The 141,598-nt window shown below is 34.3% G+C and overlaps 15 protein-coding genes, 1 non-coding gene and 1 pseudogene across 20 annotated transcripts in view; 9 read left to right on the plus strand and 8 right to left on the minus strand.

Annotated features, from left to right (window-relative positions):
- Positions 1-1,221: 1,221 nt before the first annotated feature.
- On the plus strand, positions 1,222-17,028 carry LOC129896600 (histone deacetylase 5-like). Its single transcript, XM_055972540.1, has 14 exons — positions 1,222-1,465; positions 1,558-1,756; positions 2,286-2,432; positions 2,540-2,652; positions 2,913-3,124; positions 4,392-4,456; positions 4,627-4,797; positions 4,989-5,075; positions 10,376-10,508; positions 10,587-10,708; positions 13,893-14,086; positions 14,230-14,359; positions 16,388-16,452; positions 16,550-17,028. The coding sequence occupies exons 1-14, from the start codon at positions 1,305-1,307 to the stop codon at positions 16,713-16,715; spliced, it is 1,965 nt and encodes a 654-aa protein (XP_055828515.1). The 5' UTR covers positions 1,222-1,304; the 3' UTR covers positions 16,716-17,028.
- A 203-nt stretch (positions 17,029-17,231) lies between these two features.
- LOC129896602 (DNAJ protein JJJ1 homolog) lies at positions 17,232-19,929 on the minus strand. The gene is made up of 3 exons (XM_055972541.1): positions 18,006-19,929; positions 17,688-17,746; positions 17,232-17,584 (listed from the first exon to the last, which is right to left on the minus strand). The coding sequence occupies exons 1-3, from the start codon at positions 19,767-19,769 to the stop codon at positions 17,527-17,529; spliced, it is 1,881 nt and encodes a 626-aa protein (XP_055828516.1). The 5' UTR covers positions 19,770-19,929; the 3' UTR covers positions 17,232-17,526.
- A 3,684-nt stretch (positions 19,930-23,613) lies between these two features.
- LOC129894298 (ATP synthase subunit gamma, mitochondrial) lies at positions 23,614-28,133 on the plus strand. Its single transcript, XM_055969919.1, has 9 exons — positions 23,614-23,897; positions 25,154-25,197; positions 25,323-25,475; positions 25,851-25,964; positions 26,045-26,172; positions 26,969-27,091; positions 27,183-27,299; positions 27,515-27,636; positions 27,808-28,133. The coding sequence occupies exons 1-9, from the start codon at positions 23,797-23,799 to the stop codon at positions 27,875-27,877; spliced, it is 972 nt and encodes a 323-aa protein (XP_055825894.1). The 5' UTR covers positions 23,614-23,796; the 3' UTR covers positions 27,878-28,133.
- Positions 28,134-34,451: 6,318 nt separating this feature from the next.
- Positions 34,452-39,721, plus strand: LOC129894400 (uncharacterized). 2 transcript variants are annotated; one of them, XM_055970080.1, is made up of 4 exons: positions 34,469-34,622; positions 35,351-36,245; positions 36,750-37,174; positions 38,855-39,721. In XM_055970080.1, exons 2-4 carry the CDS (start codon positions 35,390-35,392, stop codon positions 39,521-39,523), a joined length of 1,950 nt encoding a protein of 649 aa, XP_055826055.1. In that variant the 5' UTR covers positions 34,469-34,622; positions 35,351-35,389; the 3' UTR covers positions 39,524-39,721. The 2 variants fall into 2 exon arrangements, with proteins under 2 accessions (XP_055826054.1, XP_055826055.1); XM_055970079.1 differs by having other exon boundaries at positions 34,452-36,245.
- A 3,592-nt stretch (positions 39,722-43,313) lies between these two features.
- Positions 43,314-44,814, plus strand: LOC129896207 (presenilin-like protein At2g29900). The gene has a single exon (XM_055972062.1). The coding sequence runs from the start codon at positions 43,437-43,439 to the stop codon at positions 44,742-44,744; it is 1,308 nt and encodes a 435-aa protein (XP_055828037.1). The 5' UTR covers positions 43,314-43,436; the 3' UTR covers positions 44,745-44,814.
- Positions 44,815-47,535: 2,721 nt separating this feature from the next.
- Positions 47,536-51,967, minus strand: LOC129896023 (exocyst complex component EXO70E2-like). Of its 2 annotated transcripts, none has more exons than XM_055971839.1 (2): positions 49,267-51,967; positions 47,536-47,889 (listed from the first exon to the last, which is right to left on the minus strand). In XM_055971839.1, exon 1 carries the CDS (start codon positions 51,190-51,192, stop codon positions 49,285-49,287), a length of 1,908 nt encoding a protein of 635 aa, XP_055827814.1. In that variant the 5' UTR covers positions 51,193-51,967; the 3' UTR covers positions 47,536-47,889; positions 49,267-49,284. The 2 variants fall into 2 exon arrangements, with proteins under 2 accessions (XP_055827814.1, XP_055827815.1); XM_055971840.1 differs by lacking the exon at positions 47,536-47,889 and adding an exon at positions 47,912-48,495.
- A 1,510-nt stretch (positions 51,968-53,477) lies between these two features.
- On the plus strand, positions 53,478-57,026 carry LOC129896517 (uncharacterized; annotated as a pseudogene).
- Positions 57,027-58,565: 1,539 nt separating this feature from the next.
- LOC129896638 (replication protein A 70 kDa DNA-binding subunit B) lies at positions 58,566-62,167 on the plus strand. Its single transcript, XM_055972571.1, has 12 exons — positions 58,566-58,848; positions 59,215-59,361; positions 59,452-59,640; positions 59,750-59,927; positions 60,028-60,298; positions 60,391-60,493; positions 60,582-60,706; positions 60,795-60,873; positions 60,957-61,101; positions 61,270-61,430; positions 61,517-61,637; positions 61,730-62,167. The coding sequence occupies exons 1-12, from the start codon at positions 58,721-58,723 to the stop codon at positions 61,925-61,927; spliced, it is 1,845 nt and encodes a 614-aa protein (XP_055828546.1). The 5' UTR covers positions 58,566-58,720; the 3' UTR covers positions 61,928-62,167.
- Positions 62,168-62,661: 494 nt separating this feature from the next.
- LOC129895402 (probable aspartic proteinase GIP2) lies at positions 62,662-64,138 on the minus strand. Its single transcript, XM_055971115.1, has one exon. The coding sequence runs from the start codon at positions 64,048-64,050 to the stop codon at positions 62,740-62,742; it is 1,311 nt and encodes a 436-aa protein (XP_055827090.1). The 5' UTR covers positions 64,051-64,138; the 3' UTR covers positions 62,662-62,739.
- Positions 64,139-69,478: 5,340 nt separating this feature from the next.
- On the plus strand, positions 69,479-70,863 carry LOC129894960 (uncharacterized). The gene is made up of 2 exons (XM_055970562.1): positions 69,479-69,693; positions 70,209-70,863. The coding sequence occupies exons 1-2, from the start codon at positions 69,577-69,579 to the stop codon at positions 70,629-70,631; spliced, it is 540 nt and encodes a 179-aa protein (XP_055826537.1). The 5' UTR covers positions 69,479-69,576; the 3' UTR covers positions 70,632-70,863.
- Positions 70,864-71,178: 315 nt separating this feature from the next.
- LOC129898064 (U6 spliceosomal RNA) lies at positions 71,179-71,282 on the minus strand. Its single transcript, XR_008768982.1, has one exon. It is a non-coding gene; the product is annotated as a U6 spliceosomal RNA (small nuclear RNA).
- A 9,722-nt stretch (positions 71,283-81,004) lies between these two features.
- LOC129895703 (transcription factor TCP17-like) lies at positions 81,005-82,887 on the plus strand. Of its 2 annotated transcripts, none has more exons than XM_055971452.1 (2): positions 81,005-81,163; positions 81,472-82,887. In XM_055971452.1, exon 2 carries the CDS (start codon positions 81,496-81,498, stop codon positions 82,555-82,557), a length of 1,062 nt encoding a protein of 353 aa, XP_055827427.1. In that variant the 5' UTR covers positions 81,005-81,163; positions 81,472-81,495; the 3' UTR covers positions 82,558-82,887. The 2 variants fall into 2 exon arrangements, with proteins under 2 accessions (XP_055827427.1, XP_055827428.1); XM_055971453.1 differs by lacking the exon at positions 81,005-81,163 and adding an exon at positions 81,256-81,281.
- Positions 82,888-89,498: 6,611 nt separating this feature from the next.
- On the minus strand, positions 89,499-90,305 carry LOC129895809 (psbQ-like protein 3, chloroplastic). The gene has a single exon (XM_055971581.1). It carries the CDS (start codon positions 90,201-90,203, stop codon positions 89,655-89,657), a length of 549 nt encoding a protein of 182 aa, XP_055827556.1. The 5' UTR covers positions 90,204-90,305; the 3' UTR covers positions 89,499-89,654.
- Positions 90,306-91,615: 1,310 nt separating this feature from the next.
- On the minus strand, positions 91,616-98,241 carry LOC129893889 (protein LONGIFOLIA 2). Its single transcript, XM_055969313.1, has 6 exons — positions 97,686-98,241; positions 96,862-97,048; positions 96,396-96,466; positions 93,904-95,979; positions 93,679-93,820; positions 91,616-92,709 (listed from the first exon to the last, which is right to left on the minus strand). Exons 2-6 carry the CDS (start codon positions 97,013-97,015, stop codon positions 91,880-91,882), a joined length of 3,273 nt encoding a protein of 1,090 aa, XP_055825288.1. The 5' UTR covers positions 97,016-97,048; positions 97,686-98,241; the 3' UTR covers positions 91,616-91,879.
- A 10,138-nt stretch (positions 98,242-108,379) lies between these two features.
- Positions 108,380-115,935, minus strand: LOC129895710 (uncharacterized). 2 transcript variants are annotated; one of them, XM_055971461.1, is made up of 8 exons: positions 115,521-115,935; positions 113,423-113,754; positions 112,189-113,337; positions 112,024-112,105; positions 111,875-111,941; positions 109,656-109,844; positions 109,508-109,568; positions 108,380-108,911 (listed from the first exon to the last, which is right to left on the minus strand). In XM_055971461.1, exons 3-8 carry the CDS (start codon positions 112,952-112,954, stop codon positions 108,712-108,714), a joined length of 1,365 nt encoding a protein of 454 aa, XP_055827436.1. In that variant the 5' UTR covers positions 112,955-113,337; positions 113,423-113,754; positions 115,521-115,935; the 3' UTR covers positions 108,380-108,711. The 2 variants fall into 2 exon arrangements, with proteins under 2 accessions (XP_055827436.1, XP_055827435.1); XM_055971460.1 differs by having other exon boundaries at positions 112,189-113,754.
- A 1,340-nt stretch (positions 115,936-117,275) lies between these two features.
- On the plus strand, positions 117,276-121,286 carry LOC129896267 (protein SPIRAL1-like 1). The gene is made up of 3 exons (XM_055972122.1): positions 117,276-117,430; positions 119,050-119,331; positions 120,905-121,286. Exons 2-3 carry the CDS (start codon positions 119,077-119,079, stop codon positions 120,983-120,985), a joined length of 336 nt encoding a protein of 111 aa, XP_055828097.1. The 5' UTR covers positions 117,276-117,430; positions 119,050-119,076; the 3' UTR covers positions 120,986-121,286.
- Positions 121,287-129,884: 8,598 nt separating this feature from the next.
- LOC129894150 (tip elongation aberrant protein 1-like) overlaps positions 129,885-141,598 on the minus strand; it is a 14,363-nt gene continuing 2,649 nt past the window's right edge. Inside the window, exons 5-12 of the mRNA XM_055969692.1 lie at positions 141,569-141,598; positions 140,130-140,294; positions 139,814-139,993; positions 138,962-139,136; positions 138,640-138,844; positions 136,436-136,560; positions 130,535-130,579; positions 129,885-130,249 (exon numbers count right to left, since the gene is read on the minus strand). The exon at positions 141,569-141,598 is cut by the window's right edge and continues 123 nt beyond it. Coding sequence (XP_055825667.1) covers positions 136,450-136,560; positions 138,640-138,844; positions 138,962-139,136; positions 139,814-139,993; positions 140,130-140,294; positions 141,569-141,598 — 866 coding nt within the window. The 3' untranslated portion in view covers positions 129,885-130,249; positions 130,535-130,579; positions 136,436-136,449. The remainder of the gene's footprint in view (positions 130,250-130,534; positions 130,580-136,435; positions 136,561-138,639; positions 138,845-138,961; positions 139,137-139,813; positions 139,994-140,129; positions 140,295-141,568) is intronic.

Genomic DNA, 141,598 nt, shown 5'->3' on the forward strand with positions numbered 1-141,598 from the left:
ATAAGGTATTTTAAATAGAATAGAATTTCCAAGTCATAAGTATATAATATTTCGTAATTATAGCTTTAATATTTTCTTGTACTGCTATAGATTAATTAACATTTTAAACTGCATATTCTGGTCATAAAAATGACATGTAAAATGAAAAGAAAGGAGTAACACCAAATTAAAACCAAAAGCGAAAAAAGCCTTCATTTGGTATCTGAACCAGAAAAATTTCATTAGCATTAGACATTACAAAATATTTGGAAAAACATTTTCTCTAGAAAAAATAAGTTACTTAAAAATAAATAAAAAAATTCTAATGAAAGTAGGTAAAACAAGTTGTACATGTGACATATCAAATTTACTGTGTCCTCTCCATCCACCCGATCCCCCACCCACGCCTTTTGACCATCCCACCCTGAACCTCCATCTATAAGATTTTGCTAGATAACACTTAACTTTTTGAACAACATTATCTTGCTTACTTAACAAATATTAAAAAATAAATAAAAAATTCATTTATTTTTTAAGATAACATTTTTTAGAAAATCATTTTTTGCGGAAACTATTCGAATTAACTATTACTCCACTAATTGATTTCCCAAATTAGGATCAAGTGAGATCCTAAATATTCCATATATAGTTAGGTCAACCAAAGGAACATTATCGGAAAGGAAAGAAGTAATATCGTAACTTGCATTCTTTTTCTTTTATCTTTTTTTCTTCTGTTCTTTTTTAGTTGTCACGTATAAAAATATTTGTTTTAAAATAATTATGAATTTAAACAATCAAAAAGAATTACTTATTTTTTTCTAATTTTTCCCTCAACATTAATTATTTTAAAATTAAATAGACACATATATAGATAAAATTAAATAATTAATAAGAAATATATTAATTAAACAATATTTCTAATTAATTTTTTCTAAAGAATTGTGTCAAACTTTATAATGACAACTAAAAAGAAATTGAGGAAGTAAATAGCAGTCACTTTCACACACAAAAAAAAAGAATAAAAAGAAAGGATCTTTACATTAATCGAATTGGACAAGAAGGAATTGTTTGGATAAATTCAAATCTTTAAGAAAATAAAAAGGACGGCAGTTCCTAAGTAGGGCGTAAATATATTTAAAGTTTCCCTCCATTGCATTTCAATTTTCAAAACAATATTGGGCTTTGGGTCAGAAAGTGGGCTTTTCTCTAAATAGAGCCCATTGTTTAAATATGTCAAATCTGAACTGTATCGCCTGTTTGCCAATCACTGTGTACTCACTAGTTGATTGATTTTCTCTCTTCTTTCTTTCAATCAATACTCTTCAATGGCTTCCGATTCTTTTAGGTCGTCGGAACGACGACGTGTGGGGCTGATATATGATGAAAGAATGTGCAAGCATTCCGTTCCAGTTGGTAAACATCCAGAGCGCCCAAATCGTATTCTTTGTATCTGGAACAAGCTTCATTCTTCGGGAATTGCTCAGAGGTATATCTTCATTTTCCTTTTCCTTTTCTTTTTCCTTCTGTATAATCGTTGACAACAACCGATTATTTTCTTTTTAATTTTTTTTTCTTCAGATGTACTGTTTTTGATGGAAAGGAGGCGGAGGATGAACATATATCTTTGGTTCATACGAAAAGGCATATAGATTTCATTAAAAGTATTAGTTCACAGGAAGAGTCGAGGAGAAAAGGGATTGCTGCGAAGTACAATTCTATATATTTCAATGAAGGTTCTTCAGAGGCAGCTTATATTTCTGCTGGTTCTGTGATTGAGGTAATTAATCGCGTTTACCTCCGTTTCATTTTACTTCGCCTTAAACAAAACTAGATGTTTTATTTTACTTGCCCATTTTAGCAAAGCAATAGAATTTTATTATTTTCCCCCATACTACCCTTAGTATTAAATAACTATAAGTTGAAAAATTTAGAGTTCTAAAGCATCATTAATAAGCTTAGTTTAGTAAAATACACTTCTAATTAAAGCTTGGTTAAGGGTGTGCTAGGTCAACAGTGGCCAAGTAACATGTAACTAAGGGAGTATTTAGTTCTTTTATAATCTGTCAGAAATTGTTACAATATCATACATGCTGTCTTCCTATTTTAATTATTTGGTTGGAGACTATGTAAACTTTGTGCACTTAAGGGCATTTTGTAATCTGCTTTTTGGACATTATATTGTGGATCTTGTATTTTGGATGATTCTTTTGTGCTTTACTGTTTTGTGATGATCAAGTTTTAGTGTTCTCCCACTATTCCTGATCCATGATATTCTTTAAAGCATTGATCTTGAGTATACCATATAGGTTGCTGAGAAAGTTGCTGAAGGAGAACTAGACTCTGCCTTTGCCATTGTCAGGCCTCCTGGACATCATGCAGAACCAAATCAACCAATGGGATTTTGTTTGTTCAACAATGTTGCTATAGCTACACGATATCTCTTGGATGAAAGGGTAAGAGTTAGTTTCAGTTAGTGAAACATAAGGTGGATTCATATCTTTTATCAGTTTAGTGAATCAAATCTAAGATTTTACATATTATCCTGTTAATTTCCTTGCAGCCTGATTTGGGGATTAAAAAAGTTTTGATTGTTGATTGGGATGTCCATCATGGAAATGGCACTCAAAAGATGTTTTGGAAGGACCCTCGAGTACTCTTCTTTTCTGTGCATAGGTACGTGTGAAAGTGCTATTCGTTTTAATCCATCAAATGTAGCACTTTAGATAGAAATAATGTTCAACTTTGAGGAAACAATTTTGGCTCAAACTTGGCCCATCTCTATTGTCTTCTTTCTGCACTGCTTGTATAGTCTTTATGGTATTTCTCGACCACTTGAGGGCTTCAGGATGTAAATAAGCTGACAAAGATGATTATTTGTTTAAAAAAGTGTCAAATTTAGTCTCTTATGGTGTATCATTGTTGGTCTTAATTAGGCACGATTTTGGAACTTTTTATCCTTGTGATGAAGCTGGGTCACATAAAATGACTGGTGAAGGACCGGGAAAAGGATACAATATAAATGTTCCCTGGGAGCATGGCTGTTGTGGTGATGCAGACTATCTTGCTGTGTGGGATCATGTCTTGATTCCTGTTGCCAAAGAATTTGGTCCTGACATTATCCTGATCTCAGCTGGATTTGATGCAGGTTAGCTAGAGCTTGGTTTTATCCTCTGTGGGTCTTCTCATCAGTTTCTGTTGTGTTTCTCCTATCTCATATTTTCTCTCTCTGGTTCAATTTTCATTTTTAAGGCTTTTTCAGCATTTTAGGGTATTGCTATTCTTGGTTACCAATGTGGTTGACTGTTATTGATGTCTGCATGATGCAGTGTTTGAATCAATCCTCTATTTTACTTTTCAAATTCATTTTCCTTGTACCTGATTTTTGTAGTTTCATATTTGATTTTAGACATGACTTGGACTTCCCTTAAGATAATGTAACATTTGTATCCTTAACCTATGAGACTAATGGTTTCAATTTTTAAAAAAAGTATAACACTTAGTAACACTTTACAAAGATGATTTTTATGTAAAGCTTTGGGATAAGGATAGGAAAATGCCTGAATGTGTGTCTGGTTTGTGATGCAATGTCCTTGTAAATGGAAAAGATGGTTGTTTTGTATACACCTGCCTTCTAAAAATCTATCAAGTACTGAACAACGCTAGGATCTTGGGAACATGTGCATACTTGGAAAGAGTAGTATGATTACTGCTATTTGTGTTTCCAGAAAAAACCCTTTTCATTTTATTTCAATATTTTGCCCTTTTTATTAGTATAAATCGAGCAGAAGGGAAGAGCTTCCAAAATCCTACTATTAAGAAAAAGGCTATGAACACTTATCTAACTTCTAGCTTGTTAGGAATGGGATTCGTAGGACTAAGACAGGTAAAGCCGAAGTATACAACCGTGAAAAAGAATTTACTTCTAGAAAGCTCATTTTTTAGGTATTTGTATGACCTTAAGGACTCTTTTAAAGTGGATTAATACTTCATTTGGTATAACAGAAATAGGATTGTAAATCCAAAAGGATTGGCGCATAGATACTGCTACTGATGAATAAAGGATCTGGACTTTCACTTAAATTGAGTATTCCTGCTATTTTGATGCACAACCTATCTCATACATCTCTTAAGATATTGCTTTGGGATTGATTTCTCCTATACATGTGTTGGTTCTTGAATCTTCAGTAACTTTCTTGTCAAGACCTTTTGTCATTGGATATTTAGCTTAAATGAAGTTTGGCAACATGGGATTATGAGACATAGTAAAATCCCTGAACTATTATTATAAATTACTTTTTTATCTCTTTGTTCTCATGTATTTGTCGAACTGCTATTCAAATTGGCAATCATAGTTTTCTTGCTGACTAATCTGATTCAACAGTCTTTAACAGTTTTGATGTTTAATGTGATAGCTATTGGCGATCTTCTTGGTGAATGTTGTGTTAGTCCACACGGATATGCTGTAATGTTGAACAAGGTGAACTCTAAGTGACTGTTGCAAGTAGTCGTTGATTTTTTTTCACAATGATTGTCTTTGCTTTTCTTCTGTTTATGTCATTCTTCCGGTATTTATCCTTTTCTTGTGATTTGTTTCTATAAAGTACATGTTTAGTGACTTTACTTACCTTTTTTATTTGTATATTTTAGTTGTTGGAGTTCGCCGGAGGCAAGATTGTAATGGCACTCGAAGGTGGATATAGTCTGGTTTCTATAGCAAATTCTGTACAAGCTTGTATTGAAGTGTTATTACAGCAAAAACCAATTATTGGATCTTCTGAGGCTTATCCATTTGAATCCACATGGCGAGTGATACAGGCTGTAAGGATGTTTCTGCCCTAGCCCATTGTGCTGCTCCTTGTTCTTCCTTTTTATCTAATTCATAGCCATAAAGTATACTTCTGGCTGAATTTTGTGTCTGTGAGTCAAATTTCCTGCATGTTAAGAATTTTGGCCTTGCGGTTTAAGGCGTGTGTACTTAGATTTTCATTGTACGCCATAACTGTGTTCAGGTACGTGAAAAGTTGAGTCCATTTTGGCAATCACTTGCGGAGAGATTACCAGAGAAAGTAACTAGCAGGAGCATTCCTTACTTTAAGGTCAGATTTCTTTTTCTTGCTATTTAAGTATCATCAATAACCTTCTCGAGAACAATCTCTCCAACTCAAGTTGTTGGGGGCATGTATTGTAAAGCATATGTTTTGAGGCATGAAATATGTGCCTTTTAGTTTTTATTTGTTACTATTCGAAAAATAAAAGATATAGTTAAAATGAAGAAGAGATTGAAGAGATGGAGAAGAAGTTATGATGCAATGCGCGATATGCTGTTGAGTTTAGAAAATTCTAGACATTAGGAATTGTCTGCCACTTAGAAACAATCTCTCTACCTTTGAGGTAAGGGTAAGGTCAATGTACACTCTACCCTCTTTAGACTTCACTTTGTGGGACTACAATGCGTATGTTGTTGTTATTGTTGTAAAAATTGTCTGCCGGGGATGTAGCCTCAAGGTTCGTAAGGGGCACCTGGTCCCATAAACATTCTATAACAGACAATCAGATTGGCATGGAGCCTTGATAGAAGTGCCTTGAGCGGAATCCACTGTTATGGAACTTGAATTGCTGATATCATTTGGATCATTGCACTTCTTTGTTATGATAACAATAATGTCACTTTGGCAATCATCTATATATACATTAAAACTAGGCATAGACAAGGTGATGTAGCACCTCTCGATGTCCAACAATTACATTTTTCTTCTTTTTGACTTTTTTCTCCTCTTTATTTTCTAATCTATATCTATAAATACATTAAAACTAGGCATAGACAAGGTGATGTGGCACCTCTCTATGGCCAACAATTACACTTTTCTTCTTTTTGACTTTTTTCTCCTCATTTTCTAATTAAAGTATTAAAGGATTAATTATTAACTACCATATTTATTGAGAATCAGTATAGATTAATCAATAAAATCAATTAATTCTATATCAATTACATGTGTTTTTTTAAAAAATTTCCACATAAGTAAAGACAGTTTATTTCTCTCCTTGTTTAAAGCTTTTACATAAAGTTTCAGTTATAAAATTATTTTTCACCCGATTTTCAGAAATATGTAAATACAAAACATGAGGTCAGCGGATCAAGGCCATTTTTTTTGTACTTACAAAGCATTTTTTATCTTGTACTCCTATTGAAACAACAAACTTTATTACATCAATAACTCTTTCTTCATTTTTCAAGACGTCAAACATCAGGAGATACAAAGTGGGAACCGAACACCGGGTGAGAAATCAAAAGAAAGAAAGGGAATCCAAGGCTTCTATCAAGCGATTTATATTTCATTGATTATAAGTAGGGTGAAGCAAGAAGAAGAAAGGAAGTAGTAATTAGAATTTTTGCTAAAGTTCTGTCCGGCAACGACAACCTATTTGATACATATTGCAATATAAACTCATGTATGAATGCATTTATTTTTTCTTCTGTCATGTCTACCCTTTTTTCATTGAAGCACTATGAATTTATAGCCTGCAAGCTTGATCTTGTAAAGGCTTATGATCATGTGAATTGGGCTTGCTTGATCAATGTCATGAAGTTGATGAATTTTGGGAACAATTGGCTTGATTGGATTAGATTTTGTAATTCTACAGTTAGATTTTCCGTCTTAATAAACGGAAGTCCTCATGGCTATTTCAAGTCTCAAAGAGGGTTGAGACAAGGAGACCCCCTATCACCTTATCTATTTGTTTTAGTAATGGAAATGTTGAGTAACATGTTAAAAAGGGCTTAATAATTTGGTTGGATCAAGGGATTGTGTAGTGGGAGAAGCATTAGTAACAGTGTGATGTTGTCTCATAATTTATATGCAGACGACACTCTTTTATTCTATGAGGCAGAGAAAGAATAGTTTCTTTATCTCAGAGGAATACTATTGATTTTTGAAGCAGTGTCTGGATTGAAAGTAAATCTAGGAAAGAGCAGTACATTTGGTATAAATGTTGATGACTGTATAGCCTATAGGAGACTTAGCAAACATTTTGGGGTGTCAGGTGGAAAACTTCCCTATTATTTACCTTGGATTTCCACTGGGAGTGAGAAGGAATGACCAGAATATTTGGCAAAGAGTTTTGGATAGATGTGCCAACAAATTGACTCCCTAGAAGAAGCAATATTTGTCACTTAGGGGAAGACTCACATTGATTAACAACATTTTGGATAGTATGCCTTCTTATCTAATGTCATTATTTGCTATGCCTTATGCAATTGAAAGAAAGATGAACTCTACGAGGAATAAGTTTTTATGGGAAAGAATTAGTAGCAATAGAAAGTTTCACTTAGTTAGATGGCAAGTGGTCACTAGTGGAAATGAAGGGGATGGATTGGGAATTAAAAACTTGAGACCGCACAATAAAATTGTGTTGTTTAAGTAGCTTTGGAGATTTAGCAAGAATGAAGGGGTGGTCTGGATCAAAATAATTGAAGCAATCTATGGTAGTAGACAAGGCTGGAATCCCCCTTCAAATATTTCATACACTAGAGGGGGAGTATGGAAAGGGATTTGTAAATTATGGGCTGAGTTTCAACAATTTACCAAATTGGAGGTGGGGAATGGAGTAAAAATTAGATTTTGGACCGACTTATGGATTGGTGATAACTGCTTAAAACAAAGATTTCCTCTTCTTTTTTTTCAATTGTTGCAATAACAAGGATGGAGTTGTGGCTGATTTTTATTCCAACACGGGATGGAAGATGAATTTTAGAAGGAATTTGAATGATTGGGAAATTGATGACTTCTGTCAATTGCTCCTTCAACTGGATTATACCCATATTGATCAGAGTAAGGGGGATTCACTAGTATGGACAGCTGCTAGTAATGATGGGACCTTTTCGGTAAAAAAGTGTTATAGTCTTCTAATGAAGCAAACAAGATTTTGGGATACTAGTTGGTCATGGAAAGGGATTTGGAGAACTAAAGCTCCTATAAAGATAGCTTGTTTTGGTTGGATTGCAGCATGGGGAGCTTGCCTTACTCAGTATAATCTTTTAGAAAAAGGGTTTTGCACTAAGTAATATATGTTACTTATGTGAAGAAGAGTTGGAGACTGTGAATCACCTTATTTACATTGCAGAATAGCTAGACAATGTTGGGAATTTTTCTTCAGTATTTGCAGGATCTCTTGGATCATGCCTCAAAGTGTGAAGGAATTATTGGAGAATTGGCAGCACCAGAGAACACAAAGCTTTGAAGCAAATCTAGAGAACTATACCTTTGTGCATATTCTGGACCATCCGTCTAGAAAGAAATAAAGCTTGTTTTGATGGGCAAAAAGACCATATTTCTAGAGTTAAAAACAAGTGTTTACATAATTTGTTTTGTTGGTGTAAAAGTAGTTTCCTTGATAATATAGATCAATATATGAAGTTTTTGGAGTTGCTTGTGAGATGTTGTAATTGGCTGTATGGATTTTCCCAGTAGTCTTTTGTAACTTTTGATTTTGATACCTTGGTACTCGGTCAATAAACCTTTACCTTATCAAAAAAGATAATTTATAGGAGAAAATAAATTAGAAAACATAGGTTATGGGGATATGGAAGGAAAATGCATACAAACAAAGAGGAGTGAATAATAAAGGATAGATCCCATATAATATTGGCTGAAGTTAGAGTTTAATTAGCAAATAATGATTCATTTAGTTTGTTTCATATATAGTTGTATTAGTTTATTCCATATATCGTCTCCTTAAATCCTTTTTTGAGAAAAAAAAAGATTTAAGGCGACGATATATGGAATATACTAATCCTACTATATATGAATATTGTTGTATTGTTCTAATGGTAGGGAATATTACTTAAAGAATGAGATTTTAAAAAAGGGATATTCTTAGAACGTTACAAGGAGAATAATGAGGGAATTGCCGTGGGATTTAGAGTAATTTTTCGGGAAGAAAGAAAGATGCCAAATGTATTGATTGTAGTTGTGTAACTATGAGAGGTGCGGTTCTAACTTGTGAGGAAGAAATGAAAAGGAGATAATCGGAAAAGAGAGGTACAAAATAAATGATTTAAGTATCATTTCCTTTTTTTGGTTTTTATTTAGGAATATATATTTTTAGTTCATTCTAATTTGATTTTTAGTTTAGCATTATATATATACAAAATTCATATAAAAGGAAGATGTAAGGGAATGCATAAACAAGTATTAGTAGGGACTGAAATTCCTAAAAATTATCTTTGCTAAATTGGTTGGTACTATGTATTACTTCCTCCGGTCCTTTTTACTTGTCACATTTTGCTTCTTGAGAGTCAAAACTGCATGAACTTTAACCAACATTTTAAAATATATTTTTTCATCATATTAATACGCAAAGGATTGCAACTTACAGTATTTTTCATATTGTTTTCCAGTAGCTAAATTTTAAATTTTAAATATTGAATTATTCTGACTCAAGTTAGCTTCTAAAATTATTCAAACTGACTCTCTTAAAGAATTGTAAATGAAAATATTTATATTTGTAATTTTCAATGCATATTTGTGAAAAATTGTCAATTATATCTTGAATAACTTCATGTAAGATTTTATTTTGTTGATATTATTTTTGCGAGATAACTTCATGTAAGATTTTATTTTGTTGATACTACCTCCGTCCCATATTAGACGGACATTTTACTAAAAATGTTTGTCCCATATTACTTGATCACTTACTAAATCAAGATAGAATTAATTAATTTTTTCCTATTTTACCCCTACAATTAATATGACTTTTTGAATGTAAACAATTTCCAATACTAGCTATTTCTATACTCTATGTATATTACATTGATATAAACAAAGGGCAAAATGGTAAAGTTATACAATATATTAATGATTTCTTAATCACCGTGTAAAGTTGGAAGTGGCCATCTAATATGGGACGGAGGTAGTATTATTTTTGTAAATTCAGAGATGCTCTTTACATGACCGTGCAAAGCGTGGTTAAGTTTACTACTAGTAGTAAAATACCCCTCTTATTTTTGGTTGCCATGTCCTTGGATCGTTTTGGTGTCTTGATTCGTCAGTTCACTAATTAGCATGAACTAATTGATTAAGAGCTCAGTTCATAGAATTAGCGCTGGCAAGGCTTTGTGCAAGACTTAAGGTATGAGGTCACACATACTAACCAATGGATGCATTGTGTGCAAGTATCAGTTTAAATATTGACGTTTTGGATGGATTATTAAGCTTTACTATGCTTCCCAAAATAAATGAACTTTTCATTCACAATGTGTCACCAGGAAATCCCTGGGAAAACTTATGTAGGCCAAATGCTTGTTGCTCCTTTACTTTGATATCATTTAATTCTTCTAATATGTGCAATGTAATTATTTATATATTAACTTTAATATATTTTGTTACTTTTACTTCAGGTTGTTAGCTCTGATTCTGAAGATGAGTACAACACCTTTCCTAACAGGGTATCACAAGATTTGGAGAACGATATTGAGAATGTAATACAACCATTTTCAGACCTGAAAGTTAATGATGGCACATGCATAACAAGTAAAATATTTTTTTCCTTGCAAAAATTTGCTGTTTTATTTCTGGAGATGACTTTTAATGATCTTTGAATTTACACAGGTCAAGCTAGCACTAATTCTCACACTTGGAGGGAAGAGCTTTCAAAGATTGATATATGGTATGCCACATTTGGATCAAATATGAAGCTATCAAGGTTCCTTTGCTATATTGCAGGAGGAAAGGTATAGCTATCATTCATTCTTTGAAATACATATCTTCATTATAAATCTCCTGCACCACGGGGTAGTGAGTTGTGAAAAAGCATTGAACTGCTACTTTTGGCCACTCCCTCACTAAGTGTGTGGCTTTATTCTTCTTGAACTTCTACAACCTCATCTTCCTTGTTAAATTTCAGAATAATCTTAAAACTTACCTCATGCATAAACCGAATACTTGGTGTTCTACAGTAGTATGGAAAAGTTGTTCTAATGGTTGATAGTTTCTGAAGAATATAAAAAAAGAACTGAATAAATTACCAAATATGTTTCTCCAAGAAAAAAGACAGAATACATAATCAACCCCCTAAACTTGTCCTGATTTTTCATTCAAGCACCTCAACTGAGGGCATGACGTATCAGGTCCTAAATATCTATGCATAACGTACTTATTGAACCCTTCATGGAGAGACTGAAAAAAATAAAGAGCGGGTAGCTCACACACGGGTATGTGACGAAGAAGACAAATAAAGAAAGACATGTGGCTCTTCCTATGTAATTCTTAATTATAAGATCTTTTGAAAAAAATAATCTATTTTTACATACGCACGCACACACAGTGCCCACCTCCCCTCTCTTGTTCGTTATTCTTCGAAAATCCCCAAATCATCTTTCCTCCTCTTCCTCATCCACTCCATGATAAGAATCGGGTTAAGAACCTAAGTTGCTTCACTTTGGGTGCCGCACCCATGTCGACACGTCATGAGTGTGGGATTCATATCGGATATGGTCTAACGATTTTGGGTAGTTTGACCAAAATCAATAGAGAAATCCGAGACAGATATAATGATTGCTTATTCAAATTTAATAATAAATAATAAAGAGATGCATCTGTACTTCATAGTAGTTATAGAATCGAACTTGCTCTCAGAGATTCGTGCATTACTTTCCTTCCAAATAATCTGCCATAATTTAGACCTTTTTTTTATTGGTCTATTTTTATATAATTGAATTATTTTTAGCCAAATCCTCACACCCGTATCCATATCTAGATCCATACTCGGTACTCCCGAATAATAAAACTTAGATCATGAAGGATTTGATTTTTATTAAATTAAATTAATGGATTAAAGCTAAGTTACTCATAACAATTCCATATGGATGCACTGTTTGGAGAGCAATTAGAAACCTGTGGCCTTGAATGCAAACCAGAATCAGCTTCAAGGTTGGCAATTGAGAGTATAACTGTTATCTACAGTTCAGTGGCAGTTTTTAACAACCTAACAGAGGAAAAGGATAGGTTGGTGTTGCAGAAGGAAAACACAGGAACTAAACTCAACACATGAAAGGATAAGGAACACTCACTGTCTGTTCAGTATTACTGTATATGTGGAACTAAACTCATCAGAGGCACACAAGGAGGATTGGCCATGGAAGATGATCTGGAAATCAAAGATGTCCCTGCATGCATTTGGTGGACAGTGTGGAAAGAAAGGAATAGGAGGTGTTTTGATGATAAGTGGTGCAACTTGTAAGAGTTTACAATGAATTGCTTAGCTCTGTTGTATTTTTGGTGTAAACATTAGATGTTCAAGTTGTAAGTTGTAATACTTTTGAAGGGGACTACATATTTTGATGTAGTATACTTGTGGATATATAGATTGTTTTGGTGTAAAAGAAGAATGTTTCTTGTAAGTTTGCAAGATAAACTAATAGTCACCACACACAAATATATAAAATAAGAAAAACCTCTCAAATAATATTAAATAGTTATGTTCTTCCCTAAAATAACAAAATTCACCCCTTTATATATTAGGGGAAAACTATTCTAAATTACATGGGATTCGAATCTTACTTTTATGGAAATAATAAATACTAATACCTAATTACGAAACTTTTAAACTAGGAAAGCTTGTTAAATAATACGGAACTTCTTCCCTAACCAAATAAGGAAAAAATGGCATAATATGCACCAAAACACATGCCTATCCTTGACTCAAATTGGGTGTGAATCAGACCCCTTTTGGTCAAGATTTCTGCCCATCTCGGAGCTGAATTTCATCTCTTTTTGGTATGAATTTTCAGCTCCTTTCTTGGGCTCCATGTGCGTCCTGTCTTCCTCCTCTTGGACTTGGACTGGAACCATGAAATACGTGTAACACTTAGCCCACTCTTCACCATAATTTTTGGATTTTCTTCCACGATAAACATCTTCTTGGGCTCATCCTTGGACATTTCTCCCATGATAAGTATCTTCTTGATTTCCCATTCAAACCTGACAACCTTTAATGGAGGTATGCATCCATGAATGCTATCACTCCACCGTCTTCATCATGAAAAAAAATGGCATGCCTACTACCAAGTTGTCGTCTTTCCCTGCAGTTCCTCAATCAGTTTTGCTGTTCAATTGTATCTTAGGAACTTCTCTTTCAAACAATCCTACTGAACGATTTGGCTTAGATTCCTTTGTCCCTAACAAGCAGAAGGATGAAAAAAAGTTTAAATTAGAAAAATGATAAAATTAATGATCAACAATCTGGTCCTAGAAATGCCACGATTGAGAGTTCTAAACTGAACTTCAGTAGGAATCAGGTCACTCATGTATGGTTTTTTGCGAAGGTACGGGTTAAGTGGTGAATACAGCGTCACTTATGAAAGGAGTGGGAAAATGGAGAGAGGTGTGAAAGGAGTCTGCAAGTTCAAATCTGTGAGCATGAAATAGTGGAACAGGCGTACTGTTTTCTGGGCCTTATGGCATTTGAAACTAAGAAGATTTATGGGGTTTGAATATCGTATAGGACTCAATAAGAGGAGCACTGAGTTGAAAAAAGTTGCTGGAAAAGAAGTAGTTACTTGAAGTAGTTGAAAATTCATTTTACTGTGAAATCTTTGTGTCTTTGTCAAGTTTAAGATGCTATCTATGTATTCAGCTAAAAGAAAAATGAAACAGCGTCCTAGTGCAATTAGAACTGAATGATGTGAGAATATTTCTTACTAGATAATAGTATTGAATGTTTTCCATGTATATTGCTACCTTGAAATGGTTTTACATATTTGGGTCATAATGATTCCGAAAAACTTTAATGACTGTGTTAGTCAGGCATCTTATGATAAGAAACTAATCTAATGTTAAGATGAGATTGTTGCTGATGATAGGGTAAAGAATATTTGACCTTTCAGTGTGTCTCTACGTTCTCTTTATGCATTCCAGGTGGAAGGCATGCGAAAGCCATGTATTGGTTCGTTGGATAAAAGCAAGCCAAAGGAGATCAAATGGGAAACTTTTCCCCATCGCCTATTCTTTGCTCGTGAGCATACGGCTACATGGGGTCCGGGTGGGGTTGCTTTTCTTCACCCTGAAAGCAACAGTGATGAAAAAGCTTACTTGTGCCTGTATAGGATAACGTATGTCGTTCTTTCCTTTATCTGAAATGTTTCTCCTATCATGATAATTAGGAGTTTGTCGTTTTGTTGGCATTTTTTAATAAAGACCTTTTGACTCTTGGTGATTTAGAATTATAACTTAATCTTCTTTTTTCTTTTTACAGGCTTGAACAATTTAATGATGTTTTACTTCAAGAGAATAATTCGAGCTTTGACATGAATTGCCCTTTGTTTGACATGACCGACTTACAATCTATTGAAGAAAGAAAATGTGTTCCAGTGGAGGCTCTCAAGGTGTGATTTTACGCTCTCTGTATAGTTCTCATGAGTATTATTCTCTACACTCCCATATTAATGGCTCAAGTAGTTAGCATATAATGGTTCAAAAACTATAAGATTCAAATGGGCATAAAACAATGGTAGCATAAGATATAACCATATATTTTCTGTTAATTAGTTCACTCATAAACATGCCAGGCTGTGATGGATGGAAATTTTATCCTGACAGTGAAGGATAAGTATAAAGGAGGAAGATTGTGGTTGGTTGGCAGCTAGCTAAATATAGTCTTAGTATTGATGAATCCCCTTAGTATTTAGTTCATGAGGATGTCCTCTCCCTGGCATGTGTCTAAGTTGTGCGGACTCTTCATATTTGTTGCTGCACCCGTGTCGACACAAGACAGGTGCGGGTGCGAGATACGTGTGGGATTCGGTCAACCCACATCGGATACTTTGACCAAGAGTCCATGGACAACCTACATCAGATACATCAGACAGGTGCAAGTGCGGGTGTGGGATGTGGTCAACCCACATCAGATACTTTGACCAAGATACTTTTCCTCTTGGTCAATATTCGTAGCTTCATGTTTCAAGCCAAACAAAGAGATGCTAAATATTCAAGCGGTTGTGTTCCAACTTATGGTAGACAGTAACAATGGTTTGTAAGGAGAGTTAGTTGAAGATCTTGAATGACTTTCTCTATCTTTTCTGAGGGGAAGAATATCTTTTTCTTTATAATTATATTTTTATAATATTGAATATTTTAGCCGAATCTCCGCACCCGTATCCATACTCGGATTCGTATCCTCGAATCTTAAAATTTAGATTATGCCGAATCCGACTCTCGGATTCGCATCCGTCTTGGACACCTGCACCCAAGTCCGAGAAACTTAGGCATGTGTTACACCTGTATTAATGAGTTAACCATGTAGGAATAAGGGTGAGATTTAGTACAATAACAACAACAACAACATATCCATAGTGATCCCACAAGTGGGATTTAGGGAGGATAGAGTGTACACAAACCTTATCCCTATCTTGTAAGGAAGATAGGTTGTTTCCGATAGACCCTCGACTCAAGAAAAACATTTCAAAAATTAATTGAACTATTCACCTCATCAAAAAGGAACTGGAGGGCTGAAATGGGAGGGATGAGAGAGATAAGACCTTGTTGATCTGTTTAATCATAATTAGCCAAACAATATATAATCATTAGTTCTCAGGGATGATCATCCCAAGACTAGTAAATCCTAGGAAGGCAACCATGAATGTGCCCCCAGGTAAGCTCAATAGGTGGTCAATCTCATCACTGACTTTAAATTGTGTTAGCATCTCTCAACTATTAAGTTGTCAACAAGAATACCATATCTTGGGTCATGTGAAGTGATGAAGCAAAAAAAAAACTGAGTAAAGATAATTTATGCACTCCAAATGCCCGTTATTTTGTTAAAAACAGCAATCATAAGTTTCTCTTGCATCTTGAGTTTGTTGTCTCTGCCAAGAAATTTAGAGCCTCTAATAACTAGCAACATCTTTTTTTCTATTTATTTTTCCATTTTCTTAGTAAACAAAATCCTTTACCTGAGCTAAATCTGAACTTGGGTGAATGTTAACTGTCTGGGGGTGTCTAACAGTTTGATAAGATCCATTCATTTTTAGTTTTGCAGAGTGAAATTTAGTGAACCCCAAATTTGCCGAACAATTTATTACTATTGAAATGAAATGAAATCAATGGAGCAGAATGGATATAAATGACGCATATTGTCTACCCCAGCTGATTTAGGATTGAGAGGTAGTTGATTGATTGATAGTAAAAGATGACTAGTATTGCCTTAAAAAAGAATGTAAGAATCTTGGAACTACAGTATGGTTATCCTTTTGTGCATCAAACCCATCAATGCTTGATAACAGGACAGAAAAGTTTTTATCCTATCCTAGTAGTGTTCATTCTTACCCTCCGCCACAGACTTCTGGTCTTTTCTTGACATAACTCTGAGCTAGATCATTTTTCTCATTGTATGATTTTGCTTGACTTTCATGTAGAATGGCTGGTACCATAATGTGCTTTACCTGGGGAAGGAGAATGGTATTCCCATTTTGACAATGACGTAAGCATGTTGCCTTTTTATTTTTTTAATGCTCTTTCGTTTATGTATGTTCTTGTCCAACTGAATCTCATCCATAACTTTTCTGCTTCTCTATCAGATGCCGACTTTCGGATGTTGATAACTTCAAATTAGGTAAAGTAAGTATGTGCAAACCATCTAAAGAATATGCCAATACTCTGATTAGAGGTTTGGTAGAAGGAAAGCAGCTATCGGAAGAGGAAGCCACCACTTACATACAAGAAGCAGCTAGCAGAGCGTTGTGACTGCGCTTTCCTGCTTGTTTGTTTATACAGTTGCGAATTCAGCGTGCAGTATGGGGTAGCTGCTAGATAATTATGTGACTACTATGTCTAGCAACATATGCTCCAGAAATGTTATTGTGCCATATTTTTTGGGGAAGCAGCTTCTTCCGATTTGGTCAGGGTGTATATAACTTGTTCGAATAACTTAGATTTCTATGTGTGTAAATTGTTATTGGTTCCTGCTTTCATTGCAGTATTTTGGTTTAGCAGTGAAATGTATTTTGCCCACAAACTTCTCTGATCTTGTCTATTGAATTTGGCAGTTAGTAGCTGATCCCAGTATTTGTGAAATGAATACATGTGATATTGTGGTTTAGAAATGTGCAAGTGCAGTTGTTAAAAATGACAGTTGGTATTTAATTATGGCACAGTTGCATTGATATTTATTCTTTCTTTTCGAATCATCAGAGTTGAATAGTTACTAAACGAAAACAGACTACTAGAGACTTGAATTTAACCATGATGTAAATGATGCTGTTGCATATGAATTCTTGTCTATTGGCTAAAATCAAGAATACTGAGCATAGAGTTGGATTGAAGGAATAAGGAAAAAATTTGAAACCAAGTATTTAGACCCATCAGTAAAGTGTCATCTATTATCAAGATACAAAATTCTTTGATTTTTTCAACTCATTGGAATATGGTATAAAATGATGATGCTAAATCGTACACAATGATCTATAAACCATAAAGAATAAGGAACAAATAATCGGCCTCAACGATCCAGCAATCAGCTTGAATTGTAGACACAGTTAATGAGGATTCTGTAATATCATCGCCATTTCAGTTTAGCATGCCCTGTTGATCCTAGATGCTTGTGTAACTGATTCCTGTGGTGTGGTGGAAGAAACAGATAATTAGATATGGAAAAGAAGAGTAAATATGACCTCATTAATCAACATAGAGATTCAGGACTGAGCCTGCATCGCAGACCTTGAATCGAATTCCTCCCCACATGTATCACACAAGTTGCTTGAAGATTTTGATTTTCCCTGGATTCAAAATGAAACTGTGTTAGAACACATAATTCCAAAGTTTGGTTTCATTCACAAACACATCACAAGACAACTAATATAAGGTTCTTTGTCCTTTTAAAAGATTCACTTGAAACCCCAAGAGTAGATAACTGCAGAAACGTAGTTGTAAATTCTCAAAAATTGTCCAAGAGTCAGGAGAGGAGAAAGAGAAAATCACAATGAGATTGACATCAAACTAGAAAGGAAAATCTTCTACGAATGAATATTTGAGTACCTTATGTTTCCTTCCTTTGTTGGTTGCATCTTTAGTTACATCTTTGGTTGTATCTTTTGATTTGTTATTTTTGTCCTTCTTTGTGGTAGTTTTCTTGTTTATACCTTGACTTGGAACTTTTTCACTATTTCCTGAAACATCATCTTCTCCTTTTTGATCATTTGCAGTTTCTACTGAAGACTGGGATGACATCCCCTGGCAAGCTGAGCTATCATTATTTGCACTATTTACCTCGACACCAGTATCAACTTTAGTCACACAAGATCCTACATCTCCTCTCCCCCCTCCTCGTGCTTCTTCTTCTTCTTCTTGTGGTCTCCTGTTTCTTTGTCTCCTACTACCCCTATTTCTCCTAGTACTCCTAAGATTATTATATTCCATGAAGTCCATTTCATCGTTACTGGTTTCATTCTGTGCTGATGTTTGACGACTGCCACCTGGACCTGCATTCTTCCTACTTTTGCGGCCAGATATCATAGCTTCAAGTACATTATCTTCATCATCATCTAATCCAAGTTCATCGGTCACTCCCTTTAAATCACTGGCACTTTGATAATTAGTGGTCTCATCTTCCTCGCTGCTCTGAACGTCATCATCCTCAGCCTCTTTTTGAATTCGTGTACTACCTTCTAAATGCTCGGCTAACTCATCCAACCCATCATCAGCAGATAAATCAGTTGTTCTATCAGCATCAGCTACATTTTGCTCCACACTTTCCCCATACTCCACCACCCCAGCAAATTCATCATCTTCCTCATCAAAAGCTTCTCTCAAAGCTGCCACCTTCTCCTTATGCTTCTTGGACTGCTCGTGATTTTTCCACTGTTTCTCACTCTTGAACTTCTTCGAACACACCACACAGTACAGTTCATTCTCGTCTGCCTTCTTTTTCTCATCCTCATCTGATTCTTCCTCAATTCCATCATCGTCTAATTCCTCTGTTTTCGCCCACTCAGGCTCTACGTAATTTTTTGCTCTCTCGGCCTTCTGTCTCTCGAGCTCCTTCCTTCTCTTGCGTTCCTCTTCCTTTTTCTTCTCCATTTCCTCATTCCTCTTCATCTGCATGTCAATCACTCTCTTATCTCTCTTTTTCACAAATTCTGCTAATCCTCTAACAGTCTCATTGTATTCCCTTCGCGCCTTTTTCCTCAGCTTCTTGTTCTCATCCTCCATAACCCGCCTGGACTTTCTATTAGGTCCCGCCATCACGTCATACTGATCTGCCCAACAAAAGTCCATCACAGTAACGAATCCTAACCAATAGTTATAGAATGCAGTCACCTGAGCATAAGGACTCTCCAAATTTCCCATGAGAGGAGCTTCTTTCGGCAAATCTGTACCTAACTTCCTCGCGAAATTCAAATCGTGTTGATAGATTTTCTCGAAGAGATCACCATACACCTTGTAAAATCCCTTCCCCTTATCGGAATATCCAGAATACACTGAATTTGAAAAGAAGGAGAACAGGTCCGGGACAGAACCAGAACTGGACGAATTCCCTGGACCGGAATTGGAGAAGAGTATCTGAGAGCGGTGCGAATCGTACCAAGCGCGCTCCCGCGCGTCCGAGAGAACCTCGTAGGCGTTCACAAGCTCCTGAAATGCAGCTGTTGCTTCGGAATCCGGCACGCCGGATCGAACCAGCTTGTCAGGGTGGCGTTGCAGCGCGAGCTTCCTGTAGGCGGACCTGATCTCATCGGCAGTGCAGTCACGGCTCACGCCGAGGACCTCGTATAGGCATCTTTTCTCCGACGAAGATGCCATTAACGCCGGGAAAGAAAGAATAGTAGGTTTCTTTCCTCCTGTTTGGTTGGCGCCTGAAGGGAGCTTATTAGGGTTTTTCAATGGGGAAAAAGGAGGTTGGTCGCATAGGGGCTGTTTGGCTGGAAAGGGCTTTAGAACGGACTAACAATAATTGTGTCCAAAACAAGGTTGTAGTATTAGGCAAGTGAAAAATCCAACAATGACTATATAACAAGAAAATATGTGATAAAACACTCATAGCTATAAACAACAATAACGACATATTCAGTGAGGATGTACGCAGACTTTATTACTACTTTATGGAGATAGAAAGACTGTTTCTAAAAGACCCTCGGCTCAAAAATCATAGTTCCAAGTAAGAGAGAAAAACAATATAGATAGCATAATTGCCAAAAAAAAAGCGATATAAATTTACAAGACAAGAACAATAATGATAGCAAAGTAGTATGATAATCAAAGGTAATAACAACATAACTATAAAGACACGCCTATACCTACGACCACCCTAAACCGACACATGGCAAGATACCATTCTATCTCTACTAGCCTTCTACCCTAATCCACGACCTCCCACTCCTTTCTATCTAAAGTCATGTCCTCAGTGATATGGAGTACCGCCATATCTTGTTTAATCACCTCTCTCCAATACTTTTTTGGTCTACCCCTACTCCTCCGTATAACCCCCATATCAAACTGCTCGCACCTTCTAACTGGGGCGTCCACACCCCTCCTCTCTACATGCCCAAACCATCTCAATCTAGCTTCTCTCATCTTATCTACCACAAATGTCACACCCACCTTCTCCCGAATAACTTTATTCCTAATCTTATCACTCCTAGTGTGTCCACACATCCATCTCAGCATCCTTATCTCCACAACATGCATCTTCTGAACATGAGAGTTCTTTACTGCCCAGCACTCCACTCCATATAACAACGTTGGTCTAACCACCATTCTGTAGAACTTACTTTTAAGTTTAGGAAATACTTTCTTATCACATAAGACTGCAGAGGCAAGCCTCTATTTCATCCACGCTGCTCCAATGCGGTGCATAACATCATCATCGATGTCCCCATTACTCTGGATGATGAATCCAAGATATTTAAAGTTTAACTATAATAATAAAAAATTGAGATAAGAATGAGGAGGGGTGTTCTATCTCCAAGAACCAATTTAGATTCATATCGATGTGATCAACTACAAAAATCATTCTTCTTATAAGGTACTGAAGCAATATAAGAATAAGAAGTGACTTAGACATGGAATTCATTGACCTCAAAGAAGCATATGATAAAATTTACAAGGTGGTTCCATGGAGATGCTTGGAATTTATAATGTACTTGTGGTTTACATTAGGGACATTAATGACATGTATGATGGAATCAAAACTCGGGTAATTAAGAATAAATAAGTTGAATCATATCACTTTCTGATTATGATGGGATTATATTAGAGATTAACTCTATAAGAATAAATAAGTTGAATCATATCACTTTCCGATTATGATGGGGTTATACTAGAGATCAACTCTTAGTCTATTTTTATTTGCTTTAGTGATAGACAAATTAACGCAACATATTCAAGGAGAGGTAATGTAATATATGTTCTTTGCAAATGACATAGTATTGATTGATGAGACAAAGTTGAGTTCACAATAAAATAAAAAAATTGGACAAATACTCTAAAATCTAGAGCTTTTAAGTTAAACAATACTAAAATAGAGTACTTATACTCAAAATTCTGTGACATAACTTATGAAAACAAAGATAGAAGCGGAGATCGACAACACAAGTTATACCTAGAAGAGAAAATTTCAAGTATATTGAATCTATAATTTAAGCTAAAATTTTTCAACTAGATCGAATATCAATTTGCACTTCATATGTTCCTTTTCATATGACATTGTTTTATTTTTGATTTCTTTGAAATGAATGATATTTTATATATTTTAATCTTAACAATCTACTATAATCATAATCTTATTTTATTTTTTTAATTTTGTGTCCCGTCAAGTACCTCCTTATAAAATGAAGCAAAAGAAGTACTCCTTTTCATTTCATAATGAAAAACATCATTATTTTATACGGCCAAAAAATAATAAATTGCTAAATTTGAAAGTAATCTAATTTAAATGTTTCATTATACTAATTATGGCAAAGTTTCATAGTATAAATGTTATGACATATTTAAGATGATAAATTTTGTAAAATTTATGACTAAATAAAAATATTAATATATCTAAGACCTAAATATTAAAAAAAATACAAAATTCTATTCTTCTTAAATTGTGAATCAAGCTAAATGGGACAACTATTTTGATAGTTTGACCAAGGGATGTTCACGATTTGAGTAAAAATCAATCTAAATCGATTAAATAAATTAAATTAATTTGATTTTGATTTTACATTTTTAAAAAATCGATAATGTTTGATTTGATTTTGATTTTATTCAAAAAAATTGAAAATAATCAAATTGAACCGACAATATTATGTACATATTTATAGTTTTATATAATTATATATACATAATATATTATTTTTTTATAAATAATTTTAAATTTCTTATATATATTTTAATCAAAATTTATTTATAATTAACGGAAAATTTAATGGAATCACCTTGGAGACATGATATCTTGAAAAGAAAAAGTAGTTACGGATGATGTTGACATATATCTCTTTGCTAACTAATTATTTTTTCTAATTCCCAAATTATATCAAACCAAATCAATCTAAAATTGATAAATATATTACTTTTATTTAATTTGATTTTAATAATTTAAAGACCAATTAAATTCATAAGCCACTCCCAGCCTCTAAATCACTGATACTTTGATAATTAGAACCCGTTTGGATGGACTTAAAAAAAGTAACTTTTATGTATGAAGTATTTTTAGAACTTTGAAGTGCTGAAAGTTATTTTTATAAATAAGAAATTGAGTGTTTGGATAAAAGTGTTTAAATGAGGAAAATAATGTGAATTTTAGAGTTAAAAGAATAAAAAGGGTAGTTTGAAAATTTAGTTAAAATACAAGGGATATAAAAGTAATTTTCATGGTCAAAGAAAATGACTTTAAGCACTTAGGGAAAAAAAAGTTAGGAATCTTAACTTTTCATTTTTGACTTTTAAGAACTTTATGGCTTAAAGTTAGTATTAGGTAAATACGTCCAAAAGCTAAAAAAGGTTTTAAATTGATTTTGACCAACTTAAAGCCCATTCAAAAGGGCTTAGTGGTCTCATCTCCCTCGCTGCTCTCAACCTCATCATCCTCACACTCATCTTCTTGAATTCGTGCAGATAAATCAGCATTCAATACCTTTAATTTGCTCCTCACTTACCCCATCCTGCATCAATCCAACATATTACTAATCAATAAGTAAATATAAGGAGGCGAAGTTAGAGATTTAATTTTATAGTTCTAAATTTGCAATGATATATTTGAGTAATAATAACTAAGTTCTAAATTTGTGATGATATATTTAAGTAATAATAAGTAAGTTCTATAGTATATTTTAATGATATCAAACAATTTATCAAGCAGTTTATTCTTCATATCATCAGAGGTAAAACAAGGAGTATGAAAGTAGGTATCTAATGGTAAATGGTTTCTTTTTTTTCGGTATAACAATAATTATCTCTTTTTATTAGTCCAAAAAATTATAAATTTCTAAATTTGAATTTTTTAAAATTTATAACTTAATAAATATATTAGTAATATATATATTTAAGACCCTAAATATTTAAAATTCCTTTTTTTCCCCTTAAATTTCGTATCAAAGCCAAATCGGGCAGGTACTTCGATAGTTTGACCCATTCGTCAGCGGAAAATGTAACGACGTCGTATCACATCAGCTTTTTTTAAAACACTGTCGGGGGTAAAAATGTGCACTCACCCAGCGACTCGGACCCTTACTGTGTCTCAGCTGACATTTCAAGCGACTGTAAACCCTAGCTCTGTAAATTGGTCGATCTGCCAAGAGGATAAGCCGGAGGAGGAAGATACAGATCAGATCGAATCGGATCAAAAATGGCCATGGCTGCGTTGAGGCGTGAGGGAAGGCGTTTTGCCACACCTCTGATTTCTCCCAATCCTGCCAATGTTCTTCGTTCTTCTCTCATTCCTTCCGAGTTAGTTTTCTTCCAATCTTACACTTTCTATCATGTTTTTTTGATGTATTGCATCGAATCTGTAGACAGTAATGAATCGCATTGTGTTTGGTTGCTATCTCGTTGTGTTAGTTTGGCTCTGTTGTTCTTATTCTGATTAGAGGTGGAATGGGTACTAATGATTGGTAGAGATGATCCCAGTTAGTTTAGGACAGAGGGAAAATTAATTGATTGACTGCTCCTTTTTTTTTTGTTGTGATGGTGGTGCTGAACTAGTTTTTGCGCACTTAGACCAACCAAGGCTTACGTAGATGGGAAGGATTCACCTAGTTTCACGTCTGGCGAAATTTCGAACCTTCTAACTCTTCATCCGCTGGGCCACCACTAGATGGCAATTGCTTTGTTTTGTACAAGAGCACATTTATCTATGATGAAGCCTCAGCTAGCTAGCAATTTAGGGTTGAAATTACCTCACAAGTTTTGGACGACAATGTTTAAATTTTGTGTTAAATCTCTATGAAGGTTTATTAGTCAGTTGGTGAAGTAATTTGGTTCGAGGAATTTGTTCAGTCCGTGTTGTTATCTTTGACAAGGGTGAATTTCTCCTTTTCTCTTCAGTCAAAGGAGGTAGCTTGCTTTTCATTCAATCTATAGGCAGGAAAAACACAAAACCGTTATTGTTGCTTCTCCTTTTCTTCCCAAAGTGATCTGTAGCTCAAAATCCTAAAAATTGATGGTGTATGTTGTAAAGCTTGTATGAAGTTCACTGGATTAAGATTTGTTGGTGAAACGATTATATATTTGTTACAATTGGATTTTTTATTTTTTTTCAGATTTAAGAGTATACTAGTTATTAGAGCAGAAAGAAAGAGGTTGCCTTAAATTTTGACCTTATATAGACTTGTAATTGACATGATCTGAGATTGGATAGTCATTTTAGAACTTGGAAGAAGCACAGAATATTAAGAGTTTTTTGGAACAGAAGTTGTAATGAGAACAATTGTAGTAATGGATAAGTTCAAATAATATCTATCTGTTAATTGTGACTTCTTTTGGATGGATTATGGGGGTTGATACACTGACATGAAGTTTGTTCCATGGGCCTTTATGTATCAGCAGGAGATTGATGATCTCCCTATCTGCATGTATAAAAGACTCATGCACAGCACCTTGGCTTATAATAATATATTATTATCCATTAGCCTGTCCTATTTTTCAAAAAATCATGTTCTGTTTGTAGCGTTTCTACTTTTTTTATGACCTACATTTATATGCAGGGAACCAGTCTTGTCAGGAGTTCGATGTATTTCAACTCAAGTTGGTAAGAGTTAGCCTTAATCGTTTGATGCACCCCCCTTCTGTTGTCACTCCTATGTTCTCGTAAACTTCTCTACCAATTTTCTTGTTGCTACATTAAGTTTTCACATTGAGCATTCCCTTGGGCAGTCAGAAACAGGATGAAGAGTGTTAAAAATATCCAGAAGATTACAAAGGCTATGAAGATGGTTGCTGCTTCAAAGCTTAGAGCTATTCAAACTAGAGCTGAAAATTCACGTGGCCTATGGCAGCCATTTACTGCACTTCTTGGTGACACTCCTAGTAAGTTCCTGATTATCTGGATCTAACCAAATTCTTGTATCAGTTAGTGCGATAAAGTGGTGGAAGGATAGGGATGAATCACCTTATGAGAATGTCTATTCCCATAATATTTTGAGTTGAGATACTTCATATATGTGGGAAAAAGGATAAAATGAAATTGTCCTCCTCTCTCTGCCTGTTGATTTGCAGTCCAATGTCATTGTTCTATGTCTTTGATGCAACAACTAAGTAATCATCTTGTGGTCATGAGTGTCGTTGATGAGACTTTCTGAAATACCTTCAGTTACACCGGAGTTTGTAATTGGATGCCGTCAACTTTAAGCAGTCAACAAGATTTCAATCTTTGGCTGGTAACACGTCTAATGTTTGCTTCAGGTGTTGATGTCAAAAAGAATGTTGTTGTTACCATTTCCGCAGACAAAGGTCTTTGTGGTGGAATCAATTCTACATCTGTCAAGATAAGCAGGGCTATGCATAAGTTGAATTCTGGTAAAATGCAAGATTGTTTAATATTGAATATATCTATTCTTGAGGAATTAATTTATTATTGCTTAATTTGTAATTGCTAGGTCCTGAAAAGGAAAATAAGTATGTCGTCTTGGGGGAAAAGGCAAAGGCTCAGCTGGTGCGAGATTCGAAAAAGGACATTGAACTGATCATGACTGAGTTGCAGAAAAATCCTCTTAACTACACACAGGTTAAGATGTTTTACATCTTCCTTATTACAACTTTGTGTGAAGCACACCCACTATTTGTTTTCTTTATTGTTGCCGACTATTTGCTGAAGACGTGCGGCTGTAGGCTCACTCTCTGGTACATGGATTTTTCATTTGCCTTGGCTTACCCTTGCCTTTGGTGTGACATGGGTGATGGTACTTTGTGCATGATATTCAAAATACAGGCAAATTAGCAAGAGACTGGATGTACTCATATTATAATTAAGGACTGAACTTACATTTTTCGGATGCTTGCGCACACCCTTTTTTTTTTGTAAGGATACTTGCACAAACCCTTTTTTTTTCAGGATACTTGCACACACCCTCTTCTTCTTTTTTTAAGGATACTTGCACACACCTTAATTTAACCAGATCATTAGCTGAGTCCATGTAATATAGTCTCACATTTTTTTACTTGTTTTGGTTTTATCTGTATATGTATCTGTGATATAATTTGTGTTGCATTTTTTTTTACAGAAATAGTAGATATTTGAAAGCTATGTCTTACTCGCCTTTATTTTTGTTTTTGAGAATGTAAACTTTGGCAGATTTACATTCTTGTTAGTTTTAAACTTGTGTAAAAAAAATAAATTACCTTTTCTTCAAAACATGTGTAAAGCGAACAGTTTGATTGCATTTTTTCAACTTCAAATTTCTGTGAATTAAATGAAAATCTATTAGTGGTTTCAATACTTATGCACTAAGAGTATAGCAACAGCTATTTTATTGATTTCCCTAGCCTTTTCCATCTACCGATTTATGCCATTCCTCTTGCAGGTTTCTGTGATTGCAGATGACATCTTGAAGAATGTCGAATTTGATGCACTGAGGATTGTTTATAATAAATTCCAGTCAGTTGTCTCATTTTTGCCAACAGTGTCCACTGTACTATCTCCAGAGGTGCCTAAACTGAAAGATCTTGCTGTTCACTTTGTTTCTTTCTATTGTGAGTATCTGTTTCTTGGAACAAGTCCTTTGTGGTTTAATGTAGGTTGTGGAGAGGGAAGCTCAATCTGGAAAGCTTGGAGATTTGGATTCTTATGAAGTTGAAGGTGCTGAGACAATGGCTGAAGTTCTTCAGAACCTAACTGAATTTCAGTTTTCATGCGTAAGTTTTACCTTTTTAGTGTTAGAATCCTCTAATAAGTTTGCTATTTGATCTTCACGGCTTCCAAATAGTACTGATTTGGTAGTGGGAGAATGAAATTAGTCTTGACCGTGTTTCAGATAGATGTATTGACTGCTAATAAAATGATTTCCTTCAAGGTGATGAGTATGATATTGGTGTGTTCTAAAATTGGGTAATGGCAATGTCTTTTCCAGGTTATGTTCAATGCAGTTCTAGAGAATGCTACTAGTGAGCAAGGAGCAAGAATGTCTGCTATGGATAGTTCCAGCAGAAATGCTGGTGACATGCTTGATCGTCTCACTCTTACTTACAACAGGTCTTACTTTTCACCCTGTCTCTATCACACACGCATTTGCACTGCCAAGCTCTCATACATGCATACTTTGTTTACACAGATAATTATGAGGATAACATAATATAGAAAGTTCATCAGTTGTTTGTTGTCTTTCATTTTAACCGGTCTTCTTCTAATTTTTCTGTGAACCAGAACCCGCCAAGCATCTATCACCACAGAACTGATAGAGATCATATCAGGAGCATCAGCACTGGAGGGTTAATTGGACAATGCTACTGCTTTTATTTGACGGAGGCAATAAAAAGATGTGTAGGCTTTCTTAGCACCCTGTGGTGACCAATTATCAGTTTTGATTTATGAATAATTTCCTGGTTAACTTTATTTCTGGGAAAAAATTGGTTTAGCTGTTGCAAAATATTCACAAATGCCGTTTGATCTGTTTCCCTTCGTTTTTTGTACCAGGCCTGAATGGCCGTTACTTGTTCAAGAAAATTTTCTTGAAAAGCTCTTTGCCTTTATATTCATGTTTTGTCTTGTAAGTTGAAATGTAGGCCCTTCCATCAAGTTTCTTCCCTATGTGAGATATTCTGGTCCACTGTATGGATTTTGTGAGTGTTTCTAAATCTAATCTGGTTCTATCAGCCTAAAAAATTGGCTATGGAACATTTACAACCATGACAGTTCGATGGTATTAACTTATGTATAGTTTATATTGGTGCACTTGCAAAGGTACCTTATTTCTTCAGAATGAAAGTGCATTTAGATGATTGTTATCTTCTGAAAGAAGCTTAAGTTGGTGTTACTCTTCCAACATGGATGGAGTCTGTACCCTATATTTCTCATCTCAAATGCTGCCCTTGGAATTTATCCTGGGGAATATTTTGTATTCCATTGTTCAAAATTTTGTCAATATGAGAAGAGTATTAGTGCTCAGTTACTGCTGAAAAATATCAGTGCTTCAGTTTAGTTTAGGTTTTCTTTTCAGCTTAACAGCAGTGTAGACGAGCTCTTGCCATTATTTTTATCAAGAGAGACCATACTACAATCTTATTGTTGCAAAATCTTTGATAAAGGACTGGAGATCACTTTTAACCTGCTGCAGATAACCGTGTGTTATATTATCTTTTCTTCTACCCAATTGTTGCAGAAGTGTTTAATTGTCAATGTTGCCTCCATTGACAATGGTAGTGTAGGAAACTGTGTTTTCTGGCTTTCATATCCCTGTTTTAAGGGGTTGAATGTGGATTATAAATACTTATACACCGAGATGGCATTTGGACCCAAATGAGACGGAGTCTGGAAAACTGCCAATATGTTTTGGAACCCCCCTCCTCCTACAGACTGGATCATTTCATTGTCATTTAGAGTTTTTTTTATGGAAATAATTTGAAGGTTCTTGAAGACGAGATTCTTTTTTCTTATGAGAAAAACTTGTTGGAACTTGGAACTGTGATATGTGATAATGCAACACAGGAGCAGCTAATTCCTTGCAGTAGATTTATAGATTGTTTACTTTGTCAAATACTTAAAGCCGGCCACATTAGTTTCCAAAAAAACCCTGCTTTCTCTATAGTCTATTCAAGACTAAATAGTATTATGATTTGTCAGTTACTTTTGTTTAGACTTGGTGATTGTAAATAATATCTCTGTTTAAATTACCAACTCTGTATTCCAATAATCTCTCAGCAAAGGAAAAGCAACCAAGATATTTCTTGAAAGCAAGTGTCAAACTCAATCAAGAGGGGGAAGGAACATAACCAATATTTTCTCCCTCAAAATAATCATGTTGTCAATTCTTTACTTGTTTCTTGTTCCTATGGTACAATAACTTTTGGTGTTATTTTTTATGCAAGATGGAATCATCTCTACTGACTCTTGTCTGTTAGCAAAAAGAGGTGAATGGAAATGGTCCCTTTGTCCTGCTAGGTTCGTTACAACCCATGAGAGGAATGCCTACTACTAGCTAGATCCCCACAACGTGACAACATGTCTTTCACTTCACCTTTATAGGGCTTTTTTTTCTTCTTCATTGATTTGTTTGGTGTGTTTGGTAGGAAACAAGACCCTGTTTGGATTAGCTTACAAGATCTTTTCAGCTTTTTTGAGTATTTGATTGGTCAACTTAAAGTCATTTTGTACTTAAAATAAGCCTCAAAAAATAATTGTATTTGTTTGACTTAGTTTATCTAAAACAGCTTATAAGCCAAAAAAGTAAGTTGGGTTATCCTAGCTTTTTTTTTAGCTTATAATAAACAGTTTTCAGCTTATAAGCAGCTTAAACAAAACTTATCCAAACAGACTCTAAATGTTTTCCATGTTATTTTCTCTATTTTTCAAGTGTTTGGTAAGAAAATAGAAAAACTAACGTGACAAATTATCTAACTAAAGGAAAAAATGTTTTAGTTATATACGATAATGGTATAATTTTTTAAATTATCAAATGTGATTTAACTTATTATAACACTTACATTACTATTTTTTCTAGGTCACAAGTTTATACTACTAATTGTAAATATGTAATTGCCTTTTAAGTGATTTGATTGTGATATTTTTAAAACCGTCTTTAAGGTTGTTAATAGAGCTCCAATGCCTTTTAAATAACAATATATCTCTCTCTAAAATGCCATTAACCAAATTATCTCACGATTCAACTACAAATTCCAAATCATTTGAGAGATCTTATAATATTTCATTGAGGTGGATTTTATGAAAAGTTTTTCTTGTGGTGTGATAATAATACCCAAATATGCCACTTCAGGTGGTGGTTGAGTTGATTGGGCAGGGGTCCGGGGTTTTATATTACATGTGTTTCTTGATTGAATTTATTGTATGAGGTTTATTTAGTACAGTTTATATCTTTTAATGTGATTTACAAATTATTATACTAAAATAGAATTTACTTAGCGCGTCCAAAGAAGGAAAAAATATTTGATTGAGTGTTTTTAAAAAATTAATTATTGATTTTAGCGATATTTTTTATTTATTACCATTTATAGCAATACATAGCAATACTATGATAAATCTACACTTGTATTAAAAGTGAATTATGCATACAATATAAATGTATTATAAGTGTTTTAAAATATATATTATGTTTATGTAATAAGAAACTGACATAATGTATTATAAGTCTATTAAAGTATGTGATAAATGTATTATCCATCTATAAAACTTGTATTATATCAACAACAACAACAACCCAGTGAAATCCACATCGTGGGGTCTGGGGAGGGTAAAGTATACGCAGACCTGACTCCTACCAATGTAAGACAGCTGTTTTCGAAAGACTCTCGGCTCAATAGAAGCATAGAAAAAGGTCAGACAAGAATATTAGAGTAGATAAGTAGATAACGAAAGCGGTCCAAACAATAGTATAATCAAAGCACAAAAAACAGTAGATATTATTAGATAATAACATAAATACCATAAATAACATAAATCATAATACAAGAAATCATAGTGCGTTAATACGCCTACGAATAAGGGGGAATAAAGCCGCTATGTACTAGCCTTGTACCCTAATGTGTGTCCTCCACACCCTCCTATCTAAGGTCATGTCCTCGGTAAGTCGTAAATACGGCATGTCCTGTCTGATCACCTCTCCCAAATATTATATATGTTTTATAAATAGTTCTCTGCAATATCTATTAAAACTGTATTATAAATATATTATAAGTGTTCAGTAATTTTTTTTTATTACTATATATGATAAATATTTTCTTAATTTTGTATATTTATGTAAGTTCCCTCCAAAGAATAATAGTGACGGTTCCATGTTAAAAAAGAAGAAGGAAGAAGACCAAATATGATTACGATCTAATTCAGTAGTGGCTGTGGGTTTACTTGTTGCTCTCATTATTTCCCTTTTAAGATAAAGTCAGTTCTCATGATAACTACTAGTGTGCTGCTTGTGGATCATATTCTTTTAAATGGTTCAAGGACCTTATTTAATTTATGCAGGGTTCAATGAAGATCATGATTTTGAATTGTGGCGGAGTCAGAAATTTTATGAAGTATGTGTAATTTTTTTCCCAATTATGTTAAGGCCTTGAGGGTATGTAAAATTTAATATACATTTATAATAGTTAATATCTAACCTATGTATATCACATAATTTTTTAATAAAAGATGTGTATCGAATCGCCCTTCGTCTTAGATGGCCCCAACTATGTTGACATCTCAACTCCACTACCGACCCCATACTGGCCCCCAAAAAATATACAAAATAAACATAAGTTAGCCGTTAGCTATTTTGAAATACACATGATGTAAAAAGTATTCCAATCACACGGTTCTCATGATCTTCTTCAAATACTTATTTATCTTTTATAAGTTTTAGGTGTATTTATCTTATATATATACTTATGTTACACTGTTGAACTCTAAAGACTTGAAAAATAAATATAAAATGAAAATATAGACTTGGTCTTTCGGATTGGCAATTGCAAGAATGTGACATTGCAGTCCATCTTTAAAGAGTTGAACAATTTCTTTTCATTCTTCAAAAATTGACATGGTTGAAATTTTCAGTTGTCTTTTTTCTCTCCTTATAAATTATTTGATTATCAACCGAAAAAATAATGAAAAGTTGAATTTGAATTGTCAAACTCTAGATAAGCTCATAGTAAAGTTCACGAACCAAAATCACATTATTCTACGTAAGGCGTTTTGCTCGTCTTATAATAAGTACATGTTATCTAATCTGAAATGATTCTTTTTAGAAATTTGAAGAGGGTTTGATCCGTCGAGCGTCTTTCATAGACCAAAAAAACCTAGGCGGTCTAACCTAACCTCGAAAATGTGATAAAAAATCTCAAATATTATTACTTAATCAATAATTTGATATTGTTATAAAACAACTATCTTAGCAAATTAAGAATAAAGGAAAGACAGTAAAAGAAAGAGTGTAGAAAGAGAGAAAGTTGAGAGAATTGAGTGTATATTTTTGTATTACAGACTTTGCCTTTTATAGGCAAATTTAGAAAAAAAAAACTGCGAGCTACAGTACAAAACGCTTGAGTCTACAGTGAAAATATTATTCATCTACAATAAAAATATTATTCACTACATTGAAAGTGAGTCCCATGGACATCCACTTTTGACTACTTTTACAACATTCCCCTTTAGATGTTCATGTACAAAAGAAAAATTCTAGTGAAAGAACAAATATCTTGAACACTCATAGATGTTGTGTCTCGTTAAAACCTTATTAGGAAAAATTCAGTGGGAAAAAACCTAATGAAGGAAAAAGAGTACACACATCTGATAATACGCCTTGAGTGCTGCCTCATTAAAAACCTTACCAGGAAAACCCAGTGGGACAAAACCTTGGTTAAGGGAAAAAGAGTATAACACGTATTTTACTCCCCATAATGAAAACTTCATTTGATATTTTGGAGACGAGCATTCCAATTTTATATCTTAGCTTCTCAAAAGTTGATGTTGGTAATGCCTTTGTGAAAAAATCTGCAAGATTATCACTCGAATGAACTTGTTGTACATCAATATCACCATTCTTCTTGAGATCATTTGTAAAAAATAATTTTGGTGAAATATGTTTCGTTTTGTCTCATTTAACGAAGCCACCGAGCTATGCACGAGGCATTGTCTTTGAATATAATTGTGGGTACTTTGACATCATTTTTCATGCCGCATCTTTCTTTGATGAACTGTATCATCGATCTTAACCACACATATTCTCTATTTGCTTCATGAATTACTATTATTCCAACATGATTTGAAGAAGTAGTAACAACAGACTGCTTTATAGATCGTCATAATATAGCAGTTCCTTCGTGTGTAAATAGATTGCTTGTTTGAGATCGAGCTTTATGTGGGTCTAATAAATAACATGCATCTGCATAACCAACAAGGTCTGCACAACCTTTGTTAGTGTAAAACAAACTCATATCAATGGTACCCTTTAGGTATCGCAAAATATATTTGATACCGTTTTAATGTCTTCGCGCTGGGGATGAACTATACCTTGCCAGCAAATTAACAAAAAATGTTCATATCAGGTCTGGTTGCATTAGCATGATACATAAGTGCACCAATAGCACTGAGATATGGTATTTCAGGACCCTAAGTTCTTCATTCTTTTCTCGAGGTCGAAATTGATTTTTTTCCACTTCAAGTGATCGAACAACTATTAGAATAATTAATGGATGTGCTTTGTCCATGTAAAATCCTTTTAAGATTTTTTCAGTGTAGACAAATTGGTGGACAAAGACCCCATCTGCTAAATGGTCAATTTGCAGACCTAGACAAAGTTTTGTCTTTCATCTCAAATTCTTTCTTTAAATATTCAATCACCTTTTGGACCTCTTCAGGGTTTCCAATGAGATTTATGTCATCAACATAAATGACGAGTATAACAAACTCTGATTCCGTTTTCTTAATAAAAATACATGGATAAATAACATCATTTATATAACCTTCATTTATCAAATACTCACTAAGGCGATTGTACCACATACGCCCTGATTATTTCAGATCATATAATAATCTTTGCAATTTGATTGAGCACATCTCCCGAGACTTAGTATTTGCTTCAGACAATTTTAATCCTTCTGAAATTTTTATGTAAATTTCATTATTATGTGAATCATAAAGATAAGTTATAACTACATCATTAGATGTATTTCAAGATTTTTATGTACAGTTAAACTGATGACTACTTTTACAACAAATATCCATTGTTATATAGATCTTGCAACTTACTATAATATTTCATTTGTAAAAATAGACCCAAAAAATATGACATATAAAATTAATTATTATCCATCTTCCATTTGGGTATAAAAGTAACGCCATTTTCTAGCAAAAATCCTAATAAAAAAAATATATTTTTATCCAATTGGAAAATTTCTTTCTGTAAAAACCTGCGCCTTTCTGTGTAGATAATGGGGCAAAATGAGAGGAGGACCCAAATCTCCAACAAATGCCCCAGCACCTGCCTGCTCCAATCTTGTGTGCCCTTTTTTCTCACCAACCTCTGAAAAAGAGTGAGTTTTTCTCTATCTTGAGCATCCCCAAATCATTTTCAAGTTTTTTTTTCTTATTTATTGTTTTCATCACCTTACAGTCCTTTACTTTATAGTGGTGTCTGAGTTGGCTGAAGTTTTCTGGTGTAATTGGTTGGTGGGTTTTGCACTTCACCGCGCCTTTGAATTGGGTTGTCTTCAGATTCTTTTGTTATTTTTAATTGTGGGACAAAATTGTTTCTTTTTATTGATTCGTCGTGCGCTGCAGAAAGGGTGTTTTTGCGTATGTTTTTTCAGGGATTGAGGTTGTTGCTCGTCGTTATCGAACATGGCTTGTGATTGTTCTTAAGGTTTGACAAGTTGTATTTGGTGTTTCTGGATATTGCCGCTATTCAGAAAAAATGAGAAAATAGAATACTTTTTGACATTGATTGTTTGATTGAAGAGTAATCTAACCTCATTTGGTGATTTTTTGCTCTTTCTTTCCCGTACGCATTAGGGTTCTTGGCTATAGCTTCTCAAGAACAGAACTTTTTTTTCCTTTCTAGAGAACCTAGATAAGTTAGTCTTTGTTTCACTTGGAGAAATTGAGGCAATCCTTGTTTTTTTCATACCCTTTTGAACCAAAGCCTGTTCATTGTGATTAGTGCCCTCCAATTTGATTTCTCTGGCACTTATCTAGTTTTAGCATTGGAGTAGTTTTTACCTTTGCCATATAGATGATTCTAACAGGGAGATTCCGGTTGTAGAACTAGGCTAGTATATCTGCTGTGAGGATTGCAGTGAACATGGATATTTGGGTTGTGGCTGCAGCTGCTGGTGCTGGGTATGTGGCCCAGCATTGGAAGAACCTCTTAAGAAGCCGGCATGATTTGTTAGAATCATCTCCTGGGAGTCCTAGTTTTGTAAGAAATGATTCATTAACGCGTATGCATCAAGTCCTGGATAAGAATTGTTCCTCCCCTGTGCAGACACCTAGAAAGAAACTAGGTGAGTGTGCTGCAGAAAGATTGGCTTTCCATGATCCAGAAGTGGCTTGCACCAGCAGTTTAGCTGGTGAAAGAGTACGGATGTCATGTGATTCTGATAATTTCCATTTGACCTCTGGGTTGCCTAGTGATAAAGAACATCAAGGAGATCAGGGTGGAAGCATATGTGGCAACATCAATGAACTGGGATATGATTCGTCACTTCCCCCTTCTACGGTTGAATTGGCCTTTTCTTATGGTACTTCAAGGAAAAAGAACAACCTTAGGAGTAGAAGAAAAATCGGGCATCTTATAAAGCCTTTGAATTCTCTAGAAAGTTGTCTCATGGCTCAATTATACAAGGAACATGGTCAAGTTGAAGACTATATTTTCAGTGCAAACTCTTCACCATGGACTCCAACTGCAAGGCCTTTTGTAGTTACTGACGGTAGCAAAATTATAAGCAGAGCTAATTCCAATTCTTTAAATGCCCCAAGAGGTGCTGGACATTATAAGCAGCAGGATAAATTTTCACCAATGAATACTGTATTTGGAGTCCCTCAACTACCTAGTGTTGGATCCATGGAGCACCTGAGGAAAGACAAGGTGAAGGATTCTTCCAGAAGATCTAGTGATTCCATTGGAATGAACAATGAGAGACACAGCAGTTTACAAGGTACTTTTTTTCTGTTTGAAGTCCGATTTTTTCATGGTTTCCTTGGTAAAATTTAATGAAATAGATACATATTATATTCCAATATTTTGAGAACTGGAATAGGAACATTCTCTGGAAGAATTTAAAACCAGTAGGGGATGTAGCTCCAGATAGTTCCATCAAGATATTATTCTAGCGCACAGCTGTGCAATGGTAGTTAACTAAACTTTCACATAATGGAACTCATGAATGAATCATTCTTTTACCTGCAAGGTTGCAACAGTTGATGGAACACAAAATAATTTGTAAGAGATTGTCATTTTTTACCGTAATCAGTGTCATATCTGTTTCTTTCTTTGGACTTCTACTTGAGATACTGTAAGATTAGCTCTCTACTGTCCATGACTTTCCTGCTAATGGCACAATAAGTGAATACTAATTGTTTACTAACTTCTAATTTTCTTTTTGGACAAGAAATACTAACATCTCCTACAATCCCACCCTATTATGGTTGTCTTGAATCAGGATCATCTCATCGTGTGCTTCTTTTCTGTCTTGGAATATCCGTGGGTATGATATCTTCTTTCTGGAAAAATAGAAAGGAAATAGATAAGTTAAATGAGTTGTTGAGACAGTCAGAGAATTTGGTTCAAGATCTACATGAGGAACTTGAAATGAAAGATTCATTAACTGTGAAAGAGCTTGCCACTGAAGATTGTGAGTCACAAGATGCACATAATGATTCATCAAACAATGGAGCCTTACAGGTGCCTTCTCCTAAAGGGAAGTTGGATAAGTTGTCAACAAATTACGATGAGGACTCTCAAAGTCAGAAAACAGAGGAAGAATCTAGGAGTAAAATTGAAGCAGAGCTTGAAGCTGAACTGGAGAGGTTAGAATTAAGTATGAACTCGTCTAAGTTGGAGGGGAAACTTGCAGAGCTAGATGAGGTAATAATGCTTTCTGATTCATTTATATCTTTTCCGTGAAGCAAATCTAATATGCAATACAAATTGCTTACTTGGATAATCTATTCTTGAAAATACAATTATCTTATCAGAGAAGTTAAATTAGGCACTATAGGCACTTAAGCATTTTGGTCCAAGATCTACCAGTTGGTTAACTTCGACAGCTTATGAATTTATGTTATTTCAAAGAAGCCCTAGAGCTTATGGTTGGTAACATATAAGCTCGATTAGTTCATGGGTATATAGTGCTTGAATTTCTTTCACTTCCGTTGTTTTTTTCCCGATCTGCTTTGATATGCGTTTCCTTAAGCCAAGGGTCTACCGGAAACATCCTCTCTACGTCCCAAGGTAGGGGTAAGGTGCATACACTCTACCCTCGCCTGATCCCTGGGTATGTTGTTATTGTTGTATGGTGCTTGAATTTTCTATTATAGTTGACATCGGAAGTTGGAACTAAAGGACAGTGGACTTAGAATCCTATTTTGGAGTTTAGAGTTTGGATATCTAAACTATTTCACAAGGTTAAATTAAGCATCTAAGGGTGTGGACTAGTGGGAGGAGAATCATGATCTCATGTTAAAAGCCCAACAGAGGCAAAAGACACTAGGCGGCCAATTGCCTAAACCTTGGTGGGATAGATATCCGGTACTTGTGCGGGTGGAGGGTAACAAGAACTGGTGGAATATCTACGGAGCACTTTACGAACACTACAATGAAAAGTATGCCTCAATCCTAAGTTGGGGTTGGCTATATGAATCCTTACTATCATTTCGCTCCATTTGGATGCTTAACAAACCCTAAACTTGTTTAGCTTAGACATAGAAATAATTATTCAGGGGATCTCTATTGCTTATTGATCTCTGGTGGGTATGTTGCATATTGTTGCCTAACTCTTTGGTCTCTAATACTTCTGTTAGTAGGATGTGTACCTTATAATTATTTTAGTCGAATGATCAGAACTAATATCTTTACTGAACTTTATGAAAAACATTTGTTGTTCTCTTAGACATTATATCCTGACTCTTTCTTCAAGTTCTCCCAATTTTTTGCTCTCGCAGCTCTCTGATCTGGATAGTATAGGTAGACAACTTTGTTTCAGCTTATACTATATCAGGAGGGCTCTTCTTTAGAAGGTTGAGAAAATTTTACATCATGACGTTTCTGGCGAATAAGTTTCTGTGTTTCAATTTGCTTGTTCTGGTGGTTAGCCTTGTGATCTAGTGTGCAATTTGGGCGTATCTTGTGTTTGTATGCTTTCTTTGTGTTGGAGATCTTCTTGATGTTTTCTTTTCCAGTTTTTTGATGAATTTTTTGACAGGCTTTAATCAGTCGCTATGATTTCTAGCTTTTCCAAGAATCATCAATCTCAATCTTCATCAAGTTGCTATTATCCTTGATCTTCTAATGAGAAGTTTTCATGTCTTTACCAGGAGGACCATTAGGTTTATATTTGTAGGATCATTATCATCCATACTTGGTTTCTAGGAGGAATCAAGGTTATAGTTCGAAGAATTCACAGTAGAGTCCTCACGAGAGACTTAGAAGTTAATGACTAGTGCAACTCTTTTACATCCACTAGGAAATGAAAATGAATCTCATTGCTATACGACTTAAGTCGTCTGCTATTTTAGAGAAGTTTAATAAGTATTCAATTTTTTGCAGCTTGATCCAGACTTTGTGACAGATCTAGCCAAGGGGGAGTTAAGAACTGAACTCTTTAATAGTCAAGCCGGAGGTCAACCTTATGCAGATCAGGATGGTAGCGGGACCTCGACTCCTCATCCTGTTAACTATGCCGTCTCACCTAGAGAGCTGAGGTTGCGGCTGCATGAAGTCCTCCAATCACAATTAGAAGAACGGGTAAAGGAGCTTGAGATGGCACTTCAGAACAGTGATAGGAAAGTTCGGTATATGGAAGCAGAACTTGTAAGTTCTTGGAGGGACTCCTCTAACAGTGAAGGGGGTTCTTCTTCCACCCATGGTAGTCCTGTAACTAAAGTTGAACAACGTACAGCAGACCAGCCAATGACAATCAATTTACGGGGGGATGCTTTAGATGCATATAACGAGGCTTATGACGTGTTCACAAGGTTAAATTCAGAGGAGGATGTTGCTGTTGCATCAGGAGTTATGGACATCAACCGCCAAGAGAATTCGCGTTCACGTGAGCATAACTTTGACTGGATTGAAAATGATAGGATGAATGAGGAAAGTGATGATGAGATGGAAAAGTTGTTAATTAGGCATATTGTGGAGAAAGCAAAGAAAGGCTCTCCAGCAGTTTTAAATGTGCAGAGAGCATTGTTCTCCCTTGATGATAATGAACATTGATACATTCACAACATATAGATAGTGAAAGCGGATTATAGATTTTGCAGTTAATTGACTGCTTTTATGAACACAACTTCTGAGCCAATTTGCCTGTATTCTCATAAGATGAAGCCTTCTTCAGACCCCCAAATCTCCTGCTCTAAAGTTCTTAGCAGAACTTTTGAGCATTTGTATAAAGTATAGTCAGTTCTAAAATCAGCTTTTCCATTAGTGTTTTTGAGGAGAAACAATGTGTTTGGCCAACAAGTTTAAAAAGCATTTTTGAACAACTAGTCTTTAAGTGTAGTTTTGTCAAAAATAAGTGTTTTTTCAAAAAGTGCTTTTAGGGAAAAAAAACAACTTTTTAGCTTTTGAAAAACTGTTTTTCCTACTTTCCAGAAACACTTATTTTTCTTTCAATAGTTTGGTCAAATATTTTTTACTTTTTAAAAATGAACACTTTTGTATCTCAAAAGCTTGACCAAACAGGCCGGTAATCAACTTTGAACTACCAAAAAAATGCCTGTTCTTGCCCCCCTGCCCCCTACCCAAAAGAAAAAGGGTAGGCGATATTTAATTTTAAAATTTTAAAAAAAATATGGGATTGGAGTTGTAACTTACCTCCCAAAGGTATTTAAGGAAAAAAGATGTGCACTATTAACATAAAAAAGATGGGGATTAGCTAGACATGAAATTAAAACAATAGTGATCTTACATATACAACGTAGAATATTTGATTTAAAGAATTATCAAACATAGAAAACACTATTATCAGTAAAATAAACTTTAAAAAAACACTTAAATTAAAATTGGTCGATTATAATTACCAATTGTAACTTTATCTTGTGCGTTAAGGCCTTTAATTAATACATAGGGATTTACCTTCTTTTCCTTTTTAGTTTCTTCCCCATAAAAGTTTCTTCTCTTACTTTTAGCCCTTTACTATCTCACAAATTACATCTTTTTTTCTTAATTATTTTCCAAAAGCCTTTTAAAGAAAATGTTAGTACTATTGACTTTCTGAGTTTAGAAGTCTAATGAATAAATTGTTAATTCAAATTTTAAAATAAAGAAAATGGTCACACATCGTATGTGGGGCATTAGCTAATTAATGCCAATTATTAAGACATGAGTCCTTAATCACCTATGACTCAAACACTTAAACTTTTCCCTTTTCTTTTCAAAGTCCCTATCCTCTCTCTCTCTCTATGTATATATATTAGTGCATGCATCATACTAATTCATTAGGTTTCTTCTACTGTGAAGAATCGGCAAAGCTTTTGGAGTACTTCACAGGTTAGACTTCCAACAACGATGTCCGGTTAATATACAATAATAATTGAATTTATAATTCAAAATTTATAAAGATTTGGTGAATTCGTATGCCGTGTTCTACATCCGTCATTGGTTCATGTAGCATGTTTTTAACATTATGGAGTTCAATTGTGTTTTTTTATTTATTTTTTGGATAGAGATGTAGTTCAAATAAAATTACTTTAGTTCTCTCCGTGGTGTTTTAACCTTTTAAACATGTTATTTGATGTTCTTGTTGATTGAGGCGAACGTAGCTTTTAAACTATGGGCTCAATTAAATCAACATTTGTTGACATTACATATTAAAAATATATATCTTTTGTCTCAAATTAGTTGTTCTATTTGTTTTTTTTAGAGTCAAGTTGATCAATCTTCGTACTACTTAATGCAATTTTTCTCGGAAAAATTCATTTTAAATTTTTGGTCAAAATTCAAATAATTTATCTCTCGAAAGAAGCTAAACAGAAACATGACAACAAGGAGATCACATTTATAATGGATACACGGGTACAAATCTAAAAGTTGAGCCCATCAACTTAAATAAAAATCTTGAATTCTCTTATACTAATCTTTAAGTTCTCTTATGACTAGGTACAATATGGAGGAGGAGAAGAAGAAGACTCTCGATGTGATTTCTAGTTTTCTCAAGCACGGCATTAAGAAGCACGATAATGCTCGTGAAAATACTACTAGTAGTACGACAACAAATTCGTCTAAAGATGAAGACGAATGGATCTTTTTAGTAGAGAATCAAAGGAGAAAGAATAATGTCCAACAAATATCAATATTTCTGATTGTGGTTGGTATGGTGCTGCTTTATGTCAACTATTTTGATGTGTTCCGTGTAATAACAGGCAAGGAAGGTGGTACCATTATCTCCAGAATCATTAACTTGGGGGCTGCATTTGTTATCGCTGTTACTGGTCTAATTTTGCGGGATAACACTAAGGATGTGGAGTATTAAGCCTTTTAAACACTAGGTTTTCTTTTATAACTTCTAGTATCTTTTAATTTGTGCCTCAAAGTACTTTTTTTCTTAAGTCGCGGTCATATTTTGTCCCCCCACTAGAGTGACCGTTTTTATGTTTTTTTCTGAAATTTCATCAGTTTAGATATTCACTTGAAGTTGAAAAAGAGTAATTGAAAGTTTTGATCTCGTAGTTTATTGTCTTTGAAATATTGTTGTGTGGATACGACTTTTGACATAAACTTTTATCACTTTTTTTCATGTACGAACTAAAAGTGTTTACAATGACAAATTCAGTATGATTTTACAAATAAGGTATGGAATTCGATACTTTCAACTAAAAAAAAGCACTATAAAAAATAAGTTTGACATGAACTAGTAGTTTTATTCTTTTGCTCAAAATGTAGTTTATTGTCTTTGAGTATTGGTGTGATCTTAGATCAGTCGTCAATCATGTCAATGATTCCCTTATATAGTATGCTTTGATAGATAAGTTGAATCATGCTATTTCTATGAGTAATGTAATTGGTGTCTTGATTGCAAAATCCTCGAAATCGAAGAGTTTGGCATTAGTTCTTTGTAAAAAAATTTATATCATCAGATCATTAAAAAAATAATTACAAATACCTTTATAATTAATAAACATTGATTAATAACCTTAGGTAAAATAATTGCTAAGTGATCTATCTTCATTATGTTATCATTATATATAACTTAAATTCTTCCAAAAATGAGCCAAGGAAAATTATTGTACATTAGGTCCAATTCTTGTTTGTCATAAAACAACTAGTTGAATTGTGACTTTAGGACAAATAAATTACACTTCGTAAATTATAATATGTTAATCGCATGAGTGGCTGAGTTGGTATAGGTATTCCATAAAGGAGATTATGAATCGAATCTAACCCCTCAGTTGTGCAATACTAGTGCATCTCCCCCATATGGTCCCTTCTAGAAGCGGATTCAGGATTTTGATTTTTTGGGTGTCACGCTATTTTGAACAGTAATCTATGATAAAAATTTCAGTATAGAGTAAGATAATACTTAATATTTATTAGTAAATTTGAGGGCCCGAACTTGCATCCCTATGGTGGTAAACCTTAGCTTTAACCACTGACACTACAAAACTCATTATTTCTAAGGGTGTCATATTTAATATTTATACGTTCCTTATAAATATATAGACAAATATATATGTATATACAAATTTTCAATCGAGACCACGGAGTGGAGTGACACCCCTCCGATCGATGTAGATCCGCCCCTAGTCCCTTCTCATCGGACTTATCAAGTGAAGTGTGATTTTCGAGCTATTATACAAGAGCAAGTTTACCTAATATATCCTCTCAATCGAGCTCGTCCCACCAAAGTTGACAGCTACAAATTTTCTTGGAATTTTTGAAAAGACAAAAATTACAATGTGGTGCGTATTTAAGGTGCCAGTCATCGCTATGTTTGGGCCGGGCTCTTGGATTAGACCAGCTTCACAAATTCACAATTCGGGTCGGGTTACCTTTTTTTTAAAATCTCTCAATATCCAAAGTCAAAATTGGAAATACCCAAAATTTCCCAAGACTATCAACTGAACCTCACCGCCCGTTAAAATCGAAAATTCTTGCCGGAATCGGAAGTTTAATTCAATTTGGGGTTCCAATGGACGAAAATTCAAATCCCAGAAGCGTTCTTGATTCCCTGGGTGAAGAAATAGTGAGAATCGTAATACCAGTCTCAATTTGCATGCTCTTGGTGGTTATCCTTGTTTCAGTATTAAACAATGATTCAGATTCTTCAGGCCCTTCATTTACCTCAATAGCCACAGTTGCCTATAATGAGAGCAGCTCAGACTCAAACTGGGACAAATTGAAAGGTGCCCTTTTGAATGCTTTAGTCTTTGTTGTTGTTGTCACTTCTGTTACATTCCTTTTGGTCTTACTTTTCTACTTCAGATGCACCAAATTCTTGAAATACTACATGGGCTTCTCGTCTTTTCTTGTTTTGGGATTCATGGGTGGTGAAATATCTCTCTTCTTGATCGGAAAATTCAGGATCCCCATTGATTGCATTACTTTTGCTTTGAGTTTGTTTAATTTCACTGTTGTTGGGGTTCTGGCTGTGTTTATGTCAAAGACGGCAATTATAATTACCCAAGGATATTTGGTTATTATTGGAGTGTTGGTTGCGTATTGGTTTACACTCTTGCCTGAATGGACGACTTGGGTGCTTTTGGTTGCAATGGCATTGTATGACCTTGCAGCTGTTTTGTTACCGGGTGGGCCTCTAAGGCTACTTGTTGAGCTTGCAATATCTAGGGATGAAGATATCCCCGCTTTGGTTTATGAGGCTCGACCCATTGTTAATCATGACTCAGTTCAAAGGGGTGCTGTGGTGCAAAGGAGAGTGTGGAGAGAAAGACGGGACAATGATTTTGGCTCTGATGAAAATTTAGACTCTAGGTCTAACTTGAATTCAACCATCAATTCTAGTTTGGAATCAAGCTCTGGTCTTGAAAGGCTTCCATCAATCGGCAGTGATGCGAATGAGAGGAATGCTGTTGATGTGGAGGATGGTCAAGTTTCAAGACCAGATTCTGAGCTGGCTGCACCGTTAATTCAGCATAGGATAAATGTCCGGATGAATTTACAGGAAGGGTCAAGTGATGATTTTGCTCTTGAAGGAATTGGTTTGGGATCCTCAGGTGCTATTAAGCTGGGGCTAGGAGACTTCATTTTCTACAGTGTGTTAGTTGCCAGGGCTGCGATGTATGATTTCATGACAGTTTATGCATGCTATCTTGCTATTATTGCTGGTCTTGGTATCACTCTGATGCTTCTTGCATTTTATCAGAAAGCTTTGCCTGCTCTTCCTGTGTCCGTTCTGCTAGGTGTCTTGTTTTATTTGTTAACTCGGCTATTGCTCGAGACCTTTGTTGTACAATGTTCGATGAACCTGTTGATGTTTTAGGAACGTGATTTCCTCATTGACAATGGATTACTTTCAATTAATGATATTTCTTCACTTGTACCTGTTATAACATCTTTTTTATTGTTTTGACCATGTTCAAGTTGGCCGATTTGCAAGTGTGGATAGATTAGTTTTAGCAGGGGATTTTTTTTGTGAAATAAAAGGAAAGCAAGTTGTGGTTCAATATGTCTGAAATGAAGAAGTGTTACTCCATGGATACGAAACATACGAGCTAGCTGCGATATCTTATCTACTAAAAGAATTAGACTCTAGAAAACCATTATATGCCAACGGGTTGGTATATAGCTTATGCCTTTTATAGTGGTGCATGCATATCATAGAAAGGCCAATTATAATTGGCATATGGCACAAAACTATCAGTGTTGTTGCATTGCCAGTCTGCCCACTTGCTTAGAGTGACCAATAACCTAAAGCAGGGAAGAAATTGATTTTACGAAAGCACAAGGTGACTTGGGCCAATGGTCAAGTAATTGTGAGTCAAGCTAAATAGAGAGGGAGGGCTAGGAAAGCGAAGTATGGCTGGAATGTCTTTAGTTCTTCTGGACAGTTTGTCTTTAGTTAGTAAGACCTCCAAATCTGTATTAGCTTTAAAGTATTTTTTCTATTTTTTATTGGATCATTCATAGAAGTGATTGATATCTTCGATCTAGGAAAAACAATCTCAGTTGATCTTTTTTATTTCAGTCAGATGGAGTTTTACGGTTTCATTAACAGAGAGACGTGCATTTCTGGAATCTAACTAAATGTTGTCTTTCATGATTGACCTTCACAAACGCAAAGGTGGAACAAAATTACAAGATTGCTCATCATCGTGTTTTTTTTTTGACTTCACTGTGTTACTTTTTAGTTTTTAGACATATATTGTACTCAAATTTCTTGAGTGCCTTTGACAATTCTTAGGGTAAGTTCCTTCTTTCCATTGCAGAGGAATGTGCTTGAATAGAGTCATCTGACTGACTGACCATGACTTTGAGGTGTGAAAAATTGCACTTTTATCATCAAAATTTCACCAGAAAGTATTGTTTATTCTATTGTTAAAGTAAGTTTTGAGTCTTGATCGTCTGTTTGAGATAACATGGCTCATCAGTAATGTACCTGACCACTATGCTTGAGGGAAGTAATTTGATTCATTTGACAGAACCTAAATACGAAATTACGAAAACCGTGTTCTTCGAAAGCTGCAGTCATTGGACCTATAACTTTGGCTCAAAACCATGACTAGAACATTAAGCGCCTAACAGGTCTCAGTCCTTATTTTCCTTATTGTGAAAAAGGTCATATGGAAACTCAACAATTATTTTACACCTCTGCCAAAATTTTCCATGAAGTTAGTAGGAGTGATTTCATCTATAAGTCTCTCACGTTCAAAAGATGAAAGTAGCCGAGATGAGAATGTTGAGATAGATGTATGGGCATACCAGGAGTGACAGGATTAGAAATGGGGCTATTCGGGACAAGGTAGGAGTGACCTCGGTGGAAGACAAGACGCTGGAAATGCGACTGAGATGGTTTGGGCATGTGAAGAGGAGAGACACAGATGCCTCAGTGCGGAGGTGTGAGAGGTTGGCCATGGATGGTTTTAGAAGAGGTAGGGGTAGGCCGAAGAAATATTGGGGAGAGGTGATTAGACAAGGCATGACGCAGTTACAGCTTAACGAGGACATGACCTTAGATAGGAGGGTGTGGAGGACCCATATTAGGGTAAAAGGCTAGTACATAGTTTCGTTATTCTTCCGTATTAGTAGGCGCATTAGCGCACTATAATTTCTTGTGCTCTGACTTCTGTTATTATCTTTCTATTACTTTCTGTACTTTGATTACTCTATTTTATCTGCGTCGCTTTCGTTATTTGCGTTATTCGTTATTTGCTTTCCCATATCGCTTTGAACTTTCTAGCTTTATCTGACCTCTTTTTATGCTTCTTTTGAGCCGAGGGTCTCTCGAAAACAGCCGTCCTACCTTGGTAGGAGTAAGGTCTACGTACATTTTATCCTCTCCAGACCCCACGTTGTGGGATTTCACTGGGCTGCTGTTGTTGTTGTTGATTTCAATTTTCATCTATAAAATGGGAAAAAAAAAAAAAAAAAAAAAGGGAGAATATTAAGGGACAGGGATTATTACCAAGGAAAATCTGAAGTCTCTTAAGCTGGAGTTGGCATCTTATGATTCACATTCTTTGTCAAATTGATTAGTCCATTTCATTACACTGTTTGTTCTTTATACTTGTGAGTTGTGATTGCTTGGGCAGATAAGTATTGGATTTTATTGTTATTTGACACTACTGAAAGTATGGTTACTGAGAGAAGCGTGTATTTCTTGTATAACTCATTCGAGAAACTGCAGTTGCTTGTAATGACCAAGTTTCCATTGACCTGCAATTTGTTTGAAAATGAATCATGATGCATCGAGTATACTGGAGTGATTGAACATGAGTCTACCAGATCATTGGTTACGTGTTCTGATTACTTGAAGATTACGAGGTTTTGTTTCTGTTACTGAAATACTTCCGACAGTGGTGGCATAATCTTGTCGTTCTTTCTAACATTTCTCCATACTGGTGACAGGTAGTAATTATACACGCAGGTATAGAGTCGTTTAGGAAAATCATCTAAACAAAATAATGTCGATTTGGTAACTAGTTAGAGTTATGTGGGTATTAATAATACATAGATTAGTTATGATGGAATCTATGTATTATTTTATGTAGGGTATAGTTATTCCATCTTATATCCTGCATATAATAAACATAGATTCTCTAACTCATATATATATTTGTTATGCGGGTTTCTAAATACCAAACCAAATACCGTATTAACATATTGGATCCTATACATAGCAAAAGAATGCTACCAAACATGGTATTATTACTCATGCAGGATTTAATAGATGAATAACTTGGCTCCTAACAAGCTACCAAATGACCTTGTAAATGTATCAATCACCAGTATATTAGCCGCTAGCAACATTGTTCCCTCTACAGAGTCGAGACCTAAACACCAACAAAGGTTTTACTTTGAAAACTACAGATACAGGTACAAGGGAGAAGACTTGGAAACAACTTTTTCTTTAATTATGAAGCATTTATGATACATATGCTCAGTGACAATCATGGGGTACTGAGTTTCTGCAAAGGAAAGAGCATAGCAATTAGAAAGGAAAAAATCACAATAATTTGATAGGACAAAATTGATCTTGTGGTTGACAAAGAAGCTAAGCAGAACGTCTAAAAGCAATAGAGGGAAAGAAAAACACACCGAGTACATTGAAATATTGCAACCATTTGTGCGGCCTAGAGGTTAATGCAGACGGTGAAGAAAACCAAGGTTTCATCCCAACAGAAATACACAACGTTGGGTGATATCTTCATTTCTGCCTAGAGCCTTGGAGGCCTAACTTATTTGAACCTTTATTGGTGCTGGTGGGAAGGTAGCAGGTCTGATGAATAGTCGAGGCGTGCTAGTTTAATGGGATAGTCTATGCGTGCACAAACTGAGCCGTACAGTATTGTTATATTTTAAAAAGGAAAATTTGAAATACCTTCCGTGTCCTATTCTTTGCTCTAGAGTCTAGAGCATGTGCTCATACAAGTTTTCCCTTTTACCTGTACAGATGTATTGAATGCCACGACTTAAATACCTTATGTTGTTAGGCCTGTCTGTAAGACTTTAATATCTAAAGTCGTCAACTGTCTTCCAACCTTTATGGCTCAGTGGTTGTGATCACTTTTAGCCTACATTGTTTGGAATTTCCCAAAATATCATCAGGTGCATGTTGAATCTTCCAAAAATATTGCATTCTTGGAGGATTGAGGCAACATTTTTTAGGAATCTGAATGTCATAGCTATGCTAATTCTAGAGAGAATGACATCAAACAATTCATTCTGGTAGTTAATGCAGGATTATTGAATTGGGAGGTCAGTAATTTAAAAAGAAAAATATCATATGAAAAAAATTCATCTATGTAAGCTTTACACAATGATTTGGGACGGGTCACTCATGTTGCAAATGATCAGCAACAGAGTGTTAGCAAGAATGATAGAGAGTGGAACACAGATGAAAAGGAATGCATATACCATAAAGTTACAAAACTAGATTGAACTCGAAAACTATGGACAGCTATACATTTTGTGTTTGTGTTGGGGTGGGCAGGGGCGGAACCAGCTTGTAGTTAGGGGGTTCATCCGAACCCCCTTTGGCGAAAAATTATACTATTTATTGGTTAAAATTATTTTTTATCTATATAAGATAGATGTTGAACCCCCTTTGGCGGAAAATTATACTATTTATTGGTTAAAATTATTTTTTATCTATATAAGATAGATGTTGAAGCCCTTTGGCTAGTTAGGTGTTTACTTCTTCAGATTTTAAACTCCCTTAGTGAAAATCCTGACTCCGCCACTGGCGTTGGGGGTGGGGTGGGGGATTACAAAGACAGTAAGGTTGATAAATTACAAAAGATAAGGCAATTGAAGACTCAATGCAAGAAAAAAAGGGAGCATACACTACTGTTGTTCAACTTTCACCTCCTCCAATGATGATTAAGAGACTTTGCTGAACCTTGAAAAAAGTCCAGGAGATACTGCTCCACGTCCTCTTCTGTGTATTTGATGTGCTTGTCACTGAGAGATTTTCTCACCTGTCCAACAAATGTCCGGTAGGCATGAACAACCCTTAACGCGATTGAAATATTCAAATCATCTCGAAGCTCAATGTCTGGAATAATCCATCCTGTCTGGTTCTTGTACACATCCTCAAAAGCTATACTGAAATTTCTGCACCTCTCCTTCAGAACTGCCTTCCCTGACTTCTCATAACCAGTTATCAAAGATAGGATGGAATTCCATGTTTTTCTCTCGTAGCTTTTTTCGTGCTGCACGTATTTTACGATATGTTCTTTTATCCACTCATCACCAAAACAGGTTCTGAGTTTGGATTTCTTGATTTTCTGGACCATGTAATGGATGTTGTTCATCAAAAAGATGTGCTTCAAAGAATCATCTTTATATAAATTGGACCTATGTTCAAGGTTGGATTCAAGCATGGATGCTATTGACTTCAAGTGAAGAGCCAATGGACATGGGAATTCGGAAGAAATGTCTAGCCTGACCAGTGCATCAACAACTCCACCTGAATTCTCCACCACTCTGTCCTCTAGAAGGAATCTCAGGGTAACATAATATTCTGACAGAAGCATGAAATAATTGATTACATACTTGGTCAGAGGATGAACACCTCCTCCTTGGAAGGGAGTTGTTGAAGTGTTTGAAGCAATGCGATTCCCCAACCCCAGAAAGATTGATTTTGCAGAATCTCCAAGATTTTTCAGGAGTTCATGGTACTCCACTTGAATGAAATTACCATGGCTTTCACAAAACAAAGCATCCACATCTTGACAAAGACCACTTAGAAGCTCATACATATCGAGTAAACAAAAAAGACGTTCTGGTTGAAGGGGCCCAATAGCTACAGCTTGGCCAAAATTCAAAAGACACATCATGGCATCCTTTGAAGCCTCAATGAAACATGTTGAACTAACAGATTCAAACTCACCAAGAATCTGATCAAAGAGGTTTTTCTCACTAGGGAGATAGAATGCAATGACATTCTTCGTTGCCTGGCGCCACTTCTTAATTCTGCAATTCAAGCAACTCCAGTCCATTCTCAGCACATCTTCAATGCTGATTTGTTGCATCCAGAAAAGCCTCAAATATTCATGCAATGCATCTTTCCAGAATCTGATAAAAACTTGGCAAAATTCCTGAACGTAATGTGAAGTGAACATCAGATCTGCAATAGACTTGATATGAGGAACAACACCTGGATGGACCAAATCCATTATTATACCTTCTTCTGACTCAGATCTACTACTATCCAGGCAAGATATTGCCTCAACTGAGTCATCCTCAATTGAGACCATCGTCTCTTCATCAACAGCGATCTCTTCACAAGAGTGGAACGATACATATGCATGCCCAAAACACTGCTTACTCTGCGCAAGAATGTTGATAACTTCTTCCTGCAGCCTTATCATTGCAATTTGCAACACACTGTGAGCTTGGTTAGTAAGTCTGTTTTGTTTCCTGTTCTTGTTTGGCATCATACTTTCCAAGCTCACTATTATATTCTGAATTTCTTCTACATTTTGCAGATACTCAAGAAGTTTATCAGAAGGACCAGTATCCCATATCTTCAAACAATTTGACTGCAAGGTCATGATCTTTGCCTGAGCTGACTTAAACCGACCTTCAATCTCTCTGAGACTTGTGGTCTCATCCTCTTTTGCTTCGGTCATTGCAGCCAAATGAATGTCAAGATCGGCTAGAGTCCTTCTAACTTCATTGCTCAAGCTTGTCCTGACTTTTAACGCCTTCACAAGGTGATGAGCTGCAGCAATTACATGTTGTTCCTCCGATTTATCATCATCCATTTTCAGGCAAGAGGTTAGAACAGATTGATTTAAAGTAAAAGGCCTAAACTTTGGATGACACTTCCTTCCTGTATCTTGAAACCAATCTATTTTTCTGATAAAATAATTAATCAAGAAGGCCAAAAGGCTACTCTCCACCCCCTAGATAAATCTCAAGTCCTCAACAGAATTTATAACACAGACTAGTGACCAGAAAATACCCTCAAATCCTCAAAAGGTCAAGATTCTCTAATGAAATAGGATAAGTTCAACAAAGGGCACCAAATTCAATGTTTTACACAAAATTGGGATGGACATGAAAACGTATCAAATTTCAAAGAAACTAAGGCAAACATCCACAAATCACATGATTGCAACAAGAGAGAGTACATGGTACAAGATAGTCATCAACGGGCAAATACAGTTAAAAAGAATGTTAAAACCACAACATAACAAAACCAAAGTTCAAGTGCTAAAAAGGGATTAAAGGAGTGTGTAGCTCAGCTCATCAAGCCAATGTTGTGCTTGTTTCTTGGAGCTCTCTCCTCAAAGATTACTTCTTTGAGTCAAGAAAGAACAAAGATCTCTAAAAAAGGATGATGAGATGAAAAGATAAGTAAAACAAGAGTTTCTGAATATAAAGATTACACCTTTACGCGTTTTGTTGGAAGATAATGGTCCAAACAAAACAAGGACAAAAGGGTATATCGTATAGTGGTAGACTATTGAGGAATGAGATTTGTTGCTGCATTTCCAACAAGTACTTTCCCACTAAAATGCAGGAACTTTAGTGGTCAAAAGTGGAGAAGAAAGAAACTTCTTGTAGACTTAAGCAAAAAAACAAATTCAGCTAACCTAGACTTAGACACAAAATTTGGAGTTGTCTATTATTTCCTGTGTCCCATTTTAATGGTCATGTTGTGTTTTTTAAAAATTAATTTATCTAATTTTTAAAATTAAATTATAATATTTTGACTTAATATTATAAAGTAAAAAAATAGATATTCAAATACTATACGAAAAATACAATAAGTTATAATTTTTTTCATATCAATATGATAAAAAATATATCTTAAAATGTTAATCAAAATTCATATAATTTGACTCTAAAAAAGAAAATCACGACAACTAAAATGAAACGAAGAGAGTAATAAGTGCTCCGTTATTTAAAAAGATAATTAGTAATGACTTACTTTCCTTTTTAATCTGTTAAAAAAAATATTTTTTTTTTTTGATAAAACTTTAATTTTAACTTTTCACGTGATATGTTTAAAGCAATAAAGAACATTTTAATATATTTGACATAACTTTAATTTAGGACCACAAAATTAAAAATTTTCTTTGTTTTCATAAACACCCAGTTAAATTAGATTATTATTTTTCGAAACGGAAGGAGTATTTACAATTCTTGGGAGTGATCCACTTTTTTACTCAATGTGTCTTTGACTATTGACTCTGGGGAAGTATTGAGAACAAAAACGGGTAGGGTTGGAGGAACCACCCATCAGAGTCCAGACCGTGACTAATTAACGTTGAAGTGTTAATTATATACAGTCAGATTAACGTAAGTGCCTAGGTAATTCATTTTGCTGTCGCTTATGTCGCCTTTTTATTTCCTTGCCACCACCTGTATGTGCGCTAAAAGATTTATCTGCACCTTTATGTTTACACTAAGTTGCAGATATATGTATTTATATATAGATCTTTAGCATATATTTATGATTATTTTCACTTAATTAGATCAATTCACTCTAATTATTTTATCGTAATTTTCTAAACTTATATGTAGTTCAAATAGACATGTTTCAAATAACTCAAACAAACAGCTTGCAAATATTTTTCAAATAATCTCACCTATAAATAAACCTAAATTATATATTTGTTTCAAGAAAAATAAAATGTCTCTCTCTCGACCTCAAATAATTTGACAACATATCTTATTTTGTACTTTTATTATTATTTTATGATAAAAAAGTTATTTTTGACTTGTTTACCGAAATGCTGCACTTGAAGAAAATACTTTTTAAAAGTGTAACATGTCATTTGCTTCGTGGAAAAAGATGAGATATTTCAGGTTAGATTTGTGACTAAAATGTTATTTTATTTGATTAAAAAGTATAATTAATTTTATGATAAATTTAAATTTTATTAATTCCGCAATAATTTTGTACACGAATCAAATAAATCATGCTTTAAGTATTTTTATATAAAACCAAAAAAGATCTTATGCTTTTCTTATTACTCCCTCTGTTTTAACTTATAGTCTTAAATCAAAAATATGTAATATATAATAAAATATTTTTTAATTTTATCATGTTAAATATGATTTTTTTTTTGAAACTAATGAATTGCATAAAAAAAAAGTAAGTTTGCTAAACTGATTGTGAATGCGGCCAAACACGGTGTTAATCTCGTAACCGTACACCGTACTCCGGACAAAAGGTCGTTTGGGCACCATGGAATCCAGCGCCAATGTCGGTGCCCTTTGAGGATTGCCGTTCTGTTTTTGTGCGTAATTTTTCATTCATTCGACACTGTTCATCCACACAATAAGAGACTACATGAATAACGAGGGTCAAACGGGTTTTTTGCTTTTCAGATCAGCTCCAAGGGCAGTCGTCGCCGGCCGGAAATTATCGGTTCGACGACGACGCATTCTTTTTGCAGATCTTTAACTAGCCATTTTTTGGGCTCCATATGGACGGTTCGTAATTTATCGGTTTATTCATTTTTATCCCAAATGTTACAAAACAAAATTCTTAACTTTATCATATTTTTGATGGGTTTTCGCTTTTATTCTTATTTTCGTAAGGTAGAGCCCTAATTGCTGGGTAATTTGGACGGAGAATATTAATTAAGAGAGCATTTGCACTAGTATTTCCCATTGTGTTAGTTTGATTAACTCTTATATTAATTTTTTTTCTTTGGAATTGGTAATGTTAATTAACTATTATATTAGTTTTATGGGAGAATGATATATTAAACATTTTTTCACTCTGTTTTGAGCTAGTAACTTGATGGTGCAGTGTGGAAGGTTTTGAACTATTTGCTCGGACACTCCAAAAATGCACTACTTTGGAGGATCTGACTCGCACTCGATGGCATTTTTGAAGAGTCTGAGCAACATAGGTTTTGAAAGCAAGAACCAAATAGTTTTTTGAAGTGATGCTATAATAAATCTATTTCAGCACCATTTGGTGCAGTTGTCTGACAATTCCAAGGAGGCTATTCTTTTTTCTAGAAACACTAGAACTGTGGAGGCTATTTGGTTAACTAAAGTTCATGACTAATTTGGTATAAGTTCTCTTAGAAACCAATGGATTGGAATGAATTGCAAATTCTTTACCAGGAACTTTTGAGCCAACGTGAAGCATTAAGCCAGACTCCATCACATATCAGGAAAGTGTATCAACTGTTAGATGAATAACACCGTTAAGTAACTTTTGGACCTTGGTTTAGTCAAAGAAGAAAAGACTGAAGACTATTGTCAGCTTCCTTATGAAAAAAAAGAGACAGTAGTCTCGACTATTACACTTCAATGTGACAATGAGTATGCGAGAGTGCATTTCAAGCTCAGTCATCCGAAAACCTTGTGTCCTCTGGCACTTACCTTTAGTGTCACCTTGTAGTTTCTCTTGGTCTATAACTTATACTGTTTTATGAGGGATGATTCATGATTGGAAAGAGTAACTCTATAACTATTAGAATTGAAACACATATATCTTGCTTGTTTGCATCCTTCTATTCAGTGCTTGTCCCTTTGCATACACACAGGCAGTCCTTGGGCTCAGGAATTTTCTAATAGTTGCATTTCAAGTTACGGTGACTCATTTTTGTTTTTGCTAATGAAGATCATGGTGACTCGTTTTAGCTTTTATTTTTATCTTTGATGTAATGGAATTGTTTGGTCTACAAGAGCTTGAGGTGAAAATGTCAAAAAATACTGCTTTTGTATCACGCAACCTGTATCCCCTCTAAGAACGTTTTTGGCTGCCATTGAATTGTTAAGACATCTTTGTTGATTGTATCCTCTTACGTTTAACATTGCTGTCTAATATATTAGAAGAATGTGGGTTTTAAAGAAACTTTTAGGTCTGATTGCTATACTTTCCACCAAAGTTTAACAGTTTGTAAAATTTTAAGCAAGGATAGAGTGGTTGAACTCTTAAATGCCACAGACAACACAAGACAGAATAATGGTTTCTATGGCACTAGCATACATACAAGAACTCAGTAGTACATGCTTTTTCTTCTGGTTTTCGCTGTTTGGCTTTCCAAATCTCTTGTTTAGCACGGGCAGTAAAATGCAGGATTGCCTTGACTGTAACCTCAAAATTGGTACGACCTTGTCCAAAATCAGTAGCACAAAAAAGTAAAGTTCTCACATGGAAATCGTTGTTACAAGCATAGGGCCAAGCAGAAAGCTCATTGTAGATAATTCATACCTGAAACTTTAATTTGAAATTTAAATTATTGATTGACTTGAACATTGAATTAACTCTGATTTCAGTTCTTTCTATGGCAGTAGAGGTTTGAACTCTTTGGTTGGTATGGCAACTTTGCATGATGAATTTAGTCAGACATCTTCAGCTATGGAGCCTAAGCATGTTACCGCAACTGATGGAAAATCAGGGACACCTCCTACCCTGCAATACATCACCTGCAATACATCACCTGACTCGACACTGAATGCCCCCTTTGGCAAGGCTAATTATGAATCTGGTGATTCCACTGCTAATGTTAATAACTTACCCAAACTTGATAAGGATAACAATTCACGGTTTTCAGACTACAAAAATCATGTTTCCGGGAGCTCCACCATTAGTAGTGAATCCTTAAACCATGATGTGTCTCGTTCCATGTCACAGTCAGAAGCGACTCAGTATTTTTCCAGGTCAAGCTCTGGCAGTTCGTCTACCACAGAATCACCTCCCATGCAAGTAATGGAGCACCCCACAAACAAAGCTTATAGAATCCCTTCTTCAGTGTTTGCTAGAGATGAGTCTGCAAATCCAGCGGTGGAGTGTAACTTCTCACGAATCGTTATTTAGCATTCACATGGGAACTATGAGTTTTACCAAAGATGCTAGTTTTTGGCAGTCAGGTGAGCTGGGTGAGCTAGGAAATCCTGGAGACTTCCCCACATCCCCTGCTATGTGTGACTTCTCTCCGTACCAGTCAAGTCACGAGATGGATATGGCTGAAGTGGAGGTCTCAAGGGGAAATGAAGATTTAAATCATGAGAAATCTCTTGCTGTAGGACGTATTTCTCCTAACTCAAACTCTCGTATGATACATTGGCAAAATTGTTTCCTTGCTGTTAATTTAGAGTGTCGACAATCATTTCTAGTTGGAACATTACTTCTTTCTATCTCTCTTTCTGTGCATACAAGTATAGTGGGACACCTACATTTTGACACCAAAGACTAATGACCAATGGTCCATAAATTATTATCTCCTTCTGCATGACCTGTTTTCTACTTACTATGAACATATCTTGTGGTTTCATCATTTAAATGATCGACTTTATATCTGGACCCTGATCTTCCACTAGGTAACATGGACATGTATCTTTTGATAGATTACTTTTTCTGATTCACATTTGTGTGGTGGGGTCAGGGCTGGCACTTGAATAGAATGTAAGGGAAAAACTGAAAGATAATATGAACTGTCTCTGCATAGATATGACTTTCAAAAGGTATCAGTGTTAACATTATGCTTCTTTGCAGTTTCCGTATATGTGACAGTATAAATGAGAGATTGACCGACCCATCTGTCTAAAAATGAAGGGAATCTGGATAAAAATTATTCAGGGCGCATGGCTGCTCTAATTAAATCTAGCCCAGAGCAGAAGCAACCTCAGTTAGAATCAGCAGAGCTGCATACAGAACCGCTGCCTCAATCAGAGCCAAAGACCCTGACAGCAACTGAAAATGGAGAGAAAACGAAATGGTTTCCTTGCTTCTCATGCTGCTCTTCCAGGTCCTAGGATTGCTTTCCTAACAGTCCCTTTGTTTCTGGCAATGACATGGTTTTAAGTGATGAGTTATACAGAATGACGGTTGCATGGTTCAAGGAATAATACGATTAGTCCAGCAGTGCCGATGGGTGTGGTGCATGCCAAGTGAGTTTGATAGTAACAACATTCATAAAAAGGTTAAAATTGCTAGTTTGATGCATTTTTTGGTAAAGTATGATGACTTGATCATCCAGTTTACTGGTCTGTCCTTTTGAGAGCTGCGTGTTTCGTCCAAGAGTGCTAATTAGAAGATTATGAAGGCCTTCATCAAAAACCTTGCTTCCATTTATGATGACAAAGAAAGGACTTGTGGGATTCTGATTTTTAAATTGGTTCGTGTCAAATGTAAACAAGCAGGAGTCTGTTTTCCAGATTTTGTTTGATGCTGATGAGTCAGAAATTATAGACCTACATGTTTGTAAGTTTCCCCCATCCATTTTTTTGACATGCAGTGTAGATGAAGTTCCTGATTGATTATCGGTTAGTTGTAAATCAAAATTTTCACTGTAATAGAGAGACAAGGAGAAATCTTGTATCTTCCTGCTGCCAAGAGTTTTATATGTTCATATACAATCTTGTCCCTGAAACTTGAATATTTTGCTAATGTAATCTGATAGATCGTAGTACTTTACAAATTTATAAGATATTTTCATTTTTATACATTATTTTTAAAAAGTCATTTTCATTGGTCATTAAAAATCATTTCCAACTGATGTTTTCGAGTCAGATTGTAAATGATTATAGCATATCCTTAATGAACTAATCAAAATCTTGTTTCAGTAAAAAAAACAAAAAAACGTTTATGATGGATCGTTGTAGTGATTAATGCAGTCAACTGAAAAATCAGAATAAATAAAATTAGAAGTGTTGCAAGTAATTGTTGTTTTTATCATTTAAAGAGCTCCTTTTTTTTTTTAGTTAGAAAATTAAAAGAGCTCCAATGTCATATATTATATGAAAGATAATTAATTATCTAAACTATTCTACGATTTGACTTAGAATTACATGACACAAGTAATACAATTATTGGTTTTGGGGCTAGAATTTACGAGGGAATGTTTGACTTAACTTCACCCTAAACCAGATGTTTTGGATTCGAACCTTGGATACAGAGAAAATTATGTTAGGTGCATTACCTTCGAATGGACCCTGCAGATCGATTTGAATTTAATTGGAACTCCAATGCAGATTCCAAACTAATTGTAAAATCAAACCAAAAAAAAGCCTATAAAATTAAAAAGACTTTTTTCCTCATTTTATAAATTTTCCCCGCTTCCAACAAAATATATGGCGGCAAATTTAACTGAGTCGTCAGGTTTTCCCTCGGAAATTAGAAGTTAAACATTTTCCCGCCAGTAAAGTCAAATGAATAATTTCGCCCAAATCCAAAAACAAATCCCCGCCAAAAACTCTCAAGTACAAAACCCCTCTTCTCCATCCTTCTTCTTCTTCATTTCTCAACTATTTTCTCTCTTCTTAATTTCTCCCTCCATTTCTTTGCCTTTTACGTTCTTCATTGGGAAAGAAACAATGGTGAAAACGGTCAGCCCAGATGCCATTTCAACTATTTTAGCTAACCCATCGCCCGATTCTTCTTCAGATCTTCCTGAAATTATTGTTCAAGTGGTGGATCTCAAGCCCACCGGCAACAGATACATGTGAGTCTTTCTTTTTTCTTTTTTCTTTTCGTTTCTATTTGTGTTCGTTTTGTCTGTTTAACCGTTCAGAAACTTGATCTAATTGTTTATCCAAAAACTTTAGTATACATGTTACTCTACACGATTTGTTTGTTTAGAAGCGAGGGTAGCTTGTTTATTTTAAATCCATTGAAAAGTTTTTTGGCTTGTTGATTCCCGTTTCTCTATTTGGGGGAAAAGGCACTTGAATTGATGGATTGTTCATTTTATAGATTTAGGGTTTCTCATGTGACTTATCTGAGTCTTATGTGTTGTTTCTTATGTTTTATTGTCTTTAATCGTCAAATGATTTCTTGTAGCGAAAATGAATAAATATTCCATTTGCAGGTTTTCAGCTAATGATGGGAAAATGAAGATTAAGGGCATTCTTCAATCTAGTTTGTCATCTGAAGTTATATCTGGGTCAATACAGAACCTGGGTCTTATTCGGATTATTGATTATACACTCAATGACATCCCAACAAAGAATGAGAAGTGAGATTTTTTTCAACGATTGGTGTTATGTTTAATTCGTTTTGAAGGAGGTTTATATTTGATGTTAATGAGTTGATTAATTTGCTATAGGTACTTAATTGTAACTAAATGTGAGGCAGTGTCTCCTGCTCTTGAAGCTGAGTACAAGGCTGAAGTGAAAAGCAAAGATACTGGCATTGTCTTGAAGCCGAAGCATGAAGAAATTGGGATTGTTTTGAAACCAAAACAGGAATATCAAACTAAATCTGCTGCTCAAATTGTACATGAACAAAGTGGAAAGTGAGTTTTTCTGGTCATTTTTATTTTTTTCTGGTTTGTTAGCAGACAATATATTGTGATATGAATGTACTGTAATAGTTAATTGTGTTGTATGTGGGTTAAATCTCAGCATGGCACCGTCTGCTCGAATGGCAATAACAAGAAGAATTCAACCACTTCTTTCTTTGAATCCTTACCAAGGAAATTGGACTATTAAAGTTCGAGTAACTAGCAAGGGTAATATGCGAACCTACAAGAATGCTAGAGGAGAAGGCTGTGTTTTCAATGTTGAATTGACAGATGAGGATGTAAGCACAGTTTCAGTTATCCAATAATTATGAAAGTTCAATCTTTAATGAAGTTATTCAATTGATTGTATAACTAACACAGATTTACCTTTTATTTCAGGGTACCCAAATACAAGCTACAATGTTTAATGAAGCTGCAAAGAAGTTTTTTGACAAGTTTGAATTGGGGAAAGTCTATTACATTTCAAAGGGAACTCTTCGAGTAGCTAACAAGCAATTCAAAACTGTTCAAAATGATTATGAGATGACTTTGAATGAAAGTTCTCAAGTTGAGGAGGCTAGCAATGAAGCAGCTTTTATTCCAGAGACAAAATTTAACTTTGTCCCAATTGATGAATTGGGTCCATATGTTAATGGCAGGGACCTTGTTGGTAAGAACTTGCAAACTCAATGTTTATATTCTTTATGCTGTCTTTTCATACCCTTTCAACAAAGAGTAATTGTTTCAAGCAATGAATTGTAGATGTTATTGGGGTGGTCCAAAGTGTATCTCCTACAATGAGCATACGGAGGAAGAGTAACAATGAGACAGTCCCAAAGCGTGACATAACTATTGCAGATGAGACGTATGTTTAGATACTGTAAACAACCTCTCTTGTAGATTTTGGTTTTCTCTAGCAACATGAATTTAACATCTTATACTTTCTGTATCAGGAAGAAGACTGTTGTTGTGTCTCTCTGGAATGATCTTGCGACCCATGTTGGACAAGAACTGCTAGACATGGCTGATAAATCTCCAGTAGTTGCAATCAAATCCCTTAAAGTTGGAGACTTCCAAGGTGGTTGCTTCATTTCATACAAAACTTGTTCCTATATGCATGATCTCTTCATTGTCCCAATCTCACAGTTCCTTAAATTGTGTTTCAGGAGTGTCTTTATCGGCATTAAGCAAAAGTAATATTGTTGTGAATCCTGATTTACCTGAAGCCAAAAAATTGAGATCTTGGTATGACTTTACTTAATGGGGTAATTGATTGGTCCCAGTTGATGTCTATGTTGTCTAAAGGCCGCACTTTCATTTTTGTTCAGGTATGATTCTGAAGGTAAAGAAACTTCACTGGCATCTGTCGGTTCTGGCATGAGCCCCTCTATGAAGAGTGGAGCAAGATCTATGTACACTGATAGGGTCTCCTTGTTTCATATAACCAGTAACCTGTCCCTTGGTGAGGAGAAGGTATATATTCTTAACCCTGGTTGAAGATAAGTAACTTTATATTCAGAGCAATTTTGATGCTATGTTCTTTAGAAACTGAAGCTTATTGTACTGAGAATAGGACTCACTAATACATGGAGAATTATGTAACATCATTGTATTAAATTGTCTTTTTCTGTTTGGTGGCAGCCTGTGTTTTTCGGCTTGAAAGCATATATAAGTTTCATTAAACCTGATCAAACCATGTGGTATCGGGCCTGCAAGACATGTAACAAGAAAGTTACTGAAGCTTTTGGGTCTGGGTATTGGTGTGAAGGATGCCAGAAGAATGATGCAGAGTGTAGTTTGAGGTGAATGTTGGATATATAGTCATCTTAAAACCTTCCATTAACCTGTAATGCCTACTCATGTCCCTACCTTTATTTGTTGATCCCAGATATATAATGGCATTGAAAGTTTCTGATGCAAGTGGTGAAGCATGGTTCTCTGTGTTCAATGAGCAAGCAGAGAAAATACTTGGATACTCTGCTGATGAACTTGACAAGCTTAAATCTGAGGTAAAGCAGTTCACAGAACATCTCTTTTTTTTGTGCTTGCTTTATGTCTCGACAGCTTGTGATTGACTTATTTGAGTATTCCTATTTCTCAGGAGGGAGAAATTGCATATCAAATGAAATTGAAGGAAGCTACATGGGTTCCTCACCTTTTCCGGGTTAGTGTTGCACCACAAGAGTACAACAATGAGAAAAGGCAAAGGATAACAGTCAGGGCTATTGCTCCAGTTGATTATGCAGCAGAATCCAACTACTTGCTGGAAGAAATGTCTAAGATGAACATTGCTATGTAATGAGGCTAGCCAAATCAAGAATATTAGATTTATTTTTGCTATATTTATGTCTGAATGCTCACTAGGATTAGTTAGTAAAACAGTTGTAAATATGTCTCATTGACTTTGCTTAATAGCAATTCAGCATTTTGCATTTTAGTGAATGAACCTTTTGCAGTTTATCATCTTTTGTTGTGTATTCATTGTTTAATGATAGTGCAACATTTTATCTAATGGAGCATTCCAATTCTTGGTATCACATATTCACATCTATGAGCAGTTTATTTATGTATTGTGTAATGAATAAACTTTTGCAGTCTTGCAATTTAGAAGTTAAGATTCCACCAAAAAGCTATGGTAGATTTCACTTTGAAACATTGCATTAGGCTAGAGACTGTCTTTTATAATTAGTTGTTGCTGGATATTTGTTTGTGCACATCTTCTCTTTATTTCCTGTGCCTCTAGTAAGTTTTAGACAGAACTAGAGGTCCTACTGATTAGTAAGTATTACACAGAAGAGACACCAATACAATTACTGTAGCTGTTTTCTTTGTAGATAAATTGGGATTTGTGATCCCAGTAAAGATTGGTTCAGGATCATGCGGTCCTTTTTTATCAGTTAGGAAGGATTGTAGCATTTATCACTGAAATCCTTCCCGTTGCATCTCCATTATTGGATTGTTTACCAAAATTATGTTGCATACTGCTAGGAATCAAGAATCATCTGAAAAAAGTTTGCATAATCTGATTGATCATTAAGTTTCAAAGTATTTGTTTCTTCTTTTTTATTGAATAATTCTGGAAGAGAAAGGATACTGCTAAATGACAGCTTTTTAAGCTTTAGTTGTGAAGTTGAAATTAGCACATGTAGTTTGGTGGAACAAAAGAGATAAGCTAAAACCAAGTGTTGATCTAGCAAGATCAAATTGTAGAATATTGTCCTCTAGTTGATATCCTCCTATAACTATTGAAGTAGTAGGTTTAAGCCCTCCATTCACAAATCCTAAGCAGATCACATCTTGGCTAACTTTCACCATTGAATTTGCACCAAAAATCCTCCAATAAACTCGTGGAGTCTGCAAAACAAGATCAATGGCAGGAACAGCTGGTCCAACCCTCGTGCTACCAACACTTTTTGAGCTGAAACAAGTCTCGAAAGGTGCCACAGCAGCCACTCTGGTCACATTAGATAACTCATTGATGAAAGCTTTAGTCACAGCATCATATATGGAAGTTTCCAAGATTGAATAAGGACTCCCTGTGCTGATTTTGGTTCCACCATCTCCTCTCTTGTCAATCCCAAGCAATTTTTTGTTAATTGTCACTGGTTTGCCATTGACTCTAATAGATTTCACTCCAATGAAGTACTCTGAGGAAGATTCATTCAGGAAAGGAACTGATCCAGTACCAAAAGGGTTGGTGATCAACGGCGTAAAGATGAGATCTTTAGAGACATCAATTTTTGGAAGCATCATGACATCACCAAAAAATATGACACCAGAAGATTGTGTGGATGAACTCAAACAAACTGCAAATTTTCTTGGGAAGCTGAAGATTTCAGCTAATTGGGAAGGAAGCGAAATACGATTCCTTCCCAATCCAACAGTACCTTTCACCCCACTAGCCAAACCTTCAGTCAAGAATGTAGGAACACAAGTGAAAATGAAACTCGGGATCTTAACAAACTTACCAGGATTTGATCCATCAGTGGATTGTATCGACAAAACGTCTTCAGTAATTTCACCACCATCATATAAAGTCTTGATGAATGGATTTTCTGGGGTGTTATAACATGCATTATTGTTGCAGCCAATTTTAGGAGTACTGGTGGTGCAGTTTCCACAAGTGTTAACTTTGGAGATGGTACATTGAGTTGAGCCACAAAGAGCTGGTCGATAAGTGGAACTCACATAACCATTTTCACAGTCTACCCATAAAGTTTGTCCACCAAGATGAATTGTTAACTTGATGGGCACAAGAGGAGTTCTTTGACCAATTTGTGTGATGTATTGGAGAGTAGATGAGTCTTTGGTCACCGGAAGGATGAGTCCTTTGGTCTGGGGAGAAGTTTGGCCTATGCAATATGAAGAAATGGAGAGGAGAAGTGAGCAAAAGAGGATCAAATAGTAGCTAGTGAAAGCCATGATACAAGATTAAGATGTGATGTCGAAGTATGGACTATGCAATAAGAAGATTTTGTTTTATAGAAGCATTGTTTTCAAGTCAACTCCATAACTTATTTAATTAAGTCAACGATTTGGGAATGGATCTGAGTTATGACACAGATATGTTGTCGATGAGGAGGAAAAAGTCAGCAAATTGGAATACAGCTGCGTAATTTGACATTTTAAAAAAAAAAACTAAAGGTGAAATGCATTTCGAGCGCAACTTTAACTTTCAAATACGTTTTTCAACTTAATTTTAAATATTTAGCAAAAGATTCAAATCCAAAGATTTCACTTCTTTCTTGTTTTAATGATATTATTATTTCATAGATAAGAATAAGAAGTCAAAATTAGATTCTTTTTCTTCTTTTGAAATGAAAACATGTCATTGGTATTGGGAGGCTCGCACGCTATTAGCTCAATGGTAGAGCTCATTCTATTCATGTCCAATTGCCTACTAAATAAAGCAAATTACTAATTCATGGAAAATTGAAGACAGAGCGGATTTAGAAGTGCCCCTTCATAGTCCTTAAGAGCCTGTAGCACCTTTTGCAAGGCATTGGCCTAATGCCATTGGCCGAGAAACAAACACAGCTGAATAGTAATTTTGGCGTTTTAACAATTTTAGGCACGTTCACATATGAAACAAAGTGCCCAACAGTCTCAACGCCAATGTAAGAAGCGTTAATGAAGGGTTTCCAGGGCTGTTAATAACAGGCATTATTGTTGCAACCTGGACCAGGGATATGAAATGGCATACTCAGGCATGAGATTTTGGTACATAACCAACCAACCTATAGTTCTGTTGAGAGTCCATCAAGCAAGAAATTGACAGGAAAGCATGAACAATAGGCTCAATTTATTGGTCCTTTGTTTTTTTCCCCTTCTGCTCTTTCATTTCCATGTCACAAACATATATAGAGTATCCAGAAATTCAAGTACTAAGGGGCATCAAAATACAAGGTGATATAGCTGTCCTAGACAATTGAAGGTAAGCTAAACTTCTAGTTCATAAGATTTCACACTTCCATAAAGGGGGAGGAGGGAGGGGAGAGGGGAAGGCAGAGATTAGGTCTTCATCCAACTGGAATCTGAAGCTGCGAATGAATATCAATCGTCCTTTAGATAGCCATGAGATCACCATACTGGCGCATCAAAATGATGGACCCAGCAAAAAGAGCAGTAGCTCGAAGCAGTTTCTGCAAAAGCAAAATGCAAAAAAGATTAAGGTAAAACTATATAAAGCCCAGAAAATGAGAAACGTTGATCATATCATACACAACCTAAGAGTCTGAAAAAAAGTTTACACAGGTATGAATCTCTCTATATATATCTGATTATGAAAAAACAAGTTACATCTTTTGATAAAGTAATATTCCTACTGATTTGGGACAAAATCATTATACATATAGTTATACACACATGTTTACATATATATAAAACCCAAAAATCTAAACCAAATATGCAACCAACCTATAATTCTCTACCATAGTTTTAGTCAAGCAGCCAAATCTGATCCATACCTCACACTCACACACAAATCATGTTAGGTCAACACGAGTGTTACACGTGGTCTTGAGGTATCTGTGCAACATGGCTATGTGACACAATGGTTCAAACATTTTACCAACCACTGTGTCATTGTTCCTTTGTTTTATCTCATTAAATAAATAGTTATTTATTATAACATAGATCAGGGTTTGTCTTTTGTCAAAAAAACATAGATCAGGGTTTGACCAACATAAACCTAGTAGCTTAGCATTGTCCTAAGCTTAGGTTCAACCTACTACATGGCAGAGTAGCTTAGCACTATACACACAGTTTCTCTCTCCATCGAAACCCCTAAACACATTGATTAAAAGGATGTTTCTTTCCTTCCCCGATAAATATCTTCCCACAGAAATTATCTCTAGCCACCTTTCTTGCCTCCAATCCCTTGTAGCCTAGAAAAATATCTATTTTTGAAAAAACATTTCCTACCCGCTGCAATCTTCAATCACCTTTTAGCAAATGCAAGCTAAGAAGGGATCTGTGGTGTTTTCTCCTCTCCAAATACCAAAACCAAACATTAGAAGGCAGAAAGAAAAAGTTCTTCGTATGCTTTTCTTCAGGCAATGAGTACTCGTGGGAAATGGGGGTGTGAAAGCTTTAACGGAGGCAACATCAAACCTCCAGAATGTAATGGCTTTAGAAAAGCAACAATGTGCAATTACCAAAAAGATGTTTTTGGTGAACTTATGGAGAGGGAAAAAAGGAAACAAAGAGAGCCAGAATAAAAAGGGGGTGGGGGTGAGGGTGGAAAGAGAATTAGGTTTAATTTTCTAATTGAAAGACAAAAGGGTCCTCTTATTAAAATATTGTTAATGTGTTGTTAGGGACATTTAACGGAAGGCAAAGAATGGGTACAATGCTAACCTACTATATGGTCATAATAGGTTAGCATTGCACCCACATTCTAGTTTCCTTAAATGTCCTAACATCTCATTTAAGAAGTATTAGAGTGTGAGGGACTTTTTGTCGTTCCACCAAAAATCTATACCCAATTCTCCTTCATCTTTTTACTTTATTCACTGTCAGAGTTAACCCTATACCAAAGCTCTTCATATCGCTTAACTGTTACCTTTCAATTCAACCATTAAAGCTTCTGCAACCCATATTTGACAGAATTTATTGCTTCTCGTGGAAAATCACAGCCATAAGTCTTTGTTTCTGGCCCATGCAATAGAATAACCTTCTTCTCACGAAAGATTAGATTGTTATTTCTGTTCAGACTTATCAACTTTTTATTTGTTTACAACAAAATACTCTTATACTCCATTAATAATGTTTTGTTTCGCTAGTTGAAGAAGATAAATGACCTAACGATTTGTGTCGTGTAATTAAAGAACTGCAAGGACCAAAATTTATTACAGAAACAAAAAGATGATTTCTACATATGCTAAAGAAGATGAATGTTTTCCTCTGTGCCATTTTCTTTTACAGTGAAGGACAACAGGTCCCTAATATTAATGAGGCAACGAGGGTCATTTAAGGAAATTAAAAAAATGAATACAACGGTAACGTTAGATAAACACTTCTATGTGTACATACGTTCAGTGAGTCATAATTTATTCTATATGCGTTACAAAGAAAACATGATTTGAACAATAAAGACACTAAAGATATATTTACACAAAACAACAAAGAATAAAAGTGAAGATTTTATGCTTGAACTAAAGGTTCAAGAAGACAATCTTATGTGAAGTATGTAATAAGAATTAACACGTTAATTCGAGAAATCAAATTGAACTTTTAATGAATTAACTTATTAGTTCGAATAACACTGTTTTAGAAAACATATAAGATCCATCCTTCTGAATATTTGGTTTAGGCAGCAAATCAATCAAATTGACAATCACATTTTCAGACACATTCTTTCTAATCCTAACTCAAATCTCTTAAGATCCATATGTAACAGGCTTAACTAAACACTTTACGTTATTCATCAATAAAATGAGTATAGTCGCTCATAAACTCCACAACAACGGAAGAAGACAAAACAAAGACCGAAGCAAATTTCTCTCTGGTTACTGATATGTATAAATGAATAACAAAAGGAGATACCTTGTTGAGATTCCATTTTTCTTCGTCAAGAACCTGAGAGTGCCAGAAAGCTTTGACCTTGTCAACTGATATCACAGAGTCCGCCATTGAAGCTTGTCGAGTGAAGGAGAGTGCGACTTAGAGCAGCAGCAGAGATCTCTTAAGGGGGTTAGGGTTTTGGAGCTCTAAGGCCTTGAAGGTTTTATTAGGCAATTTCATACATTCGGGCGGACAATCGGGTTCTCTTCACCCAGAAAGGGCATTTTAGGTTTTCTACTCTCATTTTTTTTTTCTATTTTCCAAAATTACAACACAATGTACTCGTTTTTATTATTTTCCCTTTTACCATATTTTATTTAAGTACTCCTATTTAATTTATTTATTTTTCACTATTTAATAAGTGAAAGTTTTACGATATTTTGTAAATTTTATGTCTATTAACCCTCTAGCAACGTGTTGCATGTTTATACATATACGCTGATACTCATCGTTTAACTTTTTCTTATTTTTTCGTAATTTCATTTTATGTTATTGTGTCCATGGATATATGTCTTGCATGTTCGATTATTGATACTTCACATCTCAATTCCAACAAATATATTTTTGTAACTATTTATTCTCAAATTTGCTCAAGCCGTCTCGATCATAAGACCATTAAAGCAATCGCTTGGGACATCAAATTTTTTAGGGCTCCCAAATTTAATGTGGAGGTCATTGTAATAATTGTGAAATTCAATAGTATTTAATTAATTATAGCATTTTTTTACGTGGCTATCTATTTTGTTAATTTATTTATATTTTGATGATTATCATGAACCTATATTATAATTCTTACATTTATCTTTTTTATTCCCGAATCAATTTTTATTATCTCATTATTGAATATTTTAGCGTCTACCAAACGGTCAAACCTTTTGCATTATGCAAAATCTATTGTTTTGTATTTATAAAAAGATCAAATTTATTTTTTGATTTATTCTTTAAATTTTAAACACAACAACAAATTCATTCTAGTATCATTATATAAACTTTTTAAATTTTGAGTCAGATTCTATTATTTTAACTTTATATTATATTTCTTCATTGAATATTTTCATTGTTAAAATTCTTATTTCATAAAATTTACGTACGTCCTACCTTCTCGAGATTTCACTTGTAGGATTACAATTGGATATATTATAGTTATTCAATTTACATATGATAACTAAACGAAAAAGGTCTCTCTGTGTAGTTTGGCTTTAGGCTCCCGAACTTGTTGAAACGGCCCTGAATTTGTTTATGTTGAAATCGAGTTTGAACTGTGTTATAATTAAATGATCGAGAGGGTTTTAAATGGTAATGACATATTATTTTTGGAATTTCTGCTATCTTCCCTTTCATCCTTTATAGATGATCTGATGAGAATATAGAAAGTCCCACCTCCTCTTAAAAAAGGTAGTAGTACAACGCTTTTATTCTACAAATATTCATATCAATAAACTTACAAAATTGTAAGAGTATTTGGTTAATTTCTTTTATCTCTCCATTAAATATTTTATTTAATTAATACCTATTATAATAAATAATTTTATTTTTCTAAACTATCGAACATTTTGAGACAAATTGAATATATCAAAAGGATTAATACCTGGAAAAAAAAATACTATACTACAAAAAAATAAAATTGCCTCTTGTTTTTGTTAATCAAAAAATTCTATATTTAAAGAATTTCCAATTGAGGAAAGTGAGTGGACGAGGCAAGCAGGCGTAGGACCAGTATGTCCAACCAGGAACTGACACGTGGAAAATCGACCGGTTAGAATTAAATCAGACATTTCGTGCTATCTTCTCTGGGTTTTGGCCTCACAAAGCTCGAAACTTGCTTTAGCTTAGAACTCTTTTAGCCCCAAATAATTGTAGTAGTGAAAAAGAAGAAAGAAGAAGATGATGGAGGCCATTACGATTACACGTTTCTCTGCTTCAAACGCACCACTTCTAATCCGATCCATGGCTACACAAAAACCAACTCCATCTACTACCAAAACCGTCACTTCTAAAAAGGTTAGATTTTTCATCTATTTACTTACATTATAATTTATATCTCAGCATTTACATAAACTAATAATTCCAACCAACTGACCTAGTAAGACACGCAACCTAATGTGTTCCTGAGAAAAGGAATTTATTCATTTTTTGGGTATCAAACGGGCGTGGTAACATGTAAGAACTCTTGAATGAAGAAAAAGAGATTTAACTCAAGTTCGTTTGGAATCGGTAGCCAATCTTATTTTTGATAGTGATAGTTGACAATTGAAGAGTAGCTTTGGATACGAATTAGAGAAATTCTGTTATAGTCATTTTTAGAGTTGATTTCTCGAATGGTGACAGTGAAGTAGTAGTTATTATCTCACAAAATTACTTTCTTTGTAGAATCGAGGAGAAAGATGACTTTTTGAGATAATAACTATTAGTTCAATGAGAAATCGACATGTCATTTCTATATATTCAATGTACTCTATGCATAGAGGAATATGCATATACGATGAAATTCATATGTGTTTAACATTTCACTGCAGACAACAACTGTATTTCCAGTAGGGGAGAAACCTCGGCCGAGCAATTCTTCATCTACCCCACCGGTGAAGTTATTGACAAGAGTGGAGCAATTGCGGCTGTTAACTAAAGCAGAGAAAGCTGGTTTATTATCAGCTGCTGAGAAATCTGGACTATCTTTGTCGACAATAGAGAGACTTGGTCTTCTTTCTAAAGCCGAAGAATTGGGGATTCTTTCAGCAGCTACTGATCCTTCAACCCCATCTGCACTCTTTAGTTTGAGCTTGGGATTGTTGGCTGTGGGTCCTGCTTGTGTGTATCTGGTGCCTGAAGATTACCCTTGGCAAATTGGTTTGCAGGTTGTGGTTGCACTGCTCTCTGTTGTTGGTGGCTCTGCAGCATTTGGAGCCTCAAATCTTGTTTCCACTTTGCAGAAAGTAAATTGAAATGTAAGCTGCAAAATACTTTCAAAATTTCTCTTATATAGTATAAATGTTTGTTTTGTTCAATTTTGATTTTTTTTTGATCCCTTGCAATCTAAGATATACATTGTCCTTTCCGGTTGAGCATTAGTTCATTACGACATCAAATCTTGTCTGGATAAAGAATCTTGATCTGCACTTTTCATTGCAGCAATGTAGTTTCTTGTAATTCAATGATTGAACTTCTTTTATCTTATTCGACGTATTATTAACTGGTAGGGTGAAAACTAACTTCGATATATCTTTGGATCTAACGTGTATAATTCATGTGGTGTGTAAACTAATTGTAGTGACATTCGAATTGCATCACTATAGAACATCAGTTTAGTTGCTCCTCCGATCCCTAGAGGCTAGAGTCCAACATTGGCCAATAGGTATATACGACAATCTGAGGTTTATCTAGCTGTTCTTTTCCTGACTCTCTAAAGACCGATTATAATAATCATCATCCAGCAGGAAACTTAGATGAGTATGGAGTGCGAACAGCTGAGGTTGATAACCAATCCCAATGCAAAACTTTTATCATTTCTTGATTTGAGTGTGCCATCCTTGTGCAGGAGTCATGCTAATCTTCTTTGTATCGTTCCAATTTTATTGGATTTCCTAGAAACAAAACTCTTATGTACATATAAAGCGGAATTGCTAATACACATGTATATCTTTTGAAAGACACTGTGCCACAGTTGAACTTACTGAACTTTGCTAACTTGTTGGGGAGAATGCTGTACAATATAACTGCACTGTTCTGTGAAGGCATTGTCCTTTACCAACTAGTTGAAGGGGTCAGAAACTTAACCGGACTTTTTTCTTTGCACTGCCATGTATGTTATACTAATGAACATATCATCTATGCATCAGACCAGAATGGGATTTAAAGATTAATGAACAGTCTTTTGATTCAAACAGTGTGTCAACTAATCTGGATGTTATCACAAATTCTGGAATGTAGTCAGATTGCATGAGCTCAGAACACGAGTCTTGTGCTCTTACGTAGAGTCAAACATAGGCCAATATATGTGACATCCTAGATATGTTAAGTGAGTAAAGACCAAATTAACAATCATCATCCATGAATCAACTCACAGAGTGTGGAGCCGTGTGAATACCTGAGGTTAACACCCAATGCAACAATATGCATTTGAAAGGGAATTGCTGATACACATCCATTTCCTTCTAGCCGCTGGTTCTTTACACACTTGAATCTTAGATAAAATTTGCAAACTAGCTGCAGAGACTGATATGCAATGCTATTAACTAAACTGTTCTGTTCTGTTTTGTTCTGTGATGGCATCATGTCAAATAGGTCGAACACAAAGTCCTAATTAGACAGGCTCACTTTAACGTTGTCAAAGAAGTTTTTCAGTTTTGCTGATACATTAGTTATGTATCTGATACATCATCTTTAGCTGTAGAATAGTTAATGCATATCAGCTATTTATAGATAGTATCTTAATATAAGGTATGATTGGTTCTTTAAATGAATTACTGATCTAAATAATGGAATTAATTTGTTAAAAAAAGCAACGGTTATGTTCGTGAAGATTCAAGCCAAAAAACAGAGCATCGTCTCGAATGGAAAAAACAGAGCATCAATTCAAACCAAAGTCGATTTCAATTTTTTTTTCCATTTTTGCTGATACATAAGTTATGTATCTGATACATCAACTTTAGCTGTAGAATAGTTAATGCACATCAGCTATTTATGGATAGTAGATTGAGATAAGGTATGATTGGCTCTTTAAATCAATTACTGATCTAATTAATGGGATTAATTGGTTAAAAAAGACAACAGTTATGTACATGAAGTTTCAAGCCAAAAAACAGAGCATCAATTATGTACTGCAGGTTTTTGATACATCAGTTATGTATAAACTGTGCTAATTAGAGTCTGATACATCAATTCTGATACATCAGATCTGTAGTTGATACATCAGTTGTGATACATATGTGTGAAGTTTATTTCCTGCAGTTTTTTGATACATCAATTAGGTATAACCTGTGCTAATTAAATACTGATACATCAGTTCTATAGTTGATACATACATTCTGATACATATATGTGAAATTTATTTTCTGCGGGTTGTTGATTCATCAGTTAGGTATAACATGTGCTAATTAAATACTGATATATCAATTCTGATACATTAGATCTGTAGTTGATACATCAGTTGTGGTACATATGTGTGAAGTTTATTTCCTGCAGTTTTTTGATACATCAATTAGGTATAACCTGTGCTAATTAAATACTGATACATCAGTTCTGTAGTTGATACATACATTCTGATACATATATGTGAAATTTATTTTCTGCGGGTTGTTGATTCATCAGTTAGGTATAACATGTGCTAATTAAATACATCAGTTATGATACATCAGTTCTACAGTTGATACATATATGTGAAGTTTATTTCCTGCAGGTTGTTGATTAATCAATTAGGTATAACATGTTCTAATTATATACTGATACATCACTATAGATACATTAGTTGTGTAGTTGATACATAAGTACTGATACATATATGTGAAGTTTAATTATTACATATATGTGATACAAAAGTATATGTATCAGATTCATTAAAAAATGGTAAATGTTATTGTGATACATAAGCATGATGCCCCGGACAGTCAAGTTTGATACATTAGAATATGATACATAAACTTTGATTTTATATTCGAGTTTGACAGATGAGAAAAACATACAAATCTTTTCAATTGATATATGAAAAAATTATTACATTTCAGTTGCTTACTGATTCTGATACATTACAATTAATGTATCAAATACATTAAAACAGCAGATACATCTAAAATGTTTACTATTACAAAAAAAATGGTTATAATCTTCTTGATGACGTACTTCATTCCCTGCATTGACATGAAAAATGGTTAAATACAACTTGAACTTTATACATAAATACGATGTATCAGACGCATTAAAATATTTGATACATGAGAATCTGATACATACAGAAGATCTATCAGAAGCAGTAAGGCTTCATAAATTATAATCTGATACATAAATGTAGATGTATCAAAATCATTAAAACTTGATACAATAGAAACTGACACTTAAACACGATGTATCAGAAGTAGTAAATCTCCAAAAAAATGATATTTTAAAAAAAAACACTATGTATCAGATGCGTTAACGCTTGATACATGAGAATCTGATACATAAACAATATGTATCAGAATAAAAAAACCTTCATAAAAACGGCATTAAAAAAAACTTAATTGAACTCATACCTTTGGGAGATTAGGGCGTGTTGTAACCCCTTCAATCTTGTTGTCTAGTTCTTTGGGTGTATGTTTAACTGGAGATTTCGACTTCAATTTCTCACGTAGCTTATCCATCACTGCTGGATCGTTACGATGTTTGGATGTAACCTCGTCGTAACCTTCCCAAGATGAATCAGAAGCAGGTGAAACAAGAATTCCTTGATTTTTATTCAACTGTGTGAGACCATGAACGGATTCCATATGTATCATTGAAGATATGAGTTAAAAAATTAGAAAAATTTACAGAAGAAAGCAAAGGATACCAATTTTTTAGATGTACTCAGAAATTCAAAATCTCAAAAACTGATGAAGAGGATTGAATTTAGGCGAGGATTTAGGGAGGAATAGTGATGTATCAGTGAGGGAGATAGAGTTAAAGAAAAAAGAGGGATTTTAGATTTTTTTGGTATAATAGGGAATACAAGTAAATATGGTATTAGAATATGTGTAAAAGGGTAAGTTTTGCTTTTAATTATGCTATGGGTGATCTAGTAATCTGTTGTGAGGTTAAAGTCGTAACCTTTAAAATATTATAGGTTTTAGATGATTAAAAGTCATAATCTATCTACCTTAAGTAATTGACCTGATATTAATTTGGATCCGATTTTGATATACATAGAGAATACGCAATTAATTCTTCTAAGAAAAGTTTACAAACGTTGATTAAATAAAACTTGATCTCATTCATAATTTAACTTTTAATTGTGAATTGAAATCTTTTGTGAGGCTTTTAATACTCTTTTAAGTTATTTCTCTACATTCTAATTCAACATCATTATCATCTAGCTCTGATCAAATTTATGTATATCGCCTTTTGAGCTAATTTTACCCGTAATGAAACTGGGTAAAAGTATGAATAAGAAAGGCAGCAAGGTTGTTAGACATATAAGTTTAATAGTAATATATTTTTTTTCTTTGATAATTGTGGTATCTGGCCAACTTTCGTACACTTTGACTAATTTTACGGGATATCTGCCACTTCCTACCAATAATAGGAACGAGACAACCCTGTCCACTAAGGCCAAGACAGATGAGAAGAAATCACCTAGTGCTTTTTGTCTATACTGAAACCTAAGCCTGAGACCTCATGATTCGTAACTCACTTCATTGATTACCAGACCTTTACAATATATATATATATAATGTAATTATACTAAATCGTTACATAAATTGAGATCGTGTAGTTGGGCCCATTGGTAGGTGTTGGTTATGAGTGGAGGACAAGCCGTTGGGTTTATTTTTTTTCTTCTTCTGGAAAGTGAGTAATAGTGTGCATTATTGGAAGCATGCATTTATCATTGAATTCATCACGTCTGGCTTCCTTTTTCATTTCTTTGTTTTTGTTTGAATACAAAGGAAACAAAAGAAAGTGTATGTTGCTGTATTGGGATCTGAAAATAACTGTCTCAACTGAAAGTGACACTTCATAAGATAAGAGTTACCTCCTAGCCCCAAATCCTTACTTTCTTTTAACACTTCACTGCATGCTCTCTTGTCATCTTTAATCCCTTATTTCATCAGCACCACTCTCTCTGCTCCTCCGTTTATTTTTAATTGTTTAGTATTAATTTAATAAATAAAATGATAATTTTACTATATAATAATAATATTTTGAAAATAATAAAGGAGATATGTCTGGACATGTGAAGATCGAGAAAATGTGTAGATGCATCAGTAAGGAGGTACGAGAGGTTGGTTATAGCTAGAGGGCACGAGGAGAGGCAGAGGTAGACCGAAAAAGTATTGGAGAGAAATGATTAAACATGATATGATGCAAATTCAGTTTACCGAGGATATAACCTTAGACAGAAAGGTGTGGAGGACATGTATTATGATAAAACGTTAGTAGGTAGTGTAGTGTAGTATAGTTTTGCTTAGGGTAGTTGGCGTTTGTCATTGCACTAGTTGTATTATTGTAGTTCTTGTTTGATATCCATCATTATTTATATGGTTTTCAATAGTATATTCTAGTATATTGTTCATCTTGTTTCGATTATTGCACTATTTTGTTGTTGATTGTTGCTCCCTTCTAGGGCCGGCTTGATGCCTTTAAAAATAAGTCATCCGCCTTAGGCCCCCAAATTTGAGGGGCCCCATTTTTTAATAATAATAAAATTATCATACGGATTTTTTAAAAAAAAAAAATACTATATCATTTGAATTTATTTGTCTTACTTTTTTTTTAGTTGTTTTGAAAAAAAATGTTCCTTTCTTTTTTGTCAATATTTTTTAATTTTAACTTTCCACATTATATATTTAAGACCAGAAGACTAAATGACATTTTGGTGTATTATACATATCTTTAATTTAGGATCATAAGATTTGAAAATCTTCTTTACTTTTTTAAAATTTCGTGTCAAGTCAAATTCCGTCAAACGATTGAAACAGATGGAGTTCTATTTGAAGAAAAAAGTAAACATTTTTATTATAAAGAAAGAAATATGTTATCTCAAAAATAATTTTCAATATATTAACAATATTGCCTCTTAAAAAGCTGGAAAAATAGACTTTAAATAAATTTATTTTAAAAAATAAAAATTTAAGCCTCCTATTTATTTTTGGCATTATGCCCCTAAGATGTTTGAGCCGCCCCTGCTCCCTTCTAGTAGACTTTGCACTATTTTCTTGTGATTTGGTATAATTTTCTCCTTTGTATTTGGGATTGCTACATTTGAGCCGATAGTCTTTCGGAAATAACTTCGCTACCTTCACGAGGTAATGATAAGATCTACGTACACACTCTACCCTCCGCAGCACTTGTGATATTTCACTTAATATGATGATGGAGATGAATTAAATTTTGAAAATAATAAATTTAATGATTTGAGAAATTAATGGCTATAAATTAATAACATGGATAAATTAAGAATTAGTAAGTGATAAAAGTAAAAGTAAATGGAAAGAAACGTAATCAAGAAAAAGCATCAATTGCCTCTCCAGCAATTAAAGGGTGGGACTATTTTGCAGACTCTATTTATAATCTGTTAAGAGTAAAAAATTGTAAGGTAAGTGACAGTTTATCCTAATATTTTCTGAGTGAAATAAGTCATGGTGCTGCTGCCCAGTGCCCACACGTACTCCTTAATTCTGGCCTTGAAGCTTAGTAGCAGTTGCTAGCACAGTCCATTATTCAGTCTGTTAGTCTGCAGGCCAGAACATCACAGATCGATACAGTATTATATATGGGACGATCCTAACTTTATTACCCCTCTCTTTCAATTTGTTTGTTTTGTTTTGATTTAACATGAATCAGAGTTTAACCAAGTAAACAAGACATTTGAATCTTGTACTAGTATTAAACATGTCATGTGAAAAGTTGAAATTTCTGTTCATATAATGTTATATAATATTATATATTGAGATACAAATCGTAATATTTGGAGTGTATATCTTTAAAAACTACAAATTTTGTTCATAAATCGCATTCAATACATCTCTTCATTTTTGCTTCTTTTTTTGTTGATATTTGAGCCGAAAGTAAAGTAGAGTTTGGAATAGATTCCATTTTGAGAGAGTTGAAAAAGCACTCTCTGGTTGAATGGTTCTATACATTTGCCCTTTCTCAACACATTTCTTTAGACAAAGACTCCATTTTTTCCTCTTTTCGGATGATAAATCTTTCTCAGAAATGGAGTGTGAATCAAACCCATGTTTCAAAAAGTCGTTGCTAAAAAAAGAAAGAGAATTTTTTTTAAAAATGAATTAAAAATAAAAATAGGACAAACAAATTAAAACGGAGGGAATATTTTTTATATTGCTTCACAGTGGGGCAATAAGTTAATGATCCATTCATGATTTCTTGCACATATTTTTTTCCGTATTTTTTTTGGTTGCTTTGCCCTATATTTGGTTTCACTTAATTCAAGCACAAATTAGATGAATATGAGTATTCACTTGTGTTGGTGTTTGACCTAATTATCTTTATCATAATTGAGTTTTCTTCTGCTAAAAAGAAAATACAAATTTTCATTTTTGGCTAATATCCTTTTTGTTGAAGGAAAATATTTTGGACTCTTTATAGTAAAGTGAGGCTTCTTCATTCTCACTTGGTATAGCATCCACATGGCTTCAAAAGTCTTGTTTAGTGAGAAATATTTAATAGACACAAGTGTTACTCTGTTACTCGTGCAAACTTCTTTTTCCTAATGAATTTTGTGAGATTATTTCTTTTGATACTTTGCAATTTCTTTCATAAAATCTATTACTCATCTTTTTTATCTTTTGTTGTCTGATTTATTATATCTCAAGATTATTTTTTGTTAGCTTCCGCAAGACACCTAGTTATTTGATAGGGTGACTTAGGAATAATTAATTAATTAGTTTTTGTCTACGAAACTAGTTGGGATTTACTGGTGGAAAAGTTTACTACCAACTTGTGAAATTTGTGGCCAGGGTTCTAAACATTGGATGCTTTCTTGCTCAATATTTATGAACTAAAATTCAGTAATGATAGTATTAGCTTTTGGCCTGTTATGATTGTAGCCAACTCTACTCCTAAGGAGATGCGGCCTGTCAAAAGATATATCTTCTTAATTTTTTTCATTAGGGTTTACCCGTGGTCAGAGGTGGCTCAATAAGATTGGTTACATACAGTCAACCTTAACGGAAGACTTTAGTTTTTCTTTATTAGTGAGAGTTTGATTTCCACTTTATAATTTCTGTTCCATTTACCCATAATTTGTACTCTAGATCCACCACTGTACTGAACTCTTCCCTTATTTAAGAAAAGAAAAGGCAAGTTATGAATTCGATAAGAAATTCAGAATTTATATACTTCAAATCGCGACTCTACCTCTATCAACACTAATATGTTTCATTATATAAGTGAATTAATTAATTACCCAATGGAACAGTTGATTGTAATTTGATCATTCTAGCTGATCTTGTCCTTTTCTTTCTACAGTTGTTGTTGGATGATAATAGTATTAAATTCATTAAGTTAATATGTCCAAGTTGCAGCTGCTGCATACAAAAATCTCACTGCAAAATGCTACAAGTGGATCATTATATGTGTGTACTAAGTGGCAAAGTCTTTTAAGAGCTTCTATATTATTATTGGTTGGTTGGTCCCTCCTCTACAATTCAGCATATATATAGCTTTGGGGATACCACTAGATCTCCACTAGTTTTTCTAACCAATTTGTTTCCTTTTTGAGACTTAATGAAATTAATTACTCATGAACATTCTTATTTTCATGTATTTCCCAATCTTTAATTTCTTCATCATAATAATTATGTAAACTATGTTACCATCTTTTAAAAATTGCATAAACAAATTGTACATAGTGTCCTTATAAATTAAAAGAGAATAATTAAGATATATGGTACTCTACTACCAACTTTTGTCAAGGATTTCTGGTATTCCTTGCTTGTGTAGTACTCCCTTCCCTTCGTCTAAGTCTATGTGATGTATTTGATAGAAATTCAGTTCAATCAAAAAAAAAAAACTTTATAAAGAATTTGTGATCTAAAACTCATGATTATGTGGGCATGTAGCTAGAAATAAACGATAACAACATAGTCAATATAATTTCATAAGTGAGGTCCGAAAAAAATGGTGTGTATATGCAGCTTACTCCTACCTTGTGAAGGTAGAGTTGTTGCCAATAGATCCTCGGGTGGCTCAAGTAAAACATATCAAAATGATTGAAAAAAGGAAATTATGAATAGTGAAGGAACCTATAGAAAACAATGGAGAAAGAAACCATAGCAATAACCACTATAACAAATAAATGATTTAGTGGCAATTATTTAGCGGCAATAATATACTTGTCACTATTTATATTTAGTGGTAATGATAAATATGATATTTATAAACAATAGTCAATACAAATGCCGCTAAAGACTTTAGCGACTCAGGATGCAATGACATTAACTCAATTGCCGCTAAATATTTTTGCCATAATAAATATTGCAACAAGAAGAAAAATATATCGCCACTAAATGTCTTTTCTGTTGTAGAGTGAACAAAAGTACGATAACTGAAGCAAAGAAAACAACAAATAATAGTAGAATTAAAGAATAATATAATAGGAGAGTACTAATAATAATATTGATAAAAAAATTAAGACCACATTCAAATATGAGATGAGGCTAATTAGGTTTCATTTGGACATGCAATATTGAATCTAAATGTGAAATCAAATTGATTTGAAGTTGAAGTTTTGTTTGAATATGTAATGTGGATTTTTGAGGTTGTATTTTTTTCTCATAAACATGAAAACCCTACAGTTGTGAAAACCATCAAGATTTCTCTAATTCTTAAACAATCTTACCAAATGAATAAGCCATATATTGTTCATAAACAATAAATTATATTATCCTAAGGCGTTGCATTTGATAAATTGCATATCTCCATGTTCTTTTTGTAAATAAATGTTTACAACAAATTTTCAAATATCTATAATTTTATAAAGATCCATTAATTAACAATAATAATAACTAATTATTCTTTAATATAATTATTTTACAGTGTTACAAAAAAATCTTTTCAAGCCAAACTTGAGTCTTTTTTTGCAAAATTTAAAACTAAGATGATTAGCCATTTATTTTGTACTACTAGTAGTTAGCAGAAAAGCAGTAGGCCCTTTTTCTTTTCTTCTAACCCTAGGGTGGTCCTTGTGAGGTTAACAGTGTACCTCTTTTTCGCAGCATCATTAAATAATATCACAACTTAAAATTAAAATATGAAAATGCTAGAGTGACTAGCTTCTTGATTAATTGAATGTTAAAACAAAAACTATTCATGATGGAGTAGTCTAAATACGAGAAATTAATTTCTATTATTGCATTAAATTAAACAATAAGCATTATTGTTCAACTGGCATATGGACCAAATTAAAGAGTTATCATGACCATATTTACTAATACTATACAAATTTTATACATCATCGATACATAAAACAAAAATTCATTTTTATCAACCCTACGAGTGAATTATGTGTCAGCTTGAGTAAGCGCCACGTGGCCTTGGATTTGCCATACTTCTACTTTCCTCTTCTGAAATATGACATATAGTGAGAATCTAACATTTCTTCTTTTCACCCAATTCCATAACTTATCCTTGTAAATTTTTTCTCTGTATATGAGTTATTTCTCTTGGTCAAATTTTCTCCATAATATTTTAAGAGAAGTTAAATGTTTATCAAGAGTTGTTAATTCATGTTGAGGCTGTGCTAGATAGAAGTTGTAGTTTATCTTCTACAAAACCTAATTATGTAAGGACAATTTGTGACCTTTTTATAATTTTCTGATTATTTATACAAAATCTTGAACCATTTCTTAGATCTTAGTCATTCTTACAAAGTCTTGGTTTTTAGAGAAATTATTTTGGAGGTTCAATTAAGAGCAACCCTAATTTTACAAGTTTTCCCAAAAATTGCACATAAGCTAGGATCTACACAAGAAAATTTTCATTGATTTCCTTATATTGGTTTTCTTTTTGTGCAACATAATTTGCAATTGTGCTTTAATCAACTTCATTTCTCGATCTAATATTTTTCGTTGTGTTGTTGATCTTTTGTAGATCGATGATGATGAAGAACGACTTATGATGTATATCATGAATAAGGCAAAAGAAGAATCAGGTGGAACTAATGATAGTAGATTGAACTTAAAGACGACTAGTACACCACCATCAAGTTCAAGGCAGTGGGGAGCCTCTAAAAACCCAAGAATTGTACGTGTATCGCGTACTTTTGGAGGGAAAGATAGGCATAGCAAGGTGTGCACCGTAAGGGGGCTTAGAGATAGAAGAATTCGGCTTTCAGTTCCCACAGCAATTCAATTGTATGATCTCCAAGACAGGCTTGGACTCAGCCAACCTAGTAAAGTTGTAGATTGGTTACTCGAAGCAACTAAACAAGATATCGATACTCTTCCACCACTTCCAGTACCACCAGAATACTTTACTAGGTTTCAACAACCACCCCAGGAGGACTACTCTAACGTTCATGATGTCCAACAACTTCGTTCTCACTTGTTCAATGTGAATTCACCTTATTTTAACCATGGAGATCAATCAGGGAAAAACAAATCAATTGCTTCAAATGAGGAACCACATCATCAAGAGGATAATATTTTTCCATTTGGCAATATTCGATCATCTAATTTACCAGGCATGTCTTTCAATTCTTGTAACTATCAACAATGGGAGCCTAATTCGAATTTGTCTTTAGGTCATTTTGGACATAATTCATTTTCATCCCAAATAGATGAATCTTTTCATGATCAAAATGGTAATTTTCCTCTATCGTTGGGATTATCTTCGCCTTTTCCCTCGGGTTCTCAATTGTATTTCAATCCAATAACTACAACATTTCAACCTATAGTTCCATCTCCTCATATGACAAATTATCTCATTGAGAGTACTCATGATCCGAGGGCGCGTATGAACCATTTCAATTTCTTAACCTCAAGTACTTCACACAATAATCCACTTGTGATGCCAAGTACTCTTAATTTGATCAGTTCCCAAATGAAACCCTTCAGTCTCAATGATGATCCCAGATGGATTGATTCAAGAGACGATGATGATGATGATAACCAACCACATGAAGGTCGCACCAACAAATTCTTGAATTATAATTGGATCGATCAGAAGAAATTGTAGTATGTAGTACTGAGGAGTGTCGAGGCTAAGTACTCCAAAATGTTGGAGGAGGAGGAACACTTTCAAATTACTCGAATTCTGATATTGTTGAAGACAAGTGGAGGAAATGAATCTTCTTTAATTCAAATCTTTTGAATTAAAGTTGTCCTGGATTGTTGTCATGAGCAAACATAATCATGCTACATTCCTTCTTCACAGGTACAACAAAGTATAGTGAATTATTCGATTTCTTGTACCATATTGGTTTATAAAGTTTTATCTCTATTCTGAAATACATAATTTCAAACTATATTACCACTGCGTGGTATAAATTAAATGATGAGCATTATATATTTAATATATTTGTAGTTCTTTTTTTGGTGATTCTAAGTAGTAAGTGATATAAATCTACATTTTGTGTCATAGCTTCTTTTATTATTGAAATTGGAATAACCTTTATACAATTGAAAGTGTGTTTAGCATTAATTTTTGCAGTAATTTCTTAAAATAAGCAGCTGTCATACTAAAGTCTTTTTCTAAGTGCTACTGGGATTTTCATCATTATGTCATGGTAATGTAATCGAAATCCCGATAGTAGAAGAGGAGAAACTCCAATCGGAGCAAAGGTTGGGTCTGTCCTGGGAGTATTTGACTCCGTTTAGACCCTGAGGCCATTGCAAATATGATGCAACAAATTCGGAACCCTATTTGTGGTCAACTAGTTGTTGTTGATACCTTTTTCTCAATTCCTTCTTCCATAACGAGAGCTCGGAGAACGAAGAAATAAGAACACCTATGAAGAATGTGATTAGAAATTAATCCGAAATAGAGTCCAACCACAATGATCCAATTGACTTTATAGACAATAAAAAGATTATGAAAGGTAACGAAAATATTCAAGCTCGATTTTGTCAAGTAATTATAAAATCGATACATAAGATATTGTGCTTAGTTGCGTACTAATTATAGACCTAATTAGTAATATAATAACTTCATCATCTTCTTTAATTTTACTAGAGAAACATAAAGCTTCCCCAAAATTGTAAATGTCCTTATAGTTATATTGTTCTTCCCCAGAACAAGAATAACTTCTCGTACGTCTCAAAGTTTTGCTCTTGTAAGTATGAATGTTACCAAGAATTAGCTAGGTTGGTACTAGTGCATGCATAGTTACTGAATTCGAGTCTCATCGTCACTCATTATTTCACCTGCTTAGGGTCGGGTGTTGGACATATATATAACGATCGAGTAATCACCAACATACTTCCTTCTTTTGTGTTTGATGCAAGCTATTCATGGAAAATACCACATATTTGCAATCCCATTTTTTCTTCTTTTTTCTCTTTTCTAAGAGAACTGATATCACTTTTCTTAATAATCGTCTAGTATATATACAAAATTAAGTTGTTTCTCTATAAACTACAATCAGCTTTTTTCACTACTCTAATTTGCTAGTTATTTATTGGAAGTAATTAAGAACCTATAAGTCTGATCATGAGTTAATTAGAATATTGGCAGATGTAGAACTTAATTGTTTGTGAGACCACAACGAAGTTTGGGACCAGAAGCATCTAAAAGTTGATTAATGGAGCTTGAAATTAAAATGTATTTTATTACTCTAGTGTATATGTTGACAATTTCTCTCCATTATATCCAATTAGTTTGGAATTTCAGATGAGATAGTCACATGTACATTTTAACATGGCCATCAGAGTCACTCGTTTGGCTTATGAAAAGAGAATCATGCCTCACGTAATCAAGGGGCATGTTGAGTGTATTCTCTTTAACAATTTAAACTTTTAGATAAAATGATCGTACACTTCAATACTTCTAATTAACGGAGTTGAATTTTATAATCTGTCATCGGTGAAACCGCATGCCTGCAAATTAAAGAAGTAATTCTTTGTTAGTTGTTACTGAATAGTATATTAATTATTACTAGACCCTATTTGCCGACCTAATTAACCTCTTGAATCTTAACTCATTAACCAGCTTGATATAGTAGAATAGTAGTAGCCATATAGGAAAGATATATTTCCCCGCATGCATATATATGCATGTTAAAGTCCTCCTACGCTCATCAACCACTTAATTAATGTTGTCAAAATAAGTTTAAATTGCCATTAACTAATTAAAGAGACATGCCGTGCCAATTTGCATCCTACATATATTACGCCACGTAAGACACATGAGTTTATTTGTTCAATTTTATACAAGTATATGTAGTGTCTAATTGTGCTCACCAAAATAAAAGGGCATAGATGTCTGCTAAAATCAAGTTAAATGGCACGTTTATATATTATGTCTTTAATTATTACTACATATATATTCTCATATTCCAAAACTAGAAAGTTAATTATGACGAAAATCAATCTGCTTGTATAATAAATATTGCTATCTGTTTTAATTTGTTTGTCTTAATTTGATTTGATATGTAATTTTAAAAAGAAAAAAAGATTTTTAGAATCTTGTAATTTTAGACTAAAGATATGTATAATGCACCAAAATGAAGGGAAAGTAAAGACAAATAAATTGCTCTTATACCATTCAAAATTAATTAAATTGTCCCTGCACTTTTTGAAATTGCCCAAATTTTTCATTTTTTACATTGGGGTCCTTTCATGCCCATTGTCATTAGCGAATTGTCTCATATTTGCCCTTATCTAATGGATCTCCAACGTGAAATATGTGATAGAAAGAATGTGCAGGTGTAGAGCCTAATTAGCTTATGATTAGTATTTGAATATTGAGATAGCTTAGGATTTGTTATGATTAGTATTTTAATATTGAGATAGCTTGAAATTAGAGTTCAATCCTAATTGAACATAGAATACATGACTATATAATGAAGTTGCTGTCTCAAGTAGAGAAGCAAGAAGAGAAAACATAGTAAAAAAATTTGTATGTTTACACTCAATAATAGTCTATAATCTTCTCCATAAGCTCTCGCCGCATGAAGAAAATCTTTGAGAAATAACACCCAAATTTACCCTTCAAACTTTTTTCTGTGGTTAAAATTACCCTAAGGTTGAAACTTGTACTACGGGTTAAAAGGCTAAATACATAATGGGTCGGCGAGAAAGACAAATAAGTTATTCGATCTATTTTGATTAAGGAAAAATTATACGGATAAGAAAATATATACTAGTTAATTAACAAATATAGCTATAGTTTGAATTAATTATGGCTCGCGGCAACCATTTAGCTGTAATTACAGTTTGAGTTTTGTATAATTCGCGCGATTATACAAATGTTGTGTGCGAATACAGTTGAGTTTTGTATAATTTGCGTGATTTATACAAACATATTGTGTGCGAATCGAATTGTGTAGAGAAATATACAAACACTGCAAATTGTATAGCGAATTATACAAACGTTGTTCATGAATTGTGTAGTGAAATATACAAACGTTATACAAAAACTGTAAATTGTATAGCTAATTATACAAACATATACAAATGCAGCATGAATTATATGAATGTTGCTATAACTATAACTACGAATTGTAATTAGCAAACTATAGCTATTATATAGCATAATTAAAATAGTTTTGAGCGGCTCTATGCGAAAATTCCCTTCTTGATTAATACAAAATACAAATTTGATCATCATTTTCCTATTTATGATTAAGAATTGTTGGTCCACATGGTCAAGTATAATCGTAATAGAGACAAGTTAAAAAGAAACCCTAGAAAGAAAAAAAGAATAATTCTCTTAAAGAGGAATTAAAAGGAAGGGGTTATATGAAATGAGTAAAAGCATGGAAGGAAGAAAAACTGAAAAAGAAAGGGTATATTAATGGAATCTATAATTCTTCTATGTATGAAAGGGAAAGGAGAGAAACAATTGGATAGAGATTGGATTGCATCATTACTCTATATATATTATCAACATTATATTCATGACACTAGATCCAAGAATTCTTTTTTTTTTTCAAAAAAGAATGGCCATAGCAGCAACAAACTCCAACTTGGGATAAGGTGTTCTTTTTCTAAAGTAGAAAAAAGGTTTATGTGGTCCTCTTTAGAAAATAAAATAATACTACAATAGTACTACTAGAACTATTGCTTTTATTATAAGTTTGGACATGCATGTCATAAGGAGACAATTTATTTTTGAGTACTAGCTCGATCGTGAATCGTGACTCCTGACAAATGAAATATTGATTTCTTCTTCGTGGCGAAATTATCCTTGTTCAAGAGAACTTAATTAATTACAGCCAGGGTGTTCGATATGAAGAAAAATATTTTCTATTTTTTCATATTTAAGAAACTTATTTTTTTAGAGAAAATAATATCATTTAAAAGATTTAATATATATACTTATTTATTTTTGTCGGTACAAAACACACCCTTAGTATTAATGTTACCAGATGCTGTGGTCCAATATTGATTTATTTTTATTGATTTAAGATGTATTATTTTTAATATTACGTTTGATTACACAAATATAATTACATGCTTAGAAAAAAGTATTTTAAAATAAAAATTAAAATACTCTTATTTATGTTTAGATGAATAAGTTGTTGCAGTCTCACATGGGTGGCATGATCTTTTTATATGATCTTGGGCAATTCTCCTTTTATGAGCTATTTTTTTGGATTAAGTTAGGTCAAAGATTCATTTCTTTATCAAGGTATCAAAGTCAAGTCAGCTTAATTCATTGTTTTCGATGTTGGGTCCCCCATTGTATATTATCCACACTCCAGATGTTTAGTCATGAGAGTCCTATATAGTGGATTCAAAGGTCTCTTGGTCTCCTTATATATGATCTTTGGTTATCTTCCCTTCATAAGAATATCTTTGAGATTGAGTAATTAGGCCCAAGATTCATTTCTTTATCATAAGTAAATAAACTTCAATAAGTGACATGTATATGTGCATATATGAATTCTAGAGTGCATAAATTATGAGTAAATTACTCTATGGGAGAAAATTCCATAAATTGGGTGTTTTGTGTTTGATTGGTAATGAATTTAAATTGATCTATACATGTACCTACTTCCCCAATCCTACTACAGTTGAACTAAAGATAGCACTATAAGCAATTAATAACATATGTATAATGTGTACACGTGTTTACTCATTTTAATCCGTTTAAATTCAATTCTATTCGCTCATTTGATAGCCCCAGGAGCAAGGTCTGTTATAGCTTTTCTGAATGGTTTCATTAAATCTTGAGTTCAAAGCCCAAGTCTAAATTAACCAAGAAAAGGGTATGGTACCACAAATTCCAAAATTTTTTGGTTCAACAATTAATCCCACAAAAGGATCAGTCAAAGAGTCTCTATCGTAACTTTGCTTCCAATGTTCTCAAAGATGGAAAGATATATTCCTATGTTGAATGAACTGTTGTGTAAAGCCTAAATTAAAGCTGCCATTGGTACATGGGGACAAATAAAAAGTTGTAACAAACTACTTTTCCCTCACTTGAAGTATGTTGCTAATTGAGAGAATATCATAAAACTATAGTCCACTCATATACATTGCAACTAAGCGGCTTTACTCCCCCGTTACTTTTTTACTTTTTCACATTTCGCTTTAAGAATCAGAGAAACTAATTTTTGGAGCAAAATTGTATTAGTATTTTAAATTTTAAATTTGGATATTAGAAAACTATATATACAAAAAATATTATAAGTTGCAAGCCTTCTCATATTAATATGATGAAAACGTATATCTTAAAATTTTGATCAAAATTCATGCAACTTGACTCTCAAAAAGAGAAACGTCACAAGTAAAAAGGAGCAAAGCGAGTATATAATTTTGCAAAATTGTAGCCAACAAATAACAAGATTCAACATGCAACATGAGTTGTTTTATATTAGTTACGGTCTCTAATAGGGAAAATGCATAAATTTTCCTCCCGAAATTGTATCGAATAGTCAGTTACACACTTAAATTATCATGGTGACCTATTACACACTTAAACTACATAAAAGTGAAATTATTACATACCTAAACGCATAACACCACTCCCATAGTATGTAGTGTATTACACTCGCTGCCACGTGACACCAAGTCAGTGCCACGTCATCGCCACATCAGAAATTATAATTTTTTATATTTCTTTTCTTTTCTTTATTAATTAACTTTTTTTATTAATTATATTTTATACTAATTAACTCCTGATTAATTATTAAGTATCCATCCGATTTTTTATATTTTTTTCTTCTCTTTTCTTTATTAATTAACTTTTCTTTTATTAATTATATTTTATACTAATAAGCTCCTAATTAATTATTAACCACCCATCCGATTTTTTATATTTATTTTCTTTATTAATTAACTTTTCTTTTATTAACTATATTTTATACTAATTAATTATTTACTACTCATTCGATTTTTTATATTTTCTTTTCTTTTCTTTATTAATTAATTTTTTTTTATTAACTATATTTTATACTAATTAACTCCTAATTAATTATTAACCACCCATCTGACCACCACCACCACCACCCCCGAAACCCCAATTGTCTTCTCCACCAAAATGGGGAGAAAAATTCTTCTTCTTCTTAATGGATTTTGAAAGAAAAAAATCAAGATTCAAAATGGGAGTAAATGGAGGTTGGTGTGAAGAAGAAGAGGGTAGGTGGGTGTGAAGAAGAAAGGATGTGGGGTTGGGGTGATTTTGTTTTTTTTAATTTTTTTTTTTACTTTATAGAATCTGACACGCTTTTTTTTCTTCTTGCCATGTCAGTTGTAGGGGGGTAATAGTTTCACATTTAGATAGTTTAGGTGTGTAATAGATTGTCATGATAGTTTAAGTGTGTAACTGACTTTTCCATATAATTTCAGGGAGAAATTTATGTATTTTCCCGTCTCTAATATTAAATAGAATCTATTAGTTTCTCAAATGCATCTACCAAGCGATCCCTTAAATGTTACAATAAATTCGAAAGAGTTGCATCTTAGTTCAAGATAAAATAGTAGACATAGGAAAGCGGTCAATATATAAGTTAAACTCAACCGCAAGGAATTACATATATAAGATCTGATTATAAGAGTAGCTCTTAATTAATTACATCATACATAGTAAACAAAACTTGATTTTTTTAAAACGAAACATCCCAAAAATGAAATTTATTTTGCAAGACTATAGAAAAGGTACACTAGCTATTACAGTCTTGACAAAAGATTATTAAGAGCTGTGACAATATTATGATAAGAGCCCCATACACGTGGCACATCCTTATCCCTAGCTGCAAAATCCATTCTTGTAACATTATTGAACAGAATTGAATACATTTTCCTCAATTCAGGCCTTTGTTTACCTGGTTTAGCTTGAATTATAGTATAGATATCTTGTTTCAATAAAGCTGAGCTTTTTCTCAATGCTTTTTGAGCTTCTTTCCAAGATTCTGCCTCTAATAATTCTTTGACTTGTAATAAATTATGTGCATGAGTTTGAATTCCATTCTCTGCTTCTTCAAGTGTTTGGTCTGGAGTTGTAATTCTGAAATCAAATGCATTGGCATTTTGTTGTTCACTTTGAAGGATGAATGAAATTGTTGGGCAAAGAATTATTACAGTTGTTCTTCTGGTGATGTTGTGGGAATTCAGGGACATTTTTTTTGGTTTGTTTAAGGTGGGGTTGTTAGGAATATTGGAACAAGTAAAAGGGGTTAATGGTTTGTTTGGTTTTTGAAATGAATGTATCAGTGCCATTTTTAAGATAAAAGGAGTTTTTGATTGTTTAATTCAAGATTGAATAAAATGGATTGGAGGATATATGGAAAAAATTAAACGTACAAAGAAAAGGGAGTGATATAGAGGCCCTTTTGGATTGGCTTAAAAATAAATCAATCCAAACAGGCTAATAGTTCCCCCGGCGAGGATTCGAAATCGCGACCTTAAGCAAACGAACCACCACTATGCTAGTGAGGCACATTGATAATATGTATGAAGAAATATTTACTTTCTATTAGTACATATGAATATGTATATCTGCTTTTATTTTATAATTAAATAGTTAAACTCGTAAATCATATCCATAAAAATCGTTTATCTAACGAGCTAAATTTAAAATATCTAAAGCCAAAAAATAAGAAAGCAAACTAACACAAAAATACAAGAAATCCATGCATATCAAGTATTTTAGTATTAGTACTTATTGTACTCTTATATATGAGAATAACTCAGCATCTTCCGGTCGTGCTCTTTGCTTGAACAACTTTCGATTGTCCTACCTGTTTCAGCTATTTGAAGCAGGTAGCTGGTTATTAACGTGTCTATTTATATTCATTTTTGTATTTTTTTAATTTTAATTTTTTTTTACTCTTTTGGAATATGTTATATATTATAAAATTAAGTGCGAAGTATTATAAATTACAATAATTAGCAATTTTAAATTTTTATGTAAAAAATACTATAAATCATAATAATTAGCAACTTAAATTGGGACGGAGGAAGTAACATATATTATTTGAAATGATGTAAAAGGTATAATAAATCACAATAATTACCAACTTAAAAATTTATGTTGGACTGTAGCAAAATCTAAATAGTTCTTGAAATTTTATCAGTGCCACATAAATTGGAACAGAGAGAGTAACATACATTATTTGATATTTATGTAAAAATTATCCCTCTCGAAAACAAAGATTTGAAGTGGTCTATAATTTACTGAGTATTTGGAAAGGTACTATAAACCACAATAATTAATAATCTAAAATATTTAAAAGACAAATAAAATTTTGATGCGACATAAAATAAAAAAATAATATGTATTAATTAAAATAACATAAAATGTATAAATCATAATAATTATCAATTTTAAAATTTTAAAAACATAAAAATAATAATTTTCAATATCACATTAATTGAGAGAGAAAAACAAGCATATATTGAGCCCATCGTAGTACATTTGATAAGAAAATACAAAAATAGCGTTCAATTTGATACACCTTCTAAACTCTAAAGAAATATATATATGCATGCGGTCAAATTTTTACTTTGGAAGACACATGTTTATTGTCTCTAAGAAAATGGAAGTTCGCTAAAGATGCGAAGAATTCCTAATTCCAAATAAGGAGAAAAAAAAATTCAATGTAGGAGAAATTTTGATTGTACTGATGAAATGAAAATTGTCCAATACTATATATATCGTCTATGATTTTGAAACGAAGAAAATGTGTGCGCAAATGAATCATACTACAGGGATGTTTAATTTAGCTGGTAACATCATAATAAACTGGTAGGTATGTTGGTAATACAATTGACAGTTTTTTCTTTACAATAGATCCAGGACACAATTTGAATATTCCTGAATTATTTTACTACTCAATATAAATAGGTGAAAACGTAAACAAAGAGAAGTCAAGAATGGAATGGTAGAAATGAGACTACTTTGTAAAGAGTTGTCTACGCCTAGTTGGTTTTGCTCTCAAACCAGAACCATCACCTCTCACTATCTCATCAACTAAATCTTTAAAGATCATCCGCTCCACGTCCAGGACTACACTCGATATCTCACCTGTGAAAACTGTCCAACTCTCTGAACGATGCACCACGTCGTCCAGTAGTATGTTTTTCCACTCATCTTCCTCATCTTCCATGTTGCATTTTGATGGTTTAGCTTGAAGTTGTTCTATCTCTGAGCACAAGTCCCTCAGAAGCCTTTGAGCATTCAAGGTACTCTTTGCTAGCTTCTGGGACGTCGACCATGGCTCGTAAGAAGGTCCAACTAGCACCAATTTTCCAGCAAGACTCTCATTAACAACATCAAAGATGAGTTTCCTACGTATCTTTTCCTTCGGATTCGACTGCCTCATCTTATCATTGCAGAATTCCTCCTTAAGTAAAGTGCTTGCCTTGGTTTGTTCCAAGACTAGGAACAGCTCAGGGTTGATAGGATGACCTGATGGATGGAACTGGAAACTTGTTAGGCTCGATCCAAGATCCCTGAGAAGAAGTCCTGAAGCCAATAAGATCTCTGAAATGTATCTGTGGTCTGGGTTTGTGTTCTCACAGAGAGACGCAATATAATCCGTGCGAGCCTCATCATGGTTGGAGTTCAATCTCCTGAGCTTCTGTACTAAATTCTCAATGTTTTGCAACTTTTTTCTATTGATTTCTGAGGAGAGACCAGAACTGGTGGCATCAATCACAAGTGTATCAGATCGATCACACTGTGGAGGACTGGAAAATTTATCAGCAGTGCTGCAGCTGTCATCTGTCACAAAATAAAAGAAATGAGACAAACAAATAGTATCCAACTTCTTAAGCAGTGTATATATCCTGAGACCTGAATAGTCGGGACTGTTTTAGTCTTTAGAAGGGCAAGGGACTCTGACAACATAATAGAGACTCCTATCTGATATTACTTGCTGAATGTGGCTATAATATTCATTTGAGCAGCTTTAAAATATTTGCAATTGATCTTTATTTTCTTACTAGAATAGAACTCCAATATGTTTAATTTTGAAAAACAAAGGAGATCCAAGTGCATTGAATAAATTTGTGTCCAACGTGGATGGCCTGATCTTAAACAAGTAAGCTCTTTTCAGTGCCAAAATTGTGATGTGCTATTGAGAAGCATTTTTTAAGGTTTAATACCATTTTCCGTTGTTCCAGCTGACATAAGTGACCAGAACATGAAAGGATAAAAGCCAGAACTGACAAATTAGTGCACATAAAGACCATATAGATGTACACATAGATGTAAGTGCCTTTTTAGCTTAACATGTTACTATTCATGTTTCACTTTGTTCTCTCAAAGAGATTATAGTCTCTTGCTCTAGTTGGGTCTGAGACTCCTAAGGAACTAAGCTTGTGCATTTGCTTTCTCTGTTCTGGAGAGATCCTGCTCACATTTCAACGTCCTAAAAGACTTCCTTAACTCCTATTTTTCCTTAGGCTGTCCGTGGCCTATTTTATTCAGAGATTTAGTCTCCCTTCTACTTATCTTCCTGTTGTATTATTTAAAATCCTGCTGGCATTCACTTATTTGTGTGGCGATGGATGGATCACTACCAAGTGAATATTCCTAATCAGACGTTTATTTTCAGCTCACTAAATCTACAAATATATCCTCAACATGTCATCCAAATAAGGTGCTAGTTTCATTTGTTATTTCCACTCATATTTGCTTATGTAGACGTGCTTATAATTTCTTCACAAAAATACTAGGAGAAAGCAGCACCTTTCATGACTTTTGGAATATGCTTCACAGGAGAGGGTGATTCATCCATATATAGAGCATTATCAAGAACCGAGACCGGACTTGGATACTCTGGGGCAGGTTCAGCTAACATTTCATCCTCAGAGAGCACCCGAATTGATTTCTGAAATGGAAATCACAGAATCAAACATGTTATGGCATGCTTCAAGTACTCTATATATGGCACAAATAAATGGAACTTCTTACCTTCTCTACCAAGTCGCATCTCAGGTAACTGGATGCTTCAATAGATGAACTCGGGCTGCTTGTCACCTCAAGAGACTGCTCGAAACTAGTGACTTCAGAATCGACTTTTGAATCTGCTACCACATTCCCGTTGGATTGACCAGAAATTTTACTTCCATGGCAACTCAAATTCCTTAATTCACTAGTGATCTCACTCACATGGTCATCATGTTGCTGAATGTTTGAAATTCTTGACCTTCGTCTTCCACCGGGGGAACTAGCTTCTGTATGTTGCTTGTTTGACTGTCTCCTCGATCTGTTGGAATCAGATGGAGGTGTGGGCGGCCGAGATCTTTTCTCTAGCTCCAGTCTATTCTGTTGTAATCTTGGGCTGATCGATCCTGAGCTCTTTATTGAGCCTGAGATGCTCTCTTTAGGAACCTGTTGGGACCTTGTTGAAATTTGTGGAGGTTTTGAAGTTCTTCTTGCTTCATTGGGATTCACTGGACTGCTGCCATAACTAGTTCTAGGTTGATGTTCTTTAGCAGTTCTGCTCGTAGCATTACCCTTTCTACTGACAGAGTCACCACCATGAAGTGGAATCATCGAAGAAGACGGAATATCAGATTTTTCCACTAATTTTGCTGGCTTCATGATCACTATTGGGGATTCAAAATTCCTTGAAGAATTTATCCCTCTCTTTGTTGGAGCAGTCACTTGATCAGTCTGCCTCATTCTCTGGTTTGCCAGTTTTGCACTCTGTGCAGGACTTGCAAGCTTCTGGTGATGCTCTTTGTGACCAGTAAAATTTGAATCCTGCTCCTCTTTTTCTGTCTCAAGGAGGCCCTTTGCCTGCATTGCTTCCAATATCTGTTTAAGAGCTCTTAGATCCTTGCCTGAATGGGTGAATTCAAGATCCTTCCATCTCTTTTCTATCTCACTGTAAACAGAAGGAAAGGGGTGGGCAGGCTTTCCTGGAGCTTTTGTTGTCCTGGATATAGGTTTCTCGTACACTCGAGTCCTATCAGGCTGCTTCCAGGGTGCTGGTTCAATGGGAACCCTGGATATAGGTTTCATAGCCATATCAGGGTTTCTCCACCGAGGAGAAGTAGGTTCTTTCCACAGGTTCTTAGAGGAATTAGAAGTTCGGATAGGCTTGCACGGATCAGATACTTCTGAAGACCAAGAAACAGGTTCTTCAACTTGTGAAGATTTGCTCAACCCCGTCTTAATGTCAGTTGATGACATGGCACCAGGTAGTGTTTCAAGACCCATTAGCTTTGCCACAACACTAGGAGGACGAGCCTGAGTTCCAGATGCTTGCTGCAGGGTTGGAGACTTTGCATTGGTATTACCACTATCCTTTTGCATAGATTTTGAGGAGAAGTGAGATTTTGGTTCTGAGTTCAAGCTTCGTACTGGACTAACTCGACTGTCCAGGGAAAGTCTTGGTAGCTCTTTAAGCTTAAGAGTGGATTTGGAAATGTCTCGCTGTTCAAATGGTACAGGATTTGTTTCCCTCCCATCATATGAGAACCGAGGAGCATCTTTTGAGACTGATAATATAGAAGTATCCTTTGAATGATATGATAATGATCTCGTGAGTTCCCTATGTTCACTTGAGTACCAAGGTGCTTCCCTAAGTTTAGCAAGAACTCTGAGAGATTCCTTAAGATCAACAGGCAAATTCTGCTTTCCATTTGGGCCCGAATCATAAGCCCCATCAAAGTTTTTCAAAGCCTGCACTGGCCTTGGGGAATCCCCGGGCTTTGACATCAATTCTGTTACCTCTTCTTTCATTGCAGGTCCAGCTGAAAACCTCTGAGCTTCTCTATTCATAGAGCCCTTAACCACATCCCGAATGTCAAGAGATTGCCTACCAAATTGAGGTGATGCATTTGATTGGCCTGCAGCTGGTTCTCTTGAAGGAGTTTCAGCAAAACTTAGTCGATCAAAAGCTGAAGGCTCTTGTTGACTTGTTTTATTATAATCAATAGAAGAAAAGGAAGACGAACGTGAAGAAGATGAGAATGATGGTCTCGACGATTCAGTAGACAATCTTTGTTTATCTTGCAGAGTCTTGTTTGTGTGGTTTTCCTGCAATGAAAAGCAGTGCCGTCAAGCTTTCAGGATATGATATTATAGAAATTCAGCTGTGAAAAGATACAAGAGTCATTAAACACTCGCAGATTTGGTGAGATGGAAAAGAAATAAGTGGACTTAAATCCTACACTTCAAGTTTAAGAAAAGAAAAGAAATTTACAACAATTAGATAAAATTATAAGAAGAAAAGAAACCAAGTTGTTATCAGACATCAGTCAGAAGTCTTCCTACGCAAACATAAAATTCGGTGGTGTCTATGTCCTTGTCAATCACATTCAAGATGAACTGTTTGATGTTAATGACCATATAAATATCCCAACCGGGGCTTAAATGTTGATACTTTTCAAAGTTGAACGAGAAAGAGACAGAGGACTGAGGAGAGATAGCAAGTTAGCACTAATAACTCTTACCATAGCTGGTGATCTTTGATATGTGCTAGTGTATTCTTTTTCAGAAGTGCCACTGCCAAAGTGAGAGCTTCCTGTAAGAAGTCAGATTTACATGATGTTACAAAATGATGCATAAAAAAAATCAATTGAAGAATCCTAGAAAAATTGAAGCACCCCCTTGTTATATCATCTAGTTGTTATATATAAGTACAATATCTCAAAATTTTCCATTGACTGTGTGACAGGAATTGTGATATTTTGAGAGCCAGATGGTAAGTTTCAAGTGTTGACATGAGAACATCAATGAAACAGAGAAAAACTTTTCTCTTCATCAAAGGATAACACAAGTAATAGGATGAAATATTGGTTTACATTTTCAACAAACAAGCAAACACCACTATTCAAATGTTGTTGGTATAAGAGAAAGTAAACACATTCTATCATGAACCTGTATGATATATTAGAATTGGACACAATGAAATATTACCAGAAGTGAGCCTTCTGGGGCTGTTGCCGATTAGGCGCCTATTAGCAAGCATACTTTGGCGATCAAATAGTTGCAAGATCCCTGTCATACATCCAATTTGCTTTTGCAGATCTTGATTGTCTTCAGTCAATGAATGTAAAAGTTTAGCAGCCATGGTTGTATTCCCTTCCTCTTCAGCAAACACAACCTATAAAGTCAAATCCTCTTTAAACTATTACTCACTTTTTCACAGGCCAATCAGTGCATTATTACTCATCTCTAGATAGTCAAAGTCAATATATCTTCAGAATCACAGCTGGAGTCAGTTCCTCACCACACAAAGCAAAGAAGAATCTGGAAAACCTCTCCTAGGCACCATCACCACTTCCCTCTTTTCCTAGGAAACTTAAGCTTTCATGAGCCTCTAATGCTAGGAAATTAGAAGCCTTCAGACTGATGAAACAATGCAAATCATCTCCAGCAGCATTCTTTCACCTAATTTGCAGGGTACTCACCTTACTATATATCAAATTTTTTCAGTTTTCATCATTTAGCAACACCCCCGAAAAACCAAGATTTGATTTTTACTTCAGAAAACCAAGCTAATGGACTTGTTTTCTCCAGTACTTCACAAAGATGCTCAAATTTCTTGTTTCAACCTCTTCTAGTGAAAACAAGAACGAACTGACACACCCCACAAGAACAAATCAAGTTCTTTTCAGCATATAAGACCAAACTACAATTGATTTTCTTGAAAGCACCAGAAAAACTCAAAGAACCCAAAAAAAACCAAAAAATTGAGCAAAAAGCAATGCTAACATCAATTTGGGAAAATCACAAAGTACCTTTCAGTTCCCAAGAAAGTGAATAATATCACTGCATTAGTGCAAGAACTGTAAAGGGGCTACCACTGTAGATCTATATTTAAATGTTGTTTTCTTGGAGAAGAAAAAAGAGGAGCAAGAACAACCCAGAGATTGAAACAAGTATTGTATTAGAGAGAGAAAAGAGAGAGGTACATGTGCTTGCCAATGAGTTGATTGTGAAGGAAGAGTTGGCAAAAAATATTAAAGAAATAGTACTGTCATCAAGATTGATACTAATAGCATAATTAGTAATTTAGTATATCGATGTAGAGGGAAAATGGAGAAGGAGAGAGAGAGAGAGAATATGTTTTGCAGGCCTTAACCTTCCCTCTTCCATGTGGACTGAATTACATGGGGATGGGGGTGGGTCTAAAATCTGTCTGCATCTTCATGTGATGTTGTCAGCTCATGGATCTAAATTAACCTCATTTTGCTTTCACAAATTTGATCTCTAAACACCATTTAGCTCACATGATGAATCTAATTTGTGTCAATTATGGTGTTAAAGGTCAGTTAGCACAAATTGGCATTAAGAATTTCTTATGTACTGAATAACTCTAATGTCTGATATTGTCACAGTCTCACATTAGTTATAAATAGGTCTTCTCATATGATTTTAGATAATATTCAACTCATGAATTAGTTTTTTATTTATTGAGTTAGATTCAAAGTTTATTTTGTATCATGATATTATAAGGTAGACATAGTTTAATTCTTGATTGATCTAATATTGAGCTATATATTATGTTGTTCAAATTTTAGATGTCCAGTTTTGAAGGGAGTGAAGTAGCCATAAGTGAGTTTTTTGGTCTCTTTAATAAGATCATGGCTAATTTAAGTTAGTTCATGCATTTTCTTATCAAAATGCTTAAATCAATTGTTAAAAGTGTACTGTTTCTGGTCCCTTTGCCCTTGAGAGGAGCAACAATTTACCCACCAAACAATTTACTTTGGCTGGTGAGATTGCATTTCCTTAATATTTCTTTTCCTTTTGGGGGGGAAATAGGAAAGGGCAGTCTTTTGAAGAATATTTATATGTTGTAAACTCGTATAAACAGGAAGAAAATTTTAGTTTCTATTCAAAAATGAAAAAGGTAAGTTTGTTGCTCCTCACTGTTTCTTTATTTTTAACTTGATACGAAATTTAAAACAATAAAGAAATTTTTTTAAATTTTATGGTATTAAATAAAAATATATAAAATATACCAACAATAACATACTCAGTGAAATCTCACAAGCGGGGTCTAGTGAGGGTAGAATGTACGCAGACCTTACTATTATCTCATGGAAATAGAGGGGTTGTTTCCGAAAGACCCTCGGTTCAGAAAAAAATGATGCAAATTCTACAAGATAGGAACAATAAAAATAGCAGTATAACATGATACTCAAAATGCAATAACAACACAACTATAATGACACGCCTAGATCTACGGCCAATTCTAAACTGTCACAATGCAAGACATCATTCTATATCTACTAGCCTTCTATTCCTACTAACCTTTTACCCTAATTTGCAACCTCCACTCTTTCCTATCTAAAGTCATGTCCTCGGTGATATGGAGTAGCGCCATATTCTGTCTAATCACCTCTCCCCAATACTTTTTCGGTCTACCCTTATCCCTCCGCATAACTCCCAAATCCAACAGCTTACACCTCCTAACTGGTGCATCGACACTCCTCCTCTACACATGCCCAAACCATCTCAGTCTCGCTTCTCTCGTCTTGTCACTCCCACCTTCTCTCGAATAATCTCATTCCTAATCCCATCACTTCTAGTATAATCTCATTCCTAATCCCATCATTCTTAGCGTGACCACACATTCATCTTAGCATCCTTATCATGCACCTGAACATGCGAGTTCTTGACTGGCCAGCACTCCACTCCATATATATAACAACTCCGGTTTAACCACTATTATATAGAACTTACCTTTAAGTTTAGGTGGTACCTTCTTATCACACAGGACTCCAGAGGCAAGCCTCCATTTCATCTATGCTGTTCCAATGCGATGTGTGACATCATTATCAATGTACCAAAATATTATTTAATCATATAGTTTTTAACACATCATATGAAAAGTTATAATTACAGAGTTTTTGAACAAATTACAGAGTTGTTGAACAAACAAAGAGGTATTCTTAGACTAAATAAAGTAAGACAAACAAATTAAAATGAAGAGAGTAAATTATGGTTTGCAATTTAGGTTGTATAAGGAAGTCTTATTAACCTAGCTCCATCTATGGATGTGCAAAAATCGAACTGATTAATAAATCGAATCAAAAAAAATGTTATTGGGTTATTGCTATTGGTTATTAGGTTAATGAGTTTTTAATGGTTTTATAAAAAAAATTATCGGGTTATTGATTCGATAATGGATTTTAATATTGGGTTATTGGGTAAACCGATAACTCATTAAGACAATACTAATTTACTACTTTACCCCTAAATAAATATTAAATATTAATATAAATACCTTATTGGTTACTACGTTTGTTCTTTAGCCTCCAATTCACATTATTGTCTTAATTCTTTTATTTGTACTGCACTTGTAGAGTTCTTTTCATGTTAGTCACTATTGTTTCTATTTTAAGAGCATTCCACAAAGTTATACTATTGTCTTGTCGCGCCAAATTGTTGGAGAAGTCATATAATTATTTTATGAGCATTTTCTTATTGGTTAAACCGAAAACCGAACCGTTAAGGATCAAAACCGAAAAACTGAAAATCGATAAAAAAAAATATCTAATTGGTTTGTTATTGATTTAGCATATTTTATAATTAAAAATCGATAAACCAAACCAATAATACCTAAAACCGAATCGAACCGGCCAATTCGCTCCATCTACTCATTATCAGTTAATTAGTCATTTGGATACCAAAGCAAAATAATTCACTCTCAACTTCTAATTATATGAAACAAAACATGCAGAAAGGCCAGAATCAAATTAATACTTAGTAGTTTGGTGAGACATGCCAGTTGAGAAAATAAAGTTCTATGAGTAATTAAGACTAGGGATGTTCATGGTTCGGTTTGGGTCGGTTATTGATTAAAACCATAACCAAACCAATTTAATTGGTTATTAAATATCTAAAACCATAACCAAACCAAGTAAAATAATAACCACGGGTTTGGTTATTGTCGGTTTGGTTCGGTTTGATTCGGTTATTCGGTTTATGACTAGCCGAGATAATTCAAATATTCTCTCTCTACATTCTTCAAATTCTTATGAAGCTCCTTTTTCCTCACGACCCACGGAGGTTCAAAACAGAAAAGAAAACAACTTAAACATTCGGAAAAAAGAAAGAAAACAACTTAAAATCAATTTAAAATTTGAAAAACTCCTTACAAACCTTCTCAAAATTTGACAACCTTATACTTAGGGTTGAGGAGTTGAGGTTGCTCTTGAGCCTTCACTGTTAGTCTATGACTGCGAGTTTGTGAGTTTGTGACTTTGTGAGAAACCAACGTGAGAGGAACAAAAATGTAAAAGGAAAACACATACTAGGGTTTTAAAGTTTTAACTTTTACTTTATGTTGCTGCTCAAGTGCTTATTAGAAATTTAGGATTTAGAATTTAGGATTTAAAATTGGGCTTGAGAGTTGGGCTAATGGGCTTGGATTGTTGGACTTGGACCGCTGTTTAGTGTTTATTAGAATTTATAATTGGGCTTGAGAGTTGGATTTGAATTGTTGGGCCTTAAAAATAAGTATATTAATATTAAATTAATAATTAAAAGGTATAAAATATCTTTAATTATTTATGAAAAACTAATATTATACATATAAATAATTATAAATTTTAAGTATATAATTATCGGTTTGGTTCGGTTATTTATTCGGTTATTTTTTTCTATAACCATAACCAAACCAAATATTATTGGTTATTCAAATTTAAAACCAAACCAAACCAAACCAAACTGAATATCGGTTTTTTTATTCGGTTTGGTTAAATTTTCGGTTTGGTTTTGGTTTTAACCAAAACTATGAACAGCCCTAATTAAGACCTATCTTCAATATAGAATATTCATATTATATAATGTCAACTTATACAAACAATGAGCAGACTGGCTTGTTTTTTTTTTTATTTATTTCCATAGGAATTTTTTTAATAGAAATAAACAAAGGAAAATGGCCAGAAATCCAGATTAAAAAGTGGCCAGTTTTCTTCCTAAGATCATGATTAATCATTTTTATATCAATGTCTTAATCATGGTTTAATTAGGACAGCCTAAGACTACAATGCACGCGTTTACACAAACTGGCACAGAATTAAATGGATGGCCGGTACTAATGAAGCCATTTATTATCTTGTTGGTACTTAAGGGTTCTTTACGTTTGGATATATTGTGAATAAACTAGGGGTGTCAAATCTGATGAGTCAAAATGAATTAATTTAATAAATATTTTGTGTTAAAATATGGTTCATAATTTTATTAAGTTTTTATTATTTTATTTGCTCTTATAAAAAAATTCTTTATTATGGTTATATATAATATATCAAATAAATGAAATTGTCATTTTCAAAATATTTTGACAAGATTTTTTTATTGATCAATTTAGATTATATATCAACTCAGTTTTTAATTGGCTGAACAAATAAATTAACGGATCAGTAACTCACTCAAACTCCAAACTTGAATGGATTATGTTTTTACAAGGTAATTTGTCACGTCCTCTAGTATGAACCCTTGTGAACAAACCGAAAAATTATATAAATCCACAAATAGCCATTTTTCAGCCAATGTTAATAAAAAATAATAATTACTTTCATGGAGTTTTATTTCTAAAATTTAAATCATGATAATGATTTTTTTCAATTATAGGACTAAAAAGTGGCTAGCCTATTTTATCGGTCCATATTATATTTTCCTTTTTTAAAGATTTTTGTATATTCTATCATATTTCTTTTATTTTAATTTGTTTGATTTATTTTTCTTTTTAATTAATTTTTAAAAAAATATTTCTTTTCTTTTTTAACAATTCTTTAATTTGAATAGAGGGAGTAATGTTTTAGGCCTGAACATATGGATTAATTAGACATTCACTTACTCTTAAAAATTAAGATTTTTAATTAAAATATATATTCTATTCTTTTCTTTATGAGGTTAACATAATTATCACAGGGATATAAGGATGTATCAAAGCTAAATTTAAAAAAAGAAAATTAAATACCTTTTTAATTTTGTGAAACGTCAATTATTCTGAACCAATTTTAGAGGCTAGCTAGAACAGGTGTGGGTGTAAATTCAAACTAAATGCAAATTAATGAGTCACAATTTAATGATGAAGTTAAGGCTAATTATTGGCTGTTTGACCCTATTAAGAAAAGCTGAATCCTTGAATAGTTTTTTAATACAATTATAGAAGCAGTATCTTTGAGAGGAAGAATCAAATTACGTCCAAAAACTTTACAATATATTTTAGTCTAGCGAAGAAGGGTACAAACACCTAATGCGCTGCCTAATTAAACCACTACTTTTAACTACAATAAAAATTAAGTAATTTATAATTTTTATCACTTTAAATTTTAGTGGACACAATTGTTTGGTAAATATGATGGTAGGAAATAACAGATCATATGTTTGAATTATTAGTTAATATATGTATAAATTGATTCGAAACCACAAAATATCATATATATATATATAAACTCCAAGGGGAAAAAGTTCACTTCAACTAAATATATGTGATAGTCTTACAACGTAGGTGACTATGTAACTAAAGAATCGATGGGGATTTTCCGTTGCATGCACGCCTTATATAATATCTTTAAGTTATCTTTTAGGCTTAAGTTTTTTTTTTTAAAAATGTTTGTTATCAATTATTGAGGCTCGATTAAATTCAAATTCATGAATTGCAGAACCTTTTTCTTAAAATGAGTCTAACAAGAATTTTTGTATTCCCACGAACTCGAATTTGAGACTTTTAATTAAGAATAAAAGATGTCAATTATCTACCACACAATTCATATTAGTATCTTTTACGCTTATATAAATGTCATCTTACGTACGTTGCATGCAAATCATGATTATTTTACTATTGATTTTAGCTTTGCCACGACATTCTTTTTCTCAAGTTTTGCTGCTTCTTTTTTCTTTTCTTGTTTTTCCCTTTTTTTGGAGTAACAAAAATTATTCATTCCATACGTGGTCTTGAAACCAAGAAATTCACACGATAAGAAATATAATAGTTAAACTTAAAATGCTTCACTCATTTCTTGATAGTAGTGAAAAATAATTAGCCCCTTCTTGTTTCATCTTTACTTTACAACTACCTTTAATTAATTCCCCAATTTTTATGATATTGATATAAATATACATATGGATCCTAAGTAAAATACAATTTGAAAAGAATAAATTTGTGGTCCATGTCACCCAACAAACCTTGTTTCGTACTTTGTGTCAAACCAAACACATAAATTAAAGATAGGAAATTCTTAATTAGATCTTACTTAATTTAAACAAGAAATTAATAGGTAGCAATTGGCGTACGTACGTGTTGACTACTGTTAAGCACAGTATATTAGAAAACAGATCAATCATACTATTATATTAAGTTCTTCTACCATATTATGGTTATGCATGCCAGATGTGCAAAATCACGGTCAAATCATTTTTCTTCTACTAGTTTAATTATATGTCAATTGACATTCTTAAAAAAAAAAAAAATCACCCCAAAGAATATATATACTCCTTTGTTCTAATTTGTTTGTCTTAATTTGACTGAGGACGAAATTTAAGAAATAAGAAAACACTTTTGAATCTTAATTATGATTTTAAATTATTTTTTTTTATATATATATATAGTATATCAAAATGTTATTTAATCTCATAATCTTAAATATGTCATATTAAATATTAAAAGTAAAAAGTTTGTAAATTATAAAACAGAAATTCTTTTTAAAACAGAATAAAAAAAGGTAAGCCACCCCCACCCACCCACCCCACACACCCAATTGTTCAACAAGGTCTTTGGCTCCAAAGTTTCATGCTTATTTCATTGTTTTACGTTTGGATGAATTATGAATTAGAAAATCATGTTTTCGAATTCTGAAGTACTCCTATATAAAAGTATGTTTTAAGAAAGAATAAATGACAAAGTTTGATGATGACCATTCAACAAGATTAATATTCTCTTCTGTCCATTTAAATGTCCTTTAAATTTTTGCAGGCTTATTTCGAAAATTGTTTAATAACATTAATCATGAGGGTTAACTGATTAAATTACTTTTTACTCTCCTTAAATATTTATAATTTTTCTCGAATATTATATAAATCACTTACTAGAGTAAAATGATAGATTTTAAATTTATTTATTTATTAATGTCTTCTTAACTCCCTAAAATTGATACTTATTTTGGACCAAATTTATTTAGTTAAAACGACATTTAAAATAGATGGGAGATAATACTCTTCCTTCCTCTCAAATTATCTTTGGTGAATTTTAAAAATAGTTTTCTCCTTGTTAGTTTAGAAGTTTAAGACAGGATTAAATTATTATTTTTTATTTTATCCTTAATAATAATTGTTTTTGAAGACTAAAAACACCTTCATAGAGTACATATATAATGAAGAGAAATTATACTAATAAGACATAAATGAGGGTAAAATAGCTAAAAACTCCTTCTAATTAATATTTTCTTCAATAGTGTGTAAAAGAGAAACACAACATATAAATAAGAATAAAATAGTTAAAAAGAACTCCTTCTAATTAATATTTTCTTAAACATCATATAAAAAAAATGCAATATATAATTTACGACAAATGGAGTAACTTTTAAGGACCAGAAATTAAAGTTTGAGAAATCATAACCCTATGTAGCAAGTTTTGTGCATACATAAATAAATATGTACAATAGTAGTAGGACCTATGCACTTCGCATCATGATGAAATAATGTGAATATTTAATTTCGCCATAAATTTTGAAGTCGAAGTTTGAAAATTTGAAGTTGTATTTGGACATGTTTTTTTCTTTTTTTATGAAGTTTTGCGAATGAAAATTTCAAAAACTGGATCAACTCAGTTTTGACGAATTTAAAAATATTTAAAAATCAAATTTCATGATCAAAGATATATTTAAAAATAAATTTTTAAAATCTGATCTAATATCTATGGCGAAATGCTTTTATAATATATACGAAGACAAAAATAAAATGATGTTTGATGTGTAGGTCTATACAAGAGACAGAGTGGTTTGAGCAAAGGACAATAGGTGAGAGGCACATGCAAAAACGTGAAATAAGAAACCATTCCAAATGCATGTGAGGTGCCTTTAATTTAACTCTATTAGGCAATAACAACTCAATCATATTAGTCATGTTCTAACCTACATTTCTTTCAATTCTACTATGCTTTTGATTGCTACATTATGCCCAACTTTTTCTCCCACAATCCTAGCTACTTTTACATAACATATAAAAAATCTTAGTGTAAAGTGACATATCATTGCATAGAGTTGCGTAAGATCATTTTTTTCACCAAAAGTTGGGGCTCAACCATCCATAGTTTATCCAATCTAATCATTAATATGAAATCGTGAAACTTGTGAGGAGCAATAGAGGCCCCATTAATGTTCAATATCTTTTTTATTTCCATCCTCCAATATTTAATATCTATTTTAGCGTCCCAACTAGTTGAGATTCGCATGGTTAAATTCAAATACAAGGAAAAACGCTCTCGGTCCGTTATAATTTTTTTCATTTTCAGAACTCTGACAAAAATCAATGACATATGAGGTTCATAATTAATCACACTGTGTATACAAGATCTATTTTTATATATTGTAAATATTGAATTTTAAAAACTTCTCATAGATATATTTTTTTATCGTTCAAATTCTTTTATTAAAAATTCTGACTTTCTCATCGTCCGAGACCTCAGGCATAAGGGGTATATATCTTGCAAAGCCTATCCTCCAAGTTCCAAAGAAAAGAAGAAAAGACAAAATAAGGCTACTAACTCATTAATTCTTTTCAACAAATGAAATTTCTTGAAAGCAAAAGTTAGTCTATTTAATAAACTTTAGGCTTATCATTTCTAAAGTAAAAGTAAACCTTAGCTTTTGCTTTTTGTTTCGGAATACCAAACTTCTAAACCTAATTTTTGTAGAATAGTCTATCATCAAGATGGACTTTTTTATAAAGCCCTAGATTTTGTTTACCTTTTAGGTCATCAAAAAAGGGTCATGACTCATGTAGATGTAATCAATACAATTAGGTAAGCAAAAGAGTTCTATCTATTTGTGGTACTTTCATTAAATTGTAATTCATGTATATATATCACATTTTGTAGTTATTGTGAAAGCAACTAGTTGCTTAAAATTGACAACCCAAAGTTATTGTGCCCGTGACATTAGGGACCATGAATGTTGAGTAAATAAGGTTTTTGTGGTTACACATCACTAAAAAAACAAAAGAAAAAAAAAAGAAGAATAAGGATTTGTCATAAACAGTCGTTTATCTAGCTGTTTAAAACTAAAAATAGCCAGCAAATGCATCATGTGTGTGCGACTGTGTATAATCAATGTAATATCGACTAGAAAAAGTAAATTGTGAATTCAATCAGCTATTTGGCAATTGAAGAGAAAAAAATGAGACAATTTTTTTTGGATGGAAGGTACAAATGAATGCAATTAAGCTATCCAAATCATAAAATAAATTTCCAAATCTAAAGCACATGCTTAGACAAGTTGATTGTAATTAGTTACCTAATAACTTCATTAGTAAGTTGGTTGATAAAGGACAAGGCACCTAAAAAGTATTACCTCATTCTAACCACAAACATCTCATTTACACTATCCTCAACATATTTGGGCTCTTCATAGCTGTCAAAAGGACCCAAGTATGGACCACGACCACCATTATTTGGTTAATTATCACTATCATAATTCATAATTGTGGGCTCAATTTTGTATGTGTATCCAGAAATGAGAAGTATAAAATTAAGTTTAATGTTTTTTGTTTTTTTTTGGTATGGTGGAAGGGAAAATAATGAGAAAAGTAAAAGCAATTTGAAGTTGGTTAATGCACATGGAAGCATATGGTAGGTGTATATAATGAAGCTAAGCTATATATAGCTTCTTAATACTGTACTCTGATATATTACAGTTGAGTTGAATAGACATGTAATAATATATTATTAGTAGATAGTGATATGACTAATAAATTCTAAACTACCACATAGGAGAATACAGAGAGAGATTGTGATGTTGACAGTGACGAGGAAGGTGGGCAACTAAAATCTTGAATTCAAACGGGCAAAATATTAGCTACTTAATAATTTTGTCAGCTATTATTGTATCTGCAGCTAATTTGCTTTGCTGATCACAGTGCACCAGTCTGGAATATAAGGTACAAAATGACTTCAACAAGACTGGAAAATTTATAAATTTTGACCAATCAATTTGGGAATTTGTTCTGTGAAGGAAGTAGATTTTGTAATATGGAAGAAAGCTAGATGTAATTAACAAACTATTAAGGTTAAAAGTTTCTTGTTGTGACCTAAGACAAAACAGGAGAGTGATCAAATGACTAACTTGAGAGGCAACAACAACAACAAACCTCGTTAATCCCACAACGAGGTCTTGAAGGGTAGGATGTACTTAGGATTGAGAAGAATTCAATGAGAAAAACTAAAATTCATCCATAAGGGACAAAAGGGATAATGACATAATTTGGTCCAAAAAAATACAACAAAACAATTAATACGTCTTTGTTCTTGGATGGAATTTTACAACATGAACTTCCCTTCGTTACAGCTTGCAACAAGAAGAATATATTTGACTGGGAAGGAAATATTTTACAGTTTTGGGTCAGGGATGAGGCTACTATATCCACTAACTGTACGAAAATAGCTTTCTCAGTTGCTGTGTCCGCGGTGTAAAGCTTGCAAAGCAAAAGGCAAAATATTCAATCCCAACCAAAGCAGGCATCGCAGCTAAAGCAATCCAAAAGATTGGGCCAACTGAGTAAGACAGAAATAGTTGCAAAAATTCAAGTGTTGCATCAGTATTGGTAAGTTGAGAATCTGTTAGCACTATGTTCTGGAATGCATGTAGCGGCTTCAATGACCTTGCAATAGTAACGCCAAGATACATTCTTCTCGGTGATTGGTCGTTGACCAAATGGATTACTCTCTACATACTTCTGAACATTTTCAGCCATGGACAGTCCTTCAAGATAAACACGCAGATCACCCTCTGGTCCTGTTGGCAATTAATGAGATGAAGCTTATTTAATCTTGGCAGCACTGGATGGATATAATACTACTACATCACTAAAAATAGATTGGATACAATATTATTCAAGTCATATTCATGCACTCACAGGGGATACAACTATCAATCATACCTAACACAAATAGAGGAATTACTTGAACCAAATTTATTCACATAACGTAAAGCACTTAGTTATATAATTGTAAGTATGGATTTGAGAAGAAGCTGCAATGTGGGAAACTATCAAGTACAATTTGAGACCCAGTTAGAAAAGATGAAAATCCAAGGACAGAGAGTTCAGCATCTGGTAATGCAAGGTAAGCCTTGGAAACAGCCTCTGGCAAAAATGCAAGGTAAGGCTGCGTACAATAGACCCTTGTGGTCGGGCCCTTCCCCGGACCCTGCGCATAGCGGGAGCTTAAGTGCACCGGGCTGCCCTTTAGAGAGTTCAGCATCTATTTGCACAATTTATACGAAAAATGCCCAACTGGATGATGGATGGAGTGTAATCCAATAGCCGAAGTTCAAACTTAATAGTCTGATTAACCATCATGTACATGTTTGAGAGAGAGAGAGATACGCACCTAATGAGTCATCTTTCTCATCCGTGTATAGGTATGTATTTGGAAATGCTGCTGTGTTTGGCTGAAAATAAGAAAACACAATGCAAAATCATATATTTAAAGGTCATGGAGGAAGGCTCCCAGCAACAAAGAAAGGATTAATACTCACTGGATTACACAAGGCCTTGTGAGGAGAATCGTCCAACAGAAGTGTATTTGACTCATCATATTCACCCCTCTCCCATGGAAGATCTGGTTCAAACTTCTCCCATAATTTTTTAAGCTTCTTCAAAATAATAGGTTTGCTTCTCCTCTTACCAACAACAGGGAAACCAGTATCAGTGCAATGAGATTGATCCTGCATAACATTCTAAGTTATTGTACTGTGTTGAAAGATATGAATGAAAGAAACTATAACAGGAAAAGGCTAGGCTGTCAATTTCATTAGTTCACATTCATTATCAAAGTTCATGAAATAACAAGTATTTCTCGTCTTTCATTTCCTTGAAGTTGTAGGAAAACATGCCAATTTATTAAAAAATACATTTTGAGGGAAACAAAATTTTGATTGATCAAGATAAGCAATGTAGCACGAGAAACTAGAATTAAGCGCTTCAAGTTTTTGGTACTAAAAAGTCAGTTTCAAATCAAATGTAGGAACAGACTATTCATGGAATATTCCGTTAGTCCTATTTACCAAAGCATTAGATCCTCTCCTTGCAATCTTTTTATCCAGGGATGTCCTCCATGAGGCCTACTAAACCAGCCCCCAGGGATTCTAAGATATCTTTAGGTCTTCAAGCAACAAGGAAAATCGAGAGCGAGAGACGAGATGAGTTGAAGAAGACCAACAGAAAAAGAGAGAGAGAAGACCCACACCTACAGTCACTATATTGTGAAGCTATAGTTACTACAAATTTCAAAGGACAATACCAAAAAAGATAATTCCCTGCATAGAAGTATCTGGAGCATTCAGTTTTGAATTGGGATAGATTTTGGATAGTGTTCACTTAGTTGATGTAGCCTAATAGGTGGTGGTTACTCTTCTTAGGAGGTGATTCTTTGAGTATTCTGGGAATTTATTCAAAGGACTATATCTCACACACTACTCAGCAGGGTTTTCACCCCACCCCCACTCATGTATGGAGTAGATTGTCTTATTTTAAAAAAGGGAAAAAGACTACAGATTGAATTCTAGATATCAGACAAGAAAAGCAGTTCTTCAACTCACAAAGATAGAATTCAAAATATCATACTCTAAAGCTAGAATTCAAAATATCATACTCTAAAGCAGTACAATCCTTCAAATCAAAACGACAAAAAGAATGGCGACCACCTAAATTACAGCTGAATCCCAAATGTCAGACAATAAAGACATAATAATATGCATTGAAACCAATAAAAAGGAAAAAAGATTATGCCACCCAATCCAAAGACAACACATGCACAAACACACACACAAAGATAGTGATATATCCATGTATAATCATTCGAGAGCTATTTCCTACCTGACCCAAAATGCAACCACAAAGGCTGTTTTTGTCCAATGCATTATCAATTTTTTGGAAACAATCTCCTTAAATGAAACAAGAAAGCAAAATGCATGTATTTACACACACGCAAAAGATAGTGATATGTCCATGTATAATTATTCGAGAGCTATTTCCTACCTGATCCAAAATGCAACCACAAAGGCTGTTTTTGTATAATGCATTATCAAATTTTTGGAAACAATCTCCTTATATGCAAGGTAACTGGTAAAGTTGCTGCCATGTGACCAGGAGGTCACGGGTTCAAGCCTTGGAAACAGCCTCTGGCAGAAATGCAAGGTAAGGCTGCGTACAACAGACCCTTGTGGTCGGGCCCTTCCCCGGACCCTGCGCATAGCGGAAGCTTAAGTGCACCGGGCTGCCCTTTTTTTTTTTTTAATCTCCTTATATGCAAGAAGGCAAAAAATGCATGTACTAGCCCGTGGCTCAAATTTATTAGTTTACAACCCATCAATGGGGTGATCATATACAGCTTCATCAATGCCATAGAAAGACACAAAGAAAATAGTAAAATGGAAGAAGAAACCATAATATAATCTTGGGTGCTCATACAAGAAAAGACCATACTGAAATCACTTGTGCCTTTTCACTTGGACCTGATTCTTGTTGTAAGTAGGTATAATTTCCGAGGGCTGTTTGATCTCCAAATTTAAGCAACCAGGCATTTGGTGATGCTTGCCGACAAAATGAAATATAACTTTGACCATGCACTGGTCATTCAAACGTATATTAAAATCCAAGCTCACAAGATTTTTTTTTGTTACTGGTGCTTTCAGATTAAAGTTTACAGACATACACTGAAGCTAATTTATCATATTGAGGAAGAACAGATTTTTACCCAACAGAAGAGCAATTTTTCCTTGGCATTTCCCAGTAGAAAATCAAGAACCAACTCCACATTCTTCCTGAAAATTTGGACAACACACATAAATATGATTACACATATAAACTTCATAAATATGAAAGTGACCAAAATTCGGAAACTACCTGATCCTCGATGACCAAACACCTACATTAAATTTCTCTAAGCAGAATTGCAGAAAATCATCATTAAAAGGCCTTTTGAAAACTGGTAAAACAGATGATAACTCAGTTAGAAGATTTTTCAAGAGACAAAGTAGACTTCAGATGAAATTTTTTGCACAATCCTACCTGCTTTCCCTGGAACAATGGTGTCCACTTTGAAACCATACGGCACATGTTGAAGCGGAACAATATCAGCAAGGAGTCCATTCAGATCAAGTACTAGAAGCTTTTTATTTGAACGTCCATTAAGCGCTCTCCTCAATGGAGGGAAGGCCCCAACATTTGTGATTTCAGTCTTCTCATCTATGAAAGCACACAAACTTGAAGGAGAAGAACTACTTTCAGCTAAAGATTGTCTTTCCTCATCGAAAAATTCATTGGTTGAAGACCCAAAAGCGCAAGTGCCAACATTCTCCACGAATGATGGTAAACTGTTTCCAAGAATACTGGAATTCCTTCTCCTCTTTCTGAAATAGGTTATTAGTACTCTCAGTCTTGGATGTACTTGTTGACTCCTTGTAACAATGACAAAATCATTAATCTCAACAAACTCACTGCTTTCAGCAGGCAAAGTGATGTCCACATCAGCGGATTTTGTTTTGCTCTCTTGAATCACGGCATCCTCCACAATTGCTGGTATAGTGCTTGCAAGAGCAACAGAATTCCTTCTCCTCTTCCTGCAATAAGTTGTTAGCACTTTTGGTCTTGGATACATCTGTCGACTCCTTGTTTCAGATGCAAAAACAGTGCATTCACCAGGCAAAGTAGTGTCGACGTTAGTGGACTTTGTTTTGCTCTCATCCTCCATGATATCTGGTACACTGGTTGAAAGAGAAATAAAAAAATTTCTCTTCCTGCAATATGTTATTAGCACTCTTGGTCTTGGATACATCTTGGACTCTTCGTTTCAATTGCAAAATCATCTTGATTTGGCTATACTTGTATGTAGCCAGCCATGTTAGCTCCACATGAGAGCCTTTTAAATAAAGGCTAAAAAGGCACTCATCAGTCAGCTCGGCCCCTTTCCTATTTCGCGGGGGAGGGAAACAAAAATAGAGTGTTTCTAGATTTCTCCTTAACACATAAGTGGTAAATATGAAATGGAATACTTAACCTGCTAAAACGAGTATTTAAGTTAACCCAATAAACTTAGCGCTTTCAGCAAACACACTGATGTCTATGTTAATGGCCTTTGTTTTGCTCTCCTGAATCACAATATCCTCCAAAATTGCTTGTATACTGCTTGCAAGAGCAATAGAAGTTCTTCTCTGCTTCCTGCAAGAGGTTATTAGCACTCTTGATCTAGAATATATTTGTTGACTCCTCGTCTGAATTGCAAAATTAATCTGATTAAACTCACTTCTGTTAACAGGCAAAATAATGTCTACGTTAGTTGATCTTATTTTGCTCTCTTGAATCACAGTATCATCCAAAATTGCTGGTATATGCTGGCAAGAGCAATAGAATTCCGTCTCCGTTCCCTGCAGTAGGTTATCAGCTATCTTGATCTTGTACATATTTGTGGACTCCCCATCTCAATTCCAGAAGCATCAACCTCGATAAACTCTAGGCTTTCAGCATGCAAAAGTGATGTCAATATTAGTGGCTTTTGTTTTGCTCTCTCAAACTACAGCATACTCCATGATTGATGGTATACTTCATCCAAGAGAAATAGAATTCCTTCTCTGCTTCCTGCAGTAGATTATTAGCACTCTTAAAGTCAGAATATATTAGCGGACATCGTCTTGACCTCAATGAATTAACTGCTCTCAGCAGGAAATTTGATGCCTATGTATGGCAAACTCTCATCACAATGCAACTTGTTTAACATCAAATCTAAACTACCAGAAAAGCAATCCTTAGATATGTCAATGTAGAGACCATCACTAGGTTTGACATCTTGACTAGTATCACTAGGGAAGGATTACCTTCTAGTTACTACTTCCTGCTGTTCTTAAGAAGATATACATTGTTGCTATTGTTTATCACCATATGGAGATATAAATCAATGGTAGTGTTGTTTATCACCATATCTCCTTCGCAGCATGTGTCAACTTGCAATTCTGAACTCACACCTTTAAATGAAAAGCCTCTTCCCTGCTACTGGAGCAAAAGGTACATGTTTACAACTAACTATTCTTCCCTTTTGATTGGTGACTAACTATATTATTTTCAAGGGACAGATTTGTCTCTTCAGCTTGTTTCTCATTTTCTTTTACCTTTCTGGGGACTCATATACACAAAACTTCTTTCTTGTGAATTGGTTTCATTTAGTAAAAAACCAGTGATTAGAGTTCATTTCTAGAATTGTATTCCTATGGAACCTCTAAAGCATGGTCAACATTAATTATACAAAATCACAAAAAAAAATACTCTCCTATTTTTCCTATTTTCTATTGTTTCTTTTTTTGGCCCGCCATGTAATCAATGTCGGATCCAAGATTCTAACTTGATGGGCTTAATCTTTATAATTTTACCAGTGAACCCATTGCACTTTTAAAATGATGGGTTCAAAATGTGTTAACTGAAAACTTTGGTGATATTTTACCTATATAGCTAAGCTCCATATTAAAATTACAGGGTTCAGTTGAGCCCATATCTTGTTAGCTACATCCGCCCACTGCATGTAACGAAGGCAGGCATACTTGCTATGCTCCCCTTCTACGAATCAGCACTGCTGTTTACTCTATTTTTCAGTTCACCACATCCTTACTAGTTCTCTTTTTAGCATACATAATATGGAAGCGAACAGCCAATTCCTGGATGCCAATCTTAGTGCTATGCATCCTTTTCACAGATTAGTCACCTCCATATCAAGTGAAACACTACCAGCAATGAGACTTTCACTTTCCCGTTGATACTTATCTATCCCAAACAATTGAATATCACATCCCAACTATATGTTAAGCAACGTTTAATGACAATAATATAACAAAGGGATAAACTAGATTAGTTTGTTTTCTCCAAATCAAGCTAACATGAATTTTAGAGCAAACAAAACACCCCCTAGTCAATACCTCGTAAAGACACATACTTTCTAGGATTAGTAACATCATAGTGTCACCCCACTGTCCCATCTCATCAAGTCCTCGTGTTTGAGTTTTTTGCAAAAACTTAATTGTCAGTACACTCACTCGTAAGACTGCTTGATACCGTGTAATCACAGTCCAAATAAGGGGAAATGCCTATAAATTAATAGTTGCAGTCAATTAAGCACGCGCAAAATAAAGTAAGATGAGTTCAACAGAGTCAATTTTTAGAGCATTACCATATTTGAAGCACTAAATATACATGAACAAGCACGCTCATATTATTGAACAATTTCCAGAATGAAGTAAAGTTGAAATTCAAATAAAACCTAAAACTCCAAAATATCCAGATCGAGCACTTGAATCTGTCAGAAAAATATAAATAAGTTGCGGAAACAGCAAAAAATTAGAGCCGGCGGATGAAGCTACCTGAACGGGAGAATTCCGATCTACTTCAAGTCGGCGATGAGCTTTCTGAAACACAGAGTAAGAGGTGACGTGAGACAGTGGAGTTGGGGAGTCTGAACTATGAAGACGAGGGATCGGAGAAAATGGGGTTCAGTTTTGGTATTCCAAGAGATTGCGGGAGTCTCAGAATTAATATTGCTATTCCCGAAGGGGGCAAATGAGAATATACTCGTAGGGATTCGGGTCCCTCCTCCCAATCGCACCAGTCACCAAATGTTTGCATTCACACGGCGCATATTCCTGAGCCACCGGCAATGATGGCGAACAAACTTTTTGAACAAAAAATTTTTGCGCCAATTCTCCATAATCTTTGTGAGTATCTTTGTTATCTTTTTCACCAATCACCAGGATATTCTCTTTATAAGAGTCATATTAATGTTTAGCTCGTCGAAAATAACTTATAACTTGATTAAAAATAAGTTAAATTAAACACACATTAAACCCATCAACTATTGAAAACTTATAGTATTTTCCAAAATTCACAATAGTAGAGTTTAGAAAAAGGAATAATTAATAACTAATGCGTTAATTAGTATATTTGATGAATGGGCACAACTCAATAGTTATTTTCAACACCTATTATTCAAGTTATAAATATTAGAAAAAAAAGTTAAAATTATAAAAAATAGTGGCACTGCCACGTCAGCTTTAATAGTCAACCGTTAAGTGGAAGGGTATTTGTAATTTCTTTTGGTAACGGCGAGGATATATTTGATCCCAAAAATAGTTAAATGATATCTTTGAGTTATTTTGAATAGTTCGAGGATAATTTTGATCCATTTTCAAATAAAAATTTTGAAAATCAAAAAAAAAATTAAAGTAAATAAGAAAGAATATGACATCATCTAACATAAAAAGTCCGATAATAAAAATCAACCGAAATGAAAAGAAATTTGCAAGAGAAAATCAAGATATATGTATTGAGATTTTTTCTTCTCCTAATGGAAATTTTCATAACTCCTGCATAAAAAGAAAATAATTTGGTTGAATTCCATCTCCTTTTTAACCGTTAAGGCAACTGAGAAAATCCAAATTATTTTGTATCTGATGTTAGTATTTATAAATATAACGATCGAAATTTTAATCAAATTATGATATTATTTTTTCATTTTAGATATTTTAAACCTCACCTTAAAAGGAATAAAATTCAACAATTGAAACACCCTCTTCCTTCCTAAAATTTAAACTATTTCATGTGGAATGTTAGTATTGATAAATATGATGATCAAAATTTTAATTATACGTTGATATTATTTTTCATTTTAAATCTTTAAACTCCAAGAGAAAAAAATAAACAATTGAACTCACCCCACCCCATCCACCCCAACCCAAGGAGGAAGGAAATGCTATGAAATTTGAATCTTCCACTTTGATCGTGAGAAAGTTATCATGAACTTATCAAGTAAGCTAGGCCTCAATTCAATTTCAGCAATCATTTTCTATTTACTTCTTTTTTTTTAAGTAAAAAAAAATAATCTAATTTCACAAAGTTCTTTATCATTAAAGAAGTGGATTTGTAGATGGGTCCTGGGGACACAGATTAGCAATCACTTTAACATAGCTTTTACGACTAATTTTAATCCCGAAAGAGTAATCACGTGAACTAGACAAAACTGAAAAAAGACAGGGTCAAAAAGATAATTACAAAAATTCAAAAAAATTACGAAAACGACCTCCTAATATCCCGTTATTTATTTGCATAAAAGTCCAGCCATGCAAGCAGGCACCACCCACTACACTGAATAGTGTTTCAGATATTTTCATATCTTTTCCATTGCTGCGCGTGCCGTTAGTTGTACCTATAAAGCCCGACTGCTCGTCAATCGATTTCTCCGCATCTTCTCTCCACAGATCTGATCCGAACTACTCAGGTACCTGCTTCTGCTCTCTGGTTTTGCTCTCACTCCCTTTGAACCTCATTTTTATTTTTTGAAAGTCCGATCGCATTGTTGTTGTAGTTCGTCTTCTCTGGATCGGCGTTTTGGTGTTGAATTTATGCATCATTTTTTCCTTCAAATTATCGTGGTTTCGGATCTGAGTTTATAGAATGCTGTTGATATGAACAGTTTTATGTGTTGTACATAGATATGTGTGCGTGCAATGTACATAGCTGATTCGCTGGCTTTCCGTGTAACTGTCAGAGTTTCGATCTGATGAAATTCCAATAGTTATCTAAAGGAATTAGAAGAAAATGATAAGTTTAATAGAACAAATCAAATATTTGATCCTACAGATATTACTAGAGTAGCGTTATTTTGTGATGTTTCTGGTTCTGGATGATTTAACAATTACTGCACATACATTTACTGTAATCTGGTGTTGCTTTTGCAATCTGCAATGCTGTATTGGGCTGGAGGATGTATTTTTGTCTAAATTTTGAGTTTATTACTCTATTTCCTTGGTTGCAAGGTTTGCTTGCTAATTGAGGGATGTAAACTGGTTTCGGTAGATTGGATGAGTCAATAATAATATTAAATCTGGCTCAAAGAAAGAAAAGATAATTCCGTAACAGCGTATAATAGATCTAAATGGACCCAGAGTTACTTCTAATATCATAGATTCAGATGGATATGAGTTCTACTTCTGCAACTATTTCATTATAATAGATGTTAACTGGTTTTGGTAGATGGATGAGTCACTAATAATATTAAATCTGGCTCAAAGAAAGAAAAGATAATTCTGTAACAGGCGTATAATAGATCTAAATGGACCCAGAGTTACTTCTAATATCATAGATTCAGATAGATATGAGTTCTACTTCTGCAACTATTTCATTATAATAGATGTTAACTGGTTTTGGTAGATGGACGAGTCACTAATAATATTAAATCTGGCTCAAAGAAAGAAAAGATAATTGCGTAACAGGCGCATAATAGATCTAAATGGGCCCAGAGCTACTTCTAATATCATAGATTCAGATAGATATGAGTTCTACTTCTGCAACCATTTCATCATATGTATGCGTGTCTATTCACAAAATATTTATGCCAGTGTTAATGTTTTCCTACATTGTAGTCATATATTACCAAGTTCTGAATTGTGTTTGTACTAATAAAAGAGAAGTTCTGAATTATCTTTGTTATTTCTCAATAAGATATGCTTAGTTTCTTATAGGGTGTTTCATGGGAAAGAGAAGTTATAGACTGAAGAGGGAAGGAGAAGTTATATAGACCAAAGTTTTGGAATTTGAAATGTAAAATGTTCTTGTAATCTCTTTATAAGTTTCTCTCAACTTTCAGCTTGTTAAAGAACCTGGAGGAATCCATTTAGACTTAATGGACCATAAGTGATACTTCTTTTTTTTTCGGGAAGGGGAAACCTGGAGGGGATACTGTTATTTAGTTTACATTTCACACACATTTCACACATATTATGGTTCATCTTTATGAGGTACACTGCAGTGGGTCATAGAGCTTATTTGTGCTTTCATACTTTTTGTTTACAATGTCTTGTAATCATTTCTGAGATTGTGTACCGCTGCTTTGAGCAGAATCAATCATTTAACAGTCGAGAGATCATGGGTCGTGGAGTCAGCAGTGGTGGAGGACAGAGTTCCCTGGGTTACCTCTTTGGAGATGGTGAGCCTCCAAAACCTACTACCAACAAGGTAGAAGCTCCACAGAATCAGGGACCTACTACAAGCGATCCACAGAAGCCTACTGCAACTGCACCAGCTCCAAATGTTAATAAGCAGATTCCAGCTGGCATCCAGGGGCACAATTCCAATAACTATTTCCGTGCAGATGGACAAAACACTGGGAATTTCCTCACGGTAAGATGCAAATCATCCTTCTTTCAAAGTCGATTTTACAATGTCCTTGCAGATTACTTGTCCCCTCCTACTCATTGGTTCTTTCTTTATGATTCTCATGGCTTTGATCAAATGAATTAGTTTTTAAAATGACAGCTTTCCGAAGGTGAATTTTACATGGAAGCAGATTCTTTAATGAAAAAATTTCCTATCCATTCTCTATTTAGTTCAGCACTATCTTCTTACATTCTTGATTCTATCACCTCCTTCAGTTCTTCTGCTTCAGGAGTATAATCATATCATCATATATTACTAAAAGTGGGAAGATCCTAACCTCAAAGTTGGATTACGATTTTGCCTCTATAATAAATTAAATCATATAATATTAATTAATATTAATATCATATTATATTATATTAATTATCAATTAATATAAATGTTGACCCATTGAAATTCCCAGCTTTTATGCCTAGGTCCTTTAAGCTTCTTTACATATGTTTTTTTTACTCCTTTAGCTTCCGGCAGTTTTTACTCCTTTAGCTTCTGGCAGTTGATAAAACTTTTCATATACTTTGGCAGACTATAAAATGCACTATGAAGAATGTATCTTCAAGTCACTTCTATATCAAATTATTTTCATTTCTTCTCTGCAACAAAGATACAATACCTTTCCATCCACTATCTTGTAATTACTACCATTCACATTCCTTAGCCGTTAATTATTACATGTGTGGTAAAACATTAATCAAAGCTGTTACTAATGATCATTTTATCCCTATAATCAGGTGTTTTTCAGAAAAATACAGTCATTTGTTTGGTCGAAATTTTAGGAGCTTTTTGTTGTAGCATGTACAATATGTAATTGAGATTTATTTTTTTGACAGTATATATTTTTATAATAAAATTTATTCATGTTAAAAATAGAGATCTTGTATACAAATTTGTTTGTTGTTACCCCTTCTAAATTTGTCTCATGCCTTTGTTAATTTCATTAAAGGTTTTACATCCATTTATTAATTTTTCAATCAGGAATTCATCGACATAATCATACCATGAGAGACTATATTATCTCAATTAGTTTCACATATTTCTTGTTTGATAGCAAATGCAACGTTTAATGAATAAAATGTTAATGGTAAAATTAATATTATTTATTTCAACATTTTCTATTTTATAAGTCAACTTTCTAAATATATAGAAAATTTATAATAATAATAAGGGACAAACCCCAGAAACTAATTGTGGATAAAGACAGCCAATTTTTTTCTGAAGCAAGTTCTTTTCCAATCGTTATTTACTTCAGGCCAACATGCTTCTTGATTCTGTCGCATCACATTTCTGTTTGTAGCACTTCCGTGTTCCAATCATCTGGGATTGTTGCCATCATAACACTTTTACTAACTTTCAGGAGGGGAATATAATATGAGAACTGAACCATCCTGTTCCAAAGATATTATTTTCCATTCTTCATCTAGCTCAGTAGCATATGCTTCTTCTATTACTAATTCTATCACATCTTATTCCCTTCTTCCTGCCTTTTACACTGGGTGATATTGTCTTGTCTATTAAATGTTTGAATCTCGTCTCTTTTCAGGATCGCCCATCTACCAAAGTGCATGCAGCCCCAGGTGGTGGATCTTCCCTGGGTTACCTGTTTGGCGATGGCAAGAACTAGTTCCTTCTGTCCAAAGATGAAACTGTGTAGTCATGAGCAATGATGAGACTGCTGTTACTGTATGTTGGTTTATTTTGTGTCTGGGTAGACAGTGTCAGCATTCAGATGATCCAAGTGTAATATGATAATCCTTTCCTATTTACTGTTGGGATATATACCCAAAGCTTCAACTGTGAACAATCCTCTATGCCTGCTTAAGGAAATCAAGTTTTAGTTCGTGTTACTGTTGTTTTAGGATGCAATGATTCTAAAAAACTGAACGTAATCTCCCAAAGTGATTATGAACAAGCATTATACTGAATCATTTGCTCTTTTCATTTTTAGATGTGATAGTGGATGTATTTTAAGTTGATTAAGTGTCTGTTTGACTTAACTTATTTTAAGTAGCTTATAAGTTGAAAATATATAAGTTTTAAAAAAAAGTTGGGGTAGTCCAATTTATTTTTTGGGGCTTAAACAATTGATAAATTGTTTTAGATAAGCTAAGCCAAACAAATTTAATTATTTTTTTGAATTTATTTTCAGTATAAAATAATTTTAAGTTGGTCAGTCAAACATTTAAAAAAGTTGAAAACAGTTTATAAGTAACTTATAAGTCGATCCAAACGGGCTTTAAGTACCTGTTTCTCGGTGCAAAAATCTATATTCACAGACCACAGTCAGCCTTGGAACTTGGGTAATTCATGGTTTTATTAAGGATGTTTTCAAATCAATTAAGTTGGGTTAATGATTTCGTTTTTGTGATTATTTTTTTCGTTGAGTTTTTTATCGACTTATATTTAATTATATAACAATATACTCCCTACCACATATTAGACTGACTATAGTCAGCAAATATTTGAGATTTTTTTGAAAGAATATTAACTTATTTAAGTTATATATAGCTTCCTCCAAAAAAAAACGTATGGAATTGTTTAAAAAATTAGCCATTTCAAGGAATATAAAAAATTAAACAATAAGTTTGTTTTTGTGCAAATAAATAAATTTATAGTTGTGACACCAAAACATCTTTAACAATAATTAAATTAAACGATGAATAATTAAAAGACTCAAAGAGTTATTTTAAATATAAATAAAATTTTGAAACTATCAAAATAAAAACTAATTCTGGCTTTCTTGTTCGGAAAATATGAGTAATTTGAACTTAAATAAAGTCAGTTACACATATTTTGAAAAAATTATAGACTAATACATGAAAAGTCAAGAGAATCTTGAGTTTTTATTTTTGAGTTTATATTTTGTGGCCCATAAACTCTAAATAAAGTGATGTTTGTCCCTGAAAAATTATGAGTTAGATCGTCACAAATGGATCCAAAAAATTTGAACTTAATCAGAGTCGATGACATATAAATGGATAATTTATTAACTAATACACACGAAAGCCAAGATAATCATGAATTTTTGTTACATTACGCATAAACTCCAAAAAAAAGAGATGATTATTTCTGAGGAATTTTGAGTATTCTTTACTAGGTCATCACGAATGGATCCACAAAATTTGAGTTCAAACAAAGTCGGTCACACATATTTCAGAAAGTTTATGGACTAATATTAACACATGAAAATGAGATAATTATGAATTTGTATTTCATGATACATAGATTCCAAAAAAAGGCAACAACTGCCCATGGAAAACTGTGATTATCATTTACTAGGTCTTCACGATTGGACCCACAAAATTTGAGCTCAAATAAAATTGACTACACATTTTTTGAAAACTTTGTGAACTAATACACACGAAAAATTGAGATAATTTTAAATTTTTGTTTCATAACTCGTAAATTCCTAAAAGAGTGAAATCTGCCCCAAAGAAACTATGACTATCATTTGATAGGTGATGTCACAAATGGATTCACAAAATTTGAGCTCAAACAGAGTAAGTCACACATATTTTAAAAAATTCATCGACTAATACACATAAAAAATTGAGATAATCTTAAATTAATATTTCATGATCTATGAGCTCTATAAAAAAGTGACGTTTACCCTTAGAAAACTATATGTATCATTTATTAGGTCATCATAAATGGACCTACAAAATTTAATCTCAAACAGAATTGGTCATTTATACTAATAATATTCATAGACTAATTCATATGAAAAGTGGAGATAATCTTGAAATTCTATTTCGTGATTCATAAACTCTAAAAAAATTTATGTCACTCCTGAAAAATTATGAGTATCATTTACTAGGTCATCACAATGTACCCATAAGGTTTGAGCTCAAACAGATCCTGTCACACATCCTAAAAATTAATACACAAAAAAGCCAAGATAATCTTGTATTCTCGTTTCTTAACTCATAAACGCTAAAAAATGACTTTTTTTCTTGTAAAATTATGAGTATCATTTAGTAAGTCGTCACGAATGTACCCACAAAATTTGAGCTCAAATAAAATTGATCACACATATTTCAGAAAGTTTATGAACTAATAATACACACAAAACATTGAAATAATTATGAATTTTTATTTTGTGACCCATAAACATCAACAAAAAAAATAATGTTTGCCCATGAAAAACTATGAATATCATTAACTAGATCATCACGAATGAATCCACAAAATTTGAGCTCAAACATAATTGTACACACATTCCAAAAAATGCATAGACTAATACAAACAAAAAATCAAGATAATCTGAATTTTTATTTCGTGACCCATAAACTCCTAAAAAGGCGACTTCTTCCTCTAGAAAACTATGAGTATCATTTACTAGGTCCTCACAAATGAACCCATAAAATCTGAGCTCAAACAGATTCGGTCACACATATTTCAAAAATTTATGGACTAATACACACGAAAAGTCGCGACAATCTTGAATTAATATTTCATGATCTGTAAACTCTGAAAAAGTGGTGTTTGTCCTTGGGAAACTATGAGTATTATTTACTAGGTCATTACGAAACTCACAAAATTTGAGCTCAAACAAAATCGACTACTTATATTCCAAAAATCCATGGACTAATACATATGAAAACTGAGATAATCCTGAATTCCTATTTTGTGACCCATAAAGTCTTTAAAAAGTGACATTTACCCCCGATAAAACTATGAATATCATTACTAGATTGTCACGAATGGACACATAAAAATTAAACTCAAATAGAGTCAATCACATATATTTCAAAAAAATTCATGGACTAATGCACATGAAAAGTCGAAATAATCTTTGAAACCTTCGATTAAGTTTTTGATCCTTGATATTACTAAATGTTAAAATTCTTACCGTATTCATATTTATATACATATAAATAGCAACAGGGAATTTTGTCGGTCAAATTTATTCCAGTGTTCTGCTCTTTCTCTCTCCTCTCATCTTCCAACGGTAAGTGACTCCCCCACCCCCACCCCCGACCCCCCTGACCCCCCCCCCCCATCTCCATCCCACCTACACCCAAGCCAACACCTCCCCTAGCGGCCTCCGGTGAAGACTATTTCCGGCCAGATCTCCCCCCCTTCTGTTCTCTCTCTTCATCCCTTCCTTCCTTCTTCTTTGTATTTTTTTTCTCTTCTCCTTTTTCCTCTTTGACTGCGATCGAAAATCCTCCACCAGTAGATTTTCGGGCAGTTTTTGCACAGGTATTTCGGTATTTCCGGCGAGTGAACAGTTTCCGGCGAGTGAACAGTATTTCCGGCACATGAACAGTATTTCCGGCGCGTGAACAGTGTTTCCGGCGCGTGAACAGTGTTTCCGGCGCGTGAACAGTGTTTTCGGCGCGTGAACAGTGTTTCCGGCGCGTGAACAGTGTTTCCAGCGCGCGAACAATATTTCCGGCGTGAACCTGGTTCTTTTCAACTGGAGTTGGTACCTCCGGTTTCCAAATATTCTTTGTTCATACACTTGTCTTTATATTTTGCTGACTTTAGACCATTTAATACTTTAGTAGTTCATACGCGTTTTCGTGGCTTTGGATAGTGATGGTGGATTAGGGTCATGTTCTCATTTAGGGTCGGGGACGAGGGTAAGGAGGGGTAAATGGGTTAAAGGAGAGTCTAGACTAAGAGTAGGTTCTTGGAACATTGGGACGTTAACGGGAAAGTCAATAGAGCTAGTTAAGATTCTTAAGAAAAGGAGGATTAATATAGCTTGTGTCCAAGAGACCAAATGGGTAGGTACTAAAGCTAAGGAGGTAGACGGGTATAAGCTTTGGTTCTCTGGTAGATCAAAGTATAGGAATGGGGTAGGCATTTTAGTAGACAGTGATCTAAGGGATCAGGTGGTGGAGGTTAGGAGAATCACTGATAGGATGATGTCGATTAAGGTGGTCATTGAAGGGACCACTTTGAACATTATTAGTGCTTATGCGCCGCAAGCGGGCTTAGTAGAGGAGGAGAAGAGGCGCTTTTGGGAGGATTTGGACGAGTTAGTGGGAAGCATACCGCCTACTGAGAAGCTTTTCGTGGGAGGTGACTTCAATGGGCACATCGGGTCTATTTCGGGAGGGTATGACGATGTGCATGGAGGCTTTGGTTTTGGGGACAGAAATGGAGGAGGAGTTTCACTTTTGGAGTTCGCAAGAGCTTTTGGGTTGGTGATAGTTAATTCGAATTTTCCAAAAAAGGAGGACCATTTGGTAACCTTCAGTAGTTCGGTGACTAAGACTCAGATAGACTTTTTACTCCTTAGGAAGGATGATAAAGGTCTGTGCAAAGACTGCAAGGTCATTCCGATAGACAACCTTACAACCCGACATAAGCTCTTGGTAATGGATTTAGGGATCAAGATGACGAGGAAGAAGAGGGTCGGGAATGATCGACCTAGGATCAGATGGGGGAGTTTGACCACGGCTAGTGCTCTAGAGATGGGAGAGAAATTGAAGGACATGGGGGCCTGGAATAGTAGTGGGGATGCGAACAGTATGTGGGATAGGACGACTAGTTGTATTAGGGTTGTAGCAAGGGAAGTGTTGGGAGTCTCGACAGGCAGTCGTAGTCGACATCAGGGGGACTGGTGGTGGAATGTAGAAGTGCAAGGGAAGGTGGAAGCAAAGAAAATGACATACGCGAAGTTGATAGAAAGCACGGATGAGGTGGAGGAGTGGACGAATAAGGAACTTTATAAGATGGCGAAGAAGGAGGCGAAGTCGGCTGTTTCGACGGCAAAAACGATAGCTTTTGAACGCCTCTATGCTGAACTAGAAGAAAAAGGTGGGGATAGGAAATTGTTCAAGCTAGCCAGGGCGCGGGCGAGAAAGGAACGCGATGTGGATCAAGTGAAGTGTATTAAGGACGAGCATGGAAAAGTATTGGTAGAAGAGACTCTCATTAAACAGAGGTGGCAGTCATACTTCCATAAACTCTTGAATGACGTAGGGGACAGAGACTTTGTATTGGGAGATTTGGAACATACAGAGAGGCGTCGCAATTTTGGATATTGCAGGAGTATTAAGGTCGAAGAGGTTAAGGGTGTTGTTCGTAGGATGCGCTGGGGAAGAGCAACCGGACCTGACGAGATTCCTGGGGAATTTTGGAAGAGTGCCAGCTTGGTAGGTTTGGAGTGGCTGACTAGGTTATTTAATGTCATCTTTAAAACGGCAACGATGCCCGAAGAATGGAGGTCGAGTGTAATGATCCCTCTATACAAAAACAAAGGGGATATCCAGAGTTGCAACAACTATAGAGGTATCAAGTTACTAAGCCACACTATGAAAGTGTGGGAAAGAGTGGTGGAGATGAGGGTGAGGAGAGGCGTGTCTATTTCAGAGAACCAGTTCGGATTTATGCCGGGACGCTCAACTACAGAAGCCATCCATCTTATGAGGAGACTGGTGGAGCAATATAGGGAGAGGAAAAGGGACTTGCATATGGTATTCATCGACTTAGAAAAGGCCTACGATAAAGTTCCAAGAGAGATACTATGGAAATGTTTGGAGGCTAAAGATGTACCTGTGGCATACATTAGGGTGATCAAGGACATGTATGAGGGAGCCAAAACCAGGGTAAGGACAGTAGGAGGGGACTCAGAGCATTTCCCAGTTGGGATGGGGTTGCATCAAGGATCAGCTCTAAGTCCATTTTTATTTGCCTTGGTAATGGATGCATTGACGCGACAAATTCAAGGTGAGGTGCCATGGTGTATGCTTTTCGCGGATGACATAGTCCTGATTGATGAGACTCGTAGTGGAGTTAATGCTAAGATGGAGGATTGGAGACATACCTTGGAGTCTAAAGGGTTTAAGCTGAGTATGACCAAGACAGAGTACTTAGAGTGCAAGTTTAGTGAGACACCTCAGGAGGTTGGCGTGGAAGTTAAGCTTGGTGCCCAAGCTATTCAAAAGAGAAGTAGTTTCAAGTATCTTGGGTCTATCATGCAAGGCAGCGGGGAAATTGACGATGATGTCACACATCGTATTGGGGCAGCGTGGATGAAATGGAGGCTCGCTTCCGGAGTGCTATGCGATAAGAAGGTGCCACCACAACTTAAGGGCAAATTCTACAAAGTGGTGGTTAGACCGGCTATGTTGTATGGGGCAGAGTGTTGGCCAGTTAAGATCTCTCACATTCAAAAGATGAGAGTTGCCGAGATGAGAATGTTGAGATGGATGTGTGGTCACACCAAGAGCGACAGGATTAGAAATGAGGCTATTCGGGACAAGGTAGGAGTGGCCTCGGTGGAAGACAAGATGCGGGAAATGCGACTGAGATGGTTTGGGCATGTGAAGAGGAGAGACACAGATGACCCAGTGAGAAGGTGTGAGAGGTTGGCCATGGATGGTTACAGAAGAGGTAGGGGTAGGCCGAAGAAGTATTGGGGAGAGGTGATTAGACAGGACATGGCTCAGTTACAGCTTACCGAGGACATGACCTTAGATAGGAGGCTGTGGAGGACCCGCATTAGGGTAGAAGGCTAGTACATAGTCTCGTTATTCTTCCCTATTCATAGGCGCACTAGCACATTACAATTCCTTGTACTCTCATTTCTGCTATTTCTGTTACTATTTATTGCTTTCAGTACTTTTGATTACTCTATTTTATCTGTGATGCCTTCGTGATTTATTTTTCTATAGCGCTTTGAATTTTTTTAACTTTATCTGACCCCCTTTTTCGCTTTTTTTTTTGAGCCGAGGGTCTCTCGGAAACAGCCGTCCTACCTTGGTAGGAGTAAGGTCTGCGTACAATCTACCCTCCCCAGACCCCACGTTGTGGGATTTCACTGGGTTGTTGTTGTTGTTGTTGTATAAATAGCAACAGAAGTTCCGTTTCACCTGCAAGGTAATTGTAGTCGATATCTTGGTATGCAAAAATCCTATGACTTTGCTATGTTTTCTTGCTATACAGAACATTTAAAAGTCAAATTGAGATTGAGATATTAAAGTATATTCTCAAGCATCAAAAATAAAGTAGTTGTCGACTAAAAATGTCATTTTTAGCATCCACAACGTGCTTGGTGGTATATCTCAAAAATAAACTACAATTGCACATTAACTCAAGAATTAAAATTATTATTTGCCAACCATATATATATATACATATATATATATACACATACGAAAATAACGACAGAATTGGATTACTATAAAAAGGGAAATACCTAAATATGAACTAAGAATGTGAAGGTAAGAAAATTTTAAAAGAAATGGGTAGAGTGCTTATCCTATATATATTTAAAATTATTTACATTTTCAAACTTTGTTTCAAAAATCAAACTTTCCCTCGGCTTTGAACAATAAATATTTTCCCTTTTATCCTAATTGACTTTTTTTTTATACTTATGTTATCCTTACATAATCAATCTTTATCCTTTTTTTTTTAATTTCATAAATCAAATATAAATTATTATTTTTTATAAAAAACAAATATTACTTTTTAGCTGAAAATACTAGTAAATATATGTACTATGCTAAGGACGTTCTACGACAGAATAAATAAGAAAAAGTTAATTTTTTTTTAGTAATAATTATCACAACTCTAATATCTATCCCATACAAAAATTTATGTCTAATCACTACTCTATAGAACTTAGCTTTAAGTCTAGGTGACACATTCTTATCACTCAATACTTCAAAAAGGAACTTACATTTCACCCATTCTACTCCAATACAATATGTATCATCATCAATCTCCGTGCTTCCTTGGGTCATAGACCCAAAATACTTAAAGCTTCCTCTCTTAGTATGACTTGAATATCAATCTTCACTTCATACATATGTCACCAAACTTACACTCTGCTTTAGTCTCACTCAACCTAAAACCTTCAGATTCTAAAATCTATTTTCAAACTTCCAACCAATCGATAACTCCATTGCACATCTCTACAATCCATATTATATCATTTGTGTATAACACACACTACGACGCCTCCCTTCAAATATGGGGCGTCAAATCATTTATCACTAAAGAAAAATAGAAAAAGACTAATAATTCCCTAATCATGACCTGAAAATGTTCTGTCACCTCAACTATTCTTATCCGAATCTTAGCTTCATTGTATACGTTTAGTTGTCCTAATTAGACTCCAAACATCTCCACAAAACATTGCTAACGATTATAATTTGCTTTTGAACCACCTAGAACTTTGCTTTTAACAAGTGAGATAAATATTTATATAGTCAATTTGGTTCAGTTATTTTTTGCTACATTATTGTCATTAGATGCCTGCAAGTCATATCATATGCTGGAGTAAGTATACTTCACAGCTGCTACCCTCTGGACGTGCATAAGGTAAAACCTCCGATCCTATGCAATAACTTACAAACAACATAGGAGAGATAACCCGCTCTAAGCAAGCCCTGTGCGACGAGCTCGACCTAGAAAGCAAACCCCTTGCTTTCAGCAAGGGGTTTCGAGCTTCCGACCTCCAACATGGAAGCCCCCAGCCCAAAACACTGGGCCAACAGTAAGTACACTTTGAGTAGAAGCTGCAAAAAATGATAATGAAACAGGCTAGGGAGGCGGATAGCAGTTCATAGTTAATAAAAACCAGCTCGACTGGAAATTATATTGTCTACTTGCAGCTTTAGTGAAAGTAAAGCTTCTACTATTAGCTAAGCTGGTGACCACACCACAGTCAATAAGATTCTTTGTTGCTTATAAAATCATTGGGAATCTTTACCCAAAAATATCAAACCAGATGAAAATGAAAATGTGATACCCTCAAGCAGACTATAAATAAAGCGGTTCAATTCCCTCTGCAATCTTCACAAATGGTTCTCATATTGACAAACCGTCCTGGAGGACTGTAGAGAAAGGGGAATTCTAAGAAATAACCGCCATCTTGAGGACACAATTGCACAAGGCTGATCGGTGTTCCATTGATTCTTATCTGCGAAAACAAATAAAGCAAAAATGAACTAACAATCTCTGACATATAAGCACATTATTGTTGAGGAGCAGAAAGTCTGCTTCTATCTATTTATGGTGAATTTAACAAACTTTGCACCAAGTTTTTTTATGAGAAATGCCACTGTTATAGGAGCATAACTAATGCTTCTAAGATAAGAGGTCTGCGAACAAGCATCTTTAAGTCTAACATTGGCAATCAATACTCAATTGTGTCTATCTTTAGACACAATACATCTCTCTATTAAATGTTTAGTAGTAAAATTACCTTAATGAATTTGATCGAGAGAATCTTCTTCCAAGCTGTTTGATTCTGTCACTCCAAAAATGGAACAGTAGTCAATTCAAGTGCAACATGTAATTCTGCCAACAATTTAAATAAATGATAAATCATCAGGAATAGGTCGCCAAAGCCAATTTGTCCCGAGAGTTGGGCCTAAAGAGACCAGAGGTCTAGCTGTTTGTGAGTGCAGAAAGCAGAAAGATCAGAACTGTAGCAGATAGCCAAGTTCCTATCCCAAGGGAAACCAACAGAGATAAAGATGCTGACCAGTAGAAACCATGTAATCTTACTCCCATGAAAACCAAGGTCCTCTATCATATGTAAATATCCATAGAAAGTGTTTTTAGTTATTTTAGCGAAAAAAGGCAGCATTTTTCTGCTTTTCTAAGACATATTTGCCTCAGAAGACTAGGTAAGATATTGCAAGAGACGACACATAATTGGAACTTAGGGAAATCAACACATTATGGGTAACAATACAAATGGTAATCTTTTCAAGATATTAAACATAGCAATCAACCAGAAAAACCTAATTTAACAACTTCTTAAGAAGAGATGAACTCTTCAGGAACATCATACGTATCTATTCATTGAAAAGCAAAGATTTTATTTATAGTACAAAAAGGGAAACCAACATACCAAAGGATTCCAAGTATTTGTTCATACATTCAATGAATTATCTTCAAGTATTTAATTAAAAAGGCATTTAACATGTTTCAATTGCCAACACAAAATCAGGATGTGAGAAACTCTCTTTTTTTCTGTTTTTTACATGGTTTTGGAACAAAAAAAATGGTAATAGATGTTTGCAGAACAAACAAAAAAATAAAGCACAAATATGATACTGAACTGGATTAATCTAACAGGTCTGTCCAAAATGGTAAATCAGAAGCCAAAACAGATATTCACTAACATTTCATTTAAACACAATTGCATTTGACTGTCAACTTTTGGAAGAACTCTACAATTTAAAATGAAACAGGGCAAGAGCAGCACAGCCTAAATGTAGAAATCCTGTTTTGCCTTATTGACCGACTGTATATCCAGCTGGCACGGACAAGTTGAGATAAGATCAACTAGCTCTTTTGTTGTCTAACAGGCACACAGCTCAGTCTCAAGCAAGCAGAATGTTCTTTACTACTTTTTCCCTTTGCGTAATTACTATCAGAACTGGGAAGTTTTTAAATCACAACGTGGAAATACTGAAGAGAGCGTACTAATTAGTAGAGCTCTTTTTGAGGAGAAAAGATGAAAACCAAGACAAATGTTTTCTGGAAGGAAAACATTTTATTCATAAACTCATAAATATCTAAAACGGTTCTACAATTCTCTGCTACTTCTCACGATAGAAAATAACTAGCAACGCCTCTATTTATAATAGTGCAAAACCTAATTTAGCTAAGACTAGAAAATTTATTACTATATTATTTAGACTAAAAAATCTTATTTAGACATGAACTAAATAAATACTAAATCCTAAACAAATTTGATTTGCTACTCCAACTTTGAATTATTCTTCTAGCATTCTCCCAAAATTCAAAGTTGTATACACCTGCCTTTTTTCTTGTCATTGTTGTTGTATTGGAGTACTTCTCTCCAATCTTCCAATTTTTTGTTTGTGTTGAAGCACTTCTCTCTAACTCTCCTTGATGCACTTTGACACCTAACACCCAATTTTGTTGATTTACTAGTAATCAACTTTCACTTTCTCTGCCCACTTTTATCTAACTTTTAGAGAAAAGTTTCTTCCTCTTGTTCCATATTTCCTTGCACCTATTTAGATCTGCACTATTTTGGCATCATCCTCTCGATATGATTGTTTTTCATGCATGAATCATTGGCCCGACGTTTGTCAATATATCATTCGCCAGACGGGCGACACATTGGCTAGCGCCGCCCACCGACAATGGAAGCTATTTGATTCTCCACCAAGATCGTAGAAGCTCTGATACCAATTTGAGGGCAAATATTTTATACATGAACTCATCAATCTCCGAATGTGTTCTACAATTCTCCACTACTTCTCACAATAGAAAATAGCTAACAACACCTCTATTTATGTGTAAAACCTAGTTTAGCTAGAACTAGAAAACCTATTCCTATATGATTTAGACTACAAATCATATTTAGACATGAATTAAATAAATACCAAATCCTAAACAAATTTGTCAAGACTAAATTTTCAAATATCAGTTCTACACAATATCATGTTTGGAATAGCTAGTTTTTTTTAAATCTCTTTTTCATCTGGTGTAATTCCATGGGCATTGTTGATAACATTCTCCTACATAACTTCAATTGAATTGGGGAGCTTCATTTATTTTATGTAATTCCCTAAGACAGGACTGCGCAACATCAACAACTCCATGTATACTTGCTCATCAATTGAAAGCTTTTCCTTGTAAAGAGAGAAAGATGATGTATTGTCCGTGTAGTACCTTTTTATGTTAAGGTAAGTTTCATGCAAACTAATAAATATGTACCTGCTCCTCATGCTCAAATTAAATGACGTATTTCTTATAGGTATTCAAGTGACACTAGGAATGGAGAAAAGGATATGAATCTAAATAAGAAAATTGGAAACAGCAGGGGAATCTTATCTGGTTCCATGTTCCATGATATTCTTGGTTATGTTTGGGACCTTGATTTACAATCAAAATATTAATAGCTATAGTTGATCTATTGCATACGTGCAAGGGCACTCACTCAATCTCTCAACAATGAGACACATGAATGTTTTCATATCTTTGTAGACGATACAAAAATTATTAAAAGTAAAACAAAAATAACCAAAGCCTTTCAGACATGAGTTATTTTTATAAGAAATTCTTCCACATTAACAAATTTAACAAGTCAACAGAAATTATTACTGAGATTTGGAGACTAACAACACTGTGTGATGTTGACTATTGAAGTCTCATGGGATTGGTATCCACCAGGTAAGGGAAGCTTTTAAATGAGTAAAACGAGAATACACTACTTTTGCATCAGATGAAAAGAAGAGGAAGCTTAAGCAATTTTAAATGGAAATAACCTACTACTGTATAGGGGACACTAATTCGCTTGATTCAGACAGAACCAGAAAATTCCACTGTCATGTAATTTGTGACAAGATCTAAATACTAGAAACATGCAAACGTCACTAGAATTTAAAGAGGGTTCTATATTAAGAACACATCATAAAGCTGTGGAAAGGCAGGAAACAGCCAATATTATCCCCCCTGTGGAGGGAGCAGCTAGCTGAGATTCTAAAGAATACAATCAAATCCTGTCATAATAATAGTTGTCAGCTATGCTATGAGTCTCTGACACATTTTATCTGAATTGTCTCTAAGGTAGATAACCCTATGACGTCCCCAGTTGTGCTTCATGGAATTAGCACCATTTAGTTCTGCCGTGGCCAGTTTGTCCAACATCTTTGTCTACTGATCAATGCTTAATTTAGACTATCCATAGAAGATGGAGTCCGGGAACAAAGTCAAAGACCATCAGTTCATGGTTTTGAGGAATTTAAGTTGAACCAGAGACAACACTGTTCACATATGGCATGATAAAGTTTACGCTGAAGAATTGGATGTGAGAGTACAGTAGATGATCTTTGTGAATCTGTGTTCTTACAGAAGAAAGTCAGCTTCATCTTCATACCACAATACGCATACTAATAAACTGGGGCCACAATAGTAAAGGGTTGCTGAATTTATGTACTGTAGACTTATCTAATACAGAGACAATGGTAGCATCCATGGTGACATATTTACATTATAGAGCTTGGATAAAGCTTTGGAAGCTAGAGAGAGATCGAGATGGTGCTTATCGTGGAAGATGAGCCCAAGAAATATGGCAAAGAGTGGGCCAAGTGCTACAAGTTTTTCGTGGTGCAAGTCCAAATCTAAGAGGATGAAAATTGGGCCTACATGGAGACCAAGAGAAGGGCCCCACATGGAGCCCAAGAAAGAAGGCTGAAATTTCTGCCCAAAAGGGCTGAGAATAACAATGTACCCAGTGTAATCCCACAAGTGGGGTTTGGAGAGGGTAGTGTGTGCAGATCTTACTCCTACCTTATAGAGTTAGAGAGGTTGTTTCCGATAAAATCACACAGCTTTTGGGGCTCCAATTCATGCCAAGTTACAGTAAACTAGGCATGTGCTTTTTGGTTAAAAGTTGGGACACTTTTTCCTTTTTTGTTAGGTAGTTTGAGATCAAGTGTGACATCAATTTACTTGTTTTCCTAGTTTAAGCTTTCCTTGTTAGGCTTTTACTATTTGTTATTTTCATAAACGTAGGATTCAAATCCCATGTTATTTGGGATAGGTTTCCCCTATACATAGGGGTGAATTTTGTTCTTTTTAACAATATTATTATTAATATTATTCGTGAGTTTCTCTTCTTTACACCTTTGCATGTTGGCTACTTGAGATTTAGAACAATTCTTCTAAGAGGTAAGATTGATTCTTTAACAAGATATCTTTGGTTCTTATTCATAAATTAAAGAAGATAGTCTTATACTAATTGTTAGAGTAGGTTAGAGTATCACATTGGTTGGGTAATGGAATGGTCGTCTGTTTATATGGATTTGGACAATCCTCCCCTCATGAGCTAGCTTTTGGGATTGAGTCAGGTCCAATGGTCATAACCTTCACTGGGCCTCGTATTAATTACATTAGTAGCAAGCTCGATACATACATAGTATCCTACTAGGAGAAGGATTGTCGTGTAGTATATATAAATAGAGCTCAACGTAATAATGTAGATAATAATTCAATAATATTTTCTCCTATATTCTCACACTAATTATTATCTCTAATTTCTTCGAAATAGGGGTCAAGATCACTTTGTCATCTAAGTTCTTGAATTGACTCCATTAGTATCATAATTAGCTTTCATCCGTTAATTTTTTAATACTAAGATCAATTAGGGTTCCTAGCACTTAATTTTAAAACTTTATTCTTGAATTTCACGCATCTCCCTCTGAACACCAACTTTGAATTTCTCTCTTTTTGTTTTTGTTTAAAGAAAATTGATTAGCCAACATGAATATTATAACTAAATGTATCCTCCTAATATTGACAAACAACATGGAGACTGTCTGGAATCACCATTAGCTGATAGGCTTAATATGCTAAGTAAGGGGGTACTTCACAGAAGTTACATCTGTAAAAAAAATTCCTACAGAGCCCAACATAAAGGAGTCACACTGATTACAGGAACTAGTATAATGCATCTACCCACATGGAGGAAATTTCACCTCCTTAAAGAAAATGCTTAAAAACAGAGGCCATAACCACTTGAAGAAAATGAATGAAGCCATCTTAATGGAAAAGGCAAGTTCAAATAAAAAAGAACATTGCTCCGGATTCTATAACAAGTCAAATATTCCAAACTAACCAGCAACAGTTCCTTCAGAAACCTGAGTGTTTGAAAGAATAATTTCATATACAAATCATTATTGGTCAAAACAAGATAGAAGTAAAATTAGTAACATTTTGTCTTTTACTATATATGAAGTCTGAAAATTAACAGCGCGGGACTAGAATGGTACTTTCTCCATCCCATTTTAGTTGTCATGTTGCGTTTTTCGAAAGTCAATTTGACTAATTTTTAAAGTTAAATAATATTACTTTAACTCAATATTATAAAGTAAAAAATTAGATATTCAAAAACTATACAAAAAGTACTATAAGTTACAATTTTCTTCATATCAATATGATAAAAAATATATATCTTAAAATATTAGTCAAAATTCATATAGTTTGACTCTCAAAAAGGAAACCATGACAACTAAAATGGGACGGAGGGAGTATTTTTCTGACTTCAAACAATTGTATCACTTCTATTTTTATCGAGAAACCAAATCTTACAAGACAAGCATGGGAGTACAACATTTACCTTAAATAAAGGATTCACGAGTCATTGGTAGCAGAAGAATTCTCCTTAGAGACCTTAGTACCGTAATCTACTGCATTAGTTACCATACCACTTTCCAAATTCACAACATGGGACACGTCATGAACCTGCTATAGAGGCACTTGATCAGAAATCATGTCAAAGTAAAAGTTCAGAAATAACCCGCTTTGCTAAAAAAGAGACACGTATAGTGAATCATGCAAGACAAGAAGCCAGCAGCAATGGCAGATATGTAGCTCTAATGGTAATTATAATGCTTTGGCCGATTCACTCAGAAACCAACCCTCCTGTGGAGGTACTCATAAAGGCCAGTTATAAAAAGGAAAAGAGAAGTGGAGGATAGAAAAGAAATCAGAACTTTAAAATTCATAACTTGAAAGAAATGCTTCCTTTTTTGTTTCACATTACTGCAAAGAGAGACAGTGAAAAACGACTTCTTTGAAGAGAGAGAACCAAAAGCTTGAACAATGCTGCATGTTATTTATAGATTCACTTCTTGACACATGTCACTATGGATTTGAAGAAATATAATGAAAGTCTAATTCCGCTAGAGAAAGTTGAATATGAACTAAACCAATAGAATAGAGGAGTTTTTGACTCAATAAGTAGTGGCAAGAAAGGAAGCAGCACACCAGGACAAACTCCTTTTGAATATCAACTCAAGGCCTCCTTCCTTACTCGGTTTGAGTGTTTTATCGAAGGATCGATATAGAGAAAAAAATCCTATATTTCTTATCTAACTCACTACCATGGAATAATATGTTAATTAATGAAATCAGCAAGGGTTTGAACTGTGGAGAAGCAGTTTAGAGAGTAAGAGTATTAAGATAAGTATACATGCACATCAAGTTTAGTTAGCATGAGAAGGGTGAAGTTAAGGTGAGACTAGATGGGATTGTGAGGCCAAAATGCAAACAATTCAGGTATCTAGGTTTCGTAGTTTCAAGAGAACGGAATGATAGATAAAGTTGATACGAAAAGAATTAAAATCGGATGGTTGAAATGGAGTGCTATCAGAGTGTTATGTGATAGAAGGATGGCTACCTAAGGATGTCTACCTAAGAGTAAAGTAAGTTTTACAAAACAGCTATAAGACCAACAATGTCATATGGTAGTGAATATTGGGCCTGCTAAAGTTCAACATATCCATAAGATGAGTGTTGCTGAGATGTGATGCTAAGATGGATGTGTGGTCAACTGGTCATACAAGATAAAATAAGATTTAAAATGACTAAGGATGCAAGTAGCACACATTGAGGATAAAATGAGAGAGCGTCACTTGAGATGGTTTGGTCATATCTTGTAGGTATGCTCCGCCTACAGATGCACAGGCCAGTAGTGTGAAACTATAGCGTATGAAGGTGTTAAAAAAGGACAGTGCAGACCTAAAATCACATGGAATGAAGTTGTCTCGAAAGACCTACAATTTCTTGGAATCAATAAAGATATAGATAAAGATAGGGCACAATGGAAGAAAGAAAAAATCCATATAGGTGATATCTACTAGTTGAAATAGGTTTTAGTCTTGTTAGAGAACTTCTAATATTATCATTGTTGCTGTTTTGTGTCTGTATTGAACTTATTTTTTCACTTTTATTTTTGTTTGGTATGATGATGACATGAGTTGAGCTTGAATGGACATGTGAGGATTCATATAGCCAAGTTCAACTTGTTTGGGACTGAGGTGTAGTTGTTATTGTAGGCTAGAAGCAAACTTAAGCATGTGATTGAAGAGGACTGCTACATGCGGATTGATGTCTCAAATTGCCAAGAAGAGAATACATCAGAGCTTGGTCATAAAAGCCTATATCATTAACCAAACTTGAAGCAATCCAGATTTGTTGCTTACTCATATGCTTTGTATATAGAATTCTTGCTATACAGTCTAATGGTCATCACAAATTCCTCATGTAATTTCAAGAGGATGAAGATTGAATTTTTGGAATGGAAGTGGCAAGCCCTAAAATCGTTGTTTAAAAGCTGCAATCACCCATGGTTGCACGTCAAATGCTAAAACTAATTCCATAATATAGGAAATGCTGCAAGGTGAAATAAGAATAATGATCTGTACAAACCAACGAGAAAGGAGATTCCGTATTCTTGTGCAAGCTGGTACTAGTACAAATTCTTCTTTAAGATGGGTATAGCACAATTAAACAATTTATTCCACAGAAAGAAGGTATAACCTCATGGGCTGGTGAAGCATAAGAGGGGAATGGACTCTTCGTGGTAGCATCTCCAACTGGGGCCTCATTTCTGATAGAATTCCCACATGAGACATCTGCTTGCTGGAAGTCATTTACATTTGTTTCTGAAAGTCTTGTAACTTCTCTAACAGAATTATGGTCGCCATTCTGCTTTTCTCTATCAGTTTCGCCACTTCCCGTATTCCTAAATTGGAAAATACGTCAACATCATCCAAAAATCAATAAGTGAACCAAAATTTTGATAAATACTGAAATTCTGCTACACTTATCAATCAAATGAAGAAATCAGATCATCATGCACCTGATAGAATCATTACAAGGAGTCTGTTCAGGTCTTGGTTTGGTGGAAAATAGTAATCCACGAAGGCGTTTTCCATCTATAACAGTTTCAACGGTATAGCCATTTGGAAAACTCTTTGTGACCTTTGCTTGAAAAGTCTTCGTCCCCAGAGGAGTCTGGTGTTCGTTCTGCCGACCTGCCACAATACCAAATGCAACTTCAGAAGTCAGTTCAACACCTGTGACACCACTGTTTCCTGCTTCAAGCATTAAATGCACTACACACTGTATCACTTGTACAAAGTACACACACAAAAAAAATACTATTTATCAGACAACATATGACATGCTAGGACACTTTAGTTCTCCTGGAAAAAAAGAAGACTCAGAGAGAAGTGAACATGTTCGATATCTACTCACACAACCATATTAAACTTTGCCCATAACTTAGAGCAAGGAAACAAAAAGAAATATTTTTGTGTGTGTATGTATTGTGTATATATAACAACAACAACATACAACATACCCAGTGTAATCCCACAAGTGAGATCTGGGAAAGGTGAGGTGCATGCAGCCTTACCCCTCTACCTTGTGTATATATATGGATCCACATTGAGGCTTGCTTATGAATTATCATCTGATCATTCCTCTCTAAAGTTATTCCAGTCTTAAAGGCCTCCTCTTACCAAACATTTTGTCAAAATAAAATGATTAAGGAATGGCTGGCCACAAATAATTAAAGAAATCACATTGAAAAAGATAAAAGTAACTCATAAATGCATTAACAAGGAGCGGCTTCAGTAAGACAATTCTCAGGAAGTACAAGGTGGGAAATTACAAAGTAAAATCAACAGGATATGAAAAGGTTACTCACTTGGCAGTGTATAGTTCACAGGCAGTTGGTGATGAACATTAGCGCTATTATCAAATCGATCAAGAGAATTATCGCAGGGAGAAGCTAAAGCTTGTTGCTTCTGGCATTTTAACTTCAACTGCTTCCTCAAAGACAATTTCTCTATCCTTCTTTCGTCTCGTTCAGACTCTCTAACAATGCCTAGTGATATGAACAGAAAACAAGATTCAGATATTTATCAAAGGGATATCCAGAAAGTGCTAAATAAATGTTGTAACAGAAATAAGTAAAAGTCAACGGAAACTAATGTGGGTTTTTGGAGGACTCGATGATAGACCTGTATGTAGATAATACATGTCCTCCAAGGGTTGAAGTGTGTTATTACAACCACCTATGAATACAAGAGCACCTCCCAGGTGTGGATCTAAACAATCCCCAGCTACTGAGAATCTGGCGGATGGGCCCTCACCAGTGAGCATGACCTCACTCCATGTACCAGCAGCTGCATGGACATTCAGAAGATACAGCATACAGTCAATTGAATATCATGTATCTCTTTAATACACAACAACCACGACAAACACCACAGACGTAGAAACTCTCAGTTTAGAGGTTAACAGAAGCATATATTTCCTGAATATACATCTTACATAGCTTTTGTGATTCTCAATGATGAATGCTAACTAAGATCCACCAATCATCACTTGCTAAATGTTTCAAAACAATGTAGAAACACTATGATCTTAGAATAATAACTTTTTTATTAACAAGTATCCCATTGATGTTGAGGGACCATACAAATTTGATGAGCTAAACCGAAATTCATACAGTTGAATGTATGAAAGATAGCGAAATTAATCAATTTCTCTAGTCGTTTGCTAGACTGGATCTACTTCTCCAAATTGTTTGAACAATTTGCACTGAAATTTCAGAGACACGTTATGTTACCCCATACATAAAGAGACCTCTCCAAACAAGGACAGACACAATAGAGAAATTTAGACCAACATTTGCCCGGATATTTGGTTTAAGAGAAAGTAATTGCATTTCTTCCTACTCAAATGCTCTATCCCTCGTCAAGTATTACCAAAAACAAAAAGTGGGCTCCATGGTAAATAATGCACTTGAAATTTGAAGGGCAACATGGGACACATTCCAGCTTAATAGAAATCATGTCAATGGGGAAAAAAACAAAAAGAAAATGCACTTGAAGAAACACAAAGACAAACTCATTTTGTGAGTCTTCAGCAGGAGAAATGATAAATGCTGATTGAAGAACAAATAGAAAAAAGAAAAAGCACTCCGACCACAAAAAATAATAAAGCATGATCAATATTCCAATCATTTTCAACCACATCTATTCTCATTACACAACATGAAAGTTGGGCCCGTCTCCCCTCCACCCCAACCCCACGCCCAACGCCACAAAGAAAAACAGAAACATCTACACAATGGCTCCATCTCTGCCATTATCGCCAGCTCAGATCCATCTCAAATATTGTAACTTCAGTCCAATCCTACTTTCAGAAGGAATTTGTGGACTTGTCATTGTCTTCCATACTTTACCAACCGTCGCAGTTTCTTCCTTCTGCCTTCTTTGCTATATCCTTGTGTTTAACTGTTATTTGATTTTTTTAATGCTTCTCCCCCTTTGAGAGGATGAGGGACTAGAGGCTTCAAGGAACAGCTGAAGTCATCACAGTATAATAGTTTCATTTGTTTGCTTTTTCTTTGATAGGAGAAGAGTTAAGTTATATGATCTAACAAATAACATACCAACATCAAGCACGTAAACGTCATCAAATA

This window comes from Solanum dulcamara, chromosome 7 (genome assembly GCF_947179165.1).
Source record: "Solanum dulcamara chromosome 7, daSolDulc1.2, whole genome shotgun sequence".
Lineage (NCBI taxonomy): Eukaryota > Viridiplantae > Streptophyta > Magnoliopsida > Solanales > Solanaceae > Solanum > Solanum dulcamara.

What these genes read in the sequence shown, in the direction of transcription:
- LOC129896600 (XM_055972540.1), top strand. Translation starts at nt 1,305, where the DNA reads ATGGCTTCCGATTCTTTTAGGTCGTCGGAACGACGACGTGTGGGGCTG. An exon ending in TGATGGCACATGCATAACAA is followed by an intron (nt 10,509 to 10,586) that starts GTAAAATATTTT and finishes GAATTTACACAG; the next exon opens with GTCAAGCTAGCACTAATTCT. An exon ending in TTGTGCCTGTATAGGATAAC is followed by an intron (nt 14,087 to 14,229) that starts GTATGTCGTTCT and finishes TTCTTTTTACAG; the next exon opens with GCTTGAACAATTTAATGATG.
- LOC129896602 (XM_055972541.1), bottom strand. Translation starts at nt 19,769, where the DNA reads ATGGCATCTTCGTCGGAGAAAAGATGCCTATACGAGGTCCTCGGCGTG. An exon ending in ACAAAGGAAGGAAACATAAG is followed by an intron (nt 17,747 to 18,005) that starts GTACTCAAATAT and finishes TTTTGAATCCAG; the next exon opens with GGAAAATCAAAATCTTCAAG. An exon ending in GGGGAGGAATTCGATTCAAG is followed by an intron (nt 17,585 to 17,687) that starts GTCTGCGATGCA and finishes ACCACACCACAG; the next exon opens with GAATCAGTTACACAAGCATC.
- LOC129894298 (XM_055969919.1), top strand. Translation starts at nt 23,797, where the DNA reads ATGGCCATGGCTGCGTTGAGGCGTGAGGGAAGGCGTTTTGCCACACCT. An exon ending in ACTTCTTGGTGACACTCCTA is followed by an intron (nt 25,476 to 25,850) that starts GTAAGTTCCTGA and finishes TGTTTGCTTCAG; the next exon opens with GTGTTGATGTCAAAAAGAAT. An exon ending in CTCACTCTTACTTACAACAG is followed by an intron (nt 27,637 to 27,807) that starts GTCTTACTTTTC and finishes TCTGTGAACCAG; the next exon opens with AACCCGCCAAGCATCTATCA.
- LOC129894400 (XM_055970079.1), top strand. Translation starts at nt 35,390, where the DNA reads ATGGATATTTGGGTTGTGGCTGCAGCTGCTGGTGCTGGGTATGTGGCC. An exon ending in GAGACACAGCAGTTTACAAG is followed by an intron (nt 36,246 to 36,749) that starts GTACTTTTTTTC and finishes GTCTTGAATCAG; the next exon opens with GATCATCTCATCGTGTGCTT. An exon ending in AACTTGCAGAGCTAGATGAG is followed by an intron (nt 37,175 to 38,854) that starts GTAATAATGCTT and finishes AATTTTTTGCAG; the next exon opens with CTTGATCCAGACTTTGTGAC.
- LOC129896207 (XM_055972062.1), top strand. Translation starts at nt 43,437, where the DNA reads ATGGACGAAAATTCAAATCCCAGAAGCGTTCTTGATTCCCTGGGTGAA.
- LOC129896023 (XM_055971839.1), bottom strand. Translation starts at nt 51,192, where the DNA reads ATGGATGATGATAAATCGGAGGAACAACATGTAATTGCTGCAGCTCAT.
- LOC129896638 (XM_055972571.1), top strand. Translation starts at nt 58,721, where the DNA reads ATGGTGAAAACGGTCAGCCCAGATGCCATTTCAACTATTTTAGCTAAC. An exon ending in TAATGGCAGGGACCTTGTTG is followed by an intron (nt 60,299 to 60,390) that starts GTAAGAACTTGC and finishes AATGAATTGTAG; the next exon opens with ATGTTATTGGGGTGGTCCAA. An exon ending in GCCAAAAAATTGAGATCTTG is followed by an intron (nt 60,874 to 60,956) that starts GTATGACTTTAC and finishes ATTTTTGTTCAG; the next exon opens with GTATGATTCTGAAGGTAAAG.
- LOC129895402 (XM_055971115.1), bottom strand. Translation starts at nt 64,050, where the DNA reads ATGGCTTTCACTAGCTACTATTTGATCCTCTTTTGCTCACTTCTCCTC.
- LOC129894960 (XM_055970562.1), top strand. Translation starts at nt 69,577, where the DNA reads ATGATGGAGGCCATTACGATTACACGTTTCTCTGCTTCAAACGCACCA. An exon ending in AAACCGTCACTTCTAAAAAG is followed by an intron (nt 69,694 to 70,208) that starts GTTAGATTTTTC and finishes ATTTCACTGCAG; the next exon opens with ACAACAACTGTATTTCCAGT.
- LOC129895703 (XM_055971452.1), top strand. Translation starts at nt 81,496, where the DNA reads ATGATGTATATCATGAATAAGGCAAAAGAAGAATCAGGTGGAACTAAT.
- LOC129895809 (XM_055971581.1), bottom strand. Translation starts at nt 90,203, where the DNA reads ATGGCACTGATACATTCATTTCAAAAACCAAACAAACCATTAACCCCT.
- LOC129893889 (XM_055969313.1), bottom strand. Translation starts at nt 97,015, where the DNA reads ATGGCTGCTAAACTTTTACATTCATTGACTGAAGACAATCAAGATCTG. An exon ending in CCCCAGAAGGCTCACTTCTG is followed by an intron (nt 96,467 to 96,861) that starts GTAATATTTCAT and finishes GACTTCTTACAG; the next exon opens with GAAGCTCTCACTTTGGCAGT. An exon ending in TATTCCAAAAGTCATGAAAG is followed by an intron (nt 92,710 to 93,678) that starts GTGCTGCTTTCT and finishes ATTTTGTGACAG; the next exon opens with ATGACAGCTGCAGCACTGCT.
- LOC129895710 (XM_055971461.1), bottom strand. Translation starts at nt 112,954, where the DNA reads ATGTATCCAAGACCAAGAGTGCTAATAACATATTGCAGGAAGAGAAAT. An exon ending in ACAAGGCCTTGTGTAATCCA is followed by an intron (nt 109,569 to 109,655) that starts GTGAGTATTAAT and finishes TCTTATTTTCAG; the next exon opens with CCAAACACAGCAGCATTTCC. An exon ending in TGAGAAAGATGACTCATTAG is followed by an intron (nt 108,912 to 109,507) that starts GTGCGTATCTCT and finishes AATTGCCAACAG; the next exon opens with GACCAGAGGGTGATCTGCGT.
- LOC129896267 (XM_055972122.1), top strand. Translation starts at nt 119,077, where the DNA reads ATGGGTCGTGGAGTCAGCAGTGGTGGAGGACAGAGTTCCCTGGGTTAC. An exon ending in ACACTGGGAATTTCCTCACG is followed by an intron (nt 119,332 to 120,904) that starts GTAAGATGCAAA and finishes GTCTCTTTTCAG; the next exon opens with GATCGCCCATCTACCAAAGT.